This window comes from Hakea prostrata, chromosome 8 (assembly GCF_041222555.1).
Source record: "Hakea prostrata isolate BN-2017 chromosome 8, UWA_Hpros_2, whole genome shotgun sequence".
Taxonomy (NCBI): domain Eukaryota; kingdom Viridiplantae; phylum Streptophyta; class Magnoliopsida; order Proteales; family Proteaceae; genus Hakea; species Hakea prostrata.
In genome coordinates, this window is record NC_142607.1 from 134,057 (window position 1) to 278,235 (window position 144,179).

General features: G+C 39.2%; 1 protein-coding gene across 1 annotated transcript; it reads left to right on the forward strand.

Annotated features, from left to right (window-relative positions):
• The first annotated feature begins 26,019 nt into the window (after positions 1-26,019).
• Positions 26,020-111,267, forward strand: DGS1 (dgd1 suppressor 1). Its single transcript, XM_089165028.1, is given in 15 exon segments — positions 26,020-26,354; positions 28,872-28,986; positions 29,130-29,162; positions 29,164-29,334; positions 36,890-37,027; positions 37,156-37,320; positions 61,709-61,903; positions 92,272-92,372; positions 96,761-96,850; positions 98,453-98,525; positions 98,596-98,624; positions 98,714-98,837; positions 103,411-103,524; positions 110,325-110,425; positions 110,524-111,267. Coding segments are annotated over 15 exon segments (1,797 nt in total). The 5' UTR covers positions 26,020-26,121; the 3' UTR covers positions 110,639-111,267.
• The last annotated feature ends 32,912 nt before the right edge of the window (positions 111,268-144,179 follow it).

Sequence of the window (144,179 nt, forward strand, 5' to 3'; positions counted from 1 at the left end):
GCCCCTACCTAGGCAGCTTGCCCAAAAATAGGGATTTGTGGCTCCAAACCTCAAGATTTTCGATGGAGCTTCTCCCAACTAACCAAGCAACTTACCTAGCATAGAGGGACCTTCCAAAACATGTCCAATTAGGCCTAAAGTCCATCAACCAAGCTCTTCAACAACAAGATGCAGTTCAACTCCAAAACAAATAAGGTTTCCAAAAGGGAACTCCATCATCAATCTCCATGGGTTTTAGGTCAAACACCATGTCTTCAACTGAGATGGCCCACAAGGTCTTCTTCCTTCACTTTGGGTCTTCGGATCTACACTAAGGGAGCGGTATGACTTGACTTCCTAGGACCTTCCAAAGATAACACCACTACACTCAAGGTCCAACTTCAAGGTCAAACATCAAACACGCCCTTCTTCACCCAAAACAGACAGGGTGTCCAAGTTAGGGTTTGGGCTGGATTTCACAATTAGTACTTGCACAGAGGTACTAGCTCTATTAGGATTGGGAGCTGCTTATTCTACCTGATGCATTTTCATGAACCCGTGCATCTTGTTGTTAAACTAAGCCTACTATTGATGCATTACATTGCCCAATATATTCATCACATATTGCACCTAACAACTGTGGGAGGATTAGGATTCCCACCGGGTGGAGGTACTCCTTCATTGCCAACACTTCCACCTTCTGTATCATTTGTAGCATTATTGGCACCATTCTACCCATTCACTACATTCTTGTTCCTCAAGTGAACCATCCTGAAGAACAATGTGAAATCCCTTATAACCCTAAGTCGAATATCCATAATGTAGGTCCAAAAACCCAGAGTGTGGGAAGAAAGCAACTGTGGGCCAGCCGAATTGAACCCATCGGATTTGACTTGGAACCAATGGAAGTAGATGGATATGATGCAAAGCTGGAAACTTAGTCGGATTTCGGAAGAAGATCTAATTTGAACGTTGACGGACTTGGTAGATGGATCAAAAGTATAGTAATGACACGAGTGGAAGGTCCCGAAAAACAAAGTAAGACCCTTTCTATAACTTGGAAAAGGACCCCAGAGGAAGTCAAAACTTTCGGAGCACCAAAATACTATTTTTACCAAAAGAGGACAAGGTTACAGCCTGCCTTGGTTGCCCCAGGCAACCAAGCCTGTTTCGGGGCAGAATTGTCACTTTTGGGAAATTAGGTTTTTCTAAAGCCCTATAAATTTTATTTTTTTTTGGTTCTAAAACGTGTCATTATGTCCTATGGCAATCAAAGAACGTCAGAGACACTCTAGAGAACCCTCTCCAAGGTGAAGGAAGATTTCGAAGCATCCGTAAAGTTTTTTGTTCGATGATTCTTCTTCTGCAAGGTTAGCATTCAATTTCTTTCCAGTTCTACTCTCTATTGTTTCTACCTACTGTAGAGACTTTGAAGGAGGTCTAAATCTATTGTAATGACCTATTCTTCTATTCTCTTAGTTCTAGAGTGAATCTCCATTCGCTCTAGCTCTTCCATGAACTTCACGATGTGATTTCAATAAAGACCTAATATAAATCTATGTGATTTTTATTCTCTTTGATTAATCTAATTTTTAATCCATGTTAGATCATATTTTATGATGTTTTCAGACCTTATTCTACCATTCTCTTTACCTTAGAGTGAATCTCCATTCACTGTAGTCTATCTGTGAATCTGCGATTTGATTTCGAATGAACCTAATATAGGACTTGTTAGGTTTTCATTCCTTTGGCCATGATTAATGCCTAAATCATACTAGATAATGTCCTACAATTATTTTAGAGTCTTCTAGTTCATTTCGGGAGTGGTTTGGAACCCAAACGATGAGTTTCCGATCAACTTTAGGATTTTTTGTTTGTACACAAGAGCCTTGGTCGATTGGCTGGCAGCCTCAAGCGACCAACCATGCTGCTGACAGCATAATGCCTTTTTTGCCCTCTTTTCATCTTCGAACCTTTAGGTTTTGTCCATAACATTGAATCATCATATTGTTAGGACTTTTTTTTGGCAATTTTGAATTCATCTTTTGGTCTACGCTTCAAGGGTTTCAAGTTGACAACAAGATGAGAACATTCACTTACATATAACCTAAGTTACATTCTTATTTATAATAGGACTTGAATGCATGTTCTATATTGTTGTTTTAGGACTTAAATATGGTTGCTATGCCTCTATAATTTCAGAATGTTATTAGTAATGATGTTACGCATATTTGTTAAATATGTGAATGTTTGGAATGTGAATAAATTATGATATGATGATGTGATTGGAAATCATATTGTAATGTGAATGCTTAGGTTGTGATTATGGAATGGGGAATGCGAATTGGGTGTTTCTGTCTTGGGACATCAGTGGAGGTGTTATGGGACACAATCCTATTATGCCCCTTGGCACTTTCCATGATTACTGGATGTCACACTAAGATGTCTATAAGTGTTTGGTTAGAAACCCCGTCATATCACACCCTATCGGAATGACCCGTGGCAACATTGGGGATTATGGGCTCTCAAGACCGGTAGCCAACCATTAGAGGACACAATTACATTGTGGGGGCCATTCATTGGTAGGGTCGCATCATAATAAACCTGGGCTCATGGGGGCTCAAGACCGGTAGACAACCTGTGAGAGTACATGAGAGTTTCCCCTTTATCATATGTGGATGACCAATAGGATTAAGAGTCCGTAGTCCAAGTTGGTTGGTGCCATAGGATACAGTGACTCTAGGGGAAGTATATCGAAACTGATTGTGAGAGCCATGAGGGGAAGTATATCCGAACCGATTGTGAGAGGCATGAGGGGAAGTATCCGACCCTAAGTTGATGTGACTTAGTAGATAACTTGCACTGGGCTAGGTATAACCCTGAGATGCTCCAGTACTCATAACAAATGGTGTGGTGAGAGAGCGGTGACCTAAACCCTAGCCATGGTGATAGTCCTAGAGGGATGCCCATAACCCCTTGCCCGGATTCCAAAAGAGGTAGCCAATCCGTCAGGGATCAGAGTGACAAGGACCTTCCCAGAGGAGGTTGTGTTATATCTTAATGTGTGTCTGCCATTAAAGACTAGCATTTGTTAGAGTTAGTTGCATACTTGCATATTTTCTCATATCATATTGCATCATGCTTGTTTTTTAATTTGATTGTAATTGTTATTTGTATGTGAACTAATTGTTGAGTTCTTCTGAGCTCACCCTTTAGGGACAATGTTTGCTTTAGACTTTGTTGCAGGTGTTAATGACATCGAGACCCAGGAGTACGAGACCCCGACGAGTGATCCATATGGTATACAAAGTGTTGGCACGGTGAAGAATGTTCGTGTGTCGACTATGCGTATCAGGATTAGTCCGACTCTGGAGCTGTTCTACCCCATACTGGATACGAAGATTTTTGAATATACATTACCTTTTTGACAAGGAAACTTACTATTTTTAGTATTTAGAACAATTTCGGGCTTCTTTATTTCTTACAGTTGTAATACTTTAGTTTGACTATTCTTCCGCACTTTGACTATTTGAGATTACTTCCGCATACTCTTTTACTCTAATTATTTTGGTATCATTTTCCGTACTCTGGTATTGTTTGAAATCCTTTTGAGATTCATACTTTGATTATTCTTTTTATTACATTAATACAATGATTATTTCTTGCTCATGATTGTACTATTCTGTTATGTGGGAGGATGATTGTTGAGATTTGATCTTCAGGGCTATGGATCACACCTCTGGGTATTGCAGTTAGGGTACCGTCTGGGGGGATGTGACAATAGACTATACCATTAGATCCAAATTGCAGTCTTTCACTTAAAATGTTAGTTTTCATGCAAAATACAAGACTGTAGGTGTACAACATAGCATAAGAATCCCAAAACATCAAATCTGTGAAATCCAGCCCAAACCCTAATCTGGAAATCTAATTTTTATAGGTCCGAAGACCCAAAGTGAAGGTAGAAGGCAGTTGTGGGCCATCTCAATTGAATCCATTGAGTCTGACCTAGAGCCAATGGAGATTGATGGTGGAGTTCCTTCTATGGAAACCATACCTAACTTTGAGAAGAAGTTGCAGCTTGTTGAGGAAGAGCTTGTTTGATGGACTTAGGACCTAGCTTGACACTCTTTGGAAGACCCTACAATGCTATGTGAGACCCTTTGTTAAGTTGGGAAAAGACCCAATTGAGTTTTTGGATTTTGGAGGATCAAAGACTTATTTTTAGCTTTGCTGACAGCCTTAGTCACTCCAAGCGACCAACCCTGACCGACCAAAGGTGTCAGGGACTGTTTGTCACTTTTCGAGAATTTAGGTTTTTGAAGCTCTATTTATTATATCTTTGAACTAATTCGTCCCATAATGTTCTAAAGCCTCTGAAGAACGTGGGAAGCACCTCCTAACACTCTCCTTGAAGCTTTGGAAGATCCTCAACCATTTGTCAAAGTTCTTCCGTCGAATCCTCTTCATGAAGGTCAGTAATCACTCACACTCTCGCTAGATTTACTCTCTCATTACTCTCTACCTATCTCTATGATTATGAGGAAGGTCTCATACCATTGCTATGACCTCTCCTTTAATCCCCCGTAGTTTTAGAGTGGATCCCCATTCACTCTATTACTTTGTGAACCTACACAGGATGATTTCAAAGGGAAATCAAGTGTGATCTTCATAAATGTGTATTCATTCGAAGACTTTGAATTCTATTTCATACTAGATCTATTCCTATGTTAGTGGTTGATTATGATCTACTATTCTCTCTTTCCTAAAGTGAATTATCATTCTCTCTAGTCTTTCCGTAGAATCCACGGACTGATATCGGTAAAAGCCTATTTTATGTTTCGATTGGATTCTTATTCATTGACCTTATAAGATGTGTAGACCATGCTAGATAGTTTTCTTTTACTGTCAGTAACCTTCCCTTGAAATTTCGGAGTGTTTCGAATCCCGGAAGATGAGTTTCCGACCAAAAGCTAGAGTTTCTGTCTATACAGGAGCACCTTGGTCACTCCAAGTGACCAAGAATGGCCGACCAAAGTGGTCAGTGACAAAAAGTTTTCCTTGTTTTGGTCTGTTTTGATCTCCAATCTTTGGAGGTTTGTTCCTAATGCCTATCTATGCTTGTTTAGGGTTTCTTTGGTAATTTTGGACCTATCCTCTGACTTTTCTCCGGAGTTATTCGAATCAAGTTAAGGTAAGGATGTTCATTTACATATAACCTAAAATACATGTTTGTTCATATTGGAATTGAATTGCATGATCATACTACTGTTTTTAGGACTTCTTTATAATTGAATTGTTGTTGTAACCATTGTAACTACAGTGGACATTATTCATGTGATTTGCTTATCTATGGAATATGATTGATTGGTTATTACTCATGTGAATGGCATATTGGTTATGCTTATGATTGACTGAATTGAGATGTGATTGCCTAAGTTGTAACTGGGGAATGGGGAATGCCCTTTTGGCGTTTCTGTCTTTGGACACTAGTGAAGGTGATTTGGGACACTTTCCTATGGTGCCCTTTGACACTTTTCCTGATTACTGGTTGACATACCTAGGGCATGTCTTGCACTATTTGGCTAGGGATACCTTGTTATATCATACCCTATCAGAAGGGAATTGAGACCGAGTGACCCATGGCAGCAATGAGGATTTGTGGGCACTTAAGAGGACATGAATCACATTGTGAGGGGCCATTCATTGGTAGACGGGCTCATGGGCGCTCAAGACCGGTAACCAACCCGTGAGAGGACATGAGAGCTTCCCGTTTATTATTTGTGGATGACCAATAGGGTTAAGAGTCTGTAGTCCGAGTTGGTCAGAGCCATAGGATACGATGACTCTAGGGGAAAGGATGCAGAAAAGGATCGTGAGAGGTAAGGAATGGAAGTATCTAACCCTAAGTTGATATAACTAAGTAGATGACTTGCATTAGGCTAAGATTAACCCTAAAATGCGCCAATACTCAGACCAATGGTGGTGAGCGATAGTGTTGACCTAAACCCCAGCCATGGAATGTTTGAGAGGGATGCAGAACCCAATTACCACTGGAGAACCCAAGACACCGAGATGGATGAGGGAGAGTGATTTGAGACCTACCTAGAGGAGTATGGTGTTTTATCTTAAAGCATGTCTACCACTAAAGACCAACGTATACAAAGTCAGCAGCATACTTGCATAACTGTCTCATGTCATATTGCATTCCATATATTTTGCAATCATGTATTATGTATTGTTTGTGAATGAACTACTTGCTGTGTTCTTTTGAACTCATTCCTTTTGGACAATGTTTGTTAGATCTTTCTACAGGTATTGATGACTATGAGAATCAGTACTACGAGACAGCGCCGGATGACTCATATAGTGCCTAAGGTGTTGGCTGTTATGACTATGACCATTGTTGGGGTACAGCTCCAAACTCTCTCACCACAACCATTGGTCTAAGTACTGGCGCATGTCGGGGATTCTAAACCCCAATGCAAAGTCATATGGTAACACACTACATGTGGTCTAAATACCTTTCCTCATGCCTAGTGCTCTTTTGGTTCAGTATCTTTCTCCGCCTAGGAATGTAAATCCTCACAGACTGATTACCTCTTTTGGACCACATTCCTTAATCCTATGGTCATCCACATATTGTTGGGGCAAATGCCTCTCATGTCTCCTCATGAGACCCAAGCCATCTTTTGGATGCTTATGAGCCTAACCCTACCATTCCATGATAAACAGTGGGCCACTGTCTCCTCACGGACTGGTTACCTCTGTTGGATACCCACATGACCATGTCACTGCCATCACGCTTCACTCAGCTTCAATACCCTTGCTTAAAGGGTAGTAACATGTGCATCTAGACATCTTAGTCATGAAGGACAATAACCATGAAATGTGTTGGGGGCATCAGAGGACAATATCCCATACCACAACCCCTAATATCTCAAGCTAGGAGTACCAAGCCAGGTATTCCCCAATTCATAGTCACACCAAACAACAACATTCCACAAAAGAAGTAAAGTGCAATAAACATTATTTGCAAATAATAATCAATAAGTAACAAGCATGACAGTAATTATAGCAAGTTATAGAGTCACTAACATGCTTAGAACAATTCACGAATCATCATGTTAAACATTACCTATGCAATTGACCTTACCTGACTTAGTGGGAAAAATATGGTTAAATGTGCTAAGTCCTCACAAGCAACTACTCTGGCAGATCCCAGAAAACCCCTAGATTATGATCATAAGGTGACATTACAGTTTAGGATCCAAACTGAGCAACAACCTTAAAACATCTTCTGGAACCCAACTGGTTGCTTGAGGCGGTAGGTCAAATAAACCGACAAGCCTAAGCGACCGTCAGCCTTTCTGGCAATTTCTTAAGTGTGAAATAAACTTTTGATCACCCTTTTTTATCCGTATTGGGTTAATCCAAGTCTAAACCACGTCTTTAGAACACTAGAGAAGCCACTAAAAACTAACGATCTTTGAAGGAAAATCTAGATCTACATCATCTTCTTCAATAAGATTCACCATTGAATCGGATATAAAATCCATTCCTCTTGGCACGATCGAATTGAGATCATAGATGGAAAAGAGAGATCTATTAATCCAAACCACCACAACATAACTAACATCAAAATAACTACTCTTTAATAAGGTGAAATTAAATAGTTTAAGAGAGTGGTTAGACTCACCTTCACTTAGGATCCAAAAGTCAAGGAAAACTTGAAAAATTCTTCACAGAAAGAGGCTATCTTCCACCAACCATGTGTTCTCTGACTCTTCTCAGTCCATGGCAGCCTTTAGGAAGAAAATATGAAATTAGGTCATGGAAGGCTTTAAATGGGGTGCCAGAGGGCAAAACAAGCATTTTCTGCCGATTTTTCCAATCAACTGCCAGGGGTGGCGGTTGCTTTGCCAATCAATCGCCTTAAGCAACCGCCCCTAGTACTTGGGCATTTCGTACTCCTGGTTAATCCTTGGTTTTTCTACAACCTTAACCAACACATGGAGGGCTCTTACCTCGCTCATAGACGTCTTCCAATTCGACCTTTCTCGCGTTGGATGTCCATCTACCCAATCCATTCAAGTTCTAGCTAGATCTTCTTTTAGTTCCCAATAAGGCAGGTTCTTCACCTGTCACATCCACCCAATCGGTACCCTATCTGGCATACCCGAGTGTGTGATCCACAGTCCACAAGATCCAGTAGTTAGAGAAATCAACCTCCCACATTCACAACAATATAATCAAGAACAAGACTAAATCAATGTTAACAATATTATGCAAATGAATCAAGGTAAAGTAACGAGATATTCATCAGAGTGCGGAAAACATACCAATAGATATATAAATCAAAAGTAGAGTGAGGTGGAATCTCACTCCACGAGTACAGCGGAATGTAGTTCGAAAATCAAATGGGATTACAACCGATTCTAAAGACAAGAAAGAAAGATATAATCTAAACTAGAGTCTTTTCTACTTTATAAAGGATGTCCTCATAGACATAGACTTCATCGATGATGCTCAAACGCTCCCACTCCACAGTAGGGCTAATCCTGATAACAAGAGAGACCACCCGAGGGATCCTCAAAGTAATCTTCGTAGTCGCCAGCACTTTGCGTATGGTACGCTTCTTCATCTTGCGCTTCCTCATATTGCGCTTCATAGCCATCAAAACTTGTAGAATAGTCTAACAAAGGATATTGTACAAAAAGGAGTGAGTTTCAAAGAAACTCAGCAAGGCAAGTTATTCCATAATAGCATAAATAACATAGTATCACAAACAAAGCATAAGTGATATGATATGAGGCAACAATGTATGTATGAGTCTAACTCTATGTATGCTGGTCTCTATAGGCAGACATGCTTTAAGTCATAGCACCATACTTCTTTGGGAAGGTCATTCACTCTCCCTCAGCCATCTAGGCATCTTGGGCTCTGCCGGTGGTAGTTGGTTAAGGCATCCCTCATGACATTCCATGGCTGGGGTTTAGGTCACCACTCTCTCACATTACCATTGGTCTAAGTATTGGCACATGTCAATGTAAAGCCTAGCCCAATGCAAGTCTTCTACTTGGTCATATCAACTCAGATCCAGATACGTCCATTCCTCGCCCCCAGCGATCCTTTCCGGTATCCTTCACATTAGAGTCAGCATAGTCCCAGACTACGGACTCATCAACCCTATAGGTCATCCACATATAGTAAACGGGAAACTCTCATGTCTTCTCACGGGTTGGTTACCGGTCTTGAACGCCCATGAGCCCAAGTCTATCCATATGCAACTCTACCCATAAATGGCCCCCACAATGTGATTTATGTCCCCTCACGGGTTGGTTACCGGTCTTGAGCGCCCATAAATCCCCATTGCTACCACGGGTCGTTCGGTCTCAATACCCTTCCGATTCGGGTCTGATATAACAGAGGTATAACCTAGCCAAACACTGCTAGACAAGTCCTAGGTATGACAACCAATAATCCGGGAAAGCGTCAAAGGGCAACATTGGAAATATCCCATACTACTCCCAATGAGGTCCAAGGACAGAAATGTCAAAAGGACATTCCCCAATCCCAGATCATACCTAAGCAATCACAATCATAATTCAGTCATATCATCCACGACAAATATCACATCATATGAAAGAGTATAATAAGAAAAGATTAAATAAATAAGGAAACATACATGAGTAAGTATTCATAAATAATCAAGTACATAAAGTAAATAAAGAAATAAGATCCTAATGTACTTGCAGCATTCATATCATAATAGAAACTAACATATCAGTAGCAAATCTAAGTAGTTCCCAAATTAGAAACTAAATCTATGCAAATCTATGTTAATATGGTAACAACTTTCCTTACCTTAAATAGATCCGAGAATATTCCGGACGAACAAGAGGATGAATCCAAAGTTAGCAAATAATCCCTAGAATAGCATCATACAATCATTAGGAAGTAGTCCTAAAAGAATAAGCATGATTCGAATCAAATCGGACGAAGAAAACAGATTCTGTTGTTGCGGGTTGATTGGCTGGGTAGCATTGGCCAGTCGACCCAGGCAGTCTGCCCAAGGGCAAATCCGAAAATAAAAAGGGAATCTTGATCCGAAACCTATGCTACACAAACCGGAATGCGACGAAACTTGGAGGGATTGTCTAACACAGTAGTCTAAGCCTAGAAAGCATAATTTAGACATCAAACCACCATTAAAACATTACTTCCTAATTTAGAACCATAGTTTCTATTTTGGTAAAAATCATAGTTTTCATTGGAAACATGCTATGAATGAAAGAGGTGAACTAGAGATGATTAGATCTCATTCTAGTACAAGAACACAGTAGATCAGAGGTATGAATAATCATAGAGAAGCATCTATAATGCTAGAATGAATCAAAATAGGAAATATTATCATAGTTTAAGAAGAAATCATAAGAATCATGTTAAGAATGAATGAGATGATCATAGTACAAGAGAATGAAAAGAGATTGTAAAGATATGACTACATGGTTGCAGCATCTTCATCATAATCTCAGTTCAGAGATGAGAGTGATCATAGAAAGAATAAATCATTAACATAAAAGATAGATTACTAACCTTTAATTGAAGAACAAGAGAGAGAGTTTGCAAGATTGCAAGATTAGGTCTTCTTCTTCACTCTTGGAGGCTTGGAGATGGTTTCCCTTCGTTCTCTAGGTGTTATGGAGGCTAGGGATACTAAAATCACGAAGTCATGGGGTATATATAGCAAGATTCTCAAAACAGAAGATTCTGTTCGAGTTCAGCAACACTGGGTCGCTTGGCTGGGTAGCATTGAGCACTCGACCCAAGCACTCGACCAAAGCTGATAGCAAAGCCAAAAATAGGGATTTGAGGGTCTTCCACTACTCGGAATCAAACGAAACTTTAAACACATATTCTATAACATACCTAGCATGGAAAAATGGCTTTAAATCATATCCCACCAAACTCTAAGGTCATCAACTAATCTTCTCTTCATCAAGGTGCAGTCTCTTCTCTATATCCAACACTGACTTCAAGTATGGGGCATCATCTTCAATCTCCATAGGTTCGGAGTCGAACACTATATCATCTACCAATATGGCCCATAGTTGACTTTCACTTCTACTTCGGGTCTTCGGACCTACAATCAAAGAGTATCCGGGTTAAGGTTAGGGCCGGGTTTCACATCACCAACACCATCTAGACCCATTGGCTTCAATTTGGATGGCCCACAGCTTCTCCGACTAGAACCTCGAGTACTCAGACCTACAATTCAAGTTTTGGGTTAGGAATATGGGGTTATTACAATGATACTAGATTGATTCTCCATAGTAGGGTGAAGAACACACAGATTCACTTCTCCACTCGAACTTTAGCTCAAATCTTTAGGGTTCCTTATATCCACTATAAGAGGAGATGGTTCCACCAGGGAGCAATTTAGATGATGTCATCCACTAGGAGGAGAGGGCTCTCATTTTCTCGACCTTGTGCGGTGACACATGTAGTGGGGTCAATTCAATGGTCAACATGCTCCCTTCTACCAGGCTCATCTCACAGATTGTCAGCAGAAACCTTGTGCATAAGGCAGGGCATCAGAGTGAGATCTCATTAATGCAGGACTTGGTGACTTTCACCATCTCATCGGATAAATGCTATGATTTACAGAGTGCAGCATCCAGGAGGGTGAACCTCAGTTATGGGCGACTACTAACACGAGTCTTCCGAACTTCCAGCATCAACTTCATCAAAGAGAAGGAAATTCCTGTCAACTTTGGTGCTACGATAGGTGGCCGACCAGTCTCAGATGCATCTACTAGGTGGGGCTCATTCACTAGAGATGCCTGAGAGTTTAGAGGAGGATGCCAGAGGTGACGATGCTAAGGGGGAGGAGGGCGTTGATGCCATGGATGAGGATGTGTAGGAGGAGGACCAGGGAGATATTCTACTACCAACCTAGTTCGAGGTAGGTGGTCCTTCCTAGACTTAAGGTACATAGGAGGAGGATACTCAAACTCACCATATACCAAACTACTAGCCAGCTCGAGCAAGGGACGCACTTCTGGATGAGCTGCTGACTTGCATCGAGCACATAGAGCAACGACAAACTATAATGAGTGAGAAGGTAGCAAAGTGTCTTGGCATTCTTTGGCAACTGAGGCCAGCACCACCACCACCACCATAGGACTAGATTTAGTTGCTTTACCATATCAGCTCATTTGGATTCCCAACCTAGACAGTTTGACATTTATTACCTTTCCAGTTTCCCTGATGATTTTTTGTAAAGCATGAGTTCAGCGTGCTCTAACTTAAGTAAAGACAGTTAATTACATTAGCAAAAATTCCAATTATTGTTGTTTCAATTAATATTATGGATAATTACTATTGCCCCATATACTATAGCTTCATTACCAAAATGACCTTGCTCTTTATGAAATTACTATTGCCCCCCTCAATTTTAACAGTTTTAAGAGATCGTGACCCTTGAATGTTAAATGTCTATTCTGTCCTTCTAAAATTAAAAGGTCAAAACACAAGACTATTTTCATTAAAAATAAAAATAAAAACCCATATCAAGTACCAATTTTACAGTTGTAACCTTGTTATTTTGAATTCTGAAAAAAGACTACCTAAATTAGTTTCTTTCTCGCTAAGACCCTCCTTAAAATTGATAATGCCAAATTAGATAGTAAATAAATGAAAACCTAATGAAAGTGGGAACTTCCAAATATTGATAACATCAAATTGAAAAGTTAATAAAAAAAAATCTAAAAATTAGCACCAAATTGAAAAGTAAATATAAAAAATTGTAAAAATAAGGAGCTACCAAATTAGGGATAATTTTTTCCTAATTACTAAGGTAATAATGTAATTTAATACAAAATGTAAATAAGTAGAATAAAATCTTAAGGTTATTTTGGGATTTTGAAATAAATAAAAATTGCCACATCATCACTTAACTAATGGAGTTTAATGGTAGGGGGCAATAGTAATTACAAGTAAAGTCTAAGGTTGGGTTAGTAATTTCAAAAAGCATAGGGGATAAAGTAGTAATTAAACTATAATACAGGGGGGGCAGCAGTAATTCTCCCTTAATATTTTGTATATTATGCACTTTCTTGCTACTCATTACTGTGATATGTGTTACGCTTACACTTATGGTGACTTATGCAGATTCAGAGTTCATTTTACTTTATTGTTCCATATACTAATTCGTTGTTGTATCTATTATTCGCTTCTAGCTAGATTTATAACCGAATTACTCAGGTATTATGTGTATTATTTTACATTGAGTCATGTAACATATGGCTCTATTACCACTTCTATCACACACCACTCGTCGGTTTCTGACTTACCCGACAACCCATGGGTGTGATCCATAACCACAAGATCAGGTAATGCTATCAATTATAAATAAGGCACACAATTCCAAAATCAAGAACAATAAATGAACAACTCATCGATTAATAATAGTAATAATGTTCCAAAATCCCAAAATGAATACTAAGAGTATATGAAATAAGAATATGTGAGCAAAAGCAAAGTAAATCGTGTCATTATTGTTTACAATTCTTTTATCTCATAACATTCGAAAAGTCTAGCAATCCATCTAATTTGGCAAACAAACATAAACATAATCCCAACCAAGGCCACTATGCTCTCATAAGTAACCTCCTAAGTCTTAGAATGGGCTGGATTCCTGAGCAGAAGTCTCTGTGCGCCACGGAGTATTCCCGTGAGGGTTCATATCTTGATCCTGTCGGCGTCGAACACTCCTGGAGAAAGTTTCCCCCCATGACTTGCAAAGTAATCTGAAGAAAACAAGAAATCCACAAGGAATGAGTTCTAAAGAACTCAATAAGGCAACAATCACTTACATACCATGATTGCATAAATATAAGGAAAAGAATAATGAAATGATAGGCAGAGTATGCATCTAATGAATGAAACTATGCAAGTCTCTATCTAGGCAGACATGCATTAAGATATACACCAGCCCTCCTCTAGGTAGATATCGTCACTCTAACCCTCACAAACTGATTACCTCTGTTGGGATCCCGGATAAATGGTACGGTCCACATCATCCACCATGGATGGGGTATAGGTCCACGCTCTCTCACTACAACCATTAGTCTGAGTACTGGCGTATGTCGGGGATTCTAAAGCCAATGCAAGGTCATACAGTAACACACTATATATGGTCCAAATATCTTTCCTAATGCCTAATGCTCTATTGGTCCAGTATCATTCTCCATCTAGGAATGCTAATCCTCAAGGATTGGTTACCTCTATTTGACAACATTCCTTAACCCTATAGTCATCCACATATGCTAGGACAGATGCCTCTCATGTCTCCTCACGACACTCAACCCGTCTTTTGGACTCCCATGAGCCCAACCGTCAACATATGCAGCCCTACAGCTGTATGATAACAGTGAGCCTATGTCTCCTCACGAACTGATTACCTTTATTAGACTCCCACAAAAACTATCCACTACCATCACAGGTCACTCAACATCAATACCCCTTCCAAAAGGATAGTAACATGTAATGGGTAACTTAACCATGCATCTAGACTTCCTAATCATAAAGGACAATAACTAAGGAAAGTGCAATAAACACCAAGGACAATGGTCCATACCACAATCCCTGATGTTCCAGGACAAGTGTCACACCCCACTCGATGGTATCACAGTGCGATCCACGACCACAAGACTAGGTGACACTATTAGTAATTATTAAGGCACACAATCCTATAATCAAGAGCAGGAAATGAACAATTTATCAATTAGTAATAATAAAGATTTCAAAATCTCAAAAATGAATACTAAAAGTATTTGAAATAAGAAATATGCAAGGTAAGAATAATGAAATGATATGATCAGTATGCATCTAATGAATCTAACTATGCAAGTCTCTATCTAGGTAGACATGCATTAAGATGTACACCAACCCTCTTCTAAGTAAATCTCATCACTCTGATTCCTCACAAACTGGCTACCTCTATTGAGATCTCGAGTAAGGGGTACGGTCCACATCATCCACCAAGGTTGGGGTATAGGTCCGCACTCTCTCACCACAATCATTGGTCTGAGTACTGTTTCATGTCAGAGATTCTAAATGTGAAATCCAGCCCTAGCCTAACCCTAACCTTGACCTGAAATCCTTGATGTTTGTAGGTCCGATGTGGAGGAAGAGAGATCTATGGGCCCTCTCAGTAGAAGACATGGTGTTTGATTCATAACCCATGGACATTGATGATGGTGCCCCTTACTTGGATGCATTGTCAGTGTTTGGTAAGAAACTGCACCTTGAAGAGGGGGAGATTAATAGACATCCCTAATGCACTTCTGGACATGATTCGAAGGTAATTCTATGACCTAGACTTGTTGATTGAGTTATAGGAGAAAGCCCAAGTGAATTTGAGTTGATTTGGCCTTCCATTTCCCTGTCTGAAGTTGTTGTTCTTGCTTGGTTGACTGCTTGGTCAACCTGGGCAATCGACCAGCTGGTTATTAAATATGAAAATCCTAATTTTTGGATTATTTTATGCCCTACTTAAGGGAACCTCGTAGTAAGAACCCTATTCTATTCCTAGAGCCTCCTGAGAACGTGGAAAGAGCCTCCTAAGACCTCTCCTTGGTAGTGGTGAAGTATTCTTACAAGAATCATTGTCTCTCTTCTCAAATTTCTTCTACAAGGTATGTAATCTCTCATTCTCTCTCTAATCTACTCTCACCTCTTCTCTTTCTTGCTGTTGAGACTATGAAGATGGTGTTGCAATCACCTTTTCTTTGTTTCTCTCCTTGCATTTGTATAAACCCCTCTCATTCTATCAATGCTATGCTCCCCATATTGATTCTTAACCTTGCATTCTCATTATTTTCTTCATAGCAACATGATTTCATCTACTAAACTGATTTCTATAGTATGCTAAGTCTGATTTCATGTTAGTAATTGATTCTAATCTATTGTTCATCATTCCTTAATTGATTCCCTAATGTTCCTTGCATTTGCAATTGATTTCATTAAAGAACATGATGTTTAGCATTTAGAAGCTAGGGTTTCAATTTGGGGATTCTTAATTTGACCATTGATTGATATTAAATATTTGCTAAATAGTCTTCATTTACTATTCCTAACATTCCTTTCAAATTTCGCAGTGATCTGAGTCCCGAAAGCTAGGTTTCAAATAAAAAATCTCATTTCAGCCCCGTTACCGTTCACTTGGTCGACTGCTTGGTCGACTGAGTCAGTCAACCAGCCAATCGACCAGTTGAATATAACTTTGATGTATTTGTCCGATTTGATCCGTTTGACCTCCAATTTGCTTGATTCTTCTTTTGATATTGCATCTATGATTGTCTAGGGTGCAAGTACTAACCTTGGGACCATTCTAATTGATCTATGGATTATCTTCAATTCGATTTAAGGTAAGGACGGTTATTATCATAACTACACGAATTATGTGAATCTTGCCTCTATGTTGGAAACTTAGTAGATTCACCTTCTTTGTTGTATTCTTAACATCATATGACTGATGTATGTACTTCAAGATAGTAGTACCATGCTTATATATTCTTTTGTTATCATGATTATCCATTCTTGTTAATTACATATGTGATTGATCATGTTATGATATATCTTTCTATATGATGAAGTATCATTGTGTATGATATGATGGAATTGGGAATGTGATTGGATAGGTATGATTTGGGATTGAGGAATGTCCTATTGACATTTTTGTCCTTGGACATTAGAGGGAATAGTATGGGATGTTTTCGATGATGCCCATTGATGCTTTCCCGGATTATTGGATGTCATACATAGGACTTGTCTAGTGGTGTTGTATCAGACTAGAATCAGAAGTGTATTGAGACCAAACGACTCGTGGTAGCAATGTGGATTTGTGGGCGCTCAAGACCGGTAAGTCATATCCATGAGAGGACATAGATCACATTGTGGATAATTGTTAGAGGCCATTTATTGGTAAGGTTGCAAATAGCTAGACTTGGGCCCACAGGCGCTCAAGACTGGTAACCAATCCGTGAGAGGATGTGAGAGATTTCCGTCTATTATTTGTGGATGACCAATAGGGTTGATAAGTCCGTAGTCTGAGTTGGTTGTAGCCATAGGATACGTGACTCTAGTGTGAAGGATATTGAACCGAGTTGGTTGTAGCCATAGGGGAGGTATTTGGATCTAACTTGATACGACTAAGTAGATGAGTTACATTGGGCTAGGCTTTACCGTGACATGCGCCAATACTTATACCAAATGGTGATGTGAGAGAGCGGTGACTTAAACCCCAGCCATGGATTGTCCCGAGGGATGCAGGACCCATTACCTACCGGAGCCGAGTGACTGGACTTACCCAAGAAAGTATGGTGCTATGACTTAAAGCATGTCTACCACAGAGACTAGCATACATAGAGTTAGAATCATATATGCATCATCTATTTCATATCATCTTGCATCATGTTATGTTTTGGACCATGTTATTTATGTATTATGGAATAACTTGTCTTGCTGAGTTCTTTTGAACTCATTCCTTTTTGTGCAAATGTTTTGTTAGACTATCCTACAGGAACCGAGGAAATTGATGGCCAATTCTATGAAGCGCCCTTTGATGAAACACACTACCATCAAGGTGCTGGCAATCACGAAGACTACAGTGAAGATCCCTCATTGGATTATGCTTCATACCAGGACCAGATCATCTCGGGAGCGGATTCAGCCATGTCTAGTGTCTTTGGTTTATGTTTTCAAGGATATTTTGTATAAGATTGAAGAAACATTAGTTTAGATGTTTATTCCTTTATTTCTCTCTTTTGAGACTTGGATTGTAAACCCTAACTGTTATTCGAACTACTTTCCGCTGCGACTTAGAGAGTGATTTCAGCTCACTCTCTTCATTCTAATTATTTATACATTGGTATCTTTTACTTCCGCACTCTTATTATATTATCTCTCTTAATCTTGTCTTGATCTCATTGTTTATGCATTATTACATGGATTATATTTGTTCTTGATTATGTTATCGTGTATGTGGGAGGCATGGTTTCCTCGATACTTGATCTTCGGGGCTGTGGATCACATACTATAAAACCCAATGCAAGGTCATACAATAACACCTTACATATGGTTTAGATACCTTTCCTCTTGTCTAGTACCCTGTTGGTCCAGTATCCTTCTCGACCCTAGGAATGTTCATCCTCATGAACTAGTTTCCTCTGTTGGACAACATTCCTTAATCCTATGGTCGTCCACATATGCTAGGGCGTATGCCTCTCATGTCTCCTCACGACACCCAAACCATATTTTGGACGGCCATGTCAACAACATAGGCTTGGAGCATATCTTTCTAAATCTGAATGGACCTTTCCAACTGTCCATTCGTCTAAGAATGATGAGCACTACTCAAATTGAACTAAGTTCCTAGTGCTTTCTATAGGCTGTTCCAGAGGTTGGAATGGGAGATCAGAGGTTGGATTTTTGGATTTGAAAAACTGCCAGAGAGACTAAGTGGTTACTATAGGCGGTTGGTTGGCCAACCAATAAGCTCAAGCAACTGGCCTTGTTTTTGATTATGTTCCAATGTTTGATTTGGCCTTTTTTATTCTTAAGCATGAATGTAACTATATGGACATGATCGTAGGACTTACTGGGATCTACTAAAGTTTTGGGTTGTGTGGAACTAAATCATATAACAAATTTTATACATTAGACAAGGTAAGGAAACAATTATATCTATACTTGATTGTTTGATACACAGTCTTCTTTGATAATCCAAGCACGTCTATGTCACTTTAGTATGTTGTCACTTATTGTTAAGCATGTTTACTATGTATGTATGATTCATGATCACTTATTACCATTCTTCACTTAATTATGTGATGTGGTATGATGGATTGTGTGACTTTGACATGGAGATGCTTGAGTTGGTATACCTAGCCTTATCCAATAGGGCCTGTGGTTTAGGCCATTGCCCTTGGTGCTATTGGTGCATCATATAGCTACTATTTAGGATGTTTAGATGCATGGTTAGGTTACCTGTATACATGCTATTACTCATTTGGCAAGGGAATTGAAGTCGAGTGACCACAAGCCCAAACCTCCACTAATGCTCTGATTTTTTCTTTTCTTTTCTTCTGGGTTTGCCTTAATCTTGATACCACTATCCCACTAATGACAAGAGAGCACGCAACTCGTTCATGGTGACCTTTTGTTCCATCATTGTTCCCTGCAAACCGTAGAGTTTCTATCATTGATTTGCAAAGTTGAGGTTCAATTGCCTTACACCTTCCTCCATTCATCACAATTGCAATTTGCTGTCCATTTGACCCGACAATTCGGACCAATGATACAAACCCATGATAGAAGTGTTTAGGAAAGAAATACATACAGTTGAGAGCATAATTTTAGAAGATAAGGTTTGGGGAAGAAGAAGACAAACACAAATAGGAGGGGGAGGGGGAGAGAGAGAGAGAGAGAGAGAGAGAGAGAGAGAGAGAGAGAGAGGGGAGATTAGGAATATCATTCTTCATTGCAATCTCTTCTTTTTTTTTTTTTTTTTTTTTTGCCTTTTCTATTGATTCCTACGGATTGAATCTAAAAAAAAAAAATTCTTGAATGAGATATTCAACTCCAGGGATGAATCGAAAAAGAAATCTTTATTGGTGCCCTCTTACATTTATACTACGGGACTATTGATTGTATTAAACCAAACATTTCCTTACAAGTACCCCTCCCCTTGGACTAACTGTACTACCCCAACCTTCCCTCACAATTACCCCTCTCATAGACCTTGCCTTTTAATCAGGATTTTAACAGGTGGCAACCTCATAGGCAGAGGTAGGAAGTCCATAAAGGTCTTGGTTCGAACCTCCATCCCTCCATACCTTCTTCTCCCTTCTCCCATGCTCTGTGCTTGTTAGCTCCTATTTTTTTGATTGGTATTAAAAGAAGAAAAAAGAAAAAAAAACCTGATACTTGGTCCTAATGTAGGTTTCCATTCTACTGCTAACCCAATTCTAGTTCCAGAACCATTTGACCCTTGTTCAAATCTTGACTTAGTGAAGGGAGTCCAACATTTTTTCAATGGGGGGTTTTATGCTCAAGAGCCTAAATAAAACTGTGATTTCCTTGGTCCCAAAGAAGCATAGCCCAATAGAGATGTCTTATTTTAGACCCATTAGTTTGTGCACTACCCCTTACAAAGTCATTACAAAATGTCTAGCTAATAGACTTAAACCCATTCTGGGCTCTATTATTAGCCAGACTCAGAGTGCCTTTGTTTCAACTAGAGCCATCTCAGATAATATCTATTTGGCTCATGAATACCTGCACTTTCTTAAGAAATCCAAATCTAAGAAGGGATATATGGCTCTTAAGCTTGACTTGTGTAAAGCATATGATAAATTGGAGTGGTCTTACATCAAGCACACTTTAAAGAGAATGGGATTTGCTAATATGTGGGTGCAATGGGTCCTACAATGTATTAGTACAGTGGAATACCAGATCAAGATCAATGGGGCATTATCCAAAAAGATTATTCCCTAGAGAGGTATTAGACAAGGTTTCCCACTGAGTCCCTTCATCTTCATTCTCTATCAAGAATCCCTCTCCCAGAGATCGTTGTCTAACCTTGGAATTCCTAGATTGCCAAGAATAAAAATTGCTTATCATGCCCCTGAAATCAACCACCTATTTTTTGTTGATGATTGTATGATATTTGTTCCTGCTTCGATTACTTGTGCTTCCCAAATCCATAGCATTTTGCAGGAATATGAACATGTGTCTGGGTTACATATTAACCCATCCAAATCTGCAGTCTTATTCAGCTCAAAGACTCCAGATAATATCAAGGCTGATATTGCTTACATTCTGGATTTAATAGAGGTACAGTCTCATGGTACTTACCTTGGCTTACCATCTTCAATAGGTAAATCAAAAACCCAAACATTTTCCTTCATCCTGGATAGGTTGGCATCTAAATTGGCGGGTTTGGAAGGGGAAACTTATTTCCCCTACAGGAAAAGAAGTCGTTATCAAGGCGATTGCCTTTGCCCTTCCAGTCTATGCAATGTCTTGCTTTATGATTCCAAAAGAATTATGTGAGAAAATGACTTAAATGATTAGAAAGTTTTGGTGGAAGAATGACCAAGGTAGAGGCATTAATTGGGTTAAATGGGATACCTTATGTAGAAGTAAAAGAGAAGGTGGCCTTGGTTTTCATGATGTTAGTTGCTTCAATAAAGCCCTGTTTGCCAAACAAAGTTGGAGACTTTTAATTTCTCCAAACTCACTATGGGCTAGTCATGACAACAAAATACATCAGAAACAAAAAGTTTTTGGAAGTGGAAATCCCTACCTCTTGCTCTTAGGGTTGGAGAAGTGTGCTTATGGGTAGAAATGTACTAAAAGGAGGCATCTTAAAACAAGTGGGTAATAGACTAAGCGTTGATATCTATAAAGACCCTTGGATCCCTTCCTTGCCCCTCAAGTACATTGCTACCCCCCTATCTAGCCTAGGGGCCCTAGATTAGTCCATGAGCTTATCTTATGGCTAGATCTTCAATGGAACTTACCTATATTGAATTCACTTTTCTCCCCGAGTGAAGTGATAGCTATAACACCTATCCCAATCCTTTCTCCTTCTTCAAATGATTCTTGGATTTTGTATAAAATGAAACATGGTAGTTTCAATGTTAAATCAGCATACTACCAATGTATGGCAATGTCAGACTCCCATTGTGAAATCCAGCCCTATCCTAACCCTGACCTTGACCCGGAAACCTGGTTGTTTGTAGGTCCGAAGACCCGGAATAAAGGAAGAAGTCAACTATGGGCCATCTCAGTGGAAGACATGGTGTTTGACCCAGAACCCATGGAAGTTGATGATGGTGTTCCATACTTGGAGGCTTGTTCAGAACTAGAAAGGAAGCTGTAGCTTGTTGAAAATGAGTCAAGTTGATGGACTTGAAGTATAGTTGGACATGATTCGAAGGCATTTTTCTATACTAGGTAAGCCATATGTTGTATTGGGAGAAGCTCATTAGGTTTGGACTTGAGTTGGGCCTTCAATTCCCTGTGTTTGGCCTTGCTGACTGGCTTGGTCGATTGGGTGGTCGAATCGACCAACAAAGTCAAAAATCCGAGAAAATCCTCTGTTTAGGGTTTTTCATTTTCTATTTAAGTAAACTTCGTATTTCTTAGTATCCTCTGCCTCCAAAACTCTCAGAGAACATGGGAAGACTCTCTCAAAGCTTTCCTTGGTGAACTCGAAGAACTTTTGCAAGATCTCAAGCCTCTCAACTCCAATTCTTCTATCTAAGGTTAGTGATCTCTTATGTGTTGTGATTTATTCTTCTATGATCTTATTCTTGATTGAGACTATGAACAAGATGTTGCATCCTTGCAACCATCTCTTCCATAATCTCCTTCCATTCTCAAGGTTTAATGACATTTACATTGATCTTCGCCATGATCCTTGTAAAACCCTCATGAAACCATGATCTCCCTTTTTGATTCAATTTCTTAGCATGATTAGATCTGTTTTTCGTGATGGAATTGTGTATGACTTCAGATTATATTCTACTAGGATGAGATCTGATCATTTCTAGTTTTTCCCATGGATTCATAGTATATTTTTCATCGAAAACTAGGGTTTTTACCAAATCGGAGAATCATGATTTCAAATTGGTAGGTAGTGTTTTTTTATCAATGTTAGTGGCTAATCTATACTCCTTTAGTGTTAGAATATTGTTTTAAAGGTTTCCTCCAAGTTTCGTAGAGTTTCAAACCTTGTAGATTGAGTTTCGAATCAAAATTCATTGTTTTGCTTCGTACTGACTCAGGTGGTCGATTGGGCCAGTAGACCAACCAATCGACCGGCCCAATCGACCAACCAGTCGACCAAGCAAGTTAGTAGCCCTATTTTTCACTCGATTTAATTCGTTTGATCTCCAATCTTCTAGGCTTCTTTCCTAATGTTGTATATATGATTGTTTAGGGTTTATTTGCTAGGTTTGGAACCTCTCTCTTTGATCTTTGGATAATCATCAACGCTATTAAAGGTAATGACAGTTATTTCCATAATAACATAGATTGCGTGTATTTTAGTTTCTAATTTTGGAAACTCTTAGATTCGGTTCCTGATATTGTACTTTCTAATTATGATATACTGCTATAAGTACAGTAGCACCTTACTTATGTTTTCGCTTTCATTATTCAAGTATATATGTATGCTTATTCATGTATGTTGTTTAATGAACTGATCATGCTTTTACATATTCTTTTATATGATGAGATGTCGGTTATGTATGATGTGATTGATCTGAGAATGTGATTGATTAGGTATGATTTGGGATTGGGAAGTGTCCTTTTGACATTTTTGTCCTTGGACATTAGTGGAAATTGTATGGGATGTTTCCAATGATGTTGTCTGACACTTTCCCAAATTATTGATTGTCATACCTAGGGCTGTCTAGCAGTGTTTGGTTAGAAATACCCCGTTATATCAGACCCGATTTGGAAGGTTATTGAGACCGAATGACCCGTGGTAGCAATGGGGACTCATGACCAGTAACCAATCTTTGAGAGGACATGAATCACATTGTGGATACTAGTGAGAGGCCATTTACTGGTAGGGTTGCAAATAGTAGACTTGGGCTCATGGGCACTCAAGACCGGTAACCAATCCATGAGGGGACATGGGAGCTTCCCATCTATTATTCGTTGATGACCAGTAGAGTTGATGAGTCCGTAGTTAGGGACCACGTTGACTCTAGTGTGAAGGATACCGGAAAAGATCGCCAGGGGCGAGGAATGGACGTATCTGGATCTGAGTTGATATGACTAAGTAGATGACTTGCATTGGGCTAGGTTTTACCTTGACATGCGCCAATACTTAGACCAATGGTGATGTGAGAGAGCGGTGACCTATACCCCAGCCATAGATTGTCCCGAGGGATGAAGGACCCACTACCAAACAGCGTTGTGTGATGAGATCTTCCTAAAGAAGTATGGTGCTATGACTTAAAGCATGTCTGCCTATAGAGACCAGCATATATAGAGTTAGATTCATACATTCATTGTCTATTTCATATTTCATTGCATCATGTTATGTTCTGCAATCATGTTATTTATGTTGTTGTGGATTAACTTGCCTTGCTGAGTTCATTCGAACTCACTCCTTTTTGTGCAATCTCTTTGTTAGATTACTCTACAAGTACTGAATACTATGAAGGCCAATATGAAGAAGTGTCCAGTTAAAGAAGCATACTACATGCAAGGTATTGGCAACAATGAAGATCACATTGATGATCCCACGAGCGATCACGTTGCGTACTATGATTAGACCTAATGTGGAGTGGGAACGTCTAAGTTGGATTGATGAAGTCTATACTTATGAAGACATTATCTATAAAGTAGAAGACTCTTAGTTTAATTTGATTTTCATTCCTTTACTTTCCTTTAAGAACAGTTGTATTTCTTTTAGACTTAAGTGCTACATTTCGCTGTAACTGTGGAGTGAGATTCCGCCTCACTCTACTACTTTTTTATTTTTACATCTGGTATCATTTTCCGCACTCTGATTATATTGTCTTTTCTTTCCTTATTTGGATCTCTTGTTTATATTATTATACATTGATTTTCTATTCATGATTATGTTATTGCATATGTGGGAGGATGATTTCCTCGATACTTGATCTTCGGGGCTGTGGATCACACACTCGGGTATGCCAGATAGGGTACCTGGGTGGATGTGACACCTATGGTAATGTTGCATTGTCCTCAACTGTATCTTCATGCTGGAATAAGATTTGAAATATGGATACCCTCCCAAAAATTAAACATTTTATGTGGCTCCTCTCATGAAGCATTGGCTATTGGTAATTCTTTATTTATTAGAGGTAGTTCTCAAACTCCCCTTTGTTTAATTTGTGGTGTTGATTATGAAACTGTGAATCATGCTTTATTTTTCTATGACCATGCTAAGGAATGTTGGCATTTACCCCCCCTTCTGATTGATACATCAAACTTTTTAGGTGACTCACTCTTTGATTGGATGGATTTTATTGCTCATCATTTTGAGGATGTAGATGATAAACATACAGTAGATCAAATTTGGAGTGCTATGGTTTGGTGTATTTGGAAGTCCATCAATGCAGCTTTATTTAGGCATATAAAGCCTTCGATTATTCATATCATACACTCTTATCATTCTTTGTTTGCAGAGATCCAACTCCATGTTTGTACTAATCATTGTTTGGAACCGAGCCATACTACAATAAATCTAGAAATGGGAGAAGGTACTGACTTTTGTCAATTTTATGTCGACGGTTCGTGGGAGAAAAACTCTTCTTCAGGAGGGAGAAATTGCTTAATATGGAATTCAACATGAGGTTTCTTGGCTGCACAATGCAAGTTCAGTTCGGCCCAATCTGCTTTGATGATGGAATTGGAGGCCATCCGTGATGGTTTTCTTCTAGTGTCGTCTTTAGGAGTTTCTGCAATCCAAGTAAATTCGGATTGCCACTTTATGATTTTAACTTTACAGGATTCTTCTCTCTTTAGATTGGTTATGTATGGGTCTTGTATATGATATTAAACTCATTACTACTAGGTTTACTTGTATTTATTTTCAGTTTATTTCTAGGCATCTTAATAGTTTTGTGGACTTTTTAGCCCGTGGGGCGCGTTTGTTTCAGCTATCTAGGTTGTAGTGGGGGTATTCCCCCTTTGTTTGTAACTAACTCTTGTTTTTACCAATGGAGGAGTAGTAGGATGGTTAGGAACTTGACTTCTCAGTGGAGAGGTCACGGATTCAACTCCTACCGGCGGCATATGTAATATCCTATCCCTATATATAAAAAATGTCTTTGTAAAAAAAAAAAAAAAAACTCTTGTTTTTTTCTGTGGGGCCTCTTTATCTAATGAAATTTTCTAGTTTTTGACACCCAAAAAAAAAAAAAAAAAAAAAAAAAAAAACAAAACAAAACAAAACTCAACGACTGAGGTACGAAACGGTACATGAGCCCCCGGGGGTGGGGGGGGACGGTACATTAGTCATGTTCATGATACCCTGAAGATTCTGCTTTTACAGGCCTCCTCCAGGACTTCAGAGAAACATCCATGGCTGCTTCGCCTGAGAACCATAGAAGTGAATCAACAGACGGCAAAAATTTGGTTTCCTACTACTCGAATCATGTGTGGAGAAAACTCTTCAGTTTCTTTCCTTTTCGTGATTCGAAACTCTTTGACAAGATATCGAATTTCCATTTGATACGAACCACTCGAGCCAGAGGTCGTAGACGGAAACCATCTCTCCCTCTGCCACTGCGTTTAAACTCACTCGAATGTTCAGGGTACCTCTCTCGTTTATTTTTTGTACTTTGATGGTTAAAGAGTCATTTTTCCTGTGGCAAATGATATTTAGGTGATCGAACCATTATTGTGTCTAATGAAATTGTAACTTCTATTTTATGATATCACGCTTGTTAGCCTTGATGAGCTTCAACTTTATTGTGGATCATTTTTGTTTGCAGAAGGTTTTAAGATTCTGAAACATGAATTAGTTAGTATGTTCAGCTTTAGTATTTGTTGGATAGGCATTGAGAATGTGGCAAGTGTCCTTTGTCTTTTCTTTTATTTCTTTGTGATGTGGCGTAGTGACTGTTAAAACCAGAAGTTAAACGCTGTTTGAAGGCCAACTGATGAAAGTTTGTCTTGTTGGACTTCCTGAAACTTGTAAATGCATATTAGGAAGACTCAACTAACAAAATATTTGGCCTTTGGGCAAGTCAATCTGTTCAATGGGCTATGTTTACCTAAACAGATACTAATTAGCATTCTTGTGATACATGAATGCGTCCTATGGTGATGAAGACACATTGTAATGAAGCCATATGAGTAGGTCTGATTAGGACACCCTGTTTAGCCGTTGCAATTACTGCAAACCTTTTATCAACACTTGCTGTTTTGTGGATGAACTAGTTGCAGCTGCTGCCAGGAAGTAAGAATTCTTGAGTGTGCATCATTGGTAACACTCCCTGGGGGCTATCATCGAAACAATTCAAAAGTTATACATGCTTCCATGGTTTTGGACTATTGAACTCTCTTCAGATGGAAATGTCATCCGTGATTGTTATAACACATATTGCCAACAGTTTCCCCCAGTCACCTTATATAAATATAGATCTGTTTCATGGAGAGCTCGAGACTTCACTTTTCATTTTGTGAATATTGTCTACCTAATTAGCTTGGTTATGATTTCCCATCTGTATAAGTGACCAACTTTATATGCTTGTGATATGATCCCTTTTTCCTTTTCTTTGTATAGCCACTAATAGTGCGTCAAGCTATGTTGGCAGTTTAATGAAATCCTCAATTACTTATGATTGACAATTCTAAGATTTTCTTATGTGAACTCTTTGCAAAATACTATTATTCCTATTGAGCACATCTGGCTATGATGCGGAGAATTCGATTACTATACCTGTTGATGGAGACAAGTTGTGAGCAGATTTTTGTCAGTTTATCTACCTTTAGATTCACTTGTTCCAATCCCGAGAGAACCAGCAGTCCAAATATATTTGGGTAAAGTATATGAAAGGAATATTTGCTACATTGTTTCAAGATGTTAATGAATCATGACAAATTGTACATGTGCTGAGTAGGACTGAGCTGAGTTAATGTATTCCTTGTTGAAGACATTCTATGAGTGCTTTCTAAAATAAGGTTTTGAACATGGGATGTAAGTGGAAGTACCAAATTTGGCTCTAAAGCTTGTAGCCAGAAGTTACAGACTTACAGTAATAGATGGGCTACTCAGGTGGATGGCTGCACTATGCTTGAGCTAGTTGTAGTGGTGGAAAATTGGTCCTTTGATATGGAATTCAGTAAAGGATGGAGATGATTCAACAACAAAGTCTTATCCTGACTAAGGGGGTCGGCTGCATGGATCCTTGCCTTCCAATCATGTCTAATCGAGGCCATATAAAGGGGTGGGGATGATTAGTTCACAAATTAGTCAGAAAAGAGGTGACACCCTGGGTGATGCGGAATTATGGGAGGAATAGAATGATCTTGGATACTAGGTATCCATTGATCTGTCCATATACTTATGGATTGAACAATGCCAATGCGCAAACATTAGAAGTTTATGGAGTCAGGTAGGATTGCCCAAATGCTGTTCATGTCCATGAAGCTAGTTGGGTTGGGAGGTAGGAATTAAGGAGGGATCGGTTATAAAATTTTTTTGACCATAACTTTGATGTTTACAGGAAGCTGCAGAGTTTTATTAAAAATACTGGTCATCCAACCACTTTGTCCCTCATCACGACTCCAACTGGTACTAAAACTAGAAATTTTAGTTAACTTTTTTATTCTCCAATCAAGAAGCAGAGTCAGTTAATTTGACAATAATTCCTAATAGATTAATATCTATTGAATTACAAGATGGTGATACTTGAAAACAACTTGAATACAATAAAGAAGTTACTTGTAGCTATGAACAACTCATACAAAAGAATGGGAAAGAAGTTACTAAACTTGTTTTAGATATCACACTCTGTAAACATGGTCAGTCCAGCCAAGTTTTTTCTGAATACAGCATTCAAGGTCTTTTGTACCAAAAGCACGGAAAATCCTGAACTTCAATCCTTTGTCTTCAGTATCTAACATGAGCGGTGGGATATAAGAACTCATGGTACTTGGGTGGCCTTGCTGGCAGGGAACACCATTCATTTGTTTTAATGGCAGTTCAAATTCCTACCTGACAACACTGGTCATTTTGCAAGTACTATATAGTTCTTCCACCTAGTGATCAGTTGAAAGTTCAAAGCAGGTTGCCCTCAAAATATAGCTACCTTCTTCACATGCAGGGTTACGCTAGAGGCATCTAAGGTTTTAGATGCAGTGGACACTATTTTGGAGCATATCTTGGCAAATTTGCATGACATTCAAAAGAGTTTGCATTTTTGGCAGTGCAGAGCAGAGGTTAGTACGGCATGCCTGACAAGCTTTAGGAATAGATTATGGAAAACTATGAATTGTTCTTTCCAGAATGAATATAACCTGTGCAATAAACTTTCTTGGAGACCTTTTGATTGTTTTGATTTTTCATGTTATATTTATTACAGGGATCAGGTGCACAAAAGGTATACTTTATGGTTCTTTGAAAGAGGACCACAGGCCTTTCTCAATGAAACAGTTCAGTTGATAAATGGATGTATGTCTGGGGGATCTCCAGTACAACATCTTTGTCATTCTGCAGTTGCTCAAATTAATGAGAGGATAGCAGTCTTAACTAGTCTGCAACATTGCCTTGCTAAATTTCTGGCAGAGGTAGTCTTGATCTAGTGCTACATTTAGAATCTTTATATTGTAGTATATTCTACCTTTCTATTTGTTGCAGTGTTGTGGACTGAAAATTGAAGAAAAAAACCCAAAGCAGTGTTCACATGAACAATACTTTAGCTCATGTTTGCCTTGTCTGCGGATCGTTTTTGGGAGACATTATGCCAAGCCAAAAATGGAGACTTGATTAATGTATTTCTATTTCTTGCATGACGGCTAGATAGCTGTGGCTAAGAGACCCATGGCTGAGGTAGGGTACCCCTGGTATCCATACCCCCCTATCTTCAACCTATATCGTTCCTTTTTTTTTTTATTTTTTTAAAAAAAATAATTTTTAATGTTCTTTTGCAATATGTAAATGTGAAAAAAGCAGGAAAAGTTTCAGTTGTATTTGTTTATCCTGGCTGCAATCGATATCTTGTTGGTTTCCCTGGTTCAAGGTCCAGTTTTTGCATTATTAAGTATCAGAGCCCATGTAAGTTGGGTGGCTGTTGATTTGAATTTATTGAGTGTTCTAGTGTTAAACGGCCTGGGAGTTGCTCCCATAAGTGATAAGCTTAGAGAAAGTCGTTTGAGGTGGCACTGCCACGTTCAAAGGAGACCTAAATGCCTTGTACGGAGAAGTGATATAATCTAGATTGAAGGAACTAGAAGAGCTAAGGGCAGACCTAAGATAACCTTAAGAGAAGTGGTGAGAAAGGATATGCATAGCTTAGGCCTTGTATCTAGCATGACCTCAAACAGAACTGATTGGAAAGCAATAATCCATGTAGCCAACCCCATTTAGTTGGGACACGGCTTATTGTTGTTATTGTTGTTGTTTTCTAGTGTTAAACTTGTGGGTTAAGTGCATTGGCTGTATTGAGTGTGGATCTGTTTACTTGTATTTTCTGATGATACTACAAAGAAATTGAGGTTATAATTTCCTTCCTTTGCTAGGCAGAGAAGCTATTCTTCTTCCTTGATTAGTTGGATTCTCTAGAGGAATAGTTTGTTTGGTACAACACCTTAGTTCCTAAATTATCCCCATTTTGACCATCCCATCGCAAATATAAATATTTTCTTAAATTTTTCGTACTCCCTCAAACCCCCTAGAGAACCCTTATATCTCTTAACTTAGCCATCCAAATCCCACCAAACATAAGAGATCGTACTATTATCTTGATACCTGTATTCCTTCCAAGCCTCAACCTGTTATGACACATATAGACCTTAGTTTTCCATCTCAAGGAATTTATCCCATACCTCCCATGGGATGGACTACGTGTCCTTTGGATCTTAAATATCATTTAAAAATGTATGGACGTTAACCCAAAACCCCAACTTAACCTTTTTCCCTACAAAATCATCCCATCACATCCATATCGCAAAGAAGGCTCCGTATCCCATAACCAAAATTTTAGGAAACCCTTTCTTGCTCCCATATGAATTTGTTCTTCTTAAAGATATTGGAAGAAGTGGCCCTCAATAAATTGGTGCTGCATCATGAGGAGAAAGAGAAGAAATCAGAATTAGTATAGCGATCCTGTATGTAGGGGTGGGCTTTGGTGCAATGGTCAGTGGACCATAGTTGTAGTCTTGAGGTCAAGGCATCAAAATATCCTCTAAAAAAAATTGTTGGGCGTAAGACTCCGTAGGAAAATTGTTCCCAAGACTTTCCTTGTGTGGAACCCTTGGCACTAGATTTGCCCTTTAATCCCATATTCGTTTCTCCATAGGGTCAAAACTCTTTCAAAAAAGTCGTTCGCTAATTGATGGGAATGCATTACTATGTATATAACTTCTGATATTCCCAATTCGGCTCATGAAGACTTCTAAGTACTCTAAAAGACTCAGTAAGGTAAATAGAATTAGAACGGAATCCTATCTAGCTAACAAGTATCCTAATGTAACTAAAAAACAGACTCAGATATTAAATTTAACCACTAAGCACGTGTACAGCATTAGCCCCACTTTATGGCTACAAAACCCACACATGGGCCAAAGTTAGTATTCTAAAGCCCAATTGTCCCTTTTGACATTCTTAACTGCATCACTTGCCAACCATGTTTCTAATTAAGGAACTGAGAAGGAAGCAATCAACCAATGCCATTCTTGGTCAAATGGTAGGGGTGGCTGCAGTGAGGCAAATAGAGGATAAATCTTGCTTCCAAATAGCAACTTAAAGATGCAGAAGATGAAAAGGTGTTAATATCTTCAATACCATTCCAACTGAGGGAACAAGAAGGGTAAACTTGGTTATGGTAATGAGGAAGAAAGAATTGGTAAGGAGGCAGATTTTGAAGGTTCTTTAGGCTGAGAAGGAATGGTGTGGGACATCGTCTTTGAACTAGATACATTTGGATCTATGGGAGGTAGATCTAGTGTAATTCCAAGTAGAGGAAGTGGTGAAAGACCTAAATCGAAGGGAGTCAAATCACTTTCTCCACTTGGGAGGGGTTGATGTAGCATTAGATTGAAGGGTTCAACTAGGGGCCTGTCTTCTGCGATCTCAATTCAAAAATTGAAGAGTTTAGAGTTTTGGGATTTTGAACAGTTTCTTGGGTATGCAAGGACATAGGTTATAACGGCTGGATGAGGGGTGAAACTTGGAGAGAAGCTAGGTAATGGTATATGGGAACAATCGGCAAGCTGTACGATGGTCCTAACGGTCAGATTGGTGTAGTCTAAGCTTGAATTTGGGTTAGAGAGTACATAAATAAAGAGATGAGGTTGATGGAATAAGGGAATTTGGGAAACGGGGGATTTGGGGGGGGGGCGGCTTGGTGAAACAAAGGGGATTGAAATGGGAGATGACTTCATTTTTAATGATCAAGATGGAAGAGACAGAGGGATCGTTGCTAGCAACAAGTAGGGTGATGAAATTACAATGAGCTTTTAAGGAATGATGGAAGTAAGCTGTATTGGAGTCTTCTAGCTCATGCCATATGGGATTCATGGTGGAGAAAACTATTCTTAGGATGCAATGTTTCAAAAATTTCAATAGTTTCGATCAATGGATTCTAATGTTGACCAATTTCAACCAACCCATTGTGTAGTTTTAATGAGTTTCGTTAGTTTTGACCAGTTTCAATGGTTTTGGCCAGTTTAACTAGCCCATCACATGTTGAGTTTTGCCCCAAAATTATTGGTTTTGACTTATCTTTGCCATATCTTGGTCTCTGGCTGGTCAGACTAGCTTTGAAATTGAGATCTTAAACCTTTCTTTGTAGAGTGGGATGATGGGAACTGCAGGTACATGCCTTACTTTGCAAGGTTAAGGATGGAGGGGAGGTTATGTATATGGTTGTGGTACCTCACTTTGTATTTTGGGGTGATGAAAACCATCGATAAGTACCTCGCTTAGAGAAGGGTAAGGATGGAGTGGAGTGTACGCCGTGGCTGTGTGATACCTTGCTTTGTAAGTGAGATGATGGAAATTATAGGCGCATGCTTCACTTGGTGGGGTGATGTATGGATATGGATGTGTGAGCCTCACTTTAGCGGATAGGGATGGAGTGGATGGTACGAATATGGTAATGGTGGTAGACTTCGTACTAGATATGAGGTGTGGTGACCCCTAACACCTTGTTGTAGCAGGTTTGGGAATGGAAATGTATGTCATCGACATTATTGGGAAGCCATCTCACCATGAGTATTGTTCTGGTGTTTTGATTCAAAAGGAGCACGTTGTTATTGTTGGACCATTCCACATTAAGAGTGGTTATGGCATCGATTTGGTTTTGGGAGTCGAGTATGAGAATATCGTGTGCTTGCATCCTTGTGAGTGGAAGCATCGTATGATTTAGGGTGTGAGAGTGATAAGCATTGTTTTCATGTTGCCTAGGTGATCCAAAGCATTGGAGTGGCAAAACAACAAAAATTAGGGTGTTTTATTGATGCAAATATGTGTTAGTGTTATGGAATTTGCTGTCCGGAATCATACAATATGCAAATGTGTAGTTCAGAAAGAAAATTCTACAAGTTTTTTTACGTGGCTGAGAGTAGTGTAAGGCATGTTTACTCGGGCTGGTGTAGTCATCACTATGAAGACTCTGTCTTCTGGCATGTTGCAGATTGCCCAATGATGATGAATCTAAGGATCTATGGAGAGCAACATTGCATATTCTAAAAGGGACAATTGTGAACTAGATTCTAAGACATGTGTACTCATTGGGAGTATTGTAAGGCATGTTTACTTATGGGGCTGCCTGGCTGGTATAGCTCATCCCTATTTCCCTCTCTTTTCAGTGTGTTACAAGTTGCCTAATGATGGCGGGGAATCTATGGAGATTGACAGTGCATAATTGAGGAGCTAGAGTTGTGGACAAATCGTATTTTAATATCGGCTATTTGATGGGTTTGGTGACCATTTGAAGATTTTATCCCCCATGTGGGCATATATTCCAAGACCAAGAAAAGCTTTAAATTTTTGCTGCATTGTACTCTACCATATATATTATAATGTTTTCAATGATAGTTTGAATTCTGGTGGTGAATTCAATGGTACTTATATGCTTAACGGTCAATGCCTGTGAAGGCTGCACCTTCCCTTATCCTAAGATTTGAGGTGTTCTGTTTTGTATACCTTTTCTCATATTCATGATGTTTTAATGTACGTGGGGTTTGAAACATCACAGTGATCTGTAAACTTTGCGCAATCATTAATAGTAATGGCAAACACGGGTGTTGCTACCTTCAACCTGATACAAGTGTTTGCAAAATAAAAGTAACCGCAAGCGCACGGTATCATGTAGCTAACGGGTCAATCTCAGGCATAGTTGTTAAGGCGTCGCCTAATTGTCTCATCGGCGTCCAGGTGCCTTTGGAGCGCCTCAAATCGGCGTCGCCTTATTTTTAGGCATATAGCTTTTTTCTTTTTCTTTTTTAAATCACATGAAAGATGCCAAATTGAAGGCATATATTGAATTACTTATTAGATTCCGATTGTAAAGTATCTATTGTTTGAACCTATATGCATATTTATAATGACGCTACATGGGATCAAAATAAAAAAATAAAAACAAACAAAATCGAAAGAGAATAAGTTCTTGACTCGAGTCTCACACTCTCATTCTCACTCTCACTCTAATCCTAATCTCTTTCTCTTTTCCTCTCTTCTTCTCTTTGATTCCCGCGACGACACTCCGGGAAGCAGTGGCCAGCGACAGAGAGACTTCTTCTCTTGGTTTCTTCCTGCGACTTTTTATTTAGGACTTACTATGTGTGGTTTGTAGTATGTTGGATGACTTGAGGTAGGGTAATATTAATTTTTTTTATTATATAAGATGTGCTAGATTTATAATGGATTAGAGTGAATGAGATGTACACTGAAAATTTCACTTAAAACGCCTCAACCGCCTTAAAAGCGCCTTGGAGGGTGCCTCGTCGACTCATCGCCTCAACTAGCCAAAACCGCCTCGTATCGCCTCGTCGCCGTGACAACTATGATCTCAAGGAGATATACCACTTGAAAATTTAACCTCTTAATAGTAACGTGAGAGTGCAATGATTCAAATTTTTTTAAATTAAATGGGCGGTCCTAACACATACATCTAATGCGACCGAATTGAAAATAAAAATAAAACAGATATAACCTAACCATTCATCATCTAATAAATAAATAAAAAAATGCATAAATAAAAAGCAGGAATAAAATATGCAAATGATAAATAAAATAAAAGGGAAGTGATTCGAGTGTCAGCTCTGGATCAAAGGAAGGGGAGTATAACTAGGATGATTTTGACTATGGACCCTTTGCCGTAGCTTACATTCCACCGATCGGGGTAATGGATATTAAAGAAAAAAATGCAAAAAATAAATAACAAAACAAATAACAAAGCAATAAATGGAAAAGAGAAACCTTAACCAAAGAGAGGCATGACTGTAGGCATCTTTGATCAAGGACCCAAGGGGAAAGGAAAACAATAAATAAATATTGAAAAGTAAATCCTAAGTTAAGAATATGGAGGGGTAGACAGAAGCGGGAATGGAGGGGGAGAGAAGATTAGTGGTGAAGGCTACTTACTTGCATCCTCGAATCTCGAATGACAAAAAAAAACCTTGAACAATCGATTTGAATCTTAACCAACCCTAACAATTAGATCTGGAATGATCTAAATCTGCAATTGCTAGACCCAGAGAAAAACAAATCCTCTTCGAAATTGAAACTTGAAACTTGAAACTTGAACTTGAAATTGAAATTAAAATTGAAATTGCATTAATCAAAATAAAGAAAATACACTTGCATAAAATAAACTAAATAACTTGAATATTCATTGCATTACATAGAAAAACTGAACTTAAACATTCAATCTAGAAACTAGAACCCCACAAAGCAATCGGAGAACTAGAGAAAACCTAAACAAGCTAAAGAGAATAGAAGGTGTAAACCTAAGTTTAAGAGGGGAGGGTATATTTATAGGAGATGGTGAATGATTTACAAATAAGGAATAAATAATAATAAATAAGAATAATAATTATGAAAAATTATATCAATGAATGAAAAAGTAGAAAACTTGGAGATAGAAAGAATAGAGAAAAAATTAATAATAATAAAAAGAAAAACGTTTGGAATGAAGAGAGAGAGAGAGAGAGAGAGAGAGAGAGAGAGATGTGAGAGAGAAGAAGAGAGATAATTTGAGTTTAAATGTGGAGAAGAAAGAGAAAAAGAATAAAACATATATTTTATTAACAAAAAAAAGGTTTATTAAGGAAATAATAAAGAAAAAAGAAATATAAAGTGGGGAGAGTAAAAGAAAAATCCTAACTAATCTCAGCCATAGATCAAAATTGGCTTCTTTATTTCTAAGATATTTTGGAGTTGAGCCATAATCGCATCTCTAGTCCATCATGCTCTAAATTAGGCCATTTTCACACTTGAGAATTTGAACGCACCTCTTGATGTGTAAAATTGCATGTTTCATACCCAAAATTCCATATATATGCTCAAATCCTGAAAAATTCTAAAATATGCAAAAACAACATAAAACCCAAAGAAGCTTTGCTCTAAGTGTGTAAAATGCATGCTTTATGCCCTAAGATTTCACACATAAATGTGTTCATCAACAAGTAAGCTAAATGGTGTAGTTGTTAAAACAAGTACATAGAGACTAAGATTATGAAAATGCCACTATATACTTTACCATGAAATTGTGTATTGTAATTTGTTGGAACATGAACTATCTTTTTTAATGATTTTCCTGATTGTATATTGCGGGCTGTAATTTCACCAAGAGATGGGGCAGTGTTTGGGGTTCCTCCCGTCCAATAACAACCACTCAGCCTTATTGCAACTGTCATATTGGGTTCCTCTAATGGCATGCAATTAGAGCATGACCTTTTGATGAAGATGAAATTCACAAACCCTGGCAATGTTAGTCTTTCCCTTATGGATATTCTGAGAATTCATATGCATATAAATTGTGAATTTTAATTTTCTTTTAATAATTTCCATTTGTGTTGTGGTTAACATCATCACAGCTCAATTTTCAGGTATTTTTATTTTATTTTAAAAGAAGGATAAGTATTGAGCAACATGCTTAGTTGTTTGATTGTTCATTAGGTTTATATGGAGGTTGGAAGACTTGGAGATAATCTGATCAAGGATCCTGAAAAGTCACTGCCTTCTTTGTTGATAACCATTGACAGCTTATTCTTTAAAATGGAGGCATCTATGCGAGATTCACTTGAAAAGATTCAGGTTTATGATATGCCGTGTAGCTTAGAGGGCACTTCCAAATCATTTCTTTAGTTTATCTTGAGAATCCCTTTTATCTATATTTGGATTTGTTTTCAGATTCAAACATCTCTACTACGATGTCTCAGCAGGGTATCTTTGGTTCTGTTGATTGGAACAGCTCATTTCATCAACTGTTCAACAGACTGTCGGAGGCTAACCTAGGAGGTTCTCAATGGACGGATGGGAAAATAATAGATGCTGTTAGCTTGATACATGAGAATCTCCACAAACTTGACTGTTTCTTGTCACTCCTGGTAATCAATCATGTCTTCTATGGTATAATATTGTTGTTTATCCTGATTATCTGTTGCTAGTGGAACAGCTGTGTATTATCATTTGGATTGGTTGATGCATGGCAGATGTTGCCTCAATTGAATGAGGGCCTAATAACCAAGGCCTAATAACCAAGATCTTTAAGAGAACCAATTCAAATGGGTCCAAAAAAGGGTTTCTTGAAATTCTTGTGAGGGTGTCTCTAGGGTAGAAACAGGGAGATCCCTAAGGAAGTCCTTGTGATGACTGATGACTGTTGGCTACAGGAGGTGGTAGTTTGAAGGTCCAATTCCTATATGATCCAAACATAGTCCTATTCGTAGGGAGAGAAACCTAGTTTGTTGATGTAAAATCATCAGCAAATTGGGCTTCTTTCCTTAATAATATTCTACAATTGGACCATACATGTATTTGGCCTTTGATTCCAGGCGTTTCATAGTTGTCATAGCGACAAGGTGATGTGAGGTGGTTTAGGCTATTTGAGGTGGTGAGGCGCCCGCCAAGGTGCTTACAAGTTGGTCAAGGCGTTTTAAGTGACATTTTTAGTGTGCCTTTTTGTGCACTCTTTGATGCAGGCCCAATAGGAGAAGGGCCAAATCCAGGTTCTAATGCTGAACCAGCAAGCAAATTTAGGGCTTCAAGACCCTGTGGCTAGGGCATTTAGGGTCCCTACACCCTGCGGTTAGTTTTTCCAGCATTCTAGGGGTCTTTAGGGGTGAAGGGGGAAGGTGTACAAGGTTTGTTTATGGTGTAGAAGATTAGGGCTGATGAAGATCCAGACCTGAACCTGGAGATTTTGGTTTCAGATTCAAATTTCAAAGCCTAGGTTTTAAGGAAACTAGGCCTTTAGTCTTTTAGGGTTGAGGGATGAATGGGGCTGCTTCTAAGGATTGAGTCTCAGGGAAGGGGAGGGGGTGAAAAGTCCAAGATGAGGTTGGATTTGGTGGAGGGGATACTGGATAGAGAGATCTTAGATATTAGGGTTGGGGAAGAAGGGAGAACGTGCTGTAAGAGAGAGAAGGGGGAATTCTGGGGCTGTAATGGGGTTAGAAGAGGGGAGGTTTTTTTTTTTTTTTGGGGGGGGGGGGGGGCACTTGCTGTAGAAAGCTGGGGCTGGATGAACTTTGAAGAAAACCACGCACACAAGCTGCTGAAGGGTTTCTCCCAACTTGGAAAACCCTGGACACATCAATCGCACTCTCCCTTGGCTGTACCTCCTTTACTAAATTTTATTCATCAGTAACTAATTTGGTTACAAGCAATGGGCTGTATTTATAGCCTTTGTTAAACAACTCATACTAAAACTCAACTTAGAAACCAAAATAAGGGACTTCTAGAATAACTAGGACTCTGATGTAAACCCAGTTTTAGGGCTTGGGTAGTAGTGGAATTTCCCTAAAACTAAGTGCTGGCCAGGTATTCCAGCAAAGAGAAAGGATATTCTGGAGTGTATAGGATGTTTTATAACTCTAAAGACCCTGCTGCAATGCTCAACTCTGATCTGAATTTTAACAGAAGTCTGAAATCCAGGGTTTTTTTGGGGGGGGGGGGTTCAGCTAGGGTAGGAGAGGGGCTGTCCTTGCTACCTTGACTGTTCAGACCTTGTTTTAATGATTCTGGAACAGAGGGGGAAACTCTGAATTGCAGTAGTTTTAGGTTTTCAGAAGTTTTCAGAAGTTGTTGAAAATTTAGAGGAAGAAGATGAAGTGCAGGAAATTCTTAAAGCTAGGGAAACAGGGTTTTTAATTGGGGGAATAACATTAGGGCTGATCACCAGGGGGTGGTGCGATCCTAAGTGAAGCAGAAAGGGAGGTTACGGGCTGGGAATTTGAAGTTGCAGGGGATGGGATTCTAGGGCTGCCGTGGGGAAAAAGGTGTGGGGAAGACCTATGGGTGCTAGGGGAGGTAGGGGAATGGGCTGGGAGAGTCCTAGAGATGAGGGTAGGGCCTAAGAGGTGTTGCAGGAGAATTGGGGGCTGCTGCTGTGTTGTGGTAGCAAGGGGGAGGGGATTACCAAGGCGTTCAGGACAGGGGAGGGGCAGGGAGGTGGCAAGGGGTAGGGGATGCTTGCGTTGGTAGGGAAGAAGAGGGGAATGGGGCTGGGGTTTTTCGCTTATTTGTTAGGAGCTTCTGTAGAGGACTAATGGCTGCTGTGAATGGAGATTTTGCTGACTGCTGTTGAAAAACTCTTCAAAATCCACCATGGCCCTCCCAAAGAGAACCACGACCTAGTGTTCGGTTTTCCACAAAGACACTTAATTTTATTCAATCAAACTTGAAGAATTACAAAGGATACTAGGCTATTTATAGCCTTCAAAAGACTCTGGGACCAAGTAGGATTCCTTAACAGACAAGGATCTCATCACATAGTCTAGACTCGTGATTTGGAATCTAAAAACTAAAGACATGTGCTGAAAATAAGAGACTAAATAACTCAAGACCATCTAAGGAATTCCACTTGAAAAAGAGTTCCCTAGAACACTCAACCACCAACTACTAAAAGACAACTTCTAATTAAAAGTAAAGTCCTAAAAGATAGGAACTCTCTTTGTACAAGTCTTATCTTATCCACAACCTAACCAATTCAAACAAAACTCAATTAAGAAATAAAAACCAATTCAAACTCTAGAAATAAATCTGGAAATAATTCCAGCGATAAAAAGGGCAAAAATGCCCTAAATACCTCAACTAGGGGGTTCGGCTAGGGGCATCTCTGTGTTCACTTCAGACTCCTACTCCAACTAGGAGTCTTGCTTATCTTGACCTGGACTGACGCAATCAACGAAATAAGAGTAGGACTAGACTCCTAATACAATTCTAAGTTAACTGGATGTAGCTGAGTTTGAATAGGACTACCCAAAATTACCAAATTGCCCCTTATGCTGGCCCCACTTCCCTATGCTGTTGTTAGGGCCAAAGGGTGCTAGGCAGCATCCCTGGACTTTCCCTGGGTCATCCTAGGGTGGCCATGGGGTTGCACATCACTCTTGTTCATCATAAATATATCATACCTTATATTTATAAAAAACTAACCTTAGGCTACCTTAAGTCATCCAATATACCAAAAATCAAGTATAGTAATGCACTAGGTCCTAAATAAAATTATAATTAATTAAGTAGTATGTAAATTTAAGAAAAAAATCATAATTTATTATAAAGTATCAGACTATCATAAACTATTCAATTCAAGATGTTATTCTTACCAAAAGAAATTTCAAGATTTTAGTAAAATGGGATTAAAGACAGAGATGCATAAGCAGTATAACATGCCTTCATTAGATGTCACCAATACCAACTCTACTAGGTCTAGCTCCTCTATGTTGTTGAGCTCTAGCATGGTAAAAGATCTCGCTCTCGAGCGAGATCTTGCCACCTTGAAAAATCGAGATCTCGACCATCTTGGCTAGATCTCGGTCGAGATATGCAATTTTTTGGTGTCAACTCGGTGGCTCATCTCGGTGGGTTTTAGGGTCCTAAATTGGGCTGAAACTTGGTATTTAGCCTATTTAAGGCATTTGGAACACAATAGTGGCCTTGGATTTGTTAGAAAACAACCCTAAGTATTGTCAGAAAACAACCTTAAGTATGATTTATAAGTCTACCCATAGTGTGAAACCGAATGTTGTAGTAGGATTAGGGAATGCAAGGTTATACAACATGTAATATAGCACCTTTAAGGCATATAAATGAAAAGCAAGTGTATCAAATGCATCAAATAACCTAAATGTCATCAAAATTCCATCCATATGAATCACAATCTCAATTTTCAAGAATAGAATAATAAAATTATGCAACCATTAGAAGTTATCCATATAAGTCATTGAATCATGAGTTCATAAGACAAGTAGAGAATGATTGATCTTCCTTTGATGTTATAAATGTGCTAGGAGAAGTTGCAAGTGAAAATCTATCCAAAATCCTAAAAAAAGGGCGAAAATTGAGAGTTCCAACGACAAATGGTGAGATCTAGGGCGAGATATGGCGAGATATCAAGCTAGATATCCCAACTCTGTGCTCTCGATCTCCATCTTGTCTCGCTTATTTGAAAAAGCAAGAAATCTCGTGAGATCTTGCAAGATCTCCCACCATAAGCTCTAGCCAACTCGAATAAATACAAGTTTTCAGCAGTAGCTTCCTACACCTCAGGAGGGAGTTGGTAGCACTTGAGTGTATCTGCATAAACTCCAACCAAGTGTTGCTTGAACCTTGTTTTACCTTATTGGATGGCTCTACTGCGGTTACACATTGTCTTTTGTCTTCTCACATCCTTTGGGACTTTGTGTTACCAAGCAATATTCTCATCTGCCATTGTTTAGTATTAAGAAGCAAAAAACTAAGACCTGGGGAACAACCTATTAAATTTAATTACAAACCATCATATTGATTGTGAAAGTGAAAGAATTGACTTACTTGATGAAGATAAAAGAATTAGAAGAAGAAAATGGAAGAGAATGTATAGCCAAACATCGAGTTTTAAATATTTAAACAAAAAACCCCATAAACCCCAAATATAGCCAAATATGCAAATAGGAAAGTACAAATTATCTAATAATAATCATCACCAATTAAGTCATTTGCGGGTGGGAATTGGTGTCATAGTTGCTGCTGCTCCACAAAACTACTTGTCATAGCCCTTTCACACCATAATCATCTAGAACATTCTCATTATCATTCATTTCTTCCTCTTCTTCCATATCTCCATCTGATCCTGAGTCTTCTTAAACTTCCCTCTCCTTGGAATCCCTGCCTTTGCAATGTGTGTAGCACAAATTAACTCAAGAAGATGATGGTTGAGATCTCCTTGGTTTCTTGTGGCCCATTGATGATGCAGATGCCCCCATGACTCTATCAATAGTTCTTCTAGTTAGATCACCCTTAGGATGGAGTAAATCATTGTTGACTAACCATCTATTCACTTTTACAATTAAGCTCACCAAGAAGTAAGGGATCATAATTTTTGTTTTGTGCTTGCCTTTCTTAAAATCTTTCCTGAATGTGGCGATTGTATTGAACAAAAACAAAATCGTGCAGCCGTTAATGTTCCAGTCTATTCCTCTTCTCAGTGTGAATCTGAATTCCTAAGCAATTGAAGAGAATCCTAGGTCATTCTTTCAAAAATAAACTTAAAAGTCATAGTATTTTAAATAGTTACATCACTTAATACTTACAAACTCAAATGTGCTTAAATTACGCTTGCAACAAGAGTTGGAACAACAAATGCCGAGTAGGCTAGTATTCACCATGCAATCCTTGAAAGCTCAAAAGCATTCCCTCTATGTGTATCCCTTCAAAGAACTATATATATACATACATATAAGTTAAAACAAAATAACTAAAAAAAATGCTTTTGAAGACTTACTAGGACTCGTAGTAGTACGTTGTTTGATTGGCAATACTTATTAAGAAAGCACCTCGAGCGTGCCTATATTCACCAACCTGAATACATGTCTTGTATAATTGTACGGGCTTTAGTCTTGCAACGACTTGATTGAAGGCAGCTTGTAGATTCCCATTAATTCAAAATCATCAACAACATTAAACTAATAGAACTTCCCAAGATTAATTAAGAAATAATGTTGCGAGTTGCAATATACAAAGGTCTTTCCATATGGCGCACCAATGGTACGAATTTTGGTCGAATCCACCGAAATTTCAATCGAAACTTCGGTTTTGTAAAAAGCAAAACGAAACCTAGGTGGAGTCCAAAAAGTACTAGGTTTTGATCGAAATGGTCAAAATTTCCACTGAAATGGAATCTCGCAGGTCTTGATAGCTTTTGTCAGGTTTTGCCCTTCGAGTTTCGACCCTCAAACCATTTTTTGGTTGAATTTTATGATTTCAACCTTTGTTTCACCGTAAATCAATAACTCATTTTTCATAACTTTTGAAACTTGGGGAAAAATGCTGGAAATTTGTCAAAACGAGAAAAAGTTCACGCGATGGGATATCTACATTATGTGGATGATTCCACCTATATAAACACACTGTCTTAAGTTTATGGATAACTTCATAGGCAAAATGTCATGGCCAACTTTTGTCTAGTACTTAGAGTACTACTACTGATAGGGGATAAATCCGCACTGGTTCTAGGCGCCACTCAACATGGAAATGAAGTTTGGAAATTGTTTGTCATTGTATTTTGTTGACTTGTTGTATATGTAATTATTTTATCAAACAATTCATGAATGCTTATGATTCTATGCTTGTATGCAATATAGTTTGTACTTCTCGGAACCGGTCATTTGTGAATATACTTGAATGATAACTTTTCAATTGTTTTTTTAGCAAACTACTAGTTCCATTTTGTTTATTATGCTTTAATTAGGTAAGAGGCAAGAAATAAGATGAAATGAAGGTCATATAAGCCCCAAAACCTAGGGTTTAAACCTTGCTTTGAAAGTACAAGGTTTCAACTGTTTTGGTCGAAACCTAGAAGTTTCGGTTTTTGGCTAGGTCAAAACAGGCCTTGAAACTGAAACTGCGATCCTTGGGCACACCCATCACTTATCAACAATATTTATGACTTTCTTCCATAACCGTTCTTTATCTCCAAGTTTCCCTTTATTTTCTTGTTAGCCTCTTGCATGGCTGCATAAGCTTTAGGCATGGCTGGTATCTCATCAACATCTACAATCCTCAATACAACCATAAGAGGCTTTGATGCTTTGATACAATCATCAACACCATGCCAAAATTTAGTAGCAAGTACTGTTTCAGCTACTTTTTTCGCTGCTTTTGTCTTAGAAAAACTAAAATTTGTCCAATCCTTAAAAATAAATGGGTGCCTCAAGTTGTCCTTATGTTTTAGTAGACTTTGGAGTGTTAAAAATGAAGTGGCTAATCTAGTGACAGCAGCCCTCACAAGATCCCTCCCATTTTTCCTTGTTCTTATGGCATCGAACATTCTTATGTTCCTATAGATGAATGTTGATATCCTCCTTGCCTGTGATATCACCATCTTGTATGCCTTAAGATTCCTTATCTTTTCTGACTTGAGATCAATACAATGTGCTGCAAAAGGAGTCCGACACAATTTACTCCCCTTTTATTGAGAAACATAATTTTGGTAGAATAACTTGAATAGATTAGTGTGATCTTAAGCCCTATATTTATAATAAAGTGAAAAGAACACTATTACATAAATACCCTTACTTGGGTAACAAGAAATAGAAGATTATATGACCAAAAACACTAATGGAGTTCAACTATTAGTAGAACTCAACTAACACTCCCCTTTAAGTTGAGGCATAGATATTAGTCATGTCTAACTTTCCTACAATAGGTAGGAAATCTCCTACCTTCAAACCCTTAGTGAAAATATCTGCCACTTGGTGTCCAGACCTCACAAAAGGCATGCATATGAGCCCTTGTTCTAGCTTTCCTTTGATAGAAAACCTATCAATTTCAATGTGCTTAGTTCGATCATGTTGCACACAATTATTGGCAATACTAATGGCAGCCTGGTTGTCACAATATAATATCATAGCGTTTGGAACTTGGACTTCAATATCTTCTAGCAAGCCTTTCAACCATAGTAGCTCACAAACTCCACGAATCATAGCTCTATATTTAGCTTCGGTACTAGATAAAGCTACCACATTCTGTTTCTTACTTCTCCAAATAACTAGATTACCTCCAACAAAGGTACAATAAAATCTAGAAATTGATTTTTTGTCAAGAGATCCAACCCAGTTTGCATCTGTGTATGCTTTTACTCTTAGATTATTAGTGGGTGACAAAAGTATTCATTTTTCATTAATTCCCTTCAAATACTGCAGTATTCTGGTAATAGCCTTTATATGAGCTAAATATGGATCATGTATGAACTGACTCACTATTTCCACAGCATAAGCGATGTCTGGCCTGGTGTGGGACAAGTAAATAAGCTTCCCTACCAGCCTTTGATATCTTACTTTGTCCACTGGTTCTCTTTCTTTTTCCGTTAAGTTTAGTTCCAACTTCAATAGAGGTATCAACTGCTTTACACCCCAACATTTCTACTTTTGATAATAAATCTAAGACATACTTTCTTTGGGATAGAAATATCAAGCCACCTCAATCCCTGAGAAGTATTGTAACTTCCTAGATCTTTAATCTCAAACTCTTTGCCAAGAAAGCATTCCCTGTGATGACAATATCGTCCAAATAAACAATGATAAATGTGATATTAGTACTTGACTTCTTGACAAATAGTGTATAATCAACATTGCTTTGCTTGTACCCAATAAAAGTCATTGCCTTTAGGAGGTGTCCAAACCAACATCTAGGAGACTGTTTTAACCTATAAATTGACTTTTTCAATTGACAAACTTTTCCTACTGTATTGTCATTGGAGAAACCATGTGGGATTTCCATATGTACTTTTTCTGTTGACTCCCCATATAGAAGGCATTCTTTACGTCTAGTTGGTACAAGTTCCAGTCTTTTTTCATAGCTACAAACAACATAATTCTGACAGTGTTCAGTTTCGCAAACAAGGACAAAAGTCTCTTGATAATCAATCCATATTGACTAATCTATCCATATTTTGTTTAACCACAAACACCCATTTGCAGCCCACGGGTTTTTCTCCTTGAGGAAGTGTAACCAACTCCTAAGTATCATTTTTCTTCATTGCTTACATTTCCTTTACCATAGCTGCCTTCCATCTCTTATCAGCATAGGCTTCCTGCCAACTTTTTAGAATTAATATAGATGATAGAGATGATATAAAAGCACGGTAAGAGTTTGACAAAGAGTCATAAAAAACATATTTAGCTATGGGATGTTGAGTACAAGATTTGACTCCATTTCTAACGGGAATAGGAAGATTAGAAAAAGACACCTTAGGGGGAACAGTAGAATCTGATTCTAGGGCAGGAGACTGAAGTGGTAACGTGTCACCTTTCTCCACCGCTTTGGCCTTGTTGTAATTCTTCCTCTGATAAATCTGCACCTCCTTATTCTGGTCAATCTTGTTTTGAAAGACTTTATTAGTGTGCCTCATAGGAGTGGTCTCCCCTTAACTAGGTTCTTCACATGATTCAGAAAGCGGAGTGGGAGAATTAGAGTCCTCAGGTGTACTGGCCGAAGTCTCCTCTTGGTCAGGAAACAATTCTTCAACTCCTAAGTTGTGTTGTGATGGTGTGATAGAAAGGTCTAGAGTTGGAAAGAACACCTCTCTTCTAGGACTCTCCCCTTGGAGAGGTGTATAGTAAGGGTAAAACTCATTAAAAATTACATCCATGGAGACAATGATTTTCTTGGAAGGAGGATGATAACATTTGTACCCTTTTTGAGTAGCAAAATACCCCAGATATTTGCAGCGTAGGCCGCGGGGAGCTAGTTTACTTTGGTGGGCTGTGATTCAGGCATAACACACACATCCAAAAACCTTTAAGGGCCTGTTTGGTTACATGAATCCAGAGATTTGATGAATCTGAGAATTATACCCGTTTGGTTGTAAAAATCTCTAGATTCATGAAATCTAGAGATTCACCTTTTTACACTAAAAACGTGAATCTGTAGATTTATGGGTAAGGGGTGAAATCCAAAGATTTCAAAAAAGCTATAAATTTGCACATTCACAAAAATCACATAGATCAAATAGTTTTTTAGGATGAATCCACAAAATTTCATTCCACAACCAAACATTTAATTTTATAAATTATGACTCTATAGATTTGAAATCTCAAGATATTTGAAATCTTCAGACTCATGTAACCAAACAGGACCTAAGGGAATAACAAAAGAAGAGGCTCCTGGAGAAGCTCATTAGGACATATAAAACCAAGTATCCTACTGGGCATCCTATTCATAAGGTAAGAGGCAGTGAGTATATCATCACTCCAGCATTGGTTAGGGACATTCATAGCAATCATAAGTGAACGGGCTATCTCTAAAAGATGCCGATTCTTTCTTTCGGCAACCCATTTTGGACAGCTATATTAACACAACTGGTCTGATGTATGATGCCAGAGTCAGAGAGATATATATGAAATTCACCATCAATATAACTTTGTGCCATTGTCACCGTGAAGGATCTTCACAGTGGCATTGAACTTAGTTTTAATCATATTATGAAAATCACGAAAACATCGAAAAACCTCATTTTTTTGCTTTAAAAAATAAATCCATGTAGAACGAGAGTAACAATCAATAAAAGTAACAAAGTACTGATGGCCAGTAATAGACTCATGTCGGCAGGGGCCCACACATCAGTATGAATTAGTACAAAAGGAATAAATTTTCTATTATGAAGAGAAGGTAAGTAAGTAGAACGAGTCTGCTTCACAAAAATGAAGGCTTCATAAAAGAAATTCATCATTTTTACAAGAAGAAACTAAATCAGGAAATACTTTCTTAAGAGTTCCTAGAAGGGGGTGACCTAGCCTACGGTGCCACTGATGAAGGTCTGATATTACCGAATGGACCTGATTAGAAGATGCAGTCATAGCATAAATAGATCCTCCAATTGGCTCCAACAGATAAAGTCCATTATTGTCTAGTTTACCACGTCCAATCTCCTTCCTTATCACCAGATCCTGGAAGACACTGAAAGATGGGAAGAAAGTCACTTTATAATTCAAGTCATGTGTAAGACTACTGATAGAGAGCAAGTTAGTTGCAAAAGAGGGAACGTGTAAAACTTTAGACAAAGAAAGTGGTGGAGAATGTTGAATGGCCCCTTTTCCAGCAATGGAAGAATAAGAGCCATAAGCAATTTGAACTTTATCTTTTTCGAAAGTTGGAGAATAATGTAAGAAAAAGGAGGATGAACCTATTATATGATTTGTGGCTTTTGTATCAATGATCCAAGGAGTAGAAAATGAAGAAACATGGAAGCCTGTAAAAGTTTTACTTGAAATAGCAAGGTACGAGTTGGTATGGGTAGTGGAGGAAGTCGTAGTAGAGGACCAGAGGTTGTACCGGCAGTAGAAGATTGCAGAATACGTCGCAGACTATCTAACTCCTGTGAAAAATTGATGTCTGCGGAGGGTGTTGTGGAAACCATCTCAGAAAAATTAGCTTTCGGTTTTCCCCTTCTTTATGCCATTTTTTGCTTAGAATCAACAAGTTTCCCATGGAGCTTCCAACAATTGTCCTTGGTATGATATGGTTTGTGACAGTGCTCACACTTGACAATCTCCTTAGCCGAATTAGATTTAGTGCTAACAGACTGTAATGCTGATTTTTCCACAATAGGAGCATGAAGCATGGCTAGTCGACAGCTTTCTTCACATTGAAAAGGGCATAAGACTGTTCTAGTGTAGGAAAGGGAGAATGACTTAATACATGCACTCTGATTTGATCATACTCCACATTCAAACCTACTAAGAAGTCATATACCCAATTCTTATCAACATGCTACCTATAAGTAGCCACATCATCCAAATTAGTGGGGGTGATAATCCCCATTATGATCCAATTCCTGCCAAAGAGATCGCCAACTCAGCATAATATTTGGCCACTGTCAGTTCCTTTTGGGTAGTCTCATGAAGCTTCTTCCGTAGCTCATAAACTTGTGCATCATTCCCCAACTATCCATATGTTTCAGTAGTAGCCTTCCAGAGTTGGGCTGCTGTAGTATCAAGTAATAGGTATCTACGGGCAATATTTGGATTTATGGAATTCAAAAGGAATGACATAATAAAAGAGTCATTTGAAATCCATTTATCCTATGAAATAGGGCTGCAACTAGGCCGGGCTTTTGCAATCCCAAGCCCAGCCCTATATGTTCTAATCTGAGCCCATTCCCGCCCTGACCCTAGTTCAGGGCCAAGGATTATTGTCCCTGGCCCTAAGCCCTACAGGGCCAAGCCAAGCCCATTCCCGCCCTAATTGGCCCTAATTGAGCCGGGTCGGGATGGGTAGGCCCTGATTGGCCCTGACCCTGATTAGACTTGATTGGCCTTGATTAGCCCTGATTGGCCCTGACCCTGATTAGCCTTGTCCCTGGCCCTAATTGGCCCTAGTCTTGTCCCTATCCTTAATTGTTGCCCTATCCTTGGACCTAAAATATCAAATGTAAATTCATACAAAAAAAAAAAAATAATAATAATAAAAATAAAAAAATCATAAGTAAATTAAAAATAAAATTCATAGAAATATAAGATGATTCAAGCTCATACAAAATGATAAAATAGTCAATAAGTTGATAATGTTGGTTTAAACATAAATAAATTCATACTCCATAATTCTATATTGATCTCTGAAAGTCTCTCATTGCTTTGATGATGGAAATTGAAAACCTCACCCATTACTTCGGTGATGGAAATTTAAAGCCTCTCCCATTATTTCGGTGATGGAAATTGAAAACCTCTCCCATTGATATCCTTATTACAACAAAAAAAAAAAAAATCATATTCAAAACTTTGTTAATAAGTAAATCAACGATAATTTAGTATTGATATTTTTTCGTAGTTAAAAAAAATTATATTTTAGTTACAAACATAGCTATCTGTCATTAATAAGTTTTTTTTCCTGAAATATCACATTGGAAGCAAAAGAAAGATGTCAATATTCATGATGAGAAGTTGGGGTGTAGATTTGTTAGATATTGATTCTCTATATACTTATATTAATCTCGCCTTAGTCAAAAAAAAAAAAATCAATGATTTTTTAGAACTAAAAATGACTTAGTTCGAAAAAATTTTTTATCTTAAAAATAATATAAAAAGTGAACTCATAGTCTAATATGATCAAAATGACTGAAGGTGAAAGTTCGAAAATTGTTATATCAATGTTAATGTGAAGATTAGGGTAAAAATCTAATACATGATTAGGGTCAAATTAACCTAAAGACTAGAGCCAAAATTAGAGTCAAGATCGGGCCAAAATCAGGTGGATGTTTACTACATTAGTAATGAAGATATAATTTATTTGTTATAAAACGTGATCATGTTTTTAAAATTTGAAACATGTCAAATATTCACCCATGTGGATTATAATTAATTCATCTCCATATGGGTGGAGGGTCCAGATTCAAATCAGGGCCAAAATCATGGGCCTAGATCAAGGCCAAGATTAGGGCCAATATCAGAGCCAAGATCGGGCGCGGGATCGGGGCTAAGATCTAAGATCAAGGCTAGAAGATAGGGCCAGAATCAGGGCCAAGATCAAGGCCAAGATCAAGGCCAAAATTAGGGCCAGAATCAGGGCCAAGATCAGGGCCAAGAGCAGGGTTAAAATCAGGCCAAAATCAGGGCCAAAATCAGGGATTGGCCAAGATGGGCTGGGCGGGCCAGAGAGTAATCCCAGGTCCGCCCTTGGCCCTAGTTCAGGGCTAGAATATTTTGGCCCTAACCCGCCCTTGGGGCCAAAATCTTTAGCCCAAGCCCTATTCGGGCTCAGGGCGGGCTTAGGGCGGGTCAGGCCGCCATGGCCGAACTTGCACCCCTACTATGAAACACCTGTGGTGTTAGGTTTGATAGTGGCGCCTGTAATGTGTCAACAAGTCCTCTTCCAGCAATAGTTAAGTAGGTAAATCAAGACCAGATCAAATAATTTGTTCTATCAAATCATACTGAAAGAGGATGAAGAGTGGGGTAATGTTCGGAGCCAAGTGGAGGCATAGTGCCATCGGTGGTTTCCATGCCAAAAAAATGTCTCAGGTTCTTCAGTCTTCACTATTGCAAAACAATTGAAAAGTCGCAGAATGGAATAGCCGAACCACCCAAATAAATCTAGAGAGTTATAGGTCCATAGTATAAGTAACACCATTAAATTTCCTCTTCCTTTTTTTTTTTTTTTAAATTTAAAAAAAAGACCCTGTATATATGCAAAATTGTAGATAGGTCCCTAGAAATATGGATAATTATATATAAACTCCTGGAAATATAGATAATTGTAAGTAGACCTCTGAAAATATGGATAATTGCATATATAGGTCCCTATAAATATGGACAATCACAAATAGACCCCTAGAAATATGGATAATTGCATATAAGTCCCTATATATGACTAATTATAGATAGGCTCTGGTAAAGCTGAATTATTTCATATAGGTTCCTGTAAAACTGTGAATTCCCAAAAGAAACCCCTTCATATATATGAATTTACAATTAGACCCTTGGTCTGTTATGGTCCATGATTTTGGTTCAAGGGTTGCATATGTTTTTAAGGAGCTATCATTTCAGAAATCAGAAGAAGAAAAAGATGTAAGAGGTTATCGTAACGAAATCAGAAGAAGAAAAGAAAGAAATAAGTTATCGTAATGAAATCAGAAGGAGAAGAAAAAAACAGATGAATAAGGCGGAAGGTTTCTACAATGGAGATGGAGCTCTTGTTTAAGAAATCAGAAGAAGAAGGTGGAATATCATTTTAGAAATCAGAAGAAGAAGAAAAACAGAAGAAGAAGGTGGAAGGTTTCTGCAATGGGTTCTAGGACTAGGCGATGATTTTGGGTTGCAGTGGGAGGTTTTGGTTTCGGTGACGGAGCAGTTGCAGCGGCTGTGGAGGTAGGTCTTCGTCAGCGAAAGAGATAGAGATTTCTCTTTTCTCCTTTTTCTTTTTCTTTGTTCTCTTCCTTAATCGAACTTAGGCTCTGATGCCATGTTGAGAAACACGATTTTGGTGGAATGGCTTGAATAGATTAGTGTGATCTCAAGCCCTCTATTTATAATAAAGTGGAAATAACACTATTACATAAATACCCTTACTTGGGTAACAAGAAATAGAAGATTACATGAACAAAAACTCTAATGGAGTTGAACACCTAGTAGAACTCAACCAACACCTTCTCTATCAATGATGCACCTACTGCTTTACAATTGGGAGCTTTATCTTTGACCACTTGAACAACATAAGCTTCTCCAATCTCTGTAACTTTGCTATCAAGTAAATGAAAGGACATGCTTGCATCTTGCACATGACCTGATGCATTAACAAAACCCAAGAAAAAAGATCCCTCTGGACAGTTGACAAGGAAATTAGCTAAGTGCCTACCCTTCCTATCTGTCCACCCATCAGAGATGAGTGTGCATCTATTATGCTGCCAATACTTTTCATATGTTGCTCGTATCTCCATTGTTCTTTCCTTTGCACTCTTCAACAAAGGCACCCTAACATCATGATAAGTTGGGGGCTTATATCTTGAACCATATTGTGCAATAAACTCAACCATCATTTTAAAACTTTTAGCCTTGACAGCATTGAATGGAATGCCATACTGATACAACCAATCAACACTGTGATTATCAAGGCTTTTCTTTTCTTTGGTTGATCTCATTCTATTCAGTATCGTTGTTTGGGTAGGACCTTTTGCCCTCTTATGATCAACAACTTCTTCAGGGGTGCATCTCACATGAAGTTCCATCAGACCCCTGACTTGCAACTTAGTGAGGGCACTTTTTCATTCTCTTTGCAGATATTTTAAAGCTTTGACGCACCCTGGAAGAAGACTGAGACCCAAGAACCTACTCTCTTCCTCCTTCAGTAGAGGTAGAATGATTTTCTTCAGTGACTTGATCATCAAAGTCATCTTAATCATCCAACCCTATAATTGTTCTCTTCATATTTTCTACTAAGACTTTGTTCATCTCTTGAGCATTGTCTGCAGTAGTTTTAGTGTACTTTGCAGCATCTCCATTTCCACCCACCAAATGTTGCTTTTGCATAAATTATTTTCATCAGCCAAATCTGGCCAATATCCATAATTCTATCCTGTGTCTTTTGACTTAGGCTTTCTCTTTGGATCTTTAGAGGGATCATAAGCTGGAGTGGTTGCATTCTCACCCCCACTACTAACAACATTGTTTGATTATCATTTGTAGCCATTGTAAAATGCTATTGACAATTTGAAATATCTACAATAATTTTATTTTACTAATTACCGTACAACAAATTAAAAACTAGCTCATTTTAATTCTCTAAACCCAAGCAGAAAAAGTTGTATTTGTATATAGAAAGTATACAATCATCTAAAACTACAACAAACGAATATACAATTGGCATATACAATCAGCCTAAAAAATTATGATTGGAAAAACTGAAAAAAATGACAAAAAATAGTTAACCATCTATCAAAAGTTTCTATCAGCATAATATTATTTATATTATTTGTATAAAATTGTATTTAATCATAATATACAATAACCCTATCAGCCTAACAAATTACAATTGGCACAACAACAAAAGGAATGAAAGGCATACCAAAACTGAGCAATATGACGGGAAATCAGATAAGAAAATTGAAATCCCCTTTTGTTAGAAAACAAGCATTAAATAATCAAAACAACAGTTGAACTTGAACAAAGAAAAGAGAGAAGAAGAAGAAGAAGAGAAGAGAGATGAAGAACTAGTAGAAGAGGCTTGTGATTTTTGCTTAAGAGTCTAGAATCACAGAGCCCTTTTATTTATAGCTTTTAATGAATCTAATACAACTTGAGAGACAAGTAATTGTCCTCTAGAAAAAGGAAACAAAAAATTACAACTTTAGTAACTTCCTAGCTCCTCAAATAGAAAATTCTGAAAATAGAAACTACAACCAAAATAGAAACTATGTTTTCTAAAAACTCCCAAAACTTATGTAGCAAGACTCCAACATTAGAAATAGAAAGTAGAGTAGCATCACTAGCATATACTGTTCACGTGAACAGTAACACAAATTTTACTGTTCACGTGAACAGTACCGTGAACAGTAAAAACAATTTTTTTACTGTTCACGTGAATAGTGTCGTGAACAGTAAATAGCCCAAGTGTATATACTTCAACATCTTCTACTTTTAATAATGTAAGAAGTCAGATAACAAAACTATATTCCACACAGAATGAAGGAATGGATGAAAAACAAGTTGCTGGAGTAGGAGAAGATTGATGTAAACTGTTTCCAGGGGTTCCATGGGGCCTAGGGTTACTTCCCCAAACCCTAGGAGCCCTATTTCGAACCAGGGGTATTTGGTTAATTTTACCAATTTTGTGGTGTCCTAGGTCTTAGTCATGTTTAGTCCAGCTTCTTGTCTAGACCTCTTTTTTATTTTTATTTTTTATTTATCATTTGGATCATTATTTTGTGTTTTATTGCTCCTTGTTTGGGTGTGACCCCTAGTTTGAGTCTTCTTTAACAATCAGCCTAAAAATTATAGTCAGAGACTTGGAATGAAAGGCATAGCAATACTGAAAAAATTGACAGAAAATAATGTTTCTATCAGCATAATGTTATTTATATTATTTGCAGCAGGAACGAGCGAAACGCCCGCGCACCAGCGACCGGCGAGGAAACCCCGAAAACGGCGAGAAGACATCCAAGGTCGCGATACGGACTACCAAAAGCAATATAAAGATAAAATATATAAAAAAGGAGATGTGATGACAGCCACACGGAAAACCATATTCCCAAAACAGAGGTGGGAGCGCCACATCCCCACACCACCAAAATGCTGAAGGGACCACGGGGGGGAACAAACAGCAAAGGGGGGTTTTGTAAAGCCCGGACGCGGATGGCAGACTTAAGAGTCACACCCCCCGGAGGCGAGGGAGGCCAGAGACGAGGCGGCACGGGACGGCGACCACCACCCGCGAGTAAACCACGAGCCTCTGCCCCCACCCCCCCCGAAAGCAAGGATGTTGTCTCGGCCTAACGTGTGCTTTTTTCACAAATTGGAGGTCAGATGATCGAGGTGGAACGAGCCGGAGAACCGGGACTCGGGCGCGGCGGGAATCGCGATTGCGATTTTGAATCGTTGCCGGAGGTATCGTTTTCGGATTGCGAAATTGCGTTCCATGTTTGCATGCAAATTATATATCATCATCATATACAATAATATTATATTACAATCAGCCTAACAAATTACAATCGACAGAACAGCACAAGGAATGAAAGGATACCAACACTGAGCAATATGATAGGAAATCGGATAACAAAACTGAAATTCCCCTTTCTTCTACTCTTAATAATGTAAGAAGTCAGATAACAAAACTATATTCACATGATGAAGTGCATAACACAAAATGAAGGAATCGATGAAAAACAAGTTACTGGAGTGGGAGATTGAGGCAAACTATTTCTGTGGTTCCACTAGGCCTAGGGTTACTTCCCGAAACCATAGGACCCCTATTTCGAACTAGGCCCATTTTGGCAATTTACCAATTTTTTGGTTTCCTAGGTCTTGGTCAGATTGAGTCCATCCCGTTGTCTAGACTGTAGATCTATTTTTATTTTATTATTGGGATCATCATTTTGTGTTTTATTGCAGAGTCCTTGTCTAGGTGTGATTCCTAGTTGTGTTGGGATCCCCTAGTTTGAGTCTTCTTTTTATTAGGATTCCATTTATACTTAAAGAATCCTAATTGGATCTCACCAGAGAAGTTATGATAATGTCCTTGTTTAGGTTGGAGGTTGTTAATCAAGTCAAAGTTCTAATCAGAATTAGGAAGTTAGTTTGAAGTCCATTAGGTTTCCTAGTATCAGTCTTAGTTTATTTCTTTTTGAGGCTATAAATAAAGCCTCCATTATTTGTAATTGCAAGTTAAGTTGATTAATAATATTTGTAAGTTTGAAGGAAAAGTCTTTGGCTTCCTTCGGAGGCCCTGGCGGTATAGAGTGAGTAGACAACCATTGTCTTCAAGCTACAGCAACTTTCAGCAACCATTCAACAATTCCAGCTGCAATTCAACAATACCGACAATCTTCTTCCATCAACAAGTAAGTATTGCATCCCCACCCCTATCCTTAGCCTTCACTCTTCTTCCGCCTTCCATTGCACCCTTTCTTTTTATTTTCTTGAATTTTCGGACTTTTCTAGAAACCCAAATTTCAGGTTAAGATCTATACTAGACTAACAGTTTGATCTGTCCCAAATTTTAGAAACCTTATCCCCCCCACCTCTAGTGACCTTAGATCCTAATTTGACCCATTTTTATTTTTTGATTTCAAGATATAATTACTTTCTTGAATTTCGTACTTCCCAAGACCTAGAAATATGAACCTTAATATCTTTCAATTTAGCCATCTGCACCCCTACCAAACATGGGGTATCATATCCCTATATTATGACCTACATTCCCTCCAAGTTTCTATCCATTTTGACACCTATAAACATAAGTTTCCATTTCAAGGAGTTTATACCATATCCCCTATAGGATGGATTTCATATCTTTGACATATACGACCATAAAGCATTAACTTAACTTTTTCCTTGGGAAACCATCTTTTTCCAACCATATTCCAAAAGAACCCCATATTTCCTGAATTCCCAAAACCTTGGGAACCCTAACCCTAAAATTTCAAAACCATAAGTGATAAAACCTATAACTAATCCATTTCGTTCAACTATAGGGTAACCCTAATTGATTGCTCATTCTCTGAAGAAGATTGGCGAGTGACCTTTAAATCTAGGGCAACATCCTACAAGCTAAACCTTAGAATTTGGTTCACATTAAAGATGAAGGTCTTGGAGGGAGGAGTTGCAGAAAGCCTCACTAGAAGCTTGAGAATAAGCAGCCTACAATGATTTTGATGAAAAATTGAAAAAAAGAGCTTGGAAGAAAGAAAGCCCACAGGATAAAGAGAACATGTGCTTAGAATAAGAAAAATTGAAAAAAAAATGATTGTCGCTTGAGAAGAACCCTTGTCGGGATGGTGAGGTGCTTTTGTGCCTCACAAGAGACAAGTTTAAAAAAAAGTTTTTGGTGAGGAATCTCGCTGGAATGTGCCTTCTCTTAAGAAGGCACCTTGCTGGAATGGATCTAGGTTGCCGGAATCAAATAGAGTGTCCATGACGGTGTCAAATTATGGAACTCTTTGGAGTGTAGCTGGGTCACTATGGTGGAGCCGTGACTGTGATGGAGCTTCTGTGCCTCACCGAAGAGAAAAATAAATTTGAAAGTGTCCGAAAGAATAACCTCCTTGGAATAAGACTTTGCCTGAGCAAGAGGGTCATTGGTTGCTAGAGAAGAGATATGGGAACATTAGGCATTGGGAAGAAGGTCGGGAGTTGAGAGGGAATAGTGAAACTTAGACTCAGTGGTGAGTCTGGTTGCTGGTGTATCATTTGAAGTAGGAAAAGGTTTTTATTTTTTTAATTTTTTTAGTATGTAGGGGATACCATGTACCTAGAGTACATTTAGTTTTGATACATCGTCCAACTAATGTAGTTAGATTAGCATCTACATTATTAGTTATTACCCTTTGATTTAGCATCTTTGTGTTAAAAGAAAAAGTTGAATAAGACATGCCTTGACTCTTAAGGCATCTGAGGCGTGCGCCTTATGTTTATGGCGAGGCTCACCTTACACTGATACAGCTTGCTTGGATGCCTAGGCAACGCCTTGACAACTATGACTTTGTAATTGACCAATTTGATGGGCCTGAAATATGGGTAGAAAGTAGGAAAACAGGATTTATTTCACTAACTTGGTTAACAGAGTTGTTGGAACCGAGGGGGGATTGGGTCAACTAGTGGATTGTCCCAATTTTCGGTTGTGCGGAAATACAAAGTAAATTGAAAATTCAAATGAAATTAAACAAACAACAACCACAAGACAAGATTTATAGTGGTTTGCAAGCACGCCACCTCTCTTGGCCTAGAGAGATTCCACTAGTGATCTCTTTCAATACAATGGGTAGAGATCAAACCCTTACAATCTTTGTTCGGCAAGAGCACCCTTACAACTTGTTTATCTTAGGGCAAGAGCACCCTCTCAATCTTGTTCACGGGCAAGAGCACCCAACCAATCTTTGTTCACGGGCAAGAGTACCCAAAACCAATTCTAATCATCCAGACTAGAATTGAAAACCGAGAAGGATGTTACCTTAACAAGAGGTGGACACTACCTCGTGTGTGTGTGATGCAATAAGAGTTGTATGCCAGAATGAAAGCAGCACCACCAAAGCCTCAATCACCTCGCGACTCCAGCTACAACACCGGATGCTCAGGTGGGGAGAAGGTGAAAGGCAAAGCCAAGGCCTTGCAATTTGAGAGCTTTAGGATCACGGGGAGTGGGTGATCAAGGTGAGTGTGACCCCAAGAGGTGAATTGGGATATAGAGCACCTGAGGCAAACCCAATCTCCAACGGATAGAAAACGGACACAATCTGAGCCCGCGGACGCCGCGGGACGGCACCGCCAAAGACGGCAAACAGGAGGATACCAAACCGAAGCAACCGGCCGGCGCGCGGACCGCCCGGCGCGCCGGACCGGCGGCCGAACGAGATCGAGACGGACACCGCAGGCGCCGCGAACCACGACTTAAGTGGGGGGGACATGGCTGGGTTTGGACTTTTGACAACCCAAGCATGACACCCCAACAGTCCTAGGTCACCTAGTAAAGAACAAAATGATGCAAGGAGGGCGAGGCCAAGCCAACCCAAGTCGATCTTGACGATCCGACGAGTCCGGCCCATGTCCACGGCTGGTCACTTGACTAGACTCATGTCCACTCGCTACTGGCCGATCTTGGCTTTGACTGCAATGGCTTGACTGGAGTTGGTCCACTTGTCTCACTTGACTAAACATCTAACCAATATAGCCATTAGTAATATGCTTATCATCATCAAAACCAATAGAGGCTGATGTGGCAAATGCTGACATGGCATTTCCCAACAAGAGTGTTATCTATTTCCCTAATTATTTCTGTTTCCTAGTGAGTGTTGGTTACCTAATAGGTCAAGGATTAGGTCTGGCCCTTCCTTTTTAGCATAGGAGTCTATTTTAGAGTTGGTTCTAATTTCAAGTTATAGTTTGAGTTTGACACTATGTCAGCAATGTGGCTCCAAATATAGATGCAATTTCTCAGTTGAGACTTGAATTGGTGAATTGAATTGAGTTTTGCTTATTGCTGCCAGTAATGTCATTCTCCACCTGGCTCTCTCTTTCTCTGTCATGCAATTTCTACTCCTTGTTACTTGAATCTCTAAGAAGATCAAATCTTCATATCAATAATTTAATCTGCTGTTCTCTTCTAAAACTGTAAGTTTAATCATCCCCATCTCTAATTCTTCTCCCAACCTTCTAAATTCAACAATCCTAAATTTCTTTCAATTTTTGTATTCCCTAGAAAACCCAAATTTTCACACTTAGATCTACATCAATTTGACAGTTAGAACTGTTCAGAACTTAGGGATCATCCCTGTGTTGTTACTTCTCTCCATGTTTCACTCTGTTCCAATAACTTTTCATGCCATATCTCAAGAACCTGTCCCATCCATCCATACACCCCATTGCTCTCTAAAGCAACCCGACCGCAATAATCTACGTTCTTATGTATCCCAGTCAACTACCTCACAATACCCTAAAAAGCCATTACCTTTTGAGTATAGATCCTGGAAATCTGCACTAGTTGAACCTCCTCACTCTACGGCTACATCATTTAGTGCTGGATGTGCATCAATGGTAGCCTTGAGAATTTCAAGGCAGTCCCTTCTTTTCTCTTATGTGCCCCAATGCCTATATGTCCCATTCCTATGCTTAGTCCTATGAAATAATCTAATTCAGTGCAAAGCTGCTGGTTTTGCATCCATGGCAGCCTTGGGAAATTCATCTCTTCCCTACTTCTTGATTAGTTTTGGGTTAGAGTTCAAATTTGAAGTTCTAGAGTTGATTAGAGAAATTATTTATTTGTGGTAGAACCGGAGAAGGAGTTTTATGGTTAGCCTACCATTGTTTTCATTGAACAGTAATTAATTTCTATTCAAGTAAGATGTACATTCTGATCATGGTTGTCAAGGTGTCGCCTAGGCATCTAGACACTCTTTGCTGAAAGGGTGCCTTAATCGCTTAGGTCCATGTTGGTGTTGCCTTTAGTTTTTTGCCTGATGAAGACCAAAATTGAGTAGGATCAACTAGTGAGATGGGGTTGTAACTTGTATTATGGGGTAGGCATAGGATGTATGTTGTTCCCATCTTGGTGGGTTCTAATGGTTCTGGGCAGAATTTAGGTGTGTATTTAAGCTTAGGATAATGTAGATCATTAACTTATGTTTTTCCTGATGTACATATTGGCATTTTAATGCAACCTATTTATATTCCTTGCATTTTTTCAGCTTTTGCTATTAAAAGAGAGTACCGGAACTTCACACCATGTAGGAAGACAGGTTCGATTGGGGGAATAGGTGTTGTAATACCTTCCTGCATTCGTAACCTAACCACTAATGTAAATCTTTGACTAAGACCAAATGGAGCAACGTAGCACTTTCTTCATGGCTTGGGCTACCATTATGGCTTCTAAGCTCCAACTATAAATGGCAACTTCAAAAGAAGTGAAATACGACCCCATACCCATGAAACCAAATGAGTGAATATATCAAGGATCATTATGACCAAGAGTGGTGAGCGTTAGTATGTTGGGGTCCCAGCAGTAAAAACTGCAGTACCCGCAACATGGTCCTACTGCAATTGGATTTATCTAGGACAGAAACTCTGTTGTGCATCAATTTAAAAACATGCTAGGATAAAGAAAATGGTATATGAATCCCCACCAGAAAAATGATACAAAATCACCACAAGCAGCCAGCTTGACCTAAAGAACAGCCTTTAATGTTCCTATTTTTCTGTCAACATGGAGCATCCATGTCTGAACCAAAATCCCCCCATTTTGTATGTATCCTAGTCAAAGCATTTTTTGGAGTCACCAAAAATGCAAATCGTTGTAGTCTGGATGTTAGTTCCCTTCCTCTAGTATGTGATAATTAATTGTGAAAGTATTTAATAAAGTACTATGTTGTCTCTTCGTGGATACCCCAGAATGAGTTGCTAGGCTGGCTGCTACTATGCTACAGTGAGACATCTTAGCAACGGGGGTCTGGGTGATCGATGATGGAGTGCAAAGTTGGTCCCACATTGGCCAGGGAGGAAGACTCTGAATTATTGATGAAGTAGTCTTCTCTACTCGGTATGATGAGTTTTAAGCAGGGAGGCCGATTAGGCCAAAGTGGATTTTATCACACTAAGAGAGGGGCTGGGACATTACACTCACCTACTGGTTTGATGATGAAAATTGCTTGTGCTCAATTTACTGTAGTGTTTTCTATTTTTTTATTGTAGTGTTTTTTTTTTGGAAGAATTATGACTTCATATAATTTCATATTAGCTTTAGTTATTCAGTCAAAGCTTATATCTTAAATATCATCAGTAAACTCTTGTGATATCTACTATCAGTATTGCAGTGCTTGCTAGGTTCTATTTTCCCCTTCTCCAAGAGAGTTTTTATTTTCACTCTGCTACTGTTTCTTGTGTTATTCCACTCGTCTTCCGCTAGTCCTTTAGACCTTTAGTGGAACTCAAAGATTATTTGTCTTGACTGGTTTTTTCCGTTCTTGTTCACTTTTTCACGATTTTAATATATTTGTTTATTGCAAAGAAATATCCTGCGCCAATTGTTTTTATTGTGAAATTGTACTGTGGGTGCTTAAGGTAACAAGCTGACATGGTGCTGCATTTCTTCTGTACTAAGGTTCCAAAGTACCGGAAACCAAGGAGAATGACTTTGTACTGGTTTCGTTATACATGTGGAGCAGTTGGCCTCACTGTTTGTTCAGTATGGCTTCTACGTCACAGTAGTTTTATGGGAAGTCCTGATATTGACAACTGGATTCATGAAGCAAGGGATTCAACAATTAACTTTTGGAATGATCACGTAGAGCAGCCGGTGAGATTTTATTCTGAGTTCACTTCTACATTTTTTGCCTTTTGTCGTTATCATTATGTGTGAGAGAGGACTGCTTGCTTTTGAATTTGAGGGTATTAAAAATCATATATGTTTTGCATGCCTATTTTAACTAGTTTTTTTTTTCCTTGGGATTTTTCCGGGCGGGGGGGGGGTTGGGAGTTGAGAGGTGGGACATTGTGAGTATTCTATATACTGTTAAGACTGATATGTTTATTTTGCATAGAAACTGAACAATATGTGCTAACTAGTGGCTAAGTATGTGATACAGCAGCTGCAGTCTATCCGTCCTTTCTTTTCAATGTTTAACTTTTAGTAATAAAGCCAAAAAGTACTAACTTCTGGTAATGATTGGAACTGTTAATTCCATGTTGAGAATTTTTATTTGAGGGAGGAAATTTCTTGATTGAGTTAAATTTTATTTGGACCTATCCTGAAGATTCCACCCATGGTAGAAAATCTTCGCTCTTGAGCGAGATGTCGGCTGAGATATGGAGTTTTTTTGGTGTCAACTCGGTGGCCCAGTTTTGTGGGTTTTAGGGTCCCAGTTGGGCTGAAACTTGGTATTTTAGCTTATTTAAGGCCTGTTGAACACACTGGTGCCCTGGAATGCTATAGGATTGGGGAATGCAAAGTTAGAGAACATGTAATGTAGAACATTAAGGCATATAAATGAAAAGCTAGTGTAGCAATTATCAAATACATCAATGAACTTAAATGTCTTCAAAATTTTACAAACATTTAGAGTTTTAGTCAATCATAAATCATAATCCATAAGTCAAAAGTTCACAAGAGTACAAGACAATCATGGAATGGGAATATGGGATCAAATCATAAAACTCTTCCAACTTTAGGCTCTATAGCATCAGCTCAACCACTAGCTCCAACACCAAGACCACCAAATCCAACAGCACCACGACCACAAGGTCCACGACCACAAGGTCCACGACCATGACGTACACCGGAAGCTACACGTCGGCCCTCCATCTCGATGAGGTGGGCTACCATATATTCCCTCATAGGAGTAAGGATAGCACGACACATGGGTGTATCATAATACCCACCAGCCAACTGTTGCTTGAATTGGCGTTTTTCTCTGTAGAGGACTCTTCCGCAATAGTTGTATGTGATCTTCTGGCCTCGTGATCCGCAAGGACTCTGACCAAGGAAAAATTTTGGTCGAAATTGGAATTTGGACCTTCCAAAAGGCCGAAATTTGGATGCTTTGGTTGAAATTGGAGATTTTTTTTCTTCTGGAAATTCAAACTTCAGTTTCAAGCCTCATATGGACTCAAAATGATTTGGATTCTTGCATACGACCTATTTCAAGCATAATAAACACTATAGAACTACTAGTTTACAAAAAAACCATTGAAAATGTAACATCCAAGAGTATACTACATATGAGAAGAAGCGAGAATGTTACCAATTACAAGTCTATTCTATTCCATGTCTCCCTCTTCCTTCTGCACCCCTCATACAAATGACAATACAAATCCCATGATGTTTGCCCCATATAGTTGTCGACGTAGTTGGCAACTGGCAGCTCGAATGTAGCCTCATCCACATGCCTAAGATTTCCTGATGGTAGGAAGTTTTGAATCTCCGGATAAGGAACTGGCTCAACTGCAGATGGAAAGACTAGTTATGGTTGTGGTATAGAGTGGACGATTTGCTCAACAAATGAAGGAGCACCCTGGTTGTTAGCATAAGGTCCATACTGACAATAAGGTTCCAGTGGCTGACTTCGATAGGTGACAGTGGGAGGGACACCATAAGCTCTATAACCATAAGGCTCCAATAGTGGTTGACCTTGAGTATGATAGCTAGGAGGGACACCATATGGTCCATAACCATAAGCTCCATAAGTCGACCTAGTAGAACCAATACTCACCACAACAGTATCATATGAGGACTCTGCAGGCCTATTTTGTTCGGATTCTTTGGAGGTGGAGTCTCTGGAATCATCTATGCTCATCGATCTTATAGATCCCACTAAGCTCTCAGCATCAACCGGGCGGTAGGACCCATATGATGGCGTGTCCTCTGTGCTATAGCTGTGTTGTCTCCCCCCTTCCTCGAATATGTAGAGGAAACATTTTGGCCTTGAGACGCAGTTCCAATATGGTTTGAATCTTGTGTTGTGTGGGTGAACGGACCCTTGCCTGTGAATCTCGGTGGTTGTCCTCCCTCCCCTAACTCTCACGTACTGCTGGTGGTCTTTCCTTAGGATTAGTTGAATCCTAATCACGAGGTCCAACACCCTCCTCCCCTCCATCATCATCATCATCATCATCATCATCATCGTCATTAACATCACCATCGTTGTCATTGTCGAAGGCTTGAGTCACAACATCCTCAGTGTTGGACCAGATAATCAAATCCTCCCTCTGGGTGGATGCACTAGGGTGTGGCAAAAAGGGATAGGCGGACGTTGCATGAGTACTCCCCTCTTGGGCCATGAAGTCCTCCACATCAGCCCCCATCTCCTCTGCAATCTGTCTATTGGGACAAGCTCCCTCCTCATCCAACAGTGGGTCTCCACTGTCCTTGATCTAGTCAACAACTGGGTTATCATCATCATCCATCTTAAATATGTTGGCTAACTCAATATTGTTACTCTCTCTGTCCATCCCCTGTCTAATATGATCCTCCCTCTGTCTCATATTAGAGTGTATATAGACAAGGTCCTCTTGTTCATACCCAATCGGTTGCGCCTCTTTGAGTAAATGAGGCTGAAGGTGCTCCAATTTCGCTCACAACTAGTGGCAGAACATATTTGGGAGAGCACTTTGCTTACAATCGTACTCAAGTGGGGTGAGTCACGTCCAAATTGCAACCACCATTCAGCTGCAACAAAGATAGACTTTTAAGTCATATCATACTTAAATAACTAAGTTAAAGATAAAATATAATAATTAGATATATAATGAATGAATTTACCCCAAGGGGTGGATTCCCGTCTCTGATACGGCCACAGAACGACCGAAGCTCCTAGTGGCATCGTTAAATGCCTTTATCTAATATATAAAGAAAAAAAAAAAACTAGTTACTAGGTTAATAACTAAGTATAAAACTATAAATTGTGAATGTCAAATCACTACCTCACCTCCATAAGGATAATTGCTTGTTTAGATGGATCCGTTTCCAACTTCTCCATTGCAGTGCGGACGGCATCCATACAATCTTGCCTCATCCCAAGATTGTCCTTGTAATGGTACTTAGGATTTAAATAGTATGTTGTGTACGAAAAAGTATGTCATAAAAGGGAATAGTTAATATTTAATACCGAGATAACATATGAAAATTTAATTGAATACTAGACTTAACAACTCACCAGCCTTATGCAGTGGATGCTGCAACATAGACTTCCGTCTAACTTGAATGATTTCAAGGACTTTCTTGTTGCCGTGTGAGTAGACTTGAGAAACTTGCTAATTCATCCTATCTACTGTAGCCCATATGTGTGGTAGAGTAGGTCTTTTCTGTTGATCTACCATCCTCAACATATGCACCATAGGCTCAAGCATCTTCACCATTCTCCTCACATTATGCCAGAAAGTCTCATCGAGTATGGTTAATTGTGCTCTCCTTCCTCCTACGGATGAAGAACCCTCCCAGGTAAACCACTCCTCTGATGCAAACACGCTTCTAAGGCCAATCTTTCTACTCTCAAAGCTCTGTAGTGCTGTCCAATTGGTAGCAAATCTGGTTATGCCTGGCCTCATTAAGTCACCCTGACATTTGTCCCTCATCATCTTTAATGCATATGTGGTTATAGATCAACGTGCTAACTTGTCGGGCTTGCTCCATGATCTTCTTCACAAGCTTCACCTTTTCGATGTCCTTCAGCATTAAGTCAATGTAGTGAGCAGCACATAGAGTCCGATAAGCCCCTAATAACCAAGGTGTACAAGCGAAAGAATAAGAGGGACTACGCAATATCAGCTACAGCTGCTACAAGGGATCCAAGTGAAGAGAAGACAGATGGCAGCATCCAATTGGACAGCAACCACTAACCTACTGTAAACAGAGGAGCAAAAGGAACAATTCCGGGTGGCAACAAATGAGTGGCTGATTGTGTAAGAGTTTGTTATGCGTAGGATTTTGTTAGCATTCAGAAAATATGTAAGGGGAGAGGAGGGAGAGGAGGAGGAGAACAGAGCAGCAGAGAGCTTGCTTGGGAGAGGGCCACCTCTTGGCTGGGGAAATGAGTATGTATTGAGGCTATTATCTCGTAATGGGAGTAGAGTCCTTAGTTTACTTACTGTCTTTTAATTCCATGAATTAAGTTTCATCTAGAGATATCTGTATTGTATCTTTGATGAAGTTTTATCAGTGTCATCGAATGAATAAAGTAAACTTGGTTGTTGTATTTACTGATTTTGTGACAATGAATGAAATACTACATTGCTATCAGTGAGGTTCTTGGTCGGATTTAGGGCAAGCTGGTTAGAGTCTTATCAACGTGGTATCAGAGCGTGTTCTCCAGGGAATGGTCTAGGAGCAAGATGTAGACTAGAGTTGAGGTTCTTGAATCAGGAATGAGGGAGTTACAAGTCCATCTAACCAAAATCGACTCCAAACTTGATAGGGTTGAAAATGGTCATCAAGCATTCATGAGTGAGTTGAGGGCATACCTGGCGAAGGGGAAGGCTGTGGATGTGGAGACGGATTCTGCAGAAATCTTGACCGGAAGGAGAGGCGAAAGTGAGCATACCACTTTCGGTGGCCATCATCGAGAGGAACAGAGGATCCCAACAGCATCGAACCAACAAGACTTTCTTCCCAGGTTCATTGAACTACTAGTGTTCACAGGAGAGGACCCAAGTGGGTGGGTAAGTAGGGCGGAGAGGTATTTCCCGATACAAGTCTTGAACAAAGATGAGAAGCTTCAAGCTACTCTCATTTGTTTCGAAGGTCCAGCGCTAGGTTGGGTTCAATTCAGAGAATTGCAATGCCCGTTCCGATCATGGTTGGAATTGAAGGAAGAGCTGCATAGACGTTCCGCATCCCCTCATGCGAAGTCACTGCAGGAGGCTCTCGTTGATTTATGGCAGACTTCCTCCGTTGCAAATTACAGAAGCCACTTTGAGTTATTGGCAGCGGCTGCCGGAGTTCGAGAGGAAGAGTGGTTAAAAGGGTCGTTTATGTGTGGGCTTAGGGAAGAGATTAGGGCTGAAGTGAGACTGTTTGAACCTAAAACCCAAACCCACCTAATGGACTTGGCCCAATCCATAGAGGTGAAGAATGGAATAATTAATGGGCCAAAAAAATTCACCAGTGGACAGCCCATTACAACATGGGGGTTGGGAGGGGCCCAACGAGGAATGGGTGGAGGGGCCATCTTGGGTGGACCGAGAATAAATCAACCAGCTGGTTCATCGAACCAAACTGGAAATTAGACCAATAACATTGGTCGAAATGTTAAAGGGGTTATAGGGGCTGAAACTTCACCCTCATCTTCATCGTCCACGAAGCCAACGACTGCAACTCCAGCCAGGAGTGGAAATCGGTCGAAGTGGCTAACGCCGGAGGAAATGAAGGTAAAGATGGATAAAGGACTTTGTTTTCGTTGCGATGCCCCCTACTCATCAATGCCCATTTAAACAGTTGAAAGTATTGTTGATCCATGAAGACGAGGCAATAGACGGCACCCAGACAGGAGAACTGGCGGAAGCTGAGACAAGTGGTTGAAGCCAAAACGATGGGGGTAGAACCCTCTCACACCTCATTCACAGAGTTCGATTCACCGCATACCATGAATTCAGAGCACAAATCGATGATTCTACAGTGGCGGTTCTAGTGGATTGCGGGGCGACTTATAATTTCATTACACGAAGGTTAGTCGAACGTTTGGGATTGAGGGTAGAAGTCATTCGACTTTTCTATGTTGAATTGGGAGATGGAAAGAAGGTGAAAGGACAGGGGATGTGCCGCAATGTTCCGACCAAAATTGAAGGGGCCACCTTCGTCCAAGATTTACTCCCTTTTGATCTGGGTAGTGTGGATGTAATACTGGGAGTCAAATAGTTATCTTCACTGGGCGACATCCGCAGCAATTGGAAGACTCAAACTCTGCAATTTGAGTGGAATCAACAGCAGGTGAAATTGGTAGGGGATCCTTCTTTGCTCAGGTTAGAGGTTACTTGGGGCCAAGCTTGGCAGACTATTCGTGAGGGTGGTGAAGGGTTCTGGCTGAAACTCATGACTGAAAACTCTACCTAAAAAACTGACCGTAGGGAAGAAGTGCAAATATTATTGAGAGAATACGAGAATTTATTCACAGAACCTACTGGTTTGCCACCACAGAGACTGTATGATCATACCATAAGGCTGAATGAAGGAAGTAACCCACCTAACATTCGACCTTACCGTTATCCACATTCCCAAAAAAATGAAGTAGAGAGGTTGGTGGGGGAGATGTTAGGAGCAGGATTAATCAGGCCTAGCATAAGTCCTTACTCCAGTCCTGTTTTGCTGGTGCGGAAGAAACATGGAGGATGGCGTTTTTGTGTTGATTATGAGCACTCAACAAGTTAACCATACCTGATAAGTTCCCAATTCCGGTAATCGAGGAATTGGTCGATGAATTAAGAGGAGCCAAGACATTTAGCAAGCTGGACCTCAAATTTGGGTACCATCAAATACGCATGGCGGAAGGGGATATCAAGAAGACAGCATTCCGAACTCATGATGGACATTATGAGTTTCTGGTAATGCCATTTGGGCTGACCAATGCCCCAGCCACCTTTCAAGTAGTTATGAATGAGGTATTCCGAGAACACTTGATGAAATTTGTGTTGGTATTTTTTGATGATATATTGGTGTTTAGTAGGACTATGGAAGCCCATTTACAGCACCTTCGAATGGTTTTTGACTTGTTTGTGCAACACAAGTTAGTGGTGAACAAGAAGAAATGCTCCTTTGCCGTGACTTCCATAGACTATTTGGGTCATATCATTTCAGCAGATGGCGTAGCCGCAGACCCGAGTAAGATCAATTGCATGTTGGAGTGGCCAATACCTAAGAACCTTAAAGCGTTGCGGGGGTTTCTAGGATCGACAGGATATTACCGGAGATTTGTTAAGGATTATGGGAAAATTGCCACTCCCTTTACAAATCTGTTGAGGAAAGATGCGTTTCACTGGGATACTATAGCTAATTCAGCCTTTGAAGCATTGAAAGTAGCCATGACTTCCATTCCAGTGCTGGCTATGGCTGATTTTTCTAAGGAATTTGTAGTGGAGACTGATGCATCGGGATTGGGCTTAGGAGCTGTGTTGATGAAGGCGGGTCATCCCATCGCATATTGGAGCCAGACGCTCTCTTCTTGAGCTCGCACCAAGTCTGTGTATGAAAAAGAATTGATGGTTGTAGTATTGGTGGTACAAAAATGGCGACATTACCTATTGGGGAGACACTTCAAGGTGCGGACTGTTCAAAGAAGTCTGAAATATTTGATGGATCAGAAGCTCATGGCAGAAAGTCAGCAAAAATGGTTCATGAAACTCTTGGGGTATGATTTTGAGATCATCTACAAACCGGGCTGTGAGAACAAGGCTGTTGATGCATCATCCCGTTGCACGGATGAGGAGCTCCGACTATCCACTCTCACTACAGCAGTTTGGGAAGAAGGAGAGGGATTAGAAGAGGAAATACGTATTTCTCCGCGGTATAGAGATCTGATCCAATCACTTTTGGGGGGTTCAACTGATTTTCCACATTATCAGCTGAAACAGGGGACCCTTTTTTATAAGGGGAGGTTAGTAATTCCTGAAAAATCGAAGTATATCCCAAGACTACTTGAGGAATTTCATGCTACACCATTTGGGGGACATTTAGGATCCCTACAAATTTATAAGAGGTTGGCTGCTGTGGTGTATTGGGTAGGAATGAAAAGGGCTGTTAAAGAATTTGTGGCTAGCTGTGATACATGCCAAAGGAGCAAGCACCAGTCGATGAAACCCGAGGGACTGCTTCAGCCCTTACCTATTCCATATCAGATATGGGAGGATATCAGCATGGATTTCATTGGTGGGCTGCCAAAGACTAAAGGGGAGGACACGGTGTTTGTGGTGGTCGATAGACTCTCTAAATATGCACATTTCATCCCACTTCTCCATCCACACTGCAAAGGATGTTGCTGTAATCTTCAGCAAGGAAGTAGTCCATTTGGGTTTCCACACTCCTTTGTATCTGATAGAGATCGAGTATTTCTAAGTAATTTTTGGACTGAGCTGTTCAAACTTGCAGGGACTAAACTCAGATTCAGCAGTGCCTATCATCCTCAATCAGATGGCCAAACCGAAGTTGTGAACCGCAGTTTGGAGATCTATTTACGTTGCTTTTGTGCTCGACAGTTGAGAAGTTGGACCACATGGCTATCTTGGGCAGAATATTGGTATAATACCTCTTATCATTCAGCCACCAAGCTCACCCCATTTCAAGTGGTATATGGTCGCGCCCCTCCAACGCTATTGAGGTGGGAGGGACATCCCTCTAAGGTGAATGAAGTTGATGTGTATCTTAGGGAGCGCGACAACATTTTGGAGGAGCTGAAAAACAACTTGCAAGTGGCACAGGATCGTATGAGGAAATCTGCCAATCAGCACCACAAGGAGGTTTCCTACCAAATAGGAGAAGAGGTGTTTCTTAAACTCCAGCCATATCGCTTCAAAAAATTGGCCAAGAGGCCTAACGAGAAGCTCGGTCATCGTTACTACGGGCCCTATCAAATTTCTGCTCAAATTGGCCCTGTAGCATACAAGCTCAATCTCCCAGCTAGATAAAAAATATTCCATGTCTCCCAATTGAAGAAAGTACATGGTAGTAACACACTAACACTAACACACAACCACTACCTTCATGCCTTATGGAAGATGGAGAGTTACAGCTACAACTGGAGGAATTATTGGAGATACGCTACTCATCACGGGGTACTTCAGAAGTGTTGATCAAGTGGAAAGCTTTACCCTCATGCGAAAACACTTGGGAAGACTTTAGAGAGCTACACAAAGAATTCCCAGATTTTCACCTTGAGGACAAGGAGAAACTTAAGGAGGGAAGTGTTGATAAGCCCCTAATAACAAGGCGTACAAGTGAAAGAATAAGAGGGACTATGCAATATCACCTACAGCTGCTATAGGTGATCCAAGTGAAGAGAAGACATATGGCAGCATCCAATTGGACATCAACCACTAACTTGCTGTAAACAAAGGAGCAGAAGGAACAATCCAGGTGGCAACAGATGAGTGGCTGATTGTGTAAGAGTTTGTTAGAATTCAGAAAATATGTAAGGGGAGAGGAGGGAGAGGAGGGGGGGGGGGAGGAGGAGAACAGAGCAGCCAGAGAGCTTGCTGGGGAGAGGGCCACCTCTCGGCTGGGGGAATGAGTATGTATTGAGGCTATTATCTCGTAATGGGAGTAGAGTCCTTAGTTTACTTACTGTCTTTTAATTCCAAGAATTAAGTTTCATCTAGAGATATCTGTATTGTATCTTTGATGAAGTTTTTTCAATGTCATCGAATGAATAGAGTAAACTTGGTTGCTGCATTTACTGATTCTGTGACAATGAATGAAAGACTACATTGCTATCAGTGAGGTTCTTGGTAGGATTCAGGGCAAGCAGGTTAGAGTCTTATTAGAGTCCAAAAGAGCCTATATCTACCCATCCATCAAGGCATTAATACAAAGTCATAAAGTGTACATCGAATGTAAATATATGTATTTAAAAATGAAAATTAGTACTTTATTTATTGATACCTGGAGTCCCTATATCTTCAACCCAACTTTGTTGTTGTTGGAGCCATTATCAGTCATAATTTGGATCACATTTTCCTCTCCAACCTACTTCACCACTTGCTTTAATAATTTATATATGTATTTTGCATCTTTCTTATCACCGGATGCATCTATTGACTTGAGGAACACTGTCCTCCCATCACAATTCAAAATGAAATTGATGATGGACTGTTTAATGGGACCAGTCCAACAATCAGCCATCACAGTCACTCCATAATGAGCCCACATGGGCTTTAATCCATTAATATACTCATTTAACTCTTCCTTATGCTTAGGCAAATTGACATTATATATCTCATATGGAGTGGGTCCCTTTACACCACTCCTAGCCTTGCCTATCTCCTCAATCATATCACTCCTCCTTATGCTTAGGCAAATAGACATTATATATCTCATATGGAGTGGGTCCCTGTACACCACTCCTAGCCCTGCCTATCTCCCCAATCATATCCCTATAGTAGGGCCCTTAGGTTGTATGTGCTGGAATACTATGGGAATATGCCCATTTTGAGAAAGCCATCCCCACTTTTTCCTTCATACTGCCTCATAAGTGCTTCAACTTTCTCTGCTTTTGCTTAAGCCTCCTAAATAGGGTCGGATCATTGCGAAGAATCTCCAGATCCGGATCTGCAGGATGTGTTGATGAAGCTTGACCCTTCGTTGGGGCCCATGGGATAGGAACCTCCTGCCTCAGACTTTGACTCCTCTTCATAGGGACTTGGGAGCTGCTTTTGCCTCCCATACCTATTGGCTCTCTAGAGAAACCACGACCTAGAGACCTCTATTGCCTCCTTATGTAATCAACCTTCTGGTTCTCCTTACTCATCATCATTGCCCTCTTGATTTGTTCGGCCTCTGGGTTAGGGTCACATCCATACTCTCCTGGCTCATCTAGACCATAATCCTCGGGCTCTGGAAGGTCATCTAGGCATGCATCCTCGAACTCCTTCCTTTGTGTTCTCTTCTCATTCCTCTTTTGCTTTTCCCAACTAATATATGAGGCCATTGCCTTCTTGACCTTTGAGGGCACCTTCAATCTAGTGGCCCCACGTCCTCTTATTTGTTTCTTGCACTAATTAAACTCGCTCTTCCCCTATTAGCTGTCAATGGCCTCCCGTGTTGTCATGTTATGTTTGACATCTTTGAAACAGAGTGCCTGATACAAGAAATACACACTAAGTATCTTGAAAAGCTCCACAATATGCTCCAAAAATTACATACATGCTTCTAATAATAACCTAAAAAATTTATAAGTATTTTTTAATATATAAATAATTAAAAAAAAAAATTACTATACACACTATCTTAAAAGGCTCCACGATATGTTCCAAAAATTGCATACATGCTTCCATTAATACTCTCCTATTTTTAAATTTAAAGCATAAATTAATTATTTTTTTAATATTTAAATATATTTTAAATTATTTAACTTTTTATTAAATATAGTAAAAATAGATAATTAACAAAAAAAAAAAAATTTGATTCAACACCATCACAACAATATGGTGTCCCAACTCTCACATATATTAATTTGAAGCTTATAAATCTACTATACAAATACATTTTTAGCAATATACATAATTTACAAAATAATATTTAATAATAGAAAAATAAAAAAATAGTAGGAAGAACCAAAATTTAATTTTGACACTACAAATTCATAGATCAACTCTTTAAAGTAAGCATATTTAAATTTGGAAGTAATCCAAGAAGATTTAAGGCACAACAACAACAACAACAACAATAAGCCTTGTCCCAACTAAATGGGGTCGGCTACATGGATTCTTGCCCTCCAATCAGTTCTATTCGAGGCCATGCTAGATATAAGGCCTAAGCTATACATATCCTTTCTCACCACTTCTCCTAAGGTAATCTTAGGTCTACCCCTAGCTCTTCTAGTTCCTTCAATGTGGATCACTTCTCCGTATAGAGCATTTATAGGTCTCCGTTGAACGTGGTCGTGCCACCTCAAACGACTTTCTCTAAGCTTATCACTTATGGGAGCAACTCCAAGACCAACTCTAATATGATCGTTTCTTATCTTATCCATCCTAGTTTTGCCACTCATCCATCTTAGCATCTTTATTTCTACTACACTGAGTTTATCTATATGATTCTTTTTAATAGCCCAACACTCTGCACCGTACATCATAGCTGGTCGAACAACGGTCCTATAAAATTTTCCTTTAAGCTTTAATGGAATACGCCGATCACATAAGACCCCGGATGCACCTCTCCACTTTATACACCCTATTTTAATTCTTTGGGAAACCTCATCTTCTAAGATTTAAGGCACAAACAAAACAAAAATAAGAAACTGAGGAAGTTGGTTGCTCACCTTGCAAGATTTGAGAAAATCCACAAATGGAGGAGCAAATCTAGTGTTTCAATGAAATGGAGTTGTAGAAATTAGGTGAAAAGAGGGATCAAAGCAAGAGAAGTAAAAAAAAAAAAAAAAAAAAAAAAAAATTCAAAATAGGATTGAAATCACCCTGGCGATATCATTTGATATTGTCGATACTGACGATAGGTCGAAATATCAATTGAAAATCTGGATTTTATAACTTAAGTCTGTGTCGTTTTGGGTTGATACAATATGATACATTTCGTGTGCCTATTAGTTCATTTCGTTTTGATTTTGAATTTTGCTATTTGTTGACATTTCGACTGAAATTTCGACAATTTCAGTGAATTTTCTTCCATGGTTCCGATACAACATCATTCCTCTGTGCCTATAAACATAGAAAAAAATTCATCCGAAATTTCAAACAATTTCGGTTGAAAATGCGTGGGTTTAAAAAATGAAACGAAATATAGGGATAGGAATACGAAATGGTTCGCATTGTGACCAAATTGATATGAAATTTCTGTTTATACGACACGGAATTTTGAAATGGCACCGAAACGATACAGGTTATAAAAATGCATATTTTCGATTAAAGCTGCGTTATTTCGCAGGTTTTACGATTTCAATTGAAATCGCCAATGAGATTTCGACCGAATCACCTGTGAGATTTAGACCTCTTTTTGATTTTTTTTTTTTGAGTTTTCTTTGATTCTACCCCCATTTCACCTAATTTTAGAAATTCCTTTGCATTCCTCCAATCTTGCTCCTCCATTGTTGGGATTTTGAGATTCAAAGAAGGTGAGTAACCAACTTCCTCATTTTTTGATTTTTATTTTGTTTGTGCCTTAAATCTTCTTAGATTGCTTCCAAATTTAAGTATGTTTACTTTAGAGTGTTGGTCTATGAATTTGTAGAATTAATTTTTGGATCTTCTTACTATTTTTTATTTATTTTTATTATTAAAAATTATTTTTTAAATTATGTATATTGCTAAAATTAAAAATGTATATGTATAGTAGATGTATAAGCTTCAAATTAATGTATGTGAGAGTTGAGACACCATATTGCTATGATGGTGTTGAATTGAATTTTTTTATGTTAATTATCTATTTTTACTATATTTAAATATATACTTAAAATGTATTTAAATATTAAAAAAACTAATTAATTTAGATTTAAATTTAAAAATAGGAGAGTATTAGTGGAAGCATGTATGCAATTTTCGGAGCATGTTGTGGAGCTTTTTAAGATAATTAGCGTGTATTTATATATATTTTAAATTATTTATATATTAAAAAAAAATACTTATTTATTTTAATTTTATATTTAAAAATAGAAGGTTATAATTAGAAACATGTATGTAATTTTTGGAGCATATTGTGGAGTTTTTCAAAATACTTGGTGTGTATTTCTTGTATCAGGCACTCTTTTTCAAAGATGTCAGACATAGCTTGGCGACATAGGAGGCTACTAACAGATGATAGGAGGGAGAGCGAGTGTAATTATTGCAAGAAACAAATAGGAGTCGGTGGGACCACTTGACTGAAGGTGCATTTAGCTGTTGGAAACATAGATGTAGTAGGGTGCCAAAAGGTGCCCTCAGAGGTTAAGAAGACAATAGCCTCATACTTGAGTGGGGGAAAGCAAAAGAGGAAAGAGAAGAGGAATTCGAGGATGCATGCCTAGATGACCTTCGAAAGCCAGAGGATTATGTCGTAGCGATGCTAGGAGAGTATGAATGTGACCTTGACCAGAGGCTGAATTGATCAGGCAAGCGATGATGATGAGTTGGGAGCAACAGAGGGTTGATACATGAGGAGGCAACAGAGGTCTATGGGTTGTGGGTCCTCTAGAGAGCCAGCAGGTATGAGAGGCACAAAGAGCTCCCAAGTCTCTATGAGGAGGAATCAGAGTGTGAGGCAAGAGGTTCCTATCCCATGGCCCCAACAAGGGGTTGAGCTTCATCCGCACATATTACGGATCTGGATCTATAGATTCTTCGTAGTGATTTGGCCTTACTTATGAGGCCTGAGCAAAAGCAAAGAAAGTTGAAGCACTTATGGGGGAGTGTGAAGGATAAAGTGGGGATGGCTTTCTCCAAATGGGCTTATTACTATAGTATTTCAGCACATACATCCCAAGGGCCCTACTATAGGGATATAATTTAGGAGATAGGCAGGCTCTGAGTGGTGTACATGGACTCACTCCATCTGAGATATATAATGTCTATTTGCCTAAGCATAAGGAGAAGGTAAATGAATATATTAGTGGATTAAAGCCCATGTGGGTTTATTATGGATTGACTGTGATGTTTGATGGTTGGATTGGTCCCACTAGACAGTCTATCATCAATTTCATGTTGAATTGTGATGGTAAGACAGTGTTCCTCAAGTTAGTAGATGCATCTGGTGAGAAGAAGGATGCAAAATTCATTTATAAATTATTAAAGCAAGTGGTGAAGGAGGTTGGAGTGGAGAATGTGATCAAAATTATGATTGATAATGGCTCCAACTACAAGAAAGTTGGGTTGAAGATGCAAGGAAACCCCATGTATCAAAACATGTTTCTACTTCTAATAATGATTTTCATTTTTAAATACATATATTTACGTTACATGTACACTTTATAACTATTTATATTGATGCTTTGATGGATGGACAAATATAGGCTCTTTTGGACTCCATGTGCTGTTCACTGCATTAACTTAATGGTAAAGAACATCGGAAATGTCAAGCTTGTGAAGAAGACTATGGAGCAAGCTCAACAAGTTAGCGCCTTCATCTATAACCACACATATGCATTAAATATGATGAGGGACAAGTGTCAAGGTGACTTGGTGAGGCCATGCATAACTAGATTTGCCACCAATTGGATAACACTGTAGAGCTTTGAGAGTAGGAAGATTGGCCTTTGGACCATGTTTGCATAATTGCATCAGAGCAGTGGTTTAACTGGGAGGGTTTCATCCGTAGGAGGAAGGAGAGCACAATTGACCATACTCGATGATAGTTTTTGGCATAATGTGAAGATAGTGGTGAAGATGCTTAAGCTTGTGGTGCATGTGTTGAGGATGGTAGATCAGCAAAGAAGACCTACTCTACCACAAATATGGGCTGCAGTAGATAGGATGAAGTAACAAGTTGCTTAGGTCTACCCACACGGCAACAAGAAAGTCCTTAATGTCATGTAAGTTAGAAGGCTGGTGAGTTGTTAAGTCTAGTATTCAATTTAATTTTCATTATGTTATCTCGGTATTAAGTATTTAAGTATTGGCTATTCCCTTTTATTTTTCCTTTTTGTTACACAACATACTATTTAAATCCCAAGCGTACCATTACAAAGACAATCTTGGGATGAGGCAAGATATGATTGATGCCATCCAAACTGTAGTGGAGAAGTTGGAACCGGATCCATCTATATAAACAATCATCCTTATGGAGGTGAGATAGTGATTTGATATTCACAATTCATAGTTGTATACTTTTATACTAAGTTGTTAACCTAGATATTGTTTTTCTTCTTTATGTATTAGATGAAGACATTTAGGGATGCCACTGGGAGCTTCGGTCGTTCCGTGGCCGTAGCGGGACAGAAATCCGCCTTTGGGGGTAAGTTAATTCATTATATATTTAATTATTATATTCTATCTTTAACTTAGTAATTTAAGTATTGAAATGATTTGGAGTCTATATTGTTGCAGCTGAATGGTGGTTGCAATTTGGACATGACTCACCCCACTTGAGTACGATTGCAAGCAAAGTGCTCTCCCAGACATGTTCTGCCATTGGTTGTGAGAGAAATTGGAGCACCTTCAGCCTCATCCACTCAAAGAGGCGCAACTGATAATGTGTGAAGTGTCTAGAGGACCTTGTCTACTTACACTATAATATGAGACCGAGGGAAGATCATATTAGACATAGGATGGATAGAGAGAGTAACAATATTGAGTTGGTTGACATATTTGAGATGGATGATGATGATAATCCAGTAGTTGACTAGATCAGAGACAATGGAAAGCCATTGTTAGATGAGGAAGGAGGTCGTCCGAGTAGATAGATTGCAGAGGAGATGGGGACTGATGTGGAAGACTTCGTGGCCCAAGAGGGGAGTGCACTTGCAACGCTCACTCGTCCCTTCGTGCCACACCCTAGTGCATCTACCCAGAGTGAGGATTTGATTGTCTGGTTTGACACTGAGGATGATGCGACTCAAGCCTTCGGCGATGACGACGATGGTGATGGTGATGATGATGACAATGATGAGGATGATGATGATGTAGGGGATGAGGAGGGTGTTGGACGTTGTGATTAGGATTCAAGTGATCTTAGGGACAAACCATCAACACCAGCAGTATGTGAGAGTTGGGGGGAAGATGACCACCGAGATTCATGGGTGAGAGTTAGTTTACCCACGTGACATGGGATTTAGACCGTACTGAAGTTGCATTTCTTGGCAAAAATGTTTCCCTTTATATATTCGAGGAAGGGGAAGGGGAGATAACACGACTATAACACGAAGGACATGCCATCATATGGGTTTTATCATCCGGTTGATGCAGAGAGCTTGGTGGGATCTATGAGATCGATGAGCATATATGATTCCAAGGACTCCACCTCCAGAGAATTCGGATAAGCATAGGCCTGCAGAGTCCTTATATGATACTGTTGTGGAGAGTATTGGTTTACCTGGGTCGACTTATGGAGCTTATGGTTATAGACCTTATGGTGTCCCTCTTGGCTATCATACTCAGGGTCAGCCATCAATGCAGCCTTATGATGTCCCTCCCACTGTCACCTATCAGAATTAGCCACTAGAACCTTATTGTCAGCATGGACCTTATGGTGACCTTACCCTTTTTGACAACCTGGGTGTTCCCTTATTTGTTGAGTAGATCTTCCACTCTATACCACAACCACCATTAGCCTTTCCATATGCAGTTGAGCCACTAGTTCCTTATCCGGAGATTTAGAACTTCCCACCATCAGGAAATCTTAGGCATGTGGATGAGGCCACGTACAGAGCTGACGTTGTCGACAACTATATGGGGAAAACATCATGGAACTAGTATTGTCATTTGTATGGGGGGCAGATGGAAGAGGGAGACATGGAATAGAGTAGACTTGTAATCGGTGACATTCTTGCTTCTTTTCATATATACTATATACTTGAATGTTACATTTTCAATGGTTTTTTTGGTAAACTAGTAGTTCCTTAGTGTTTATTAGGCTTGAAATAGGTAGTATGCAAGAATTCAAATCATTTTGAGTCTATACGAGGCCTGAAATTGAAGTTAAAAAATAATAATAATAATAATAAAATCGACCAAAATTTCAGCCTTTTTCAAGGTCGAAGTTTTTGTTTCGACCGATTTTTTTTCTTGCCTATAAATAGAGATATAAATATAAAGCTACATTTCATATTTAATTGATATCAATGGTAAGGGCTTAGAGTACCCACATTAGTTGTTATAAGTAACACAACTGCACATGTAAAAATCTATAGCTTGAATATTGAAAGTAATGACTAGTTTATTTGCTAGTATCTCTTAGCATTCTCCTTCAACTGATTTTGAATGGTGGCCACATATGACTCCCAAATCAACTTATCACTGTAGTATGCCACTTATCGGTTTATGTTGCTCCGATATGTCTCCATGTTAGAATACTGGAGGAATAACACTCTCGGGTAATTGTCAATCGTGGGTGGGTGAAAGAGCCATTGTTGCTCTTGTTGTTCGTGCTGCTACTGAATATATGGGTTGGGTTTCTAAATCATTCAGTTAACAAACCCACCTTCACTCCCATATGTGTACTCTATAGGTGCAAGGTCTTAAGGAATAGCATAATCTCCATAAGAAGAGTACTCAGCATAATCTCCATAAGAAGAGTACCCAGTGTAATCTGACCCGATGGTGTGATCTTCATATAGGTACTTTGATGACTGCCAACTGGCCTAACTCTGCTGTTGTGAACCACTGTGACTTTGATCTATGCTTATGCTCCCCATGTTCAATACAAGGTCTTGAATGCTTGCATCATCATTCCTATCTCGCATCATCCGCGACCTGCATCTTGTGTCGCATGTGTTGGATGACTCGGACTTGTGGTGGTGAACCCCTTTGTTGACTAGCCTAACTTCCACTAATAACACCACCAGCCTAATTGCCTCCATGCCTTGAAGGCTAACTTGGAGGGATGGTATCATCAGCCTCATCTGAACTCCCACTACTAGACCTCTTCACAGCTGTATCAAATGGACCAGGTGGCTCCAAAAAGGTACACTTGGTCCTGTTGTTGCAACTACATCAGCCCGACCCTCATCAGAAGACTTGTGCTCAGCCACAACATCTGGGCCCATGGTAGTAGCAACAGTAGGATCCGACTACTCTCTTGCCCCATCCATCACTGGGCCACCCCAATCCCTAACCCACTGATAAATGACATCATCCTTCTCATCCTCTATGGGGGGCTCGTGAAATATATCAATAGACTCGTGGAATAAATGACATCATCCTTCTCATCCATGTCATCTTGTATGTGCCGTACTCTTCAGCCTCACGTTGTAATGCACATACACTAAGTCATCGAGCCTCTTACTCCCTAATTTGTTCCGTACCTTACTATGGATGAGTGAGAAGGTGCTCCAATTTCTCTCACAACTAAAAGATAAGCAAGTCTGTGAGAGGGCCTTAATTGCTATGTCCTTGAGATTTGGCAAACTAGATCCATATAACACCTACCAGACAGTTGCATAACCAAATATAAGAATGCATTAGGCAAGTAAATCTTAATACTTATATAATTTATATCTTATAGTCTTATGGACTTATCGCTTATAGTATTGGACCACTTACCAGAATCAATTTTATGCTTAGTTGCAACCGCATAAGGCTTTCCAAAACTCCTAGAGGCATCCTTGAACTCCCTAATTTGTACAACAACTATTCAATTATTGTACTGTATATGCAAGAAGATGAAGAAACAATTGAATAAGTTTTCACCTCCCCATTAATTATCCTTGCATGACGGGATTTGGCATGAGCTTCTCCATATGTCTTGCACCGTATTCAACAACCTTATATTAAGCCCCAGATTATTCTTGTAGTGGTACTTTGGGTTGAAGTAATAAGCTTGTATTGTGGAAATAAAAAAATTGGTTAATGACTTAGTTGTTAGTTGTTTATAACAATGTAAATTAAAGTATACAACAAAAATTTAAAGACTCAAAGTGACTCACCAGCCAAGTGCAAAGGATGCATCAAGACATGGTGGGAGATCTCGGCGAGATATCTCGATTTTTTCATAAACCCAGACTAGATAGAGATCGAGTTCTATGAAATGGGATATCTCGCACCAGATCTCACCATATTTCACTGAAACTCTCAATTTTTGCCCCTTTTTTGCGGATTTCAGCTACATTTTCACTTGCAACTACTTTTAGCACATCTACAACATCAACGGAAGATTAATCACTCTTTGCTTGTCTTATGAACTTATGTGTTAATGAATTATATAGTACTTCTAATGATTGTATAATTTTATCATTCTATTCCTGAAAGTCGTGATTGTGACACTCGTATGGATGGAATTTTGACGACATTTAAGTTATTTGATGTATTTGATACATTTGCTTTTCATTTATATGCCTTAAAGGTTCTATATTATATATTGTATAACCTTGCATTCCCTAATCCTACAACATTTCGGTTTCACAGTATGGGTAGACTTAGAAATCATATTTAAGGTTGTTTTCTCACAAATCCAAAGCCACCAGTGTGTTCAAAAGGCCTTATTAGGCTAAATACCAATTTTCAGCCCAACCGGTACCCTAAAACCCACTGAGATGGGCCACCGAGAGCGAGATCTTCAACCATGCATCAAGTGCAACTTTGATCTTATCATCGATGATCATCTCATAAGATTTGTAGGAGCTAGAGGCATCAACTTTAACCAACTCCTTCATTTCCTCGAGAGGAACATATATGTGGACTATTTGTGGGCTTCTTCTCCGAATCCACCATCCTTAAAACAAACACAATAGGCTCTAAATTGCCTATTGTCCTATTCAGCTCCCTCCAGAAGAAATCATTAGCTATGGTTCATTAGATTGCTATTGCATTAGGATGGCTAGATCTATGCCAACTAAACCGCTTCTCATTTGCAAACATGTGCCGAAGACCCACCACTTTCTTCTTGAAGCTTTTCAAAGCCACATAGTTGGTGGCGAATCTAGTGAATGTAGGTCTGACTAGATCCCCCTTATATTGGTTCCTTATCATCTTCAACGCATAACCATAGTTATAAATAAAATCACTAACCATTCTCACCCTTTTGACCACACCACCATTCGACTTCCTCTCCTTGAAGCCCTTCTACATGTGATCAATTGAGTGTGCTGCATATGGTGTCCAAAAGAGCTGGGTCCTACTGCTCTTCTTCTTCATCAACATTTCACTAGCTTTCTTGGGTTAGCACTATTATCTGTGACAATTTGGACAACGTTGTTTTGCCCTACCTCGAGGACCACTTGCCTAAAAAGCTTGTAAAGGTAGTCAACATCTTTGATTTTATCTGAGGCATCCATTGACTTAATGAAGGCTGTCCTTCCATTACAATTCACCATGAAATTATTATGGATTGTCTAGTAGGACCAGTCCATCCATCAGCCATCATAGTAACACCATATGTTGCTTATCATTCCTTAATGTATTCCTCTACCTTCTTCTTCACCTTTGGTAAATATTTATTCATCACTTCCCAAGCTGTTGGGCTTTTAACCCCTACACCTGCCCTAGCAACTGCATTGATCATCCCTTGGCAGTCTAGTGTGTTGGCTACATTGGCTGCAATGTTGTGATAGAGCATGAATTTGTTGATCGCCGACATAACTTCCTCCTCCCTACTACCTTCTTGGCCTCCAGTTAACATATGGGATAATTCTTTGATAGGTGTCTTGATGCTTGAAGAGGGAGGGGTCTTAGTTAAATGTGGCATGTAATTTGTAGTTTTCCTCCTCCTTTCAATCCTCTCACTTCCCCCACTTCCATAAAAACTATGTCTAGGTGGATGGATGCCCTTGACCCCGAACCACTTGCTCCTTTTGACTGTTCATATTGCCTCACATTTTCAAAATGTGATGATTGTCTGCTAGCTTCCATTGCAACCTTCATATGTCACCATTTGGATTGTGACTTAATACCCATAGTCCTCCTCTCCTCATCGTAGTCTGATTCCTCATCAACAAAAGGTCTTTGTAGCATTGGATCCTCAAATTTCCCTCTTTCCTAGCTGACCATGGCATTATACACTGAACCAGTTGCATCGACATTCCGCCTTAATATGGGATTGCTGAACGCAAGAATAGACGTCTACTTGAGGTAGCATGTTCCCTAATGTTTACTATGCATGTGCCTCCTTGGTTTTGGAGTGATGCGGTTCTTACTAGAGCTTATCTGATAAACCTAATGCCTTCCTAAATCTTGGACCAATGCTGCCCCCTTGAGGTTCTCTTAGGGACAACAGCCTTTACATTACCTTTGCCTAAAACTATCATGTTTGTGGTAAGTTGGATTCACATGGATTACAATGCATTTTCTTAGATTATCCTCCTAATAGAAGGGTTATAAGTGTTACCACTCTGGTTGTCGTCTTTTCTTCGTATCTATGGATGTTGTGTTCCAGGAAAAAGTTCTTTTCTTTCCCTTTCACCTCTTCAGGGGAGGTTGAGTCAAATTCGGAGGTTCTTATACAGTTGTACTCGGATAGTAAGTCAACAATGAACATAGCTCACAATCCAGTATAGCATTGCAAGGACTAAACATTTGAAGATTGATAGACATTTTATCAAAGAGAAGATTAATGCTTAGTTGATACGTATTACATTTTTACCTCAGACAATCAATGGGGCTTATATGTTGATAAAGAGCTTAAGCACCAAGGTGTTCAGTATATCATTGACAAGTTGGGCATGATAAATATCTATGTTCTAAGCCTCCAACTTGAGGGGGAGTGTTGTAAGACAGAATCCAGTGCTAGATTTGGGTGTTAATAGATTTACTTTCCATTTTTGGGGTTTCCTTATTGAGGGTAGATTTGCTAGGATCTTTGTTAGGATCTCTTTGAGATCTCTTATATTTTGTTGTAAGATTCCCACATTGGGAACATTTGATTTGTTATGTATTTGGTAAGTTATTAGTATAAACAAAGCTCCTGTTGTGTCCTTTAGACATAAGTCAGGATTTTTCAGATTTTTCCAGTGAGCGACTTGGTAAAAATGTCTCCTAGTTGCTCAGTAGTAGAAACAAGGAGAGTAACAATTTTCTTTTTTAAAACAGCATCTTAGACAAAGTGGCAATCAACTTGGTTGTGCTTAGTGCGCTCATGGAAGACAGGAATATTGGCAATATAGATTGCAACTTGATTATCACAAAACGTCCTCATAGGTTAATTCGCTGGCAGCCCCGACTCAAGTAGGAAGGATTGTCTCCACAACAACTCAGCAGCGGTTTGAGCCATGGCTCTGTATTCACTTTGACACTCGATCGTGGAACAATAGTTTGTTTTTTGCTTTGCCAAGTGACTAGGTTACCAAGTAAGAATGTACAATAGCCAGTGGTACATCGTCGATCACCATTTGCCCCAACCTAGTTGTCAGCATCGGAAAACCAGTCACGCAAATGTGGTGAGGAGTACAATAGACAAGGCCCTTTCCTTGTGCTCCTTTAAGGTATCTGAAGACGTGGCATAAAACTTCCCGACGGATCTTCTTAGGAGACTGCATAGATTGACTCACTACCCCCATGGCAAATGATATGTTGGACCTATTAACAGTAAGATATATAAGCTTGATTATAATTTGTTTGTACCAATGGGGATCTTTAAATTCCTCACTATCAGTAGAATCAAGTTTCTGATGTGGGTCCATGGGAGTATCTATAGGTATGGCTGCAAGAAACCCTGTATCAGTTAGTAAATCGAGGACAAATTGATCCCCTTCTTGCTTCGGATCACTTTAGTTCCCAGAAAATACTGAGCCAAATCCTTCTTTTGGAAGTGCTATTGAAGATAGGTTTTGACATCAGCTATGCCAGTAGAATCATTGTTAGATATGATAATATCATCTACGTATACTACTAGAATTACCACCTTAGAATGTTGTCATCGAACAAAGATAGAATTGTCAGAATAACATTGTGAAAAACCATATTCAGTAATTATGGAGCTAAACTTGTCAAACAACACTTGTGGAGATTATTTAAGCTCATATTGCTTTGTGAAGTTTGCACACTTTCCTTAACATCTCCACTTGAGCAACATACCCAGTAGATTGCTTCACGTATACTTCTTCATGAAAATCATTATAAAGAAAAGCATTTTTGACGTCCAACTGATAAAGTGGTCAAGCAAGATTTGCAGCAAAAGAGATAATGATGCAGATAGAATTAAATTTGGCAACTGGAGAAAAGGTCTCAAAATAATCAACACCAAATGTTTTGGTAATAGCCCTTACCAACTAATTGTGCTTTGCGGAGCTAAATTTATACATTGGGAAGATAATAGTGTACCCCCATCGACAACGAACCACCTCTTTATAAGGGGGCAAATCACAAGAGGCCATGTTTTTCATAATATTAAGGCATCCATCTTGGCATCCATATCAGCTTTCCACCCATTGTGGGAAAGGGCCTCATGATGGGATTTTTGAATAATGATAGCAAATAATGAGCTTAGAAAGGACTGATGCAAGGGCAGAAGATGGTTAGCAGCAGCAAAGTTAGCAATGGAATAAACAACAGAAGATGTTAAAAGTGCAAGAGTGTTTTCCTTTTCGAATAGTGACTGGTAAATCAGTAGGATCTGTAGAAGTAGAGGGTGTATTAGGAAGTGCCTGATATGGTACGGAAGTAGCTGGTGGCACTTGATGTTCCTGCTGTTGCTGCCGCCATTGATACCCAATCACTGGCCGATCCTCAGTAGTAGGAAAATAGGAACAATAGGAAGCACAGGAGTTGGATGTACAACGTCGGAGAAAACCTTAGTTAAATCATCATGAGAGGAGTAAAAAGGAATATCTTCAAAGAAGCTAACACCAACACTCACAAACTGACGGTTTGAAATTGGGTCAAAACAGTGGCAGGCTTTTGGAGTTCGTTAATAATCAAGAAAAATACATTTTGTTGCAGGGGGAGAAAGTTTATCTAAACCAGGTTGCAGAACATGGACAGAATACCCAAAAGTACGTGGTGGAAGGGAAAAATAAGGGGATGTTAGGATGCAATACAGAGAATGATATTCCATTATTCAACACAGATGAAGGCATGAAATTAATTAAAAAACATGCAGTAAGCATTGCACCACTTGAAAAATTCTTTGGAACCTTCATATGAAATGTTAGAGCAGGAGCAACATCCAAAAGATGTCTGTTGTTACATTCAGACACCCCCCCTTTTTTTATTTGGGGGGGGGGGGGGGGGTGTGGGTGTGTGTGGAAGAATAGCTAGTTTGATGTATCATGCCCTTGGATGAATAAAAAACAGATATCTCAATTTGCGGCATATTCTAGGGCTTTATCAGGCTGGAGAATTTTTATAGAAGCATCAAATTGGGTCTTTGTCATTATAAAAGCTTTGAAAAATAGAAACAAATTCTGATCGATCCTTCAATAAATACACCCATGTCAAACGAGAATGATCATCCACAAAAGTCACAAAGTAACAAAAACCTAACCTGTTTTTGACTTGACATGGAACCCAAATATCAGAATGTACTAAGGAAAATAAAGATGAGCTATGAGGTGTACTGCTATTAGGGAATGTCGCCCTGTGATGCTTTCCCAATTTGCATGCTTCGCGTTGAAGAGAATGAGTAGACCGACAACCAGGAACTGTAAGTTTAATTTGGACGAGGTCACAAGAAGGGATGGCCAAGATGGAAATGCTACTGGAGTGGAGTGATATGTGTCAAGGCAGCAGCCATAGTAGTAGGTTGAACAATGTTTAAGTAGTAAAATCTGCCTTGTTCAAGCACTCCACTAATCATCCTCCTTGTCTCCAAGTCTGAAAGACACAATAAGAGGGAAAAATGGTAATAGAACATATAAGGGTGTTAGTGAGTTGAGTAACAAAAAGCAAATTCAAAGGCATTTTAGGTACAAAGAAAACAAAAGGTAAATGAATGGAAGTTGTAGGTGAGACTGTTCCACGTCCAAGTACTTTAGTAAAGGAGCCTTCAACCAAAATAACAAGAGATGAATAGTACACTTGGTCAATGATGAAAATAAATGAGACTTGCCACTCATATGGCAGGAAGCACCAGAATCAAGGATCCATGGAGTGGATGTGGATCTGATAAGAGCATTATCACCTATATGGGGTAAAGTAGCAGTTGAGGTGGTGGCTGAATTGGTTCCAAGCTGCTGTAGTCACTTAAGAAGCATGTCATAATCCTCAGGGGAAACAGTGGAACTAGTAGACTGTGCACCAGATGTAGAGGTTGTTGAGTTGCTAGTCGGTTCGCAAGTGTTGTTTTTAAATCCTGTGTTTGCCAATTTATAGGCCGAAATCTGGTTTACCATTCTTCTCCCAACATGTGTCAATAGAGTGATTAGGCCACAAAAGGTGCACTGGCGAGCGGACTTATCAACCTGCTGTCTACCATGCCCAACAGGGCCATTGCCATGACCACAAAATTATCCATGACCTCTCGAGGAGGATTTTCCGTGACCAACCACAAAAGTAGAGTTCTCCTTAGGGATAGGAGTTGAGGATTTAGAGCTGGGTGCCAACTGATTGAATTGAGAGAAGATTTCATTGAGTGAGGGCACCTTCTCTCCAGTAAGTAATTGACTTTTGACTGTTTGATTATCCGGATGAAGTCCAACAAAAAATTTGGCAACATAAAACTCAGTCCTTTGCTCCTTTAGTTTTTCAAGGTCAGTGGTGATGGGCTGGGAAAGCTGTGGTTCCTCAAGATAGCCCTTTAAAGTACTGAAATAATCATTCAAAGATTTGTCCCCTTGAGAAACTGGGAAATCCTTTCATACAATTGATAGGTATGAGAGATGTTCTTAGCTTGGGAGTGGCTTTCATAGTGGTCTTCCTACACTCCCTTGGTTATATTATGAAACATTACATTGACAGCAATGGATGGCTCAACTATATTCCACAACCAAATTTTAATAACAGAATTTTCTCTCATCCGTTAATCACGAGCAGTCACAGATTTAGGATCCATAAGGTCAGGTGTATGTGGGGCTTCCTTGATATACTTAATGTTGCCCTTGGCGTGGATGTAGGCCTCAACAGCCTGGGCCCATAACAAATCATTAGAGATACCACTCAGCTTAATTGTGGTGATCTGTACTTGTAGAGTATCAGTAGGTTTAGGTTCAGCCATAATAAAGCAGGATTATTCTAGCAGTACAGATCAGCAGCAACACTAGGCACTATAGAACCAGCAGGGTTTAACAACTGCAGGGTGGATCTGACAAAGTATCTACCCAGTTTCGGCCTTTGCTTCTGGACATACAATGTCACAATTAGTTAATGGTATGTTGGTGTTGCCTTTGGCCCTTCTCGATTCAGCCTTTGCTTTGGGAGACTCACAAGCAACAAGCTGATATGACACCCACCACTTGATTTCCACGGATCACACAACACCTTTGCCACTGTTAAGGGTCATGACACTACTGAGTTACCTTGAGACCCCCTCAAGGGTTTGGCCTCTGCTTTGGAAAGCCCCAAGTAACATGGTTATTGGTATAACAATGTTACCTTGTGGCCCTCACAGATTTGGCCGTCGCTTTGGAAAACCATAAGCAACTTCGTAAGCACACCATAACACATCAATGCTGTCATCTGTACCATTGGTTACCAACACCATCACTTCTGTTGGCGGGGTTGTAGCACATCCTAGGATAGCTAACCATGCATTTTAAAATGATGCCATGCATAGAACATGATCAAGATGCCATAATTCGCATGCTCATATTTAATCTCATATTCATTCTCATATTCATCTTAATCCATGCGTGAGACAGTATAATTCATGTTACAAGATCCATTCAAAATATAAACGTGATTCATGTGCATTTGAAGTAAAAATTCACATACTAGAATCTAAGCACTAACCCCTTCACCTTTACAATGAATCTTAACTAGTTGGTTGACTTCGTTCAAGGTTCGATTCGTCATTAGGCTACTCCAACTGAGTTATTCTACCCCTAGATACATTGTACAAGTGTTAACATACATGTAGGTGCTCTAGGATGGCTTCCCCTCTCATCCCCTGCCCTTAAAGTTACTGTTATGTTGACTAGTCGATTGACTTTTTGTCAACCAATTGATTGGCTCATTATCAGCTGGTCGATTGGCTGCCTACCAGTGGATCGACTGGTCACAGTTGCTGTCAAATTGAATCGGGGAATTTGGGGCTTTCAAACCCTGAGCTCTCTGGAACATCCATTGACTCAGAATTTGGATAGCATCGTTTCATCAAAACCATGGTCTACAAGTTGATAGTGTGATGGAGGTCTGGGACCAAATTGGCCAATTTCCCTTCGAAATCAACTTAGGCTTGATAGATATGGGTGCTGGCGCCTTTGCTCAGCAAGTTTATGTGGTCATGGGCCTATTCTGTGGGGCCTGTACATTTAGTGTTTAGGCCAAGTATGGAAATAGGTTTTTATTTTTGTTTACTAATTCTGCCCCACTTATGTTATGAGGCTAGAATAGCCTTTTTTTTTTTCTCATGTTCTATTGTAATTTTGAGAGTAACTCAGAATTTGGATAGCATTGTTATATGCTTTGCCCAACTTGACCAAAACTCTTATAGAAGTCATACATTAGTGATGTAAACCAGGATCTAGGGCTAAGGTATTGAGATAATTTCCCTAGATTCAGGGTTGCCCAGGAAATTCTAGCAAAGAATGAAAATTCTAGAGTTTCAGAGTGTGTTTTCACACTCTCAAACCAGTTATGGTGTGAACAAGGTTCTGGATATTTGCAGAAATCAGAATTTGGCATTTTAGGAGGGCTCAGCCAGGGTGGATTAGGGTCTGTCCTTGGTGGTTCTGTAATTTCAGAACTATGTTTCAGTGATTCAGAAGTTTTAAGGTCTGATTGACCTAAACTAAGGTTTTCAGAATTTTCAGAAATCTGCAGAATTCTTCAAAGGAAGAACATGAAGCACAGAAATTTTCTGGGCTGAGAAAATTAGGTTGATTGGGGAAAATAACCCCAGGGAAGCAGCCTAGGGCTAGGTGGAATCCTAAAGGGGCTGGGGAAGATGGATTAACGGGGAATGAGGGCTGCTGCTTTTGCAGGTAACAATGGGAATAGGGGTATGGTTGCTAAGGGGAGGGGTAGGGCTTTGCTGAACTAGAAGGGGAAGGGAGAAGGGGTAGGTGCGATGGGATTGGGGAGAATGTCTAAGCCTGGGCAAATGGGAAAGGTGGGGAAGGGCTGCATACAAGGGGGAAGGCAGGGGAGGGGGTGGGGAAGCTACTAAACTTACTTGGCTGCTGTGATTGTATGCTTGAATGCTTGTTTAATGCTTGAAGGATGCACTTGAAGATTGAATGCAGAAAATCAAAATGTTCAACTTGACAACCGCAGGGTCCTCCTTAAGGCTGCGTTTGGTTGCTGGAATAAAGGTGGGGTGGGAAAAAAGGGGTGGGAAAATTCTTGAAAAATGTGTAGATTTTTTACTTTTCCCTTAAATCCCAAAATGCTAGTTTGTTTGGTTGCTTGGGGTGGGAAAGTGGGAGACAAGTTTCCTTGATTCAAGGAAACTTGTCTGCTTATGTGGCAGCCCAACTTTCCCACCCCATGCCATTTTAAAACCCCACATATTTGGTGGGACTTTGTGGGAAAGTTGGGAAAAGTAAAAAGTGGGACCCACCCCTATCACTTTTCCACAAAACCCTTTCCTTCCCTTTTCTTCTCCCTCACCCCACTACACATGGGACCCACATGTTTTTTTTTCCCACCCCATCTTTGCAAACAAACGCAGCCTAAAGGAACCCTGCCACACCTTGGCAATATACACTCAAATTCTTTCGTCAATCAAAACTGAAAATTTACATAGACTACCTTGCTATTTGTAGCCTTTACATTCTTTGAAACCAAATGAAACTCTACTCCTAACTGACTTTAACGTAGGTCCCTTATGTAACTTGGAACCTTATCCAACTAAATCTTTCTACATAAGAAACCACTACACTTAAGTTGGAACTCTTAAATCAGATTCGAATCCCAATAAAAGACAAAAACCGAAAGACCAATTCTGAACAAAAGAAAACTCTTAAAAGAAAAGAACTCTCCTAAAAGATAGGAAAGGATCTTATGTTATCTACAAATCAAATAAGACTTTAAAATGGACTATAATTCACAAGTTACTAACTTAAATAAAAAAATAAGAGCAGATCCGTAGCCTTTGGATTGAGGGGTTCCAACTAGATCCGTATTGATGCCCAAAAGGGCTGGAAAATGACCAAAATACCCCTGGGGTATACAGCCACCTCCATACTGAGCCTAGGTGTTGGGCCTAATTATTGGGGGGGGGGTGAACCTTGGTCAGATCAATTTGTCAAATGATCTCTAGTTGATGGGGGATGCACTACATACATCTAGTCATATAGACCTTTAAACTTCCTAATTTGACTATATATGGAGTTCTAGTCACTCTAAATGACTCACTAAGGTAAATAAATTCTGAAAAGGATGCTATTAGTTATCCTGATAAAACTCAAACACTGACTCAAATGCTGAACCTAAAAAGCCTAATGTATATACACCCGCGGGCCAAACTGTGCTCTATAGCACAACTGATCCGTATGGACATTTTTAACTGCACGGAGAATGTCAGATAATTGATTTTTAGTCTCCTGGACGAATTAAATTAATGTTGTAATGGCCAAAGTACTATTTCAATGCAATGAAATATTACACAGATTTTGACTGAGTTTGTTTCAGTGTTGTTTTCTATATTATATAGTATTCAGTCATTCTTTTCAAATAAAATCAGTGCCTATTGTTGTTGGTGAAAATGATCTGTTTATGTTACGGTTTATCCATTTTTGTGGCATCTTCTTTGGATTGAGTCATTGGTTTCTTTTAAGTTCTCATTTCATTTTAATATTAGTAGCAGTTAAACTATATCTTTTCCTTACTGATCCCCATATCCTTGGTGTCATTTTATAGCTTCTGTCTATACGAGATGAGCTCTTTGAGACATTCAGGAGGAGACACAAAGGTGTGATGGACATTGAAGAAGTACAACTGACTGCTAATTCTCTTCACAGGTTAAGTTCTACATTGTTACATGTTTATATATCCTATGTAGGATCTTGCTGGGTGACCGTTACAGCTCTGAAGCTCATCTTCCATATTTCTGGACCCTTTCATTTAGCTCTCAACATATGTTTATTTAGGTCCTTACTTGACCTTGCAAACCATTTTAGGCATCCTCAGATAGCTTTAACTCAAGGGATTGAGCTTGCTTAGTCATTAAATGAATTGAAACCATAACTTACTTCAAGTCTCTCATTTTATTCTGTTTGCTTTTTTATTTTTTATTTTTTGGGTTTTAACTTCAGCCAGTTCATTGGTCCTCGAAATTAATATGCTTCAATCATCCATTTAAGCTCATTAGTCATAATAAACATTAGGTTAAGTGTCAATTTAACCTAATTAAGATTCTCAACTCAAATACTTACATTGATCAGCTAATCCCATAAACCAAGTGTTAAATAGAATTAGATCATGGACTTGTATGATCATTTAGCATCATTGATACTAATTAAAAGATAAATATAAAACATTTGAAACCCTTCCTTCAATTTGAGCTCAAAACTGTCTGCCTTTGGTAGCCTTGAATCCTTTCAGAGGTTTATAAATCTTGAGTCACTTGATTATTCCAGTCTTTTTGTGTGGGTGGCTGGGTGCACATCTCTGAGAGGTCTACCATCATATACCCTAAACATTTGATGAGGATCCTTAGGGGTATCCATTGGCTTTGATGCAAGAATACCAGCATTCAACAAGAGAAACATAGATGCCATAGCATATAAGTTGAATTATGTAATTTTTAATTTGCTGACTGTGTTAAACAAAACTGTTGTATTAAAAAAAAGTGAAGAAAACCAGAGCACTTTGTTCACCATTGTGACACCTTATAGCCTCCCTATTGGCAAGGTGATGTGAACCCAATTCTAGGGTTAGGGTTTCTAGAATAATTTCCTCAAATCAAGGGTTTGCCCCGAATCTTCCAACAAAGTAATTTTAAAAACTGGGTGGGAAGGATAATATTATTGAATATTGTGGAATGAACAAGGAGATAAAATTGGGATCTAAGTGGGTAGGGTTTGGGCAAGAGTTGGTTTAACAAAACTGAATGGGATGATAGGGAAAAAGTTATGGTTTTATCAAATCCCCATGGCAAGAGTTTGGGAAACCAAAATTTATTCTAGGGTTGATAGGAAAGAAGAATTAGATAATTTGTATCAAGATGGGTTGGTTCTTGGAGATCTTGGAAGAGGAACCTTGAACCTTGGGCAATCTTTTCAAATCTTTCTTTTCTTTTTATTTTTTTATTTTTATAATTTTTCTTCTCTTTTCTTTTTTTTTTTTCTTCTTCTTTCTTTCTTTTCTGTTTTCTGCTCTGCCACAAGGAATGAGAGACAGAGAGAGAGGGCTGTAGGAAGAAAGAGAAGGGGGACATGTGCCGCAACGTGTAAGGGAGGGTGACATTGCTGCCTAGGGGATCGCAGGGGTAGGGGAAGGGATCTAGGTGTTGTGTTTAGGGGGGGGGTTTGGGGATGTTGCTGTCCAGGGGCGAGTGCGATGGCTGAGGGTTCAAGGTTTTGTGCAAGAGTGGGGGAGGGTTTCTTGGCTACTGCAGGGGTGTGGGAGGGGTGGGGGAAGCTTGCGCAAGAAAAGCATTGAATACAAAGTAATTGGCAATAAAAGGGAAGTACAACTCAGTGCAGAGAGGAGGCCTTGGTGGATCCATCATCGAGTAGTATTGTGCCTGTAACATCCTCTCCTCCGACCAACGAACATAGACATCCCATGACATGTTATGCCTATGGTTGTCGAGGTAATCAACAACTGCAACTCTATAAGTTTGGTCATCAATATGCCTAAGATAACCAGTCTGAGGGAATAAACAAACAATTTGGATAGGGTATTAGTCGTGGAATTTAGGGAAACATGAAAGAAAGGAAAAAACGAAAATTTGGGGAAACCATGAAACTTGCAAGAAAAAGTCCTAGGTTTGCACGAAATTTTTCATTTTCACAAGGTCAAAACTTGAGTTTCCCTCGAATTTTTTCTCATAAACCGGCTGTCCCTCAAATTTTTTCTCACCCCTTTTTTCCCACCCCACCTTAATATTATTCCAACAAACGAAGCTTGGGACTTTTTTCGTTCCCTCAGGCTGCATTTGTTTGCTGGAATAAAGGTAGGGTGGGAAAAAATTTGAAAAAATCATATTTTCCCTTAAATCCCAAAAGTGTGGTTTGTTTGGTTGATGGGGGTGGGAAAGTTGAAGACAAGCTTCCTTAAATTAAAGAAGCTTGTCTGGTGAGGTGGCATGCTAACTTTTCCACTCCATGCCTTTTCAAAACCCCACAAAATATGTGGGATTTTGTGAAAAAAGTGTGGAAAACCAAATAGTGGGACCCACATTTAACACATTTTCACAAAATCCCTTCCTTTCCTTTCCTTTCCTTCTCCCTCACCCCATTGCACATGGGGTCTACATTTTTTCCCTCCCCTTTTTTCCCACCCCACCTTTGCAAACAAAGACAGCCTCATGGTTTCATTTCGAGCTCTTGGAAATGGGAAATTTCAAGCCGATCAAATTTTGTTCCATGGTTATGGTGAGGTTGGGAGGGCCTTTTAGGGTTGCGTCGGCTAAGGTGAGGGGTAGGAGGATGCAGACAATGGTGGGGGAAGGGCTGTAACTTACTTGGGGCTGTTGAAACCTTAAGGATGCCACTAACTTTATGATGGAGGCTTCAAAACTTGACTGTGAACTTGCTTGAATGCTGGAAATCGATTTAAGAATACTCGCAAAAACAAACTGCAAGATCCTCCTATTAGGAACCCTGCCACACTTAGGCAATTAGATACTCAATGCTTTAATTCATCAATTTGAAAATAACTTACAATGAAGAGACTATTTATAGCATAAAAGAACATTCAGACTCAATTAGGAGATCCTTTTCAGTTATGGATTCAATTACATATCAAATTGGACTCTTATTAAAGAAACAACTCTTGATTGGATGAGATGGGGAATCCTATTCTACCTTAACTATGACTCATGACTCTTTCATACATGACTTCAACTCTAGATAAACTTCTCAAATCAAATCCTTACCAGACTCAAACTACCAAACTGAGCTCAACTAAAATTCTTGAAAATTCTAATTCAAATTTCATAAATAAAATAAGATAAAATAAGGCCAAAATCCCAAAATACTCCTTCAAAGGGGTTCACCCAGCTCATGGTGGCTGCTTAGTTCCATCTTGTGGGCCCCACTTAGCATTTTGGATGGGGAGGGGGCCTGTGTTCACATTAGAGGGTTTCCAGGTTTTGCAGTTGGGGAGGGTTTCTTTGCTGCTTCAAGGGTGCTGGGGGGGGGGGGGGAAGCTTGCGCAAGAAAGAGGGAAGAGGGTGAGGGTTCTTGGTGGGATAACAGGGTAGAGGAGTGGCTCTTGGGTGCTGTACTTACTTGTTAGGGCTGCTGCTGGTTGTCAATGGCTGCTAGAAATTGTTGAAGGCTGTAGAGAGATGCAATAACTTGAGGAAGCTTGATGAAAGGTGCTGAAAATTGAAGAAGTCACTAAAATCCATGGTGGCCCCCTCAACAAGAACCACGATCTTCAACTCAATAACTTTTCATTCGATAATTAGAGTTAACTTGCAAGAAAGTGTGGGCTCTTACTTGTAGCCTACTAAAAGACCTTAACTCACATTCAAAGATCTAAAGGATCCTAATTGACACATGCTGAAATAAAATTTTGAGTAACTTAAAACTCTAATTTGCACATGTTAAATTCTATTTAATTAAAACTCTAATTGACATGTGCTGGTTAATGACTCAATGACTGTTATCTAACTCAAGCTGGACTTCCTAATTGACTGAAGCTCTCTAGAAAATAAATGAGAAAATTCTGAAAATAAAATCCAGCAAGTAATTTATAGCTGAAAATGCCCAAAATACCCTTCATAAGGATCGGCCAGCTAATTTGGAGGGACCTTGGGTCCTACTTTGAATTCAGCCAGGGGGGTCAATCTGTATTCACATCAGTTCTCCTCTTCTTGAAAGCATTCATCTCTTGATGAATGTACTAATTGGATGGTCCTGGTTTGATGTGCTGGAAATCTCTAGTGTGAACTCGTTTGTCGCATCAATTGTTTGAGTTCTGTAATGAAGCTTTATGATTATGAATAGTAGCTGTAGAAGCTTAAGTTTACTTATGGCTTTAGAGTCCAGAGTAAACTATGAATTGATTGGGCTTTTAAGTGATAGTAGTGATCATATGCAGATTCCTTATCCAGATATAACTTTTTTTCCTTTTACGAATAATTTCCATTTTTCAACTTTAGGTGCCAATATTTTTAGCTGTATATTTCCATTTAATGTTGTAAGTTGTAACTGATGTATTGCCTATTCTGCAGAATGTTATTGGCTTTCAGTGAACAAGTCAAAGGCGGAAATTTTCTAGAGGATGTGTCTGATCAGGAAATGATGGAAATTGTAATGGGCCGGTGAGATTTTCTTGTGGTGGAAAAATCTTTTGCTATCTTTTGGGCTACAGTTCCTATTTAATCTGCCTCCTATGTTTGTCTGTTGAGATCTCTGCATTCTAAATTCTCAGGTTACAGTCTATTATGTTTTTGAGTGAAAAGTCTCAAGGTCTGTCAAGTTGTTTGCCTCAAAAGAGTGTAAGGTGTAGGGGTAAGGGAACCATAGGGTGTCAAAATAACCATGTGGGGGACAAGGATAGATGGTAGGATTCTATTGGGGAGCATTCACTCTCATGTTGGCTCACGGAAAGTAATTTGTTAGGATATTTTGGGAAATGTTCAGGCTATTATTAGTGGGCATAAGGAATAGACAAAAGAGGGGTTGGGATTGAATTTGGTTTTTGGGCAAGCTTGCTTGCAGAGAGGGGAAGACCCTTAGTATGGGTGAACTAGGGAGTTCACTGGTGCTTGCAGGTTAGAATTATTGGGTTCCTTCAGCCTTGTAATGGTGGTTGCTGATTATTAATGGAATACAGATTAGTTTTTGTGCTTCCAATTGTAAGGTCATTTCCATTGTTTTTGTTATCTTTTCTCATTTTCTGTTAAGTAATTCAGCTTGGGATCATTGGGTGAGGAATACATTGAGGGAATTACTATTGCCTAAAAGGCCTGCGTAAATTGCAAATGTATAATACTTGTATAAAACCTACTATTATCAAGGCATCCGCCTAGGCGCTTAGGCGGTTTTTTGACTGCCTAGGTGATAAACCGCTTTTTTGACATGCAAGATTTCAGCCACTTTATCACCTAGGCACTGCCTCTTTGCTACTTTGTGCGCCGTGTTGCCGCTGAGGTGCCAAAGAGGTCACTTTTTTGACAATTTGTACCTTTTTTATTTTTATTTTGTAAACATCAATTTTCATTTTACAAAACCGCATGTGAATATAATAGTTATTTGGAAGAATGTGATCTATTAATTTATCGGTTCAGTGAAAGAAGTGGCAAATTAACTTTTGATTTGGATTCAAGAATTACTCGATTACTTAAAAAAGTCGGATATGGAAAATTGGATTTTTAAGTTGAGCAACAAGCTAACAATTGGGTATGTTGTAGACCAGATCATGCTTATTTTTTCCATTATTTAATTTTCATATTTATAATTTGTATAGTTCATAATCATCTTTTGTAATCTTATTACATTATGTTACTAGTTGTTATTGTATATTTGTATTATGAAGAGATGAACTTATGTTTGTTTTTTATGAGATAATCTTTCATAGTTACGATTCTTTAATATTTGTTTAGCTTATAGTAAAACAATTTTAGATTTTTTATTTTTAAAATATTATTCATGGAACATAAAATAGTTATATTAAAAAAAATGCCCCAACCGCTTTGGTTGCCGTATTTCCCCCTAGGTGCTGATTTATCGTTGAAGCACTTATGTGGTACACCCCAACCGCTTTCGTTGCTTTGTCGCCTTGACAACCTTGATAAAACTGTCACAGATTTTCATGAAGTTTTTCTTTTAGATGCTTCGTTGAAAGCCTATCTCTGACTTAGATTTGTGCTCCACCTGTCTTCCTTGCATTTCTTTAATGATTACCTTTTTCTTCAACACAGGTATGAGAAGGAGCTTAGGCACCCGATTCAGAGCCTTTTGGGTGGAGACCTTGCTCGTGCTTTGCTTATTCAGGTATTAAACATTGTTTTTGGGACACTAGATGTGAAATTTCATGGGAGATGACAATATTTTGTGCTTGCAGATTCAAAAGCTAAAACTAGATATTGAAACGTGAGTTAAGTCAGTTGCATCTTCAGCGTATTTTCTTTACAGAATTTCACTGTGGATGTACAAATATTCTAACATTTCTATCCTGACAGGGCAATGCTTGAGCTGAACCAGATTCTTAAGGCTAATGAAATCAACTTTGCAATTCTTGCTGCTTTACCAGCATTCTTTCTGTCACTTATTTTACTCATGTTATTGCGTGCATGGTTTACAAAGGTGAGAACAATAAACTAATCTTCTTGGTATTAGTTGTCAGTCATACACACTATGATCTTGTTGAAAATGCCTTTATATGGTGTCCTGTTTTTTTTTTGGGGTGATATAGAAATTTATTGAAATTTAGAGCCATGAACCTGTTTACATTCTAAATTATCAAATAACATGGTTCAAGTAAGAAAAGAGGGAGGGGTCTGATCATTCCAAAATATCTCTTGTGATTTCGCTTCCTACAAGGCAAGAAGATCTGCTGCATGATTTCCTTCTGTTAGTATATGATTGAACTTGATTCTGTTAAAGCCAGAAGCCAATGATCTGTTGTCTTGAATGATCGATCTGATTTTCCAACTTGGCTTCTTATTATGATGCTTTAAAAGTTCTATAATTCCCACATTATCTCCTTCAAAAATAAAGTTCCTCAAGCCAAGATCAAGGGCCAATAACAATGCTTTTTTAACTGCCAAGGCTTCAGCCATTAAAGCAGAATTTTGGCCTCCGCCTTCATAGAAGCACAGCATCATCCTTCCTTTATGGCTCTAAATATGCCTCCATAACCTGCTCTTAAACCTGTTGCTGAGTTTGGTAAGCATGATCCATCTGCATTGATCTTTATCCAACCCTCTTGCGGAGCTTCCTATCGAATGAGCTTCTTCTAGTAGATCCTACTAGCTTTTTTTTATTTTTTTTATTTTTTATCTAATGATTTGCCACCGAATTCCCATGTGAGCTGTCTTGAAAGTCTTTGAATATCCCAAGCTGTATTAAGACTGTAACAGTGTATTATGTTCTTGCAATTAGTCCAGATCATACACAATGCATTTAAATGGAGATTAATGTTCTCTACATTCGATGGTGATTTCCTGATTTGATCAATCAAGTTCTCCACCTGTACTTGAAGAGTATCTGTTGAATTCCAAAGAGATGGATCCAATTGTGACCACACCTGCATACTAAAACTTCAGTGAAGAAACAGGTGTTCAGTATTGTTAGAAAACAAGCATTAAATAATCAAAACAACAGCTGAACTTGAACAAAGAAAAGAGAGAAGAAGAAGAAGAGAAGAGAGATGAAGAACTAGTAGAAGAGGTTCGTGATTCTTGTTTAAGAGTCTAGAATCATAGAGCCCTTTTATTTATAGTTTCTAATGAATCTAATACAACTTGAGAGACAAGTAATTGTCCTCTAGAAAAAGGAAACAAAATATTATAGCTTTAGTAACTTCCTAACTCCTAAAATAGAAAGTTCTGAAAGTAGAAACTACCACCAAAATAGAAACTATGCTTTCTAAAAACTCCCAAAACTTATGTAGCAAGACTCCCACATTAGAAATAGAAAATATAATAAAAACAATAGCATAATACTGTTCACGTTAACAGAAAAAGCTGTTTTTACTGTTCACGTGAACAGTAACGTGAACAGTAAAACTCCCAAATTTACATATACTTCAACACTCCCCCTCAAGTTGGAGTGTACACAAAGAAAACTTCAGCTTGCACAATAAGAATAAACTTGAAAAGTAGCACCAATCTTGAATCGTGTAGAAATGGCAAATGTCGATAAACACTGAGAAAACTTCACACAGGAGATAATCAACACCAACTTTAAAAAAACTTTAATTCTTCATGTCAATAGAACCATCTAATATTGAGAACAATCGACGATGTTGAAGACGAACAAAGTCCATAAGTATAGCAGGATCAAAGACACTATCCATATAATGCCGGTAGTAGGGAGAAATATCCACACTAGATCTTCAAAATTGTAACTCCAAAGTCCATATAAATGCTTCACAAGAACGCAAGTAGTAGGTAGGCAAAAAGCATTATCCACGTAATGCGGGTAGTAGGGAGAAATATCCATGCTAAATCTTCAAAATTGCAACTCCAATGTCCATATAAATGCTTCACAAGAAGGCAAGTAACAAGTAAAGTATGGGTAGGTAAAAGACAATATTGATTATTGTGGACCAAGTAGGTAGGTAAAAGACAGTATAGGTTACTGTGGACCAAGTAGGTAAGGTAGTATGGGTTACTATGGACCAAGTAAGTAGGTAAAAGACAGTATGGGTTACTGCAGACCAAGTAGGTAGGGTAAAAGACAATATGGGTTATTGCGGACCAAGTAGGTAAGGTAAAAGACAATATGAGTTATTGCGGACCAAGTAGGTAAGGTAAAAGACAATATAGGTTACTGCAGACCAAGTAGGTAAGGTAAAAGGGCAATATAGGTAAAGATAGGTAATGATTTCGTTGTAAAATGCCATAAGTTGAGGACAAAGATCTTCACAAATAATATCCATCAGCACATCTTGAGTAGATATAGAATAAGGTACCATTTTCCCCCTCACGTGTGGCATTACACTTGGACAATTAATGATGACTAGTGACAAGCATCTTAAAGTATGAGCACAAAAGAAACCCAAGAAGGAAAAGTAGCAGCCATAGAGCAGTGTATTATTCACCAATAAAGCTGATCAAACAGCAGTAAATCGTCTCACAAGACAAAGTCTTGTTCACCAAGGGGGGGAAAAAATTTGAACCACCACTAACCCTCAAATAGGGCAGGAGAAAATTACTGAACCAGCTTGGAATCTCAGAATTGCAATAGTTGCTGCAACAATCCACTCGGAAGAAGTGCAATAACAGTTGTTGCAGTAGCAGATAATATCAGATGTCGAACCATAGCAGCAAACTTGTGCTAGAAGCAAGACGGTAGCAGCAGAATTTTTCAGAAGAGAGAAATTCAATGAAATAGGGGTACTAGTATACGACTTGCAACTAAACTTACAACACAAACAATGGAAGACAATACTTAGGTCTTGCAATCCGAATTATGGGCATATCTTTGCAAGAATCAAGAGGAATCCCAAGACATCAGTATAGTGCATATTGAACTTTAGATTTGCACAAAAAAAACAGGGTAGTAGCAGCCTCAGTTGAATCAAATAGGTAGACATATCTCCAGAAAGCTAGGGCCCTTTTTGTAGTATTAATACATAGATACTTGGTGCTTCAAAAGTCAAAGAAGAAGGACAGCCATTCACAATTATTGTAGCAAAGGTTGGGGCTACCCTAGATAAGAAAAATGAAAAAAAAAGAAAAAAAAACTGGGCAGCCAAGAGAGAGAAAACAGTCCCTAGGTTGATTAAACTTGCTTTGATGCCATGTTAGAAAACAAGCATTAAATAATCAAAACAACAGCTGAACTTGAACAAAGAAAAGAGAGAGAAGAAGAAGAGAAGAGAGATGAAGAACTAGTAGAAGAGGCTCATGATTCTTGCTTAAGAGTCTAGAATCACAGAGCACTTTTATTTATAGTTTCTAATGAATCTAATACAACTTGAGAGACAAGTAATTGTCCTCTAGAAAAAGGAAACAAAATATTACAGCTTTAGTAACTTCCTAACTCCTAAAATAGAAAGTTCTGAAAGTAGAAACTACCATCAAAATAAAAACTATGTTTTCTAAAAACTCCCAAAACTTATGTAGCAAGACTCCCACATTAGAAATAGAAAATATAATAAAAACAATAGCATAATACTGTTCACGTTAACAGTAAAAGCTGTTTTTACTGTTCACGTGAACAGTAAAACTCCCAAATTTACATATACTTCAACAAGTATCATTACATTCTGCTTTGCAGAATGAACTAGAGGTTGAGATATTGCATCCCATTTTTTGCAACAATGCTGGAGTTGAGACCCTGTCATGGAGAACTTTCCATATGAAGAGAATGACTTTCGGTGGCAAAGCCATATGCCGAAGAGTTAACCAAGTCTTCTCACTAACATCTGTGTTGCTGTCATGTTTGAGCTTGTATATGGAGGAAACTGTGAATATACCGGAAGACTTAGGCTGCCATATGAGTTGATCTCTTCTCTCAAATAAAGGAATTGTAAATTTTCAAAATTTGTTCCACCATATCTGAAGGCCACCATTCCCTGATTTTGTCTCGGTTCCAGGTTTTTGTTGATTCATTTATGGATTCAGCCACTGTCAGGGGGCTTTTGGAGCTACTGGCTTAGGGTACTGAGAAATTTGCAATCCCAGGATCCATGGATCAGTCCATGGATTAATCAAGTGTCCATCTCCCACAAATACAAAACAAACCTTCCTTCATGAAATCTCTAGCTTTAGTCACAGATTTTTAACCCCAAGAGGAGTTGGGCTTCACCTTAGCTTCTAAGGAACTTTCAGATTTGAAGTATCTTTGTTTCACCAATTTTTCTCAAAGCGATTGGATGGGATTGAGGAGCTCCCAAGCCTTCTGAGACAAAAGAGTTGAGTTCATAATTTCCAAATTTCAAATGTTCATGATTGAGGTCGTTTCATTATATATATACTTTTTTCTTATCATAGTTATTTGATCATCTCATATGTACTCTTTATCTTCTGTGCTCTTCCTTCCTCATTTGTAAATAAATTGTTATTTCCAATAAAAAAAATATGATCTAATATCTAACTGTTACTGATAGGTTGTTTGGATCTTATTCTTGAGTATGAGTTTATCAGATTTATATGTATAATCATTTCAATGTTTTGAAAATTTTTGTTCCAATCTCTGTCTATGCTAGCGGGAAACTGGGGCAGAAGGCAGGGGAAGAATAGCTCGGGTGCAAAGGAGGCTACTTATTGTGGAAGTTGAGAAAAGGGTCATGCAGTTTCAAAATTTTGTGGATCAGGGACTGGTAAAGTGTTAAACCATATATGTTGATTCCTTCTGGTGGTTTTATTGTTTATCATATTCTTGTGTCATGTTGTGTCTGGTATGGCCTCAAATAGTGCTGATTGGAATGCAAGGATCTATATAGTTGACCCCATTTAGTTTGGACAAGGTTTGTTGTTGTCATATATTCTTATGCGATGTTTTACTCTGTGTATAGCAATGCAGAGAAACTACACTGACGTCTGAACTAAGCTTGACCTTGTTCACTTTGGGCTTCAGCCATTGGATCAAGGATCAATCTATCTACTTTATTCACTTCACTTCACTCTTTGGGCTTGCTTTTAGGCTAATTGCTCTATTTGTCTTTTAAAGCATACAATCTCTTCTGCAGAAAATTTTGTTTACAACAGATTTACTTCTATTTCAAATTGACAAAAGTACATAATAGGAATTCAACTAGAAAAATGACAGTGGGAATTATCTTGGTTGTACTGGCATAACCCAATTTGGGAACCCAAACTCAAAAATGTAACCACCCTAACCATGATTTTTCATCTAATACCGTAATACGGGACTACTGGTGATTTGTTTCAGCATTTGAAGTTATTTTTATTTGATTTTGTAAACTACCCCTAGATTTGTAACAAGTACCAGGTAGAGAGAAGAAGCAAGAAAGATTGAGGGAGAAGAAGAGAGAATGATTGGGGAACAAGGTTGGAGAATAGAATCCATTTATTCTAGCATACCAGCAAGCACATATTAATAATAAACTGAAATAAAATTGCAAAAGGAAAGATAACTCTTAACTGTTACCTACCTAAGCCTAAAGTTGAGTAGGAAACTCGCTTAGATTATGTCACTAATGGCCAAAGACCCAAACTAATAAGGAAATCACGATAGGGGTACTTCCCGGATTGTGTTACATCATGTTATCGTTCATTATCTCTAGCATTCCCCCTCAAGCTGGAGTGTATACAAAGAAAAGCTCCAACTTGGACAAATAAGAATAAACTTGAAAGGCAACACTAGTCTTGAATCTTGTAGGAATCAAACACTAAGAAACTCAAATCTGCATCCCATTCAACTAGTCTAAGTCCATGTCTTCACAGCAACCAATGAAAACACCAAACACGCTTCCCATTGAAGGTCTCAAAATTCAATATGCAACAGCCACAAAAAAAATCCATCAAATGTAGAATCTAATAGCTACAAAAAAGTTCTATCAAATGTAGCACCCTGACGGCTACATAAAAGTCCATAAAATTGCAGCTTCATTGCATGCACAAAAAAATCTCATGAAAGTGTAACTCCCATGACTATGCACATATTCCATTTAAGTGTACCTTCAATGACTGCACAAAAGCCTATAGGGAAGGTACTCTAACAATCCGACTCACTCTTGAGTCTATTAAAATCCAAAAGAAGTTTCTTGCAGTCAAGTCTTCAATCTCTACCTAATGTGTATCATAGGCATGATCAAAAGCAAGTGATAATCACCTCAAATGATGAATATCTTAACAAATTTAATAACAAAAGATCCCTTAAATAAAATCCCTATATATTTTCAATCTTCCTCAAACAGCAACAACCCAAACTGATGTGATGTCTACCATATTAAGATAATTGCAACATTAGTAATTAATCCACCAATCTCAACTCAATCATTGGTTGAGTTCAAATGAATATACTGAATAACTTTAATCTTGGGTTCCAAACCCTTTTGATAACTCATGGGCTTACAAAAATCAACAAATTGACCCAACTTAAAAGAAGGAATGAAGATATTGTAATAAACTAGAATTTTTCAAGGGTTATTGGTAAATAAAGGAAAAGAATGGAAAATCTGTAAATATCACAAAACTGAAACAGGGAATGGGATGTATGCAGGGTACGAAAAGTCGGTGATATTTCGCCGTGTTGGTAAGTACTGAAACGAAACAAGTAAACGATTTTAATTTGCTAAAAGTCAACGATAAATCACCGAGAAATAGGCGATATATCGTCGGCTTTAGGCAAATCAAATTTCATTTACTTGTTTCGTGTCAATACGTTGAACTGTCAATTTAGGCGATATATCACGGATTTTTTCTTTATATCGCGAGAATTTCGGTGATATTTAAACAACTTTCAGGCAAAATTTGTGCCAAAATTTTCACTTGATTTTTCCCATTTTCTCTCTCTTCTCCAGAGCTTCCTAAGTTTCTCTCTTGTTTCTTGCATTCTTAATTTCTTACTCTATTTTGATCCAATCTTTGACATCTACTAGTAGATCTGTTGCTTCATTATTGTCGGCTATCACATTGTTTGCGTCAATCAAACAAGATTTTACACAGATCTGCAAGTTTTTCTATATAAAGAATTGTAGACTTTGGTGGTACTCCTCTTCACTAGCTGTGTACTTGTGTTCTCTTTGCATGTTTACATTGGTTTATATGAGTTTTCTAGACTTTCAGTTTCGCCCGTATACAGTCAGGCATGTGCCAATTAGGAACATTGGTTTAGGTGATGTTTTAGGCCAAAGTAATGCTTCCCCTATGTTTATTGGCCTCAAATTAGGCTAGACAATAAAATTCAGGCCAAAATGACCCTAAATAGCCCTCGACACTGAGGGATGATTTTTCACCGAAACCCTGCCAAATGTCGGTGACATTTCAGGGGTTTTGCCAGCCGCAGACACCCCTTATGTCGGCGAAATTTCGCACCTTGCATGTATGTAATTAGAGGAATCCCCAAAAGGAAACACAAACAAAAGCTGAAGGGGAAACTTGGAAGGAGAAACTTGGAAGGAGAATACTCTCAATGGCAAGATGTAAATAGAATGAAAGCTAGAGGCACAAATTAAGGTAGGAAAAATCATTGGATAAGGTTTCCTAAAAAAGGGAAAAAATAAAAAAGGAAGTAAAAGAGGTAACGTGAGGTGGGTTATTTCAAAGGAAAATAAGCCAAAAATAAAAGGTGAATAGGTTGAAATAAAGTCTAAACTTAAGGAAAAAAAAGGGAACCAATCCTAATTAGATATCTATCTAACAATAATGGAAACACCTGATAGAGCAAATCTAGGATCCAAAAAAAAAAAACACAGGTAAGTCACAAATAAATAAAAAAGAAGAAACTAGAAATCGAAAAAGGAAGTTAGGAATAGGGAAAAAAAGAAAGCTTGGAATTGGAAAACGGGAAATTAGGAACATAAATAGAAAGTGCTGCCCTCTCTATTGTGAACTAGAGGCAGAAACCTTGAAGAAAGAAGGATCTCCATCATGAATAATTCCAGGAGGAAATATAAAATCTACAGCTTATCTTTTTATTTTAAACGAAGAGATAAAATCAATCCTCAATCTGAGATTCTGGAAACCATAAACCAGCTTCTGCCAAGGTTCAATCAATGGTGACTCAGCAACTAGGATCTTCAACCATCGTTCAAAGAAAAAGCAGTTTCTTCAACAGAAACAAACAGTACAATCACAACTTTTAGGCTTCTAGCAACTGAAAATCAAGAGAAAAAGGTTTTGCAGTTCAGCTTCAATCCTCATGACAGAAAGGGAAATTTTGGATCATACTTCAGGTCTGATTGTCCAGCAACAAGGCAGCTTTAACCAAACTCTGGCAACAAAATTGATCCAACATCAGCAGCCATCATAAAAGAACTTCAGAAATCAAATTAGATCAACTGTTGGCTATCACATCATCAGGTGGGTTCAACAACAAGTTGAGAAGATGCAAACGATCCCATCAAAATAAAAATTGAGAACCAAGTTCATGTTCAATATATAGCAAGAACAATGTGATTCTAAGGGTTCTGCAACCTCCACTGAAAAACGATTACTCAATAAATTCATAATTCAGCATCATCATGTATAATCTTCATAACCTAAATCCGAAAAGAGAAAACAGCTCTCAAACCGGCAACTGGTTATGGCTCTAATACCCATGTAAACAACCCCCTAGATTTGCAACAAGTACTTGATAGAGAGAAGAAGAAAGAGAGATTGAAAGAGAAGAAGAGAGAATAATTGGGGAATAGGGTTGGGTGATAGAATATGTGTATTCTCTATTGTACCAACAAGCACATATTAATACAATTGCAATAACAATATGCCTTATCCCAACTAAATGGGGTCGGCTACATGGATTCTTGCCTTCCAATCAGTTATGTTTGAGGCCATTCTAGATACAATGCCTAAGCTATGCATATTCTTTCTCACCACTTCTTTTAAGGTTATCTTAGGTCTACCCCTAGCTCTTCTAGTTCCTTCAATCTGGATTATATCACTTCACCATACACGGGCATTTATAGGTCTCCGTTGAACATGGTTGTGCCACCTCAAACGACTTTTCCAAAGCTTATCACTTATGGAAGCAACTCCTAGACCAACTCTAATATGATCATTCCTTATTCTTATCCTTCTAGTTTTGCCACTCATCCATCTTAGCAACCTCATTTCTGTTACACTGAGTTTATCTATATGATTCTTTTTAACAGCCCAACACTCTGCAATGTACATCATAGTTGGTCGAACGACAGTCCTATAGAATTTTCCTTTAAGCTTTAATGGAATACGTCCATCAAACAAGACCCCCCAAACGCACCTCTCCATTTCATCCACCCTATTTTAGTTCTTTGGGAAATATCATCCTTTATATCACTTTTTTTATTTATGATTGAACCTAGGTACCTACAACAAACACATATTAATAATAAAACTAAGATAGAATTACAAAAGGAAATATAACTCTTTAACTTTTACCTAGTTAAGCCTAAAGCTATGTAGGAATCTCACTTAGATTAGGACACTGGTGACCAAAGACTCAAAACCAACAAGGAAACCATGTTAGGGGGCTCCCCCTATCGTGTTACATCATATTACGTGGAAAACCCATGGGATCAAAGGTCAATGATGCATAGAGCCCAATAGTTGACTTATTTATGGAGAAAAAGCTCAATTGGTGATGAATCTACATCATTCAGCTCTAGACACTTTTGATTGTTTCTTGCTATGCCAAGTTACCTCAAGGAAGTAATAATCCCCTTATGTAGCCTCACTAGGTGCAAGCCATCAACTTCTCTCCATTTGTTTTTAGGAAATTTTCCCACATCTATTGGTTTTGAAAAGGATTTACCTAACAAGATGTTTTTAAAAAAGTATTACTCGAATGGATTTTATTTTTGAAAATAATTACCAAATCCTTAATTTAGTGCTAATTTTTCTTGCCCAATCAATATTTTGATCTGAAACACCTAAATTACCCTCCTAATAAAGTCTTTTTTTTATATACAAATTTTGTTATTATTTTTATCTTTTTAGGGAACATTTTTTTTCCCTAATTTAATTCCGAAAAATTCATTTTTAATAATTTCTCGCAACCCCTCTTACTTATCTTGTTTGGTGTGGTAGGATATTTACAAAGAAACTCTTCTTTTGTTCATCTTGTTCTCTTTAATTTTCTCGCCACACAATAAAATGACTAAGAAATCGTGATAAATTATTAAAAGCGAATTTTTAGGAGTACATAATTTAAAAGAAAAAAAAAATTAATTGTTAATTCTAATAACTAACTTTTAGGACTAAGTGGTCTTCCAAAATTTTAAACGTGAGATTGTCTAACTAACTTTTAGGAATTAACTTGGGAAAGAAATGTTATCCTAAAAGGTAAGACTTTACTAGGAGGGTAATTTAGGTAGTTCAAACTAAAATATATTAGTTGGGTATAAAAATTGGCATTAAATTAGAGATTTGGTAATTCTTTACAAAAATAAAATCTGTTTGAGTAAAACTTTTTCAAAAACATCCCGTTAGATAAATCTTTTTCAAAATCAGTAGACCTAAAAATTTTCCCTTTTTTCCTCTTTTTTTCTTCAATGGATAAGTTTCATGTATAAAGAAGAAAGAATGCACAGAAAAGAGGCAACCTCGTAGAACCATATTTTGGACATACCTAAAGAGATGAAGGGGCTACTGAACAAAGCAGTACAGGCTTTGCAATTTACAAATCACAATTTACAAATCAGAAAATAGGCAGTGAAGTCTAAGACTAGCATAACAAAGCTATTTCCGTCAGTAGATCTTCTTTCTCAAATTTGAAGAAACCTCGACCTCCAGAGCATCATCAAACTCCTATTCATATTTTTACTAATTTGTCAAATGTAGGAAAACTAGCTTATTGACTTAGTATGATCACAGTAAGTTCTTTTGATTGGTTGAAGGATGAAAAAATGTGATTAGCCTTCCAGGCTGGAATGTACTGAAGAAAACATTTGTTACCGTACTTCAATCTTTTTTTAGTTCTTGCCTCCTGCTATTTAGACATGTTTTGAATGATCAGGTCATGCCTTCTCTAGAAATTGTCGTTTTGGCGGTGTAAAAGTTGCTAACTGTATCATTTCAAAATTTGCAAATGTGGCTGTGATTAGCAGCTGTGCTTATTATCGTTTTTAATTTTTTGTGACTCTTAAACTCTTTCATTACTGAAAATTCTGCTGAACCAGTAACCTTATATTGTTATGTGAACTCCACCCTAGAGTCTGAAACAAAATCCAACATTTGGGTCAAGACAGGTTTAGAAGTAAAACACAGTTTTATTTCTCTGTATGTGCTAATTCATGTGGATCACAATTTCGGTTACTAAGGGGATGAGGGTGAGTGAGAATATGAAAAGCGAGTAGTATTCCTCTACTTGATTTCAGCCTCCCAACATGTGAAAGGGAAGTTTAATTTTAAAGGGGTCCACATCTTCCTCTGCTTGGTTTTGTAATAACGTTCGCCTGCAAAGAAGAATATTGTTTTTGGTTCAATATTTCTTACGAAGCACATTTGCATGTTGCAGGAAGAAGATGCTCATTGCACATTTGGATTAGTGTTGTATAGTCTTGATCGTCTGTACAAAGCTGTTGAAAGACATGCAAAAGCCACAGGTGAATGGCCTAGGTAAGTGATAATTCAATCATCAGTTAAAACATAGACTATAATAGGAAGCCCAAACAAAAGAAAATTTCCTCTGCAATGAACTCATGAATTTTCTGCAGTGTGAGACAGGATATTATCGATTTGGCGAAGCCAGACATGCAACTTGCATATAAACTTGCTGTGACATCACGCATGGAAAGAGTATATGACTGCTTGCTTCCGTCATCGAAGTAGCTGCTTTTTCTTTTAGACTGAACGGCACATCGTCAGAGTGTCTTGGACGAGGCGAGGGTTAAAAGGGCTTTTTTACCCGCATGGAATCTACCCGATGCATGGTATCATTGTGGTTATAAACTTCAAATGCTACCTGAAAGGGAAGTTCGCCATTGCTAACAATGAGGCACATATGGCATAAACTTAGTAACACTGAAAATAAACTAAAAGAAATTGAAGAGAAGTAATGGGAAAATTGCACAGAAGAATTTGAAACATTAGCGTGAAGGGTTGATCCGAACCCAATCTAAACAATTTTGGACATTTGTTCTACATATCTTGATGTAGATCCCGCACCAAAGAAGAATTTATTCCCCTGCGGAAAACAATCTAGGATTGATATATGTTGGCGTGTTTATTGGCCAGTCTGATGGATAAAAAACACTGGTACGTAATTTCTTTTTTTGTTCTTTTTGGTGCAGAAACTGGTGCATGAATTTGAGTATTAACTTTCACCAAAAAAAATTTGAGTATTAACTTTACGTATTTGTATGATTTTCAATTGGGGAATGCAAGACATGTAATTCTAAGCAACTCGACGTTCTTTATGAGAATCGTTTTCTAGTTTTTTTAAAATTAAAGAACAGTGGTCTAAATACAATTTTGACAATTTGATAAAATTTGTATTGAGAGAGAGATAGAGCTTTCTTTAATAAAAAAAAAAAAAAAAAAAAAAAATCTTTAATATATATATATATATATATATATATATATATATATATATATATATATATATATATATATATATATATATATATATATATATATATATATATATATATATATATATATATATATATATATAGATGTATATATATATATGTTGTTTGTTAAAAGTCGCGTGTGAAGGAAGTTTGGGTTGAGTGTGCCTCTTTGACGTAATTTTTATGTGTTTTTTGTTTTTGAGAAGGACAAAAGGACAAAATGAGTTAAATTTGTTTTGCAAAAAATTTTTTTAGACATGAAAATTGGACTGGTTTGTTTCCTGAAAACAAAAGAGTGACTCTGACGTGCTTTTTGTTTTTGAGAACATCAAAATAAGTCAAAAGTTATTTTGCAAAAAGTCTTATCAAACATGAAAATTGGAGTTGTTTGTTTCTTGAACACAAAAAAATGACACTTTACCAAATGCTTTTAGGCGTTCTTAAGCATTCTAAGAACAAAAGAATGCCAAAAAAAATAAAACCAAACGAGCCCAAAGTATGTGGTATGCTTTGTCTTTACGGTTTTATGTTACTGTTATTCCTTGTAATAGCCTGCACAATATATATATATATATATATATATATATATATATATATATATATATATATATATATATATATATATATATATATATATATATATATATATATATATATATATATATATATATATATATATATATATATATATATATATATATATATATTATTTTTTTTGGGTACAAAGGGGCATAGCCTGCACAATTTAGTGATAACAATTTAGCGGTTTCAAGTATCAAAATCATAGTTCAGCTAGGAGTTGTAGGTCTAGTAGGTTTTTAAATTTTGTCTATCAGGAGTTTATTTCTTGTACTTAATATAAATGTGAGGTTGTTTAACTCTTAGTACCTCTTTATGGAATGAATACTGAAATATTGTAGAGTTGATATGATCTACCTATGGCTTAAGTTTTTGTTCCCTTGTTGAAAATGGTTCTAGGATAGTGTGGGGAGTTTTGTTTTAAGTCTATCCCTAGGATCCTAGGTAGTTGGTGGTTAAGACCAAGAATATTGTTTTAGATTTTAGAGTTAGCTTGCCATCTCCATAGCCACTTCATCATTTGTTACACTCCACCCACCAATATTGGACCCATTCAATTATCTATTGATGTGATCCATTGTCACAAGATCATGTTATTGCCCAATCACTGAATATTACACACAGTGCCACAATCAATGAGCAAGATTAACGTCCTAAATATGTATTAAAGATAGCAGGGGTAAATCTCAAAAACTATCTCATAATGAGTTTGAAAAAGAAATCTAAGTCGACGTACATCCACCAGTAAACCTAGCAAATGGTAAATGTTCCATTTAAAAGTTTTTGTTTCTATAAAATACTAATCTCCTATCAGAAGGGTTGAGTGCCATATGAACACTCCAAACATGCACATGAGTTATTGTGAGCCTCATTGTCTTCCACAACAAGTAACTCGTATGTCTCCACTAGCGCTGAGTATTCCTATAATGCTTGTTCTTCATAGCCTACAAAATAGTCTAAAAAAATGTTTATACAAGGATGACTTCACACAAACTCACATAGCCACAAAATTAATCTAATGAAGAATTAATTATGCAATGCAATCAGAGATGTGCCTAGTGACTACCATGCTAGTCTCTATCTAGCTAGACACGCATTGAGATAGCTACGAGCCTCCTCTGGGAAAGTCTAACTCATACCCCAAACAACATCGACTGAACTTGGGGGTCACAACTGAGGTATAGGGATATATGTTCAAACACAACCATGCCTGGGGTATAGGGCCACACTCTCTCAGCATGAATATTGGTATGAGTACTAGTGCATGTTCGTGACACTCCTAACTTAATGCAAAGCAATCATCTACATTATCAACTTACTCAAGGTTCAGATACCTTTCCTATGGCACGGACCAACTCAGTTTAATATTCTCTCCAAGACTAGGGAATGACGTATCGTATGGCACCAACCAACTCGGACTACACTCCCGTAACCCTATGATAATCCACATATAATAGGGTGGGCGCTCTTACGTCCCTTCACCTTCCCCAACAGGCTATTGGGCGCCTCATGAGCCCAATACCTATCATATGCAACCCTCCCTTGAATGAGGTGTAGCATGAATGTATTTCTTCACTACACCAACAGCTATTGGATGCCCAGAAACCTCGACACCACCGTCACAAGTCACTCAACCTCAATTCCCATGCCAATAGGACTGAAAATCCTCGTGTCACCAATTCAAATCCGGTTCCTAGCACACGGTTAATTTGAATTTCTAGAATTATAATAATACTAATACATATTCAATGAAATGATGGGTAAGGCGATCGAGCTCCCTGAACCTGTCTGGTCTAGTCATTTAGCGGCTCTTTCTAAGAAATGGGAATGTACATAGAAAACATCCCGTAGGAAAGCCTCACAGCCTAGTGGTCGGCGTAACAATAATGACATTTGTTGTATGGTCGTAACATAAAAGGGAATCCTAACCATGCATCTAGACATCCATAATAATGCACATACAGTCTATATGATATGGAAATGTACCAAAGACAATGGGCTAACCCACAACCTTGGGTAGATAATATTCATGAATTTATCATGCAACCCTTTTTCCTATCATATAACATATCACATAAGTAAGAGATAACTAATAAGAGATTACAATTCCGTTGTCTACCCATGCATGCATGCTTTGCAATACAAGATATCATCACACAACAACAGAGGCATGATCTGGAATTAAAAACTAATATAGTTAACATAATCATAAATATGTGAGGTTTGTATCCCTCACCGGATCAACACTTACAACTCTCCAAAGAATCCAAAAACCTCATAAATTGATATGCTAGCAAGTTACTGGAATCCCTAGAAAACATGTATTTTCAATTAGGTTTAGGTTGGAAACTAGGACAGGCCTTAAGACCGACCAAAAACCATCAAAGAGAGGTGGTAGTTAGTCAACCAATCAGGGACAATCAATCATAGGGATGTCAACGGTGTGGTTTTCGGGCTGGGCTTAACGGTTTCGGGCTCAAAAACACTCAACCCAAACACGGCCCATTAGTAAAATAATGGTTTCGGGCCAGTTTCGGTTTGGTGCGGTTTGGGTTCGGGCTAACTAATGATTTGGGCTACCGGTCTATACTCGAGGTTGACTAACGGTTTGTGCTAATAATTTATGATGTGCAAGAAAAAGAATAAAAATAAATAGTCGAGCATCCTATAACAAGAGCCAAAATTCTATTGAAAACAAAATTGTTATTGATCAATTTTCATTAAAAAAAATGAAAAGTCATTCCATGTTGTAGAAATCCCACTCACCTTATAGAAATCAAGAATTCATAATAAGTAGTAACATAGAAACTGCAAGCTCATTTCTTAGGCTCCACCGGATAGTCCTGAAACAAAATTCTTCAACCCAAAAGCCCTTTTAAATTCTAACTTGTGCTATGATTGATTGTCTTGAAATTGGGTTCTTGTTTTGTGAGAATGTTGATTTTTTCCCCCCTTCTATGAAATTCCTCTTTTTTGGGTTGGTATTTAGTTGATATGCAAAAGAAATACCTCTCGATAAATACTTAATCAACATTCTCATAATTGATAAATATTTACTTAATTTAAACAAACTTTGTACATTCAATTGAACGTTCATACAAAATCCTTCTAATTGTCTCTTATAAGTAGTAGAATGACTTTTTGATCTTTGAATTCATGCTCAATTTTTCTGATAGTCTATACCAACTACCTATTGGTAATATGATGATTCAAACAATATTTAATGTTAAACTATATAACGGGTTGTAAAACGGGTTATAACGGGTTGCGGTTTGGGTTCAGTTGGTACAGGCTCTACCACCCTCAGCCCAAACACAGCCCATTAAGGTTCAGTTTGGGCCAGTTCGGACTATAATGGGCCGGTGTGGTTCGGTTTTAACGGTTCGGGCTGCAAATTGACACCCCTAGTCAACCGCCATCGACTGACCTCCCTAGAAGTGCAAACAACAGCTCAGTCAGAACTTCATCGCCTTTGATCCCCCATTTTCTGACGAGTTTCGGGTCAATCTTGGACACTAAATTCATTCCCAAAGCACTACTTGAACACCCCCCCCCCCCCCCCCCCCCCAAAAAAAAAAAATACAATAATCAAACCACAACATAGATCTAACATTCCCACGATCTGAGGTTTTTTAAGATCCATTATGAGAAAAATTCATCAATTGAGAATGATGTAAAAATCATCCCACGTGATAGTTCTGATCAGGAGTAATGGAAAACACATGTTTCCCTATAGAACCGGATATCCAATGTGAATCTCAGACATACTTTATCCATGAATCACGGAAAAATAAAGAAATAGATGGAAAGGATGATTGGTTACCTTAAAGATTGCATAACCATAAACCAAATCGAGCTTCGTGTCCCAAAATCCGTTTTTTCTTCATGCTACATGAACTTTAACTCATTCTTTAATTTCCCACCATCTAAACAATATAATTGTAACAACCCCCGTATTTCAAACCGGTAATTTGTATTGCAGGTCCAATAACCTGAAGGTCAAGTCGGTTTAAGTTGTGGAGTATCCAAATAGAAGTCCATGATCCATACCCTGAACCCATGGATCTGGATTCTCTTGATGAAGAACCTGCATTGCTGGGAAAGTGGAGTTCCAGCTAGGGTCAAGAGATGTTTGAAGATGTCCGGATTGAAGGTGAGACCTCCTCCATGTGTTGCTTAGGGTTAGGTTGAGGTTGGGAATCAGCCCCTTGAGCAAAGCACCCATGTACTGCAAAGTACTAGGGGGCGGTTGCTTAAGGCTGTTGATTGGCCCAAGCAACCACCCCAAGCGACCGCCATGATCTGTTTGAGGGATTTTGCCCTAATTTGCCCCCTATCCTCTAGAAATAGCAAACCCCGCTTTTTAACTCATTATTATATTCGGGATTGCTACTGTGGATGGTTAGGAGGCAGAAGACACATGCTGGAAGGTGAGAAAAGTGTGGATTGCGATCAAGATCTTTTCCCATGTCTGTTTTGGAAATTTGGTTGAGGTAAGTGAATCTGCTTCACTCCATTTTGTTCCCTCAGCTTTTGGAATGGTGTAGATCCATATCCTTTATGTTGGGGTAACCTAATTGTGATCCCTAATCAATGATTTTGAGGAGATTTCTGTCCGAAAACAAATCCTGCATTTGAATAAAGGATGGATCTAATCAAGGGAGATGAATTGGGTGGTGAATCTTTATAATTTTAGGTTACTGATTTACACCTTTGTTAGACTTTTTAAGAATGAAATTCCAACTTGAATCATCCCAAAATCGGATTGGAATTGGGTGATCAAAAGTCAAAATTTCGGACTTTGAAAACTGTCTCGTAAAGGGGTGGTCACTTGACCCAAGTAACCAGCACAAGCATTCAGCTAGGTCACAGTGGCTATGTGAGTTTGGTTTTTGCTTTGATTTGACTTATGTCCTTAATATACTCTTGTAACCCTATGTTTAGATGTTCTCTGAATTTGCTGGAAGTCTTGTAGTTGTGGTTTGATTGCATTCTAGTAAGCTTTTACATAATTACAGGTTAGGACACACTGTCTTGTTTATATGCAATAACATGCTATATGATGAATCAGTTTACTCTTACAGTATGTATTGATCATATACCTTGTTGTAATTGTATATTTCATTATAATACTGTTGTATACTTGCAGTTTGTGATATTTTTATATACTTTATCACTTTATGATATTGAACAACTGATTATGGTATGATGGTGAATGCTGTGGTGTAGTTTTGATAGAAAGGGTATCCAATTGGGTATCTTTGCTTGAGATATCAGATGGATGTGGTATAGGACACATGCTCACTAATGCCGTACTATCATGATTGCTAGATGACATACCTAGGGAGTCTAGAATTGCATGGCTAGGTACCCTACATGCTATTACCCTTTCGGTAGGGGGATTGAAGCCGAATGACCCATGACAATGGTGACGTGACTCTGTTTCATTCTACAATGGTAACCAGTTTGTGCAGACTCAGCGGTCCACTGTTGATCATGCAATGGTAGGGTTTCATATGTTAGGGTGGGGCTCATGGACGTCCAAGGAATGGCCAGGGTGTCGTGAGGAGTCATGAGAGCATTCCGCCCCAATAATATGTGGATGACCATAGGGTTAGGGAATGGAGTCCAACAGCGGTAGCCAATCTGTGAGGGTTCTCATTCCTAGGTTGTGAAGGATATGGAACCGAGTTGGTTGGTGTCACATCCCCCCAACCGGTACCCTAACTGGCATACCCGGGAGTGTGATCCACAGCCCCGAAGATCAAGTATCGATGAAATCATCCTCCCACATATACAATAACATAATCATAAACAGGAAATAATCAAGGTTTTAATATTATAAACAAAAGATTTAAATCAGGAAATGAATAATCAATATAATTAGAGTGCGGAAAATGATACAAGATATCCGAAGATATCAAAAGAAGTAGAGAGAGGCGGAAACTCACTCCACAGATACAGCGGAACGTAGTATGTAAGTCTAAAAGGAATTACAACTGAAACAAAAGAAAATAAGAAAGACAAACTAAACTTAAGAGTTTTCTATCCTATAGATGACATCTTCAAAATAGTGGACTTCGTCAATCCAACAGAGATGCTCCAACTCTACATTACTTCTAATCGTAGTACGCAATGTGATCGCTCGAGGGATCATCAGGGTAATCTTGATTGTCGCCAACACCTTGCTTGTAGTACGCTTCATCGGCTTGCACTTCATTGTACTGTCCGTCATAGTAGTCAGTACATGTAGAATAGTCTAACAAAAGATTGTACAAAAAGGAATGAGTTTCGAAAGAAACTCAGTAAGGCAAGTTAACTCATAACAGCATAAATACATATATCAGAACATAACAAGATGCAATGCAGTATGAAACAAATAATGTATGTATGCATCTAAACTCTATGTATGCTGGTCTCTATTGGCAGACATGCTTTAAGTCATAACACCGTACTTCTTTGGGTAGGTCAATCACACAACGCCGGTTGGTAGTGGGTCCTTCATCCCTCTCGGACAATCCATGGCTGGGGGTTAAGTCACCGCTCTCTCGCATCATCATTGGTCTAAGTACTAGTGCATGTCAGGGTAAAGCCTAGCCCGATGCAAGTCATCTACTCAGTTACATCAACTCAGATCCAGATACTTCCATTCCTCCCCTCTCGGGATCCTTTCCGGTATCCTTCACACTAGAGTCAGCGTATCCGACTCTCTCCAATACGGACTCATCAACCCTATTGGTTATCCACATATGGTAAACGGGAAGCTCTCATGTCCTCTCACGGATATAACTCACCGGTCTCGAGCGCCCATGAGCCCAAGTCTAATCATATGCAACCCTCCAATAAATGGCCCCCACAATATGATTCCCGTCCTCTCACGGATATAACTCACCGGTCTTGAGCGCCCGTGAATCACATTGCTACCACGGGTCGTTTGATCTCAATACCCTTCCGATTCGGTCTGATATAACAAGGACATCCTAGCCAAACACTGCTAGACAGCCCTAGGTATGACAACCAATGATTCAGGAAAGCATTGATGGGCATCTTCAGAGAACATCCCATACTATTCCCTCCGATGTCCAAGGACAGAAGCGTCAAAAGGACACTTCCCAATCCCAAACCATACCTAGCCAAACACATTCTCAGATCAGTCATGACATACACAACCAACAATTCATCATATAAAAGAGAATGTAAAAGCATAATCCGATCAAGCAGTAATAAACATTTCATATAAGCTTAAATAATGAAAAAGAATACATAAACAAGTGCTACTATACTTACAGTAATACATCAGAAGTATAAAGTACAAGAACAGTAAACAAACTCATAGTTTCATAAAGTAGAAACCAGAGAGTATGCGATCTATGTTATTATGAAATAACTGTCCTTACCTTGATTATCGCCAAAGATAATCCAAAGATCAAAGAGAGTAACTCCAAACTTAGCAAATAGACTCCTCACAAGCATAGATACAACATTAGGAAAGATACCTAAAAGATCAGAGAGCAAACGAATCATATCGGGTGAAAAATGAAGCTACTGACTCCTTTGGTTGAGTGCTTGGTCGAGTGGTCCAGTCGACCAATCGAGTCAGTACGGAAAAGTAAAAACTGATTTGGTCATAACTTCTTCGTTTGAAGTCGGATTGATCCGAAATTCGAAGGGGAACTTCCTAGAATGTATTAGAATCATATGGGAAGGTAAAATCATCAAGTCATGGTCAAACTATGGGTTCTTGATTTGACCCAAGAAACTAAGGTTTCAACCTTTATGGCTTTCATGAAAAGGTTATGATCACAGAATGAAAGGGAATGATTGCTATCAAGAAAATAACAAGAAAATCATAGAATAATCAAGTTTAGATTAACAGAAACATTGCCAATGAGGTTTCCCTCGCATGGGAGGTTACCAAAGGTTTCCAGAAAGATCATACAAGGTTAGGGTTTCAAGAAATTAATCAGGCTAGGGTTAAGATCATGACGATGATCATAGATCTCAAAAAAACGAAGGAGATCATGAAGGGATGGTTGCAAGAATGCAGCATCTTCTTCCTGATCTCAATCAAGAACAAGATTGAAGATAAGAAATTCGTAATGTCGAAGTGATTACTAACCTTGAATTGTCAAATCAGAGATGAGAGGCTTCAGATCTGCAGAGGAGTTTTCGAAATCACCAGAGAGAGTTTCGGAGAGGTCTTCTCACGTTCAAAAAGTGTTTAGGAGGCAGCCGTAGCAAAGAAACACAAGGTAGGGTTTAAATATAAGTGAAAAACCCTAAAATTACATTTCCTCGGATTTAACAATCCTTTGGTTGAGTGCTTGGTCGAGTGGTCCAGTCGACCAATCAGTCGACCAAGGCAGACAGTAAGGAACAATCAGGGAATTGGAGGATCAAATGGGCTCTAAACCTTAAGGGCTTTTGCACACACATCAAGTGACATATCTAGTGTGCAGAAATATCTTCAAACCAAGTCAGATAATACTCCAAGTCCTTCAACTAATCTCATCTTCAGACAGGTGCAACTTCCTTTCCAAATCTGCACAGACTTCCAAGTATGGAACTCCATCATCAACATCCATGGGTTTAGAGTCAAACACCATGTCTTCCACTAAGATGGCCCATAGTTGGCTTCTTCCTTTACTCCGGGTCTTCGGACCTACAAACAACCGTGTTACCGGGTCAAGGTCAGGGTTAGGTTAAGGCTGGATTTCACAGTTGGTGCCATTGGAGAAGTATCTGGACTTCATATAGTATGTTACCAGTATGACCTTGCATTGGATTAGAAACCCCAACATGCGCCAGTACTCATGCCAATGGTCGTGGTAAGAGAGTGTTGACTTAAACCCCAACCATGGATGCCTGATGAGGACTTCACCCCTCTGCCGGGATCCCAATAAAGGTAACCAGTCCGTGAGGGATTGAAGTGACTAGACCTACCTAGAGGAGGGCTGGTGTTATATCTTAAATCATGTCAACTATCTAGAGACTTGCATGGTTAGATCTTAGTAGCATTCATATTATTACATATCATTCATTTCATATATGCATTGCTGGATATGTTGACGTATGTATAAGAAATGTGTTATCCTTACTGAGTTCGTCAGAACTCGTTCCTTTCTTTGTATGTTATACTAAACTGCACAGATGGTTGCATGTTATCTGAAATTGGAGAGAATTCGTATGATCGAACCATCTTGTATGAAGAAGATGTGGCACCGTCAGTGGAGATGGAGATAGCTTGCATGAAGCCTCCTGCGGATGCTTGGAGTGTGCTTATAGCACCCATTGATGGCCGAAGGAGGTAGATTACTAGATATTTTGGGGAACGTTTGGAGAAGAACTGGAGAACCCCCTTTCTTGCTAATTTTGAAAAGCATTTTTTAGCTTTAGAGAAAGAAACAGGAAAGAAGATAATTTAGTTTATTTTATTGCTCCCGCTGAACTCAATATTCTTTTGAACTTGATTACTTTCTTTTGATTCTTTCTTTGATTCTTTTATTGGAGTATTTGGATTCCTATAATCCCTTTGATTATTTTTTTGAACTTGCTCTTGCTCTTGATTATCTATTTCTTGCATTGATTATTATTGATGGGTAAGACCGTGGATCTTGTGATGGATTGCACCCACGGGTTGTCGGGCGGGTAACCGAGACCGGCGGGTGGGGTGTGACATAATAATCCTATGCATGAGATTAAGAACCATTTAATAAGGATTTTGGGAGTCAAAACCCTAAAATACCTATGTTATCCTAGACCAACCGCCACTAGCGGAGGTAAATCGAGTGACTGACTACCTTGACCAACTGCCCCCTCTATTTTTTCACAAAAAGGTGGTTTTTTGGTGGAGTTTATCCTGGGCACATTTGTAAACTTAGGAGATCATGTTAGGGGTTCTTACCTAGACTCAATCATCTCCTAACCTAGTCATTCGCCAGTGGGAAATCCATCTTCCAGTCCATATGGGTTCGAGTCAGTTCTCCTTCTAAAATCCAAAAAGGGGGCATATTTATCGACTTCGCTATCCAAGTCCATGGATTCTAATCCTAATCCAACGGTCTCAATTTGGATTAGCCCAAAACTGTCTTCTACTAGATTCTCAAGTTCTCGGACCTGCAATTTAGGTTTTGGTCAGGATCCTCAGGGATTTCACATCCTTGACTCATAACAAGGTGAGTACATGTCAACCCCATCCCATCTTGTCCTTTTTGATTTGCTTTGTGCTAAGTGAAGAAATTCTCGAGAGCCTTGTGTAAATCCATATTCAAGAGACCTCATAACTCTTCAATTGTCCCTCAATTTTAGTTTGCATACATAAGATCTTAGGTTCAACCGTAGTTTGTTGACAATTTGTCCAGCCAATTTCAAGATATAAATATTTTCTTGAATTTTTATACTTCCTTAAACCTTGACATAAAGGAAGTAGATATATGTCAACTCATCATTAGAACATCACCAAATGTGGAGTATTGTCACCCTAGGCTTACCTACAATCCCTTCAAGCTCGAATACATAATTACATCTTTATACCTTAAATTCTCTATCTTTAAGAACGATTGTATATCTTTAAAAGCCTATCCTACAATTACTACTCCACTATTGTTTGAGTTGAACCTGGATAAGTTACTTAGGGGTTGTATGGCAATATTCTCGTTTCTTTTTTTTTTTTTTTTTTTTTTTTGCACTTTTGATCCAACCAAAACATGTATGTATAATCCTGTTTATTTCTTGTGTTTTTTCTTTTTCATTTATGAAATGATCTGATGCTTTGGCACAATTTTGAGCCCACTTTGAGAATTAAATTGGCGTTTCTTATTTAAATTTTTTTTAAAAAAAAGGTTCTCTTGAGAGGTGGAGGGGCATTCTTGTCTTTATGACAATAAAACATAACCTCCTATTTTGAAACCCTAAAGCTCAATGTTTCTTCCCTGTTTCATTCTTTTTTATTTTATACTACATAAATGTTTCTTTTTCCTATGTAAACATATATGATTTCAGCAGTTAGAAACTATGATAAACAATGAAAATGCATAGAAATAAGAAAAAGTGTTATTACATAAACACTAGAAAATTCGGGGTGGATCGAAGATTCAACATCGAGGGGGCCAAGTGTAACATCCCCCATTTTAGCCTAATTGTGCGTCAAGGGTTAGCCCATGAACTGGGGGGACTGACTAGCCAAGAGGGATCTTTAAGTTTAGGGACCATACTAGGATTATTTTCAGACCTAGAGACCCAATGAAGGGAAGGAGGAAACCTTGGAAATTTAGTGAAAAAGTACTAGACATGATTAGGGGTGAGAGTGGGGCTCATTGAAGACCTAGGAAGGGGCTACTTGATCAACCAATAGACATTGGCAGTCGATGGTAAATAGGTAAAGTGAAATGTTAAAATTGTGGCCTCTACCCTAGAGACCAACCCTAATATGAAGGGAGACCCTCATTTTGTGAAAAACCTTGTGAAACAGTAGCTTGGAAAGAAAGGAGAGGAAAGCTCAACGCCAAGTGTTGGCAAGCTGCACTAGAGGTGAAAGATTGTGTATCCTACTGCACTGATAATGGGTGAATCTCATTCTCCCCTACTCATCTATGTAAGTTCTTGTTGTAGTTGGTTATGTGTGAGCTATTTGGTGGAATCACCAATGCAAGGGAATGGGGAAAAAAAAAGCAGGGTTTTTTTTTCTTCCTTTTAAACGGTTTTTATGTGTTCTACAACCTTAGAGTAGATTACTGAAGTTATTAAATTTGTGGTTCAGCTAGGATGAGTAAGGTTTGATTTGAAAACCAAAAGTTGGGTGAAATGGAACCCAAGTTCAAGGATGGTATAGGGGTTTAATTGGATATGTGTTCATAGCAGAAAAAGGGTCTTTAGGTGGGGAAGATCCATTGGAAACCCTATTGGATTTGGAGGAGAAGAAGGCCCAAATTTTGATGTGGTTTTCCTTCTGTAGACCCTCCGATCGATATAGTAATTACCAGCTGGGGATGTTGTATCGACTGGGGGTTTACTAGGGGTGATTTTGAGACTAAATTGAAGGGGAATTTTGAGAGTGGATGTTTACACGTGACCACTTGTCACACCCCACCCAGCCGGATCTGGTCATACCCGAATACTTGTAGGGATGATATACTACAAGATCTCAATTCAGTGACAAATCCATAAAGTCATATTGTCACACCCCACCTGCCGGTCTCGGTTATCCACCCGACAACCCGTGGGAGTGAACCGTCATAGGATCCACGGTCTTACACATCAATAATAATTAACACAAGTATAGACAATCAAGAGCAAGAATAAGTGCAATAATAAATAAAAAGGCTACAGGAGTCCAAATACTCCAATAAATATTCAAGAAGAATCAAAGGAAAGAATCAAGAATCAAATGTAATATCGAGTTCAGCGGAAGCAAAATAAATAAACTAAATAATCTTCTTTCCGGTTTTCTTTTCTAAATCTAAAAAACTGGTTTTCTAAATCAGCAAGTAGAGGGGTCCTCCAATCTTTCTCCATACAATCATCAAAATCGTAGCAATCTGCCTCCGTCGGCCATCAATGGGTGCTAAAAGCACACACCAAGCGTCTTCAGGAGGCTTCACACTCTGCAAGTTCATGTACCACTGTCTGTGCCACATTAGCTTCATACGAGAAGGTTCTTTCATACGAATCATCTCCAACTTCCGACGTTGTGCCACCATCTGTACAACTCATATAATATATACAATGAAAGGAATGAGTTCTGACGAACTCAGTAAGGAACAGACAATTCTCATATATATGTCAATACAATCCACGAATGCACATATGAAATGATATGGATGGTATGCAGAAATATGAATGCTACTAAGATCTAACTATGCAAGTCTCTAACAGTTGACATGCTTTAAGATATACACCAGCCCTCCTCTGGGTAGGTATAGTCACTCTGATCCGGCAAGGACTGGTTACCTTTGTAGGGATCCTGGGCAAAAGGGGTAAGTCCACACTGGCTCTCAAACCATGGCTGGGGTTAAGTCAACACTCTCTCACCAAGACCATTGGCAATGAGTACTGGCGCATGTCGGGGTTTCTAATCCAATGCAAGTCATAATGGTAACATACTATATGAAGTCCAGATACTTACCCTATGGCACCAACCAACTCAGTTCAGTATCCTACGCAACCTAGGAGTGAGAACCCTCATGGACTGGCTACCGCTGTTGGACTCCACTCCTTAACCCTATGGTCATCCACATATTATTGGGGCGGATGCTCTCATGACTCTTCACAACACCTGGTCCGCTCCTTGGACGTCCATGAGCCCAACCCTAACATATGCAACCCTACCATTGCATGACCAATAGTGGACCACTGAGTCCCCGCACGGGATTGGTTACCACTGTAGGATGAAATAGAGTCACGTCATCATTGTCACGGGTCACCCAGCTTCAATTCCCTTGCCGAAAGGGTAATAGCATGTGGGGTACCTAGCCATGCAATTCTAGACTCTCCTAGGTATGTCATCCAGTAATCATGATAGTGCTAGAGGCATCAGTGAGCATGTGTCCCATACCATAGCCCTCTGATATCTCCAGCCAAGATATCCCAATGGAATACCCCTTCCATCACAACTACACTACATCACTCTTTATCTTACCAAGAATAGTTGTGCAACATCATAAAAGATGAAGTACATCAAAGAACACCACAAACAACAAGTATACAATAAGATTCACATGCTTTATACAATTACAGCAAGTTACATGATCAAAGAACAGTAAATAGAACAGCTGAATCATCATGTATATGTAATTGCATATAAATAAGAATGCATGTCCTTACCTGTAATTTAGTAGAAGTCCTTTAAATTGCAATTCAAACACACAATTATAAAACTTTAAGTAGAAACAGAGGACACCTATATGCAGGGTTACAAGAATGTATAAGAGTCAAGAGTCAAAATAAATCCAAAATCAAACCTACACAGTCACTGGAAACCAACTGGTTGCTTGTGCCAGTCGCTTAGGTTAAGCGACCTCCACAAGCGACCGCCCCTGTTTCAGACAGTTTCCAACTCTGAAAATTAGACTTTTGATCATCCGATTTCAATCCGTTTTGGGATGATCTTAGTCCGAATTTCAATCTTAATAGGTCTATAGTAAAGGGGTACTAAAATTAACACAGATCTAATACCCAAATCATTCCCCTTGATTAGATCCATCCATTAACAAATGCAGGGATTCGTTTCTGGACAGGATCCCAACAAGAACATTGGAAAGAGAGCTACAATTAACCAAGTGGGTAACCACTAACAAAAATGGGGATGGGTTCATATCAATTAGAGGTTAAAAAGAAGAGAATAGCAGATGGAGATTCACTACCTTATCTAGAATCACCAAGAATAGAAGGGAAAAGGTTCCAGATCACTAACAGCACTTCGCCCACCTTCCAGCACGTTTCCACTGCTGCTTAATCCCCCAAAATAGCAATCCCGAACATAATAATGCATTAATAGGGCGAGGGATGCTATTTATAACGAACAGGGGGCAAAATAGGGCATTTTCCCACAAGCAGAAAGTGGCAGTTGCTTAAGGCGGTCGCTTGGTTTAATCAACCACCACTAGCAACCGCCCCCAAGTATATTGCTATACAAGGGTGCTTTGCTAAGGGGGTTGAAACCCAAACTCAACCTAGCCCTAATCAACACATGGGGGAGGTCTTACCTTCATTCCGGACATCTCCAAACACCACTTGCCTTCTACCAGAGATCCAACTTCCCAGTAAGGTAGATTCTTCAACAATAGAATCCAGATCCATGGGTTCTGGATTTGGATCATGGACTTCTATCTGGACACTCCACAAAATTAATCCAACTAGACCTTTGGGTTATCGGACCTGCAATACGGATTTCGGGTTAGAAATACGGGGGTTGTTACACATATGATATAAAATCAAAGGACAAGAAAAGAATAATAATTCATGAAAATTATAAAATATAAATTATCAAGGTTACAACCGTCTACTAACTAATGTTGATCAAAATGAATATCAAAGTAAGTGTCACATCCTCCCAGCCGGTACCCTATCTGGCATACCCGAGAGTGTGATCCACAGCCCGAAGATCAGGTATCGAGTAATCAACCTCCCACATAAACAATAACATAATCATGAACAATCATAATAAAAGTGCGGAAGATAAACCATAGATCCAATAAGGAAAGAATGAATCATATATAAATCAGAGTACTAGATATAATCAGAGTGTCAAAAACAGATATGTAAAGTGAGGCAAAATCCCACTCTACAACCAGCGGAAAAGTAGCTCTAAAAGAGAATAAACTAGACTAAATCTAATCCCAGTAGCAAGTACAATGGGTAACTAAATTGTTCTCCACTTTATAGACAACATCCCTATAAGTATAAATCTCATAAACAGCACAAGGACGCTTCCACTCCATGGTCGGACTAAGCATCGTACGGAGCATAACCACTCGCGGGATCTTCAGTGTAATTGTTGTAACCGCAATCACCTTCCTGGAGATATGCCTCATCGCCTTGCGCTTCTTCATAGGGACCGTCATAATATTCAGTACCTGCAGAATAGTCTAACAAACATTGTACAATAAAGGAATGAGTTTCAAAGAAACTCGGTAGAAGGCGATTAAAATCCATAATAACATAAATGGCAGGATTTCATAACAAACATAAATGCAATATGATATGAGACAAGCAATGAATGAATGAATCTAACTCTATGTATGCTGGTCTCTATTGGCAGACATGCTTTAAGTCATAGCACCGTACTTCTTTAGGAAGGTCTCAATCACTCATCATCAGTTGGTAATGGGTCCGGCATCCCTCGGGACATTCCATGGCTGGGGGTTAAGTCACCACTCTCTCACATCACCATTGGTCTAAGTACCGGCGCATGTCAGGGTAAAACCTAGCCAAATGCAAGTCTTCTACTTAGTTACATCAAGTCGGATCCAGATACGTCCATTCCTCGTCCCTGACGATCCTTTCCGGTATCCTTCACACTAGAGTCCTCATAGTCCCTGACTACGGACTCATCAACCCTATTGATCATCCACATATGGTAAATGGGAAGCTCTCACGTCCTCTCACGGGTTGGTTACCGGTCTTGAGCGCCCGTGAGCCCAAGTCTAACCATATGCAACCCTACCAATAAATGGCCCCCACAATGTGATTCCCTGTCCTCTCACGGGTTGGTTACCGGTCTTGAGCGCCCATGAATCCCCATTGCTACCACAGGTCGTTCGGTCTCAATACCCCTCCGATTAGGGTCTGACATAACAGGACATCCTAGCCAAACACTACTAGACAATCCTAGATATGTCATCCAATAGTTTAGGAAGGTGTCCATAGGGCATCTCCGGAAACATCCCATAATATTCCCGTAGTAGTCCAAGGACAGAAGTGTCAAAAGGACACCTCTCCTTTCCAAACCATACTTAAGCATACACATGCATCAATTCATATCATCACATATATGGTAACTTCATATATGGAAAGAAATCAATAATTACAATCACTTTGTATATAATTGGTAAGTAAATCATACATGAGTCAATTCAATATGAATAAGTAATGCTACTGTAATCAAAGTTATGCAACAGTAGTATATCATTGTAAGAATCTAATTAAGGAAACATATCAATGATATTCAAATATAGAAACTAGATTCATGCTATCTATGCAATTAAGGAAATAACCATCCTTACCTTTTATAACTCGCAAAGAATCCTAAGAAATCAAGTAAGATCTTGGCAAACTTGAGAAGAAGGTCCTAAACAAGTGCATACAACATATTAGGAAAGATCCCTAACAGAAAAGATACCAAAACATCCAACACAGACCAATTCTAGAGTTGCTGTACTCATTGGTCGAGTGGATTGGTCGACTGGTCCAGTCGACCAATCAACGACCAATGCAAGAAAAGATAGCCTAAAAAAAACAGAGTTTTAAGATATGAAATCCGAATTTGGTGGTTCAAAAGGGTACTAATCAAGGGGTAAACTACATCAGTAGTATCCTAACATATAGGGGACCTCAAAACACTAATCAAATCAAGCCATCAAGATCCAAATTAGGAAACAAAAAGTTACCATAATTAGATCAACCATGGATCTTGAAGATTTCAAGGTAGAAATCAAAGACAAGAACAATAGGAGGATGGATCATTGCTTCAGGTAAAGGTATCATGAAAAGCATACTTAGATCTTCAAGGAAATAGGCTTAAAAGCATAAATCTAAATAAGGAAACAAAACCTACCATATATGTAACTATCATGATTCATGAAGAACACATAGTATGGTAGAAGAGAACAACTAGAGATTGATAGATCATGGATCATGAAAAGAAAACACAGCAATTGACTACTAACATGATCAATATAGAAGATCCAAGGAGATCAGAATTCAAATCAGAAGTTAAACAAAGACTAGATCATGGTTTGATCATGATTCCTTCAAAAGCTTGCAATGATCATGGTTAAGATCATTGTTCTAGCTATTAATCCTTAGGATGATCATGAGAGACAAGTCCAGAGATGTTTGCAACAGAGAATGCAGCATCTCCTCTACTGTCTCAACTCAAAAAGGAAAGAAAATCAGAGATGGAGGAGAAGAAGAGAGTATAGACATACCTTTTGATGCAAAAGGAAGAGTTTCGACGAAGATCCGTCAAGAAAATCACCAAGGATGCAAGGGAGATGACTTGCAGAAGTCTTTGGTTCGTTCCAAAGAGTTTGGAGGCAGCAAATACGAAGTAGACTCGAGATTGGACTTAAATAGAGCAAGCAAGACCTAATTGCCAAAGACAGCACTCATTGGTCGAGTGGATTGGTCGACTGGTCCAGTCGACCAATCAGTCGACCAATGCGCGTAACAATTCCAAAACAGGGAATTGAAGACCCAGATCAAATCCAATCCTAAAGGGGTTTTGCACACATAACAAATGACTTACCTAATAGGTAGAAATGCCTTCAAACCATGATAGAGAGCACTCCAAGTCCATCAACTAATTTGATCTCCATCAAGATTCAGTTTCCATAAATAGAACTTCATCATCAACTCTCATGGATTCAAAGCCAGACACCAAGTCCTCCACTGGGATGGCCCAAAGCTGACTTCTTACTTTACTTCGGGTCACTGGACCTACAAATAACAAGGTTTCCGGGTCAAGGTTAGGGCTGGGTTTTACAGTAAGGGAAGAATAGTTTTGCAGCAAAATAAACTAAACTAGTTTTCTACTGGAAACCAGCTCCATAAGAATAGTCCTGGCATGGGCACGAAGCTCCATGCGAGTCCACTTCCTCTCCAATTGCTTCTTTATAATAATCTGCTGGCAACGAATCCTCCAATTAAATGGATTCCTTATAACTTGCAGTATAGTCTAAAAGACACATGCATATACAAGGAATGAGTTCAACAGAACCCAGTGAGGTCAACTCATACAGCATATCATGCATTCATTCACAAATTCCCACATCACACATCTATGATTAATAATGATAATATATATAATGATGATAATATAATTAATGAGTGAATATGATGATATGCTCCTAACTCTATCATGAAGTCTCTATAGTAGACATGCATTGAGTTGAACACTAACCTCCTCTGGGCGGTCTCATCACTCTTCCCTCATGGCACTCAAGCACGTCTGTTGGGTTCTCCACGGTAGTTGGGAAAAGTCACACCAGTCTGTGGCTAGGGATATAAGTCACCACTCTCTCACATCCACGTTTGGCATGAGATCTTGCATGAGTCAAGGATAAAACTAGGCCTAATGAATAGTCATATGGTCTCGTACTACATATGGTCCAGATATCTCCCCTCATGCCTGGTGCCTTGTTGGTTAATATCCTTCTCACCTATGAATGTATTCTTCACGTCATTGAAGCCGTCTGTTGGAATATTATCCCTCAACCCTACGGTCATCCATATATAATAGATAGGATGCTCTCCATGTCCTATCATGGGTAGGCTTGCGGTCTTAAGCGCCCATGAGCCCTTATCTGTTACATACAATCCTACCATTTTATGATGGCAGTAGGCCTGTTTGGTGCTCACAGGACCCAGCCACTGACATCACGGGTTAACGAGCTTCAATACCCCTATCGGAAGGGTAGTAGTACTTGTGGGGTTATCTAGCCAAACACTTCTAGACACCTAACATTCATGAGCTTAGGTCTAAGTGCACATATACATAAGGTCACTAGGGTAATGGGAGAATCTCACAATCGTAGTTGGAATAAAAGTATAAGAGGACATATTCCTAAAATCAAGACCACACATTCACACCATTCTCACATACAACAATTTATGAAATTTGAAATAGAACAAGAATAAACAATCATTACCTTCCATTCACGCAAAGTCACACACAATTTATTAGAGATTACAAGATATCAAAATATTAAAGATTTAAATGGCACATCATTCATACAAGACATGGTTGAGTATATTCCTCACCTTTAAAGCTTATAACTCTCTCCAAATTCCACAAGTGATCCACCAAAAAGAGAGTGCAATTGACCTAAAATAACCATAGAAACAAGAGAAACTTAATGAGCAATAATTGAGAATTATTTGGAATCAAAGGGACTAAAACACACACCCAAACAATGTGTAGGGTTGTCGGGCCATATAGGGAAGGATGACCAGTCTTGGTCGACCGCCCAATATAGGGCTCCAGCAAGAAACCGAAAAATTTTGTCTAGTTCAATCTCCGCTTGAAATGGAACTTTGGGGTCTTCAAGTTGACGGTATTAGGGATGGCAAACTACCTTTTAAACGCCCCAATTGGTTCTCAAATGAAAACCTCCAAAATTGGCTCTCGCAAATGTCTACGGGCGTCATAGAAAGGATTGAATCGGTTTTGAATGAAAAGGATTGCATGAACCAATCCTCACAAAGGTTGGAAAGCATTGATGGGACAATAGGAGGCATTTAATGAATCCCAACAATGAGAAACAACACTCGCACGATTTCCTTTCGTCTTCCCTCTTCCGCACCACCCAACGAGCGAAGAAACTTCTAAATCACGGGCTTCCTTTCTCTCCCACGTTCTCAACCTCCTTTTTGCATAAAGAATGCATTTGTGGGGTTAGAGAAACATATATAGGGTTTAAAACTTGAAATCTTGAATCTGCCCCAAAATTGGGTAGGGCGGTTGGTCCAGTCAATCAACAGCCTCTGACCAACTGGTCCTATATCCTTCATGAGAAGGCTGATTGCGACAGGCTTCAGAGGGTAGAAAGGTCATTTCAAGGGTTGATCATTGGTATAGTTTACCTCGAATTTTGAATCCTCTATAGCATGGGTTTACAGACATGCCAAAACCTCCTTTTTATGCCTTCACGATTGATCTTCTCTCTTCTTTTGAAATCCTTTAGAGTGATTGGGTCTTCATCGCGATCATCCACCTCAATAGGTTCGACTTCCAAACATCTAGGCCCAACTCGTATGGTCCAGAGTTGTCGCTTACTTGTACTCTAGGTTTGCGGTCCTGGAACCAATGGGTTAAAGGATTAGAAATCCGGGGGATTTCACACCACTAACACGTGTATGTCATAATTAGGGAAGGTTGGTTGAGTTCGAAGCCCATAAAACCATCTCATAACTGCAATCAAATTAAATCAACAACTCAACATTGTGAGGAGGAACTGGATGCTAGCCATAGGATGTTGTTTCTAATTGATTATGCCATATTTGATGCATATGATGTGATATGAATGTGTAACCATGTATGAAATGTGGCATGCATCAGTAACTTAACATGTGGGTCCCACACCTAACACACTATAATTATTTGCTAATGTTTACTTATCATTTTCAAGATGTTTAGAATGTACACGAGATCACGGGTGAACGGAAAAATGCATCTTTATAAAATGAAGGGGGTGGTGGCTACGGCCATTCCTTTGAACACTCATGCATCTTTCATGCTCATGCATACTTGCAAACATAGCCATGACATATAGTTGCACTGGGTTAGGACTCATCTTGGCATGCAAACACTCTATCAACAGGGGCATTGAGGTTGACAACTCATGGTATGGAGTAGTGGTACCAGTAGGTGCCCAATAGACAGATCAAAGCCATGAGGGGACAATGGGTATGGTAGTGTAGCATTCATGTCACTATCAAGATAGTGGGCTTGAGGTGGTGGCATAGGGTTGTTGGGGTTTATACCTAAGATAGTGGGTCTTGAGTATGTATGCTCCTAAGATGGTGAGGGGAATCAGGCCAAAATAGCAGGTTACTTGAGGGCATATCCCAAACCATGGTGTCACGCCCCCATTTGCTAGGGTCAAGTGGGGCCCATGACACCTAAACCCTACTAGGGAACATGGCAGTTAATTCCTTTATCCTTTCCTCGAAATAATATAGATCAATATCACAATGTAACAACATAAACATCTATATAAAAAGAGAGGGCAAGAACAGTCTCTGATTATCTTATGGCAACTAACTCTATCTAGATATTATTACACACGACTTAACAGTCTTCAAAATAAAGTATCATCTAAACTGAACACTTTTACCATCTTAGACAAACCTCAAGGATACAAACATACCATCAAACTAAGATAAGCTAAACTTTTGAAACCAAAAAGGAACTTGTGTAAAACCCAGCCCTAACCTTGACCCGGAAACCTTGTTATTTGTAGGTCCGATGACCCGAAGTAAAGTAAGAAGTCAGCTTTGGGCCATCCCAGTGGAGGACTTGGTGTCTGGCTTTGAATCCGTGAAAGTTGATGATGAGGTTCTATTTTTGGAAACTGAATCCTGATGAAGATCTGATTAGTTGATGGACTTGGAGTGCTCTCTATCTTGGTTTGAAGGCATTTCTACCTATTAGGTAAGTCACTTGACTCGTGTGCAAAACCCCTTTAGGATTGGATTTGATCTGGACCTTCAATTCCCTGTTTTGGTCTTGCTGTCAGCATTGGTCGACTGATTGGTCGATCGGGGCCGATCGACCAATCCACTCGACCAATGAGTCTTGTCTTTGGCAATTAGGTTGTTCTTGCTCTATTTAAGTCCAATCTCGAGTCCACTTCGTATTTGCTGCCTCCAAACTCTCTGGAACGAACCAAAGACCTCTGCAAGTCATCTCTCTTGCATCCTTGGTGTTTTCTTGACGGATCTTCGTCGAAACTCTTCTTTTTGCATCAAAAGGTATGTCTACTCTCTCTTCTTCTCCTCCATCTTTGTTTTTCTTTCCTTTTTGAGTTGAGACAGTAGAAGAGATGCTGCATTCTCTGTTGCAAACATCTCTCGAACATGTTCTCATGATCATCCTAAGGATTTGAGGCTAGAACAATGATCTTAACCATGATCATTGCAAGCTTTTGAAGGAATCATGATCAAACCATGATCTAATCTTTGTTAAACTTCTAATCTGAATTCTGATCTCTTTGGATCTTCTATGTTGATCATGTTAGTAGTTAATTACTGTGTTTTCCTTCCATGATCCATAATCTATAGATCTCTAGTGTTCTCTTCTACCTTACTATGTGTTCTTCATGATGCATGGTAGTTACATATATGGTAGGTTTTATTTCCTTATTTAGATTTATGCTTCTAAGCCTTGTTCCTTGAAGATCTAAGTATGTTTTCATGATACCTTTACCTGAAGCAATGATCCATCCTCCTATTGTTCTTGTCTTTGTTTTCTATTTCAAATTCATCAAGATCCATGGTTGATTTAATTATGGTAACTTTTTGTTTCCTAATTTGGATCTTGATATCTTGATTTGATTGGTGTTTTGAGGTCCCCTATATGTTAGAATACTACTGATGTAGTCTACCCCTTGATTAGTACCCTTTTGAACCACCAAATTCGGATTTCATATCTTAAAACTCTGATTTTATAGGCTATCGTCTCGCATTGGTCGATTGATTGGTCGATTGGACCGATCGACCAATCCACTCGACCAATGAGTACAAGCAACTCCGAATTGGTCTATGTTGGATGTTTTGGTATCTTTTCTGTTAGGGATCTTTCCTAATATGTTGTATATACTTGTTTAGGACCTTCTTCTCAAGTTTGCCGAGATCTTACTTGACTTCTTAGGATTCCTTTGCGAGTTATAAAAGGTAAGGATGGTTATTTCCTTAATTACATAGATAGCATGAATCTAGTTTCTATATTTGAATATCATAGATATGATTCCTAAATTAGATTCTTACAATGATATACTACTGTTGCATAACTTTGATTACAGTAGCATTACTTATTCATATTAAATTGATTCATGTATGATTTACTTACCAATGTTATAAAAGTGATTGTAATTATTGATTTCTTTCCATATATGAAGTTACCATATATGTGATGATATGAATTGATGCATGTGTATGCTTAAGTATGGTTTGGAAAGGAGAGGTGTCCTTTTGACACTTCTGTTCTTGGACTACTACGGGAATATTATGGGATGTTTCCGGAGATGCCCTCTGGACACCTTCCTAAACTGTTGGATGACATATCTAGGATTGTCTAGTAGTGTTTGGCTAGGATGTCCTGTTATGTCGGACCCTAATCGGAGGGGTATTGAGACCGAACGACCCGTGGTAGCAATGGGGATTCATGGGCGCTCAAGACCGGTAACCAACCCGTGAGAGGACAGGGAATCACATTGTGGGGGCCATTTATTGGTAGGGTTGCATATGGTTAGACTTGGGCTCACGGGCGCTTAAGACCGGTAACCAACCCGTGAGAGGACGTGAGAGCTTCCCGTTTACCATATGTGGATGATCAATAGGGTTGATGAGTCCGTAGTCAGGGACTATGAGGACTCTAGTGTGAAGGATACCGGAAAGGATCGTCGTCGGGGACGAGGAATGGAAGTATCTGGATCTGACTTGATGTAACTAAGTAGAAGACTTGCATTTGGCTAGGTTTTACCCTGACATGTGCCAGTACTTATACCAAATGGTTGTGAGAGAGTGTGTTGACTTAACCCCCTGCCATGGTTTGTCCGAGGGATGAAGGACCCATTACCAATCGGCTGCTCAAGACCGGTGAAATGATCCGTGAGAGAATCCAAGATATCTTAAATGGTTGAGGATGTGAGTGGACCTTCCTAAAGAAGTACGGTGCTATGACTTAAAGCATGTCTGCCAATAGAGACCAGCATACATAGAGTTAGATTCATTCATTCATTGCTTGCCTCATATCATATTGCATTTATGTTTGTCTCCGGAATCCTGCCATTTATGTTATTATGGATTTTTAATCGCCTTACCGAGTTTCTTTGAAACTCATTCCGTTATTGTACAATGTTGTTAGACTATCCTGCAGTCTTGAGTACTATGACGGTCCCTATGAAGAAGCGCAAGGCGAAGAGGCATATCTCCGGGAAGGTGATTGCGGTTACCACAATTACTCGGAAGATCCCGCGAGTGGTTATGCTCCGTACGATGCTTAGTCCGACCATTGAGTGGAAGCGTCCTTGTGCCATTTATGAGATTTACACTTACAAGGATGTTGTCTATAAAGTGGAGAACAATTTAGTTACCCAATGTACTAGCTACTGGGATTAGATTTTATTTAGTTTATTCTCTTTAGAGCTACTTTTCCGCTGGTTGTAAAGTGGGATTTTTGCCTCACTTTACTTATCTCGTTTGATACTACGATTATATCTATTATTCGATTCATTTATGATTCATTCTTTCTTCATTGGATCTATGATTTATCTTCCGCACTTTTATTATGATTGTTCATGATTATGTTATTGTTTATGTGGGAGGTTGATCACTCGATACCCGATCTTCGGGCTGTGGATCACACTCTCGGGTATGCCGGATAGGGTACCGGCTGGGAGGGCGTGACAGATTGGTATCAGAGCCTCAGGTTCGAGGAGATCCTAACCACAAAAGACAACAACTGAACATTCCTGAGTCATTGATCTGGAATGACTATTCTACTCTTAGAAGTGAATAATAGAACACTGAATTAGAAACTTGACCTTTGAGGCATAACAGAACATTTTCGAATAACATACCATAATTATACTTGAACAAATGTCACTAATGCAAGGAAAAGAAAGTTGCATAACATACAATAATTAAAGAGGAACAAAATGAACTTCATTAATTTCAAAAGTTTTTACAATGATTACATCTGAAATGCATAAATGGAAATCCTAAGGTACGGTCTATCTAGGTGATCTTCTCGATCCTCGTATGCTCTCGAACTCCTCTCGCTAGCTGAGTCACCCGATGCTCTATCCTATCCTGTCGTGACTCCATCCTCTCGTACATCTGCTCCTGTCTCGACCTCCATTCTCTCTAGCATGGAAGTCATCGATCTCATCTGTGCTCCAAGATCCGAAGTCTCCGGAACTGCATGTGAAGGGCCACACCGCCCTCGAAGTGTGATGAAGGAAACTCGTGATGCACGAGGCTCAGCCTCGCGCATATCTGCATCATCTCCGGCCTGATCATCACTATCGGGACCGATATCCTCTCCTCCATCCTCCGATCCCCGATCCTCATCCTCCGATTCATCATCATCCTCACCCTCCGGACCGGGAGATCTCTCCGACTCGCCGTAGTCTCATCGACGAATGGTCCGAGTCCCAATAGAGTATCCCCGTGATCCAGTGTCCACCGGTGTATCCTCGAAACTCACCCCGAAATGCCCGAAGATCAAAGTCAGTAGCCTCCCATAGCAAAGGTTCCGCATGCTAGGCCGCAGAACTAAGTCCAAGCATGACCTGCTGAATGATGTAGGAGAGATCGATCTCGAAGCCCATGTAGATGCGGTAGATGACTAAGGCCTCCATCACTGTGACCCGATGGTGATGTCCGGCTTTCGGCATAATGTTTCGGCCGACTATGCGACCGATAATCCGTGCAAAATCCGTCATCCGTCCGCTGGTCCACGGTGTGAAGCATCGACGGCTATCCCATAGCGTAGAGCATATCTCGCGAAGCTCGTACGGCATCGGATGGCTGTCCGGATCTGCTCCTGCAGGTATCCACACACACTGCTCGTGGATAGTAAGGAACCTGCAAGATCTCAGCCGGTGTCCGGCTAGAGAAGCGAAACCGAGTCCGGAAGACCCTGCTCCCCGAGGACAAGTCTAAGTGGATGTCCTTGGCCTCGAGCCTCCTCTGTGTAAGTAAGGTTGCTGAAGAACAACCTCACTAGTTCCGGGTATACCGGTAGATCCTCGGTGAAGAGATGAGTCCACTGCAATGTGTCGAACCTCTGCCGAATCCTAAAGGCTCTGAGCTGGCGTAAGTGAAGTAGACGTCCCATCTCAATATTGCGATGGCGAAGTAGGCCTCGTACGGGAACTCGGCTCGAGGTGTGTCAAACATGTCCGGTCTCCTAACCTCCCGTCTAGGCTCGAAGGAACCCGACCTCTGCCCCTAAGAGCACCTACGATGCGACCACGACCTCTACCTCGTCCTCGCCCTCCCCTTTGCATAGTGTATCTGTGAAAGAGACAAGAGACAATTCCAATTAGTGCTATTTTAAGATTTGAGCCAAAAGGGTATTTTCGTAATTTTTCGGAAAATTTCAAATTTGGGGGAAGTTTGATTTGAACATACTAGCATGTGCGCAATATTTGGAATTTCATGTCTATGAAGTTTGTTTGATGAAAATCGATCGAAAACTTGGATTAAAGCGAAAAATTCAGCAAGAAGGAAATTTGGGGATTTTGCAATTTAGGTCAAAATTTGGATTTTTGAAAAGTTGAAATTGGTTAAATCAAATTGTATGGACCTATCTACAATGTCATCTTGAGCATGTAGCATTTGATCTCGTGCGAAAATTTCAAGCGGTTTGAGAGGAAACGAAATTTTTCTAAAGATATCGATTACGGTATAAAACTTTGCGAGATGAGCACCAATATGTTAAAACTTGTTGTCTATGCATGGCATTGTGTTTAAAACCTAAGGAATATGTTTCTAAGCATTCCTAAGCATGATTTCTAGCATTGGATACAAGTAAAGCATGGTTTTACTGAAATGCAAGCATGAGAAGATGAAAATGGAAGGAAGATTAAGAGGTTTACCTTGTTTGTGAAGATGGTGTGTTGTGGTGTTGTTGTTGAAGCACTAAATCACCTCAAGAACACTTGTGGGAACTCTTGGAGATTTTCCCTAGAGCTCTCTCACCTTTGGAAGAAGTTAGAATGAGGTTGGAATGTGAAATGAGGCTTATAATGCGAATTTTCGCATTCTGTCTACATTGGTCGACTCATTGGTCGAGTGAGTCAGTCGACCAATCACTCGACCAATGGTCACGAGAGACCTCATTTGCTGTTGAATTTTTGGAAAATGTGATTTTTGCTTTATGGAATATTGTTTGATGACTATATGGATATATTTGAGCATGATTTAAGTTTTCAAATCATTTGGACTTGTGGTTTATGTTGAATCTTCGAAATTCGGTATTTTGATGTTCTCGGTTTGCAGAATGGTTACTCTGAGAAGTGGGCGTGGTGAATCCAGTGGTCATGGAGGTGGTGAAATACCTCAGGGAGGTGGTGAAGTACCTCATGGAGGTGGTGGGATACCAAATGTTGATCGGGGTACTCATGAGATCCCCGGTGCCCCGAATGTTGGAAGTTTGAGAGATATTGCCAATATTATGGGCAATATGATGCAGCGACAAGCAGCTCGGTTCAACCAGATGTTGGTGGGTTTCATGACTCTGCATAATGAGACCCGGGCTGGTGCTAATGTGAATCCTCCTCATGCCGATCTGAATGCGGGAGGTTTAGCTGGAACTCCTCATACTACTTTGATGGAGAGTTTTTCGAAGATGCAAGTACCCACTTTCACTGGAGTTACCAAGGACCCCTTGTTTCCTAACAAGTGGCTTCGTGAGTTGGAGAAGGCTTTCCGACATCTGCAATGCTCGGAAGCTCGAGAAGATTTTGTTTGTTGAACAGAAGTTGCAACAAGAAGCTGATGCATGGTGGATCTCCACTCGTCTGTTTTGGAAGGTTTGCATGCGGGAGTTGTAACTTGGGAGTTATTCAAAGAGGCTTTCTGTATGAATTACTTTCCCGAGGCGGTAAAAGATGCGAAGGAAGCTGAGTTTATGATTCGACTCAAGGAACTCTGTCTGTGTTGGAGTACCAACGAAGTTCGAGGAGCTTCATTTCTTTGCTCCAGATTCTCGAAGGATGACCTCGCGAAAGCAAAGAAGTTCTTCAAAGGACTGCGCCCTGCCATTAAAGCTTACCTCACGGTCCAGCCTATAGTGAGCTATGCTCAAGTGGTGCGAACTCGAAGAAGTTGGAAGAAACGAGAGAAGGAAAGTGCTCGTGTGCAAAAGCCTTGGCGAGTCAAGGAATTCTGGTTTGGTGGATCGTAATGACCGTCGTTTAGTGAGACCTACACCCTACCCCACTCCTACCTTTCGGGCTAAGAGTGTAGGTCGAACACGGGTTTTCAGCAGACCGGCCGGTTTAGACGGTATGGCGGAAACCGACCACCAGCAAGTGCAAGTGCAAGTGCAAGTGCAAGGCCTTTTGTTCGAAGCCCTCTGTTGCAGCCACCCCTGTTGGATCCAGCAATCTGTTTGCTTCTCTGCAAGCAAGCTGGTCATTTTGCTCGTGCTGCCCGAAGCGGCACCCCGCAGCAGCTTTGCCCCGGTGGTGAAGAGTGCTCCTGCTCCTCCCTCCGGTAGAGTTTTCAGTATTTCCAGTCTTGAGCGGGATCCAAGCCATGATGTGATTACGGGTACATTGTTAGTCGCTTCTATTTCTGCATTTGTCTTATTTGATACGGGTGCATCTCATTCGTTCATGTCATCTCGCATTCATCAAGAAGACTAACCTAATCCACGAGAAGTTGTCTAGTTGTTTATTGATTAGTACACCTCTGGTCTGTTGTGAAACTAGATAGGGGTTATCTAAATGTCCTGTGTTGATTGGTGAGAAGAACTTGGAAGCCAATTTTGTGATTCTTGACATGAAGGACTTCGATGTTATTTTGGGAATTGATTGGTTGACAGCCCACAAGGCTGTGTTCCTTTGTTCCTCAAAGAAGATTCAGTTCCATATTTGTGGAAGTCCGGTCTTTGAATTTCGGGGTGAAAAGAGAAGGGTTTGTAAGAAGGTGCTGTATGCTGCTTGATGCAAGTCTATGCCCTAGTGGATGATGCTTCATCTGAAGGCAAGGGTATAGTGGAGAAAAGAGTCGATGAAGTCGAGTTGTCTGCGACTTTGTTGATGTCTTCCACGATGATCTATCGGGAGTGCCTCCGGACGAGAGATGTCGAATTCTCTATTGATCTCGTCCCTGGTGCTGCTCCGGTATCTAAAGCTCCGTACGGGATGGCTCCTCTACTGAGTTGAAAGAGTTGCAAAATCAGTTGAATGAGCTCATTGATAGAGGTTTCGTGCAGCCTAGTGTGTCACCTTGGGGAGCTCCGGTCTTGTTCGTCAAGAAGAAAGACGGTAGTATGCGCTTGTGCATCGACTACCGTGAGTTGAATAAGTTGACTATCAAGAATAGATATCCGCTGCCCGGAATCGATGATCTCTTCGATCGGTTGAAGGGTGCGATTGTGTTCTCAAAGATTGACTTAAGGTCCGGATATCACCAATTGAAAGTGAAGTCTAGTGATATCTTCAAGACAGCTTTCCGAACGCGGTATGGTCACTACGAGTTTAGAGTCATGCCCTTCGGATTGACCAATGCTCTGCGGTGTTCATGGACCTCATGAACCGAGTATTTCATGATGTGCTTGATAAGTTCGTGATTGTTTTCATTGATGACATCTTGATCTATTCGAAGAGCGATGAAGAGCATGCGAGTCATCTAAGTTTCACTTTGCAAAGGTTGCGAGAAAAGAAGTTGTTCGCTAAGTTTAGCAAGTGTGATTTACGGCTTAAGAGAGTGGTATTCCTTGGTCATGTAGTTTCAGTCGAAGGTATTCGTGTCGATCCTGAAAAGGTCCAAGCTGTGGCTGATTGGGAAAGACCGAAGTCAGTAACGGAAATAAGAAGTTTTCTTGGATTGGCGGGTTACTACCGAAGGTTTATTGAGAACTTTTCTCGGTTGGCTGCTCCTATGACTAAGTTGACCGGGAAGGAAGAAAAGTTTGTTTGGTCGCGCTTTGTGAGAAGAATTTCCAAGAGTTGAAGGATAGATTGACAAGTGCCCCGGTTTTGACTATACACGATAGTTCCGGTGGTATGACAGTTTATACCGATGCGTCAAAGATTGGTTTGGGTTGTGTACTTGATGCAACATGGCAAGGTCGTAGCCTATGCTTCTCGGCAATTGAAGGATTATGAGCGGAATTACCCCACTCACGATCTAGAACTTGCCGCCGTTGTCTTTGCTTTGAAGATTTGGAGACATTACCTTTACGGTGAGAAGATTGCCATTTTCACGGATCATAAGAGTTTGAAATACTTCTTTACCCAAAAGGAGTTGAACATGAGACAAAGGAGATGGTTGGAACTAGTCTCCGATTATGATTGTGATATTGAGTATCACCCTGGGAAAGCAAATGTTGTTGCTGATGCTCTTAGTAGGAAGAACCAGGAAGAAGGCTTTGGATTTGAATGCTTTGAGTTTACCATTGTGGTCTTCTATTGAGAGTTTTGATTTGGAAATCGTCCACGAGAATTCTGATTTTATTCTTTTCGCCATGACGGCAAGATCTGGTCTTAGAGATAAGATTGTTGCTCTGCAGAGTTCGATCAAGAGTTTTTGATCAAAGTTGAGAAGATTTCTTCGAATCTGAGTCGGACCCCGACTTTGGTATATCCATGGATGGTGCTTTGTTGTTTAGAGGAAGGCTGCGTGCGTGCACAAAGCGAAGAAGTTAAGAAAGAAATATTGAAGGAAGCACACCAGTCGGTCTTTACTATACACTCGGGAAGCACCAAGATGTACAAAGACTTGAAGGAACATTTTTGGTGGATTGGTCTAAAGGCGGATGTTGATGATTTTGTTGCCAAGTGTGAGACTTGCCAACGTGTGAAAGCCGTTCGACAACCTCCATCTGGATTACTTCAGCCTCTTCCTATTCCTAGTTGGAAGTGGGAGGATATCTCCATGGACTTTGTGACTAGCTTGCCTCGGACAAGTAAAGGCAATGACACTTGTGTGGGTGATTGTTGATAGGTTGACCAAATCAGCCCATTTCATTCCTATGAAGATCACTCATACTACGGATAAGCTAGCAAGGCTTTATGTGGATAATGTGGTTCGTGCATGGTGTGCCATTGAGTATTGTTTCGGATCGTGATCCTAGGTTCACCTCAAGGTTTTGGAATAGTTTGCAGAAGGCCTTGGGAACCCAATTGAACTTGAGTACAGCTCATCATCCACGATCGATGGACAATCCGAGCGGACAATTCAGACATTGGAAGACATGCTCGGATCTTGTGTGGTGGATATGGGTGGTAATTGGGATGAACACCTAGCTTTGGTTGAGTTTGCCTATAACAACAGTTATCAAGCAACAATAGGCATGGCTCCATTCAAGGCTTTGTATGGCAGTACTTGTAGGACACCTTTGTCTTGGATCGAGACAAGGTGAAAGAAAAGTCTTAGGTCCTGAGATGATTGAAGCTACAAGTGCTATGGTAGATATGATAAGAGAAAGGATTAAGTCTGCTCGGTCGAGACAGAAATCTTATCTTGATAAGAGAAGGACCGATTTGGAATTTCAAGTTGGAGAGAAAGTCTTTCTGAAGGTCTCACCAATGAAGGGTGTGATGAGATTCAATGTTAAGGGAAAGCTTAGCCCTCGTTACATTGGACCTTTCGAGATTTTGGAAAAGGTTGGACCTGTTGCGTATCGATTAGCATTACCTCCGCCTCTTGCTGGTGTTCACAATGTGTTTCATATTTCGATGCTCCGAAAATACATAGAGAATCCGGAACACATTTTGCAGCAAGCACACTGAAGGACTTAGTGCTGATTTGACCTATGATGAAGAACCGGCCGAAATCTTGGATAGGAAGGACAAGCAGCTGCGGAATCGCACCATTCCTTTGGTGAAGATTCGGTGGAAGAACCATACCCTTGAAGAAGCTTCTTGGGAGAAGGAAGAAGATATGAAGGAGAAGTTTCCTTACCTCTTTGGAAGCACAGGTACGCTTTCAATTTCGGGGACGAAATTTCTTAAAGGGGGGGAGAATGTAAAACCCAGCCCTAACCTTGACCCGAAAACCTTGTTATTTGTAGGTCCGATGACCCGAAGTAAAGTAAGAAG